The 110,384-nt window shown below is 36.3% G+C and overlaps 10 protein-coding genes across 14 annotated transcripts; 6 read left to right on the top strand and 4 right to left on the bottom strand.

Moving 5' to 3' along the window:
- The first annotated feature begins 18,368 nt into the window (after window positions 1-18,368).
- Window positions 18,369-19,994, top strand: LOC103967551 (scarecrow-like protein 18). Its single transcript, XM_009380802.2, has one exon. The coding sequence runs from the start codon at window positions 18,579-18,581 to the stop codon at window positions 19,950-19,952; it is 1,374 nt and encodes a 457-aa protein (XP_009379077.2). The 5' UTR covers window positions 18,369-18,578; the 3' UTR covers window positions 19,953-19,994.
- Window positions 19,995-28,944: 8,950 nt separating this feature from the next.
- Window positions 28,945-37,760, bottom strand: LOC103967553 (peroxisome biogenesis protein 5). Of its 2 annotated transcripts, none has more exons than XM_048569227.1 (16): window positions 37,627-37,760; window positions 37,380-37,536; window positions 37,130-37,261; window positions 36,872-37,028; window positions 35,979-36,172; window positions 35,469-35,720; window positions 34,753-34,875; window positions 33,994-34,155; window positions 33,001-33,194; window positions 31,589-31,835; window positions 31,244-31,328; window positions 30,842-30,951; window positions 30,440-30,664; window positions 29,826-29,891; window positions 29,444-29,538; window positions 28,945-29,351 (listed from the first exon to the last, which is right to left on the bottom strand). In XM_048569227.1, the coding sequence occupies exons 2-16, from the start codon at window positions 37,494-37,496 to the stop codon at window positions 29,273-29,275; spliced, it is 2,238 nt and encodes a 745-aa protein (XP_048425184.1). In that variant the 5' UTR covers window positions 37,497-37,536; window positions 37,627-37,760; the 3' UTR covers window positions 28,945-29,272. The 2 variants fall into 2 exon arrangements, with proteins under 2 accessions (XP_048425184.1, XP_009379079.2); XM_009380804.3 differs by having other exon boundaries at window positions 37,130-37,264.
- Window positions 37,761-38,537: 777 nt separating this feature from the next.
- LOC103967556 (COP9 signalosome complex subunit 6a-like) lies at window positions 38,538-42,290 on the top strand. Its single transcript, XM_048568878.1, has 9 exons — window positions 38,538-38,988; window positions 39,080-39,168; window positions 39,377-39,470; window positions 40,228-40,289; window positions 40,397-40,475; window positions 40,590-40,682; window positions 40,815-40,915; window positions 41,392-41,447; window positions 42,016-42,290. Exons 1-9 carry the CDS (start codon window positions 38,649-38,651, stop codon window positions 42,095-42,097), a joined length of 996 nt encoding a protein of 331 aa, XP_048424835.1. The 5' UTR covers window positions 38,538-38,648; the 3' UTR covers window positions 42,098-42,290.
- Window positions 42,291-43,450: 1,160 nt separating this feature from the next.
- Window positions 43,451-51,936, top strand: LOC103945034 (putative disease resistance protein RGA3). 4 transcript variants are annotated; one of them, XR_007252644.1, is made up of 4 exons: window positions 43,451-46,412; window positions 46,508-46,572; window positions 46,683-47,745; window positions 47,826-47,874. XR_007252644.1 is itself a non-coding variant. In XM_048569244.1 (3 exons), exons 1-2 carry the CDS (start codon window positions 43,579-43,581, stop codon window positions 46,524-46,526), a joined length of 2,853 nt encoding a protein of 950 aa, XP_048425201.1. In that variant the 5' UTR covers window positions 43,451-43,578; the 3' UTR covers window positions 46,527-46,572; window positions 50,855-51,936. The 4 variants fall into 4 exon arrangements, 3 of the variants coding, with proteins under 3 accessions (XP_048425201.1, XP_018502478.2, XP_018502475.2); XM_048569244.1 differs by lacking the exons at window positions 46,683-47,745; window positions 47,826-47,874 and adding an exon at window positions 50,855-51,936; XM_018646962.2 differs by having other exon boundaries at window positions 46,656-47,868.
- On the top strand, window positions 48,356-49,768 carry LOC103967554 (putative disease resistance protein RGA3). The gene has a single exon (XM_048569351.1). The coding sequence runs from the start codon at window positions 48,356-48,358 to the stop codon at window positions 49,766-49,768; it is 1,413 nt and encodes a 470-aa protein (XP_048425308.1).
- An 8,338-nt stretch (window positions 51,937-60,274) lies between the features above and the next one.
- Window positions 60,275-61,489, bottom strand: LOC103967558 (putative 4-hydroxy-4-methyl-2-oxoglutarate aldolase 3). The gene has a single exon (XM_009380811.2). It carries the CDS (start codon window positions 61,317-61,319, stop codon window positions 60,405-60,407), a length of 915 nt encoding a protein of 304 aa, XP_009379086.2. The 5' UTR covers window positions 61,320-61,489; the 3' UTR covers window positions 60,275-60,404.
- Window positions 61,490-66,022: 4,533 nt separating this feature from the next.
- On the bottom strand, window positions 66,023-67,271 carry LOC125470221 (putative 4-hydroxy-4-methyl-2-oxoglutarate aldolase 3). Its single transcript, XM_048568988.1, has one exon. It carries the CDS (start codon window positions 67,000-67,002, stop codon window positions 66,091-66,093), a length of 912 nt encoding a protein of 303 aa, XP_048424945.1. The 5' UTR covers window positions 67,003-67,271; the 3' UTR covers window positions 66,023-66,090.
- LOC103967593 (ABC transporter C family member 10-like) lies at window positions 66,756-77,678 on the top strand. The gene is made up of 2 exons (XM_048569352.1): window positions 66,756-66,894; window positions 76,972-77,678. The coding sequence occupies exon 2, from the start codon at window positions 76,995-76,997 to the stop codon at window positions 77,676-77,678; it is 684 nt and encodes a 227-aa protein (XP_048425309.1). The 5' UTR covers window positions 66,756-66,894; window positions 76,972-76,994.
- Window positions 77,679-77,789: 111 nt separating this feature from the next.
- On the bottom strand, window positions 77,790-80,590 carry LOC103967559 (putative 4-hydroxy-4-methyl-2-oxoglutarate aldolase 3). The gene is made up of 2 exons (XM_009380812.3): window positions 80,432-80,590; window positions 77,790-78,414 (listed from the first exon to the last, which is right to left on the bottom strand). The coding sequence occupies exon 2, from the start codon at window positions 78,404-78,406 to the stop codon at window positions 77,906-77,908; it is 501 nt and encodes a 166-aa protein (XP_009379087.2). The 5' UTR covers window positions 78,407-78,414; window positions 80,432-80,590; the 3' UTR covers window positions 77,790-77,905.
- A 15,269-nt stretch (window positions 80,591-95,859) lies between these two features.
- On the top strand, window positions 95,860-100,858 carry LOC103967560 (receptor-like protein kinase BRI1-like 3). Its single transcript, XM_009380814.3, is given in 3 exon segments — window positions 95,860-96,254; window positions 96,789-97,726; window positions 97,729-100,858. Coding segments are annotated over 2 exon segments (3,624 nt in total). The 5' UTR covers window positions 95,860-96,254; window positions 96,789-96,834; the 3' UTR covers window positions 100,461-100,858.
- Window positions 100,859-110,384: the final 9,526 nt, after the last annotated feature.

A 110,384-nucleotide genomic window follows, 5' to 3' on the forward strand; every position in this document is an offset into this window, starting at 1 on the left:
CTATTAATTATAGGGAAGTGTTACTGGTACTCCAAAAATCATTTTACACTTCTCACAAGCATATTTTTCTTTCTTAATATAGAAAGTTTGGAATGTATAATGAAAATTTTGAAGTGTTAATAACAATTTCTTTAATTGTATGTTTCTTTGGGTGAATTCATTAATGCACTTGGAGAGTATTTGATTCTATTGAAGCACCTCACCGTCCATATTTGCTGGGGGAATAGGTGCTATTTATTTGGCTGAAAGATTATTTGGTAGGGTAGGTCAAATGTTGATTTTTGTTGCCATAACTGTTACGGGTTGCATGTTGGATTGGACATTCCAATCCGTACCAAAAATTTCCATCCAGAGTCCGAACATTTCCGAAAAATTTGTATGGTGTATCTATCGATCTGAGAATTTCAAAATTCTGATCCAAAATTTCTCAAACTTAGTATTATAAAAAAATGATGCATATTCTTATTTTATCATGTTATGCTTTATTTAGTATTTTGTATATTTAATCATACTATCATATATTACAAATGAAGAGTATAATAAAATGTATTATTATTATTATCTTGTCTAATATGATTTTATATCATACATACATTTAACGGCTACAAATATAACAAAAATAAAAAAATAAAAAAATTGAATGGTGGATACATAAAAGTTTGAATTTTTTTCAAAGTCTTGAAAACTGTAGAATTTCCAAATTATGTTCGAAAATTCCAATATAAAACCGATTCCAAAATTTCTGATAACTTCTGATAATCTAAAATTCTGAAATGAAACTAATATTTGATTCTATATTTGAATTGGCACTGAAATGTTTGTTTCCGATCTGATCCGAACCAAATCACCCCTAGTCGAGACATCATTCCTCACCACCCCTTCTTGTAATGGGGTAGTAAAGGCCTCTCAAATGAAGCAAAGATGCTGATACCATAATGGATTTAGGCACAATTATGGGTTTTATTCCATGGTCCATCTCCTTTGTGCTGAAGAGAATAATTCACTCATTTGCAATTTTGATTCATACTCTGATGGAATTGGGTGGAGTCATTTAAACTTGAGTAAAACATACAAATACAACCGATTACAAACTTTCAATCGAGAATAGAACAAGATAAATATTAAACCGACAACGAATCCTATATAAATTAGGGTCAATTTAGTGTACTTTACATTCCCCTTTCTGTTAAAAGTTTGAAAACGGTCCATTTGTGTATATTTCATATAAACTTAGCCAAAATAACATATTTATGACAGCTTGGACAAAACCCTTTGTGATTTGAAAGGAACTAACAAGAGTAACAATAACTTTATATTTTTTAACATTCGGTACAAGTAATCTTTTACTTTAAACTAATCTAAATGGAAAAAATAATAATTCAAACTCATATATAAAGAAGAACACATTTGCTCTAACTAATGTGGCTATGTCCACGTATGCAAATAGGAAAATGCTAAGGTGACTATTTCAAAAGCGGAACTCTCCGTTACCTCATGTTTTTGGCACAATATTTTATAATGTTGGTATGGGAATTATGCCAAAAACATAAGGTGGTGGGTAGGGGTGGGCACTTGGAACCGAAAACCGAAACACGAACCAAATCAAACCGCACCGAACGGTTTGGTTTTGCGGTTTTGAAATGGTTTCGGTTTGAAACCAAACCGCAGTGTAAGAAAACAGTTTGGTTTCAGTTTTGACTTTTGAAAACCGCACTGAAACCGAACAACACCACAAATATTAAAAGACATTTTATTAAATATCCAGACGAGACGAATATTGTTTCTGGTTAAACCAAACATTAGCATTCGATCTGAGTAAAGCTACAAAACAGTCCAATGAAGTGATCAAGTCGAAGTTTAAAACTTACATTTCGGAAGTAACTGCACAATCCCTATCAACTTAATTTGCCACATAAGAATGGGGAGCAATGTAATTCTCATTGCCAAAGCTGAAGCAGCAATTACTATTCACCTTGTTAGCGTAGTACTTAACAACCTTATCTTAGGTTGTTACATATTTGATTTACTCACTTATGTTGTAATTATCAGATTATGATGGGTGTTTTATAATCCCGTTACGACTCTTTGTATAGTTGATAGACATGCATCTATATATACAACAAATGAAGGAATGAAAGATTGTCACTTCCACAAATATCTCTGCATTAGTTTTCTACGTTTCTTGCTGTAAACCTACAGCAGTGTTTCTACATTTGCTGCACTTGTACACACCTAGAAATAGCTTTGCTTGTTGAAATCGTGATTTTAAATTTCCTCTTCTACTTCTTCCTTTGATTCTTTGAAACTGCTCAATTGTGAATGTGAATATTTGATAGTTTACATCCAGGAAATGTTTAATTAACAATGTTTGAAATAAGGTTTTAAACTGTGTATTTACTAATAGTGTTGCATTTTGTATGTAAATGGTTTGAAACCAAACCATAACCATTTGAAACCCACCGAACTAAATCAAACGGTTTGGTTTCATTTCGGTTTTGGCTCCAAAACTGCACCGAACCGCAAAAATTTTCGGTTTCACTTAAAACCGCATCAAACCAAACCGTGCCCATCCCTAGTAACAGGAGAATCCATGAAAAGCTTTACCTTAAGATAATCTCTTTAGCATTTCTCATGGAAACAACAATGATTAGTCATCAAGAAAGAGAGAGACAAGGTCTCTGAATGTAGTTGATGATCCATATGTTGGTTTCTGTGACTTTTTCTTCTTTCTTCTTTGCATTTTTAAACCTTATGCTCTTTTGTTTTTTCACTGCTGCCACCTTCGTTTTATCCTTTGTTTATTACTGTTTGTAACTGTGCTCAACAGTGTTAAAGACGGAAGATTCCTCTGCAGGCAGGAGCATGATTGTATGCTATATACTCATTAATCAGGTAAAGGCATGCTCTTGTAACAAACGCACACCCAACACCCCACCCCGCCCTTCTCTGAAGCACAAAGTTGGAAGAAAAATTGTACTTGGTATTATAATGCATCATGCTCGTTCTTTTGGTCACTTGATAATTAAATATTTATGGTTAATCACCGTTTTATTTGGTAACAAGACTCAAGAATAAAAGAATAGGTGACCAATCGTTGATAATCAAAAGATACTTAGTATTATAATGGGTTGTTTAGATATAAGCCCATACAACTCATATATTTCGGATAAAAACCCACCTATGAATCAACATCTAGTAAAAACCCAAAATTTAAATAAATTGCCACATAAGAAAACAAGTAACCTATTAATATAAGTTATTTACAATTTATGCCACAACTTTCTATAACTGTTCTCATACAAACATTATTAGCCAACCATTATGGCTAACGTTTTTAACAATTTCTTTTACCAATCTAATAATGGATTAATATAATGCATTACAATATCTCTTAACTATATAACTTTAGATAAATTATTTTGCGAACACATAAACATACATATGATAGTAAAACATAAAATAGAAGATACATTTTTTGAAAAGTTAAATTGTAGGTAAATTATATTCATACGAAAACAAAATTGTAGATACACTAGTGTTGTTAAAAAAGGTAAATCTTTTATGTAGTATTGTAGATACATTATTGTCACAGTAGGTAAATTAGTTTCATATAAAATCAAAAAGTAGGTAAATTATATTCATACAAAAATAACATTGTGGATACATTATTGTTAAATAAGAACAGGTAAAATTTTATCCTAAAATATTTTAAAAGATAGACTATTTCACTAATGTATATATATTTAAATTGATAAATATTTTAAAAGATAGACTATTTCACTAATGTATATATATTTAAATTGAAAAATGTTGTTAAGATTAAGAAAACTTGCCAAATTAATTCCTATATCGAATTAGAAGCAAATTTTATGGAGTGAGAGAAACATGAATCAACCAAATTAATTACAAAGCGTGGAAATCTTGAATTCTCATATAACATGCAATGCATTTAGAATATTAGTACTTTTTTTGTTTTTTTTTTTAAATCATTAATCCTCCTTAAAATCTACATATGTTTAATTGTGCACATTAAACATGCAAAAAGGGGTATTTTAGGCATTCGAAAAATTTAAAATGTGTAAAGTCAAACATAATTAATGATTTTGCTTATGTAGAGTCTAGTTATTGGGTTTTATTTGAGTAAAAAATTTATGTCAGGTTTTATATGAAAGAAATTGAGTTTGAGGGGTTAAAGTCATATTTTCAGTATTATAATACATCAGTCTCGTTCTTTTGATCACTTGATGACTAAATATTTATGGTTACTCACCATTTTATCAATATCAGAACTCGAGGAGTTACCGATTGTTGTTGATCAAAAGAACATTATAACAAATGAAGGCAAGAGAAATTGTGGATAGAAAAGTTCTGTATGTGTGATTTCCGCAGATATCTGGGAATGAAATTTGGAGAGAAAAAAGCTGCAAATTGTGAAGTATTTTCTCGTCTTGTGCGAGCAGACAAAGGATCTTCAGGGCCTCTTCATTCATTTTTTTTTCACACTGATTTCCACATAGAGCTAAATAGTGCATACAGGGGCCGGGGGCTAGTGTTTCTATCTTTGGCCTGCATATTAAATACTATTGTTTTCTAGTGATTTGTTTCTAACCTAGATGCCTTTTCACCTCAGCTGGCATTTCATGCTGCAAAGCATGATGCAAAGTGAATAATAGTATACTGGTGAAGCCATGAACGAAATAGAATCTTTTTTCTTGCGAGGGATTGACTACTTGATATGATATTTCACTTGTGAGTGACTGATCAAAATATATTTTTATTTAATTTGTCGTTGTGATTCATAGTTTGACAACATACATAATATTTATATCACTAGTATATAGCCTTATCCATGCATAATATGTTTTGATGTGTCGTTATGATTTAAGGGCAGACCTAAAACCCTTCACCACCAAATCACAAATCATATTTAGGGTTTGAATTTTTAGTCGACCATGAATGAAAATCCCCAGTCCTAAAAATTTCACAACTTACGATAAGGGTTTCTTCATTTCAGATCTGATGACTACACTCTGCCGTCAGTTCTCCTTGCCCGCACCTGATTGCCGCAAGCCGAAGCGCTACTTGATTGTTGCAAACCCCACCGCAGTATACTGCTGCAAATCCGCTTCGCTCCTCTGCTGCCAGAATCCGCTTAAATCACCATCCCACCCAGATCAATACCCACACTATCTTCGCTTTAGCAACATGGCACGAATTCTTCTTTTGAGCTCCGTCCTTGTCACGCCATCACTTAGCCGTCAATTTAATAGATTAACTAACGGATGCATGACCTTGCAACTAAAACATAAATTTGTATATGACATTGCAATATTTTAAAAATAGGTAAGATGATGCAATTAAACCAAACTTGATGGTGCAAAATGTAGTTTACCCTTATTACTTTTGCATCGTTTTGTATTTGATCAACTTGTAAGTTAACGTAAAGACAACATGAATATAAATGTGTAAACTACTGAAACGCGCCGATTACCAGGATATTGTTTCTTTACCAGCGATAATGGGAGAGAAAATCACACTTATATGAGAAATCACACTTATATCCTCGGGTATAAAAATAAATATTTTTAACCAAGTAGGTTATAAATCTGTTGATACAATTAGATATGTTCTTGTTTGATGTGTAGTTGGGACAATACGCAAGTACGTAAGACAATACGCAAACGTACTGTGATCATTCTTTCTAATTTTCTTTTTATTTAATTTGTAAACATGATTGAGCACTACTGTTATTGCATGCGCAGATTCTGATGATCCATCTAATCTAATGACGACTTAAGTTAGCAGAGCTGCTTAATCTAAATGAATAAAAGAAGAAAACAGCCATATCTATACCCACACACGTGCTAGGGTTTGTAGTAGGACCACACAAGGTACATTAGGACAGAAGAGTTGAAAGGATTGCTTGTGTAAATCATCGATCATTTCTGATTCTGTGCCTCCCTGTACATGTTGATACTGCTGACAGAAAATATATATATATATATAGGTGCATATATGGGCTTCCAAGCTCCAGCAAGTAATTTGAGCATTGATTGCATCACCTGTAGGGATGGACTCGACAGAACTTTTTTGCTATGTGGGGGTTTTCTCCTTTTGGCTTGTAGAAACTTTGCGTTTTCCTTTTATCTGATGTGAGATATTCTCTTCAATTATTTTGGATGGTAAATTTTGGATGTTCTCTTCAAATATCTCACTGTTTCCCATTATACTGTTGATTCTTGCATAAATTCACAATCTGTGTATATGTGGTGTTTTCTCCTTCTGGCTTCTACATTATTTGTGTTTTCCTTTTATCTTAAGGAAAACTAATAAAAAAGGTTTGAAAATTTTGAGTTTTAACAATAAGGAAAAAATAAAGGGTAAAGTGAATAGTACCAAGATTGACTTTTTAGTGTAAAAATATGGTTTTTCGTTAAAGTGAACTGTACCAGGAGCTTTTCGTTAAAATTCCTTTTATCTTAAGCATGTACATAAAATAATTAATAGCAGACATCCCTACACCAAAGAGTAGTTGAGTGGGTGAGACTTTTAAATGTCTCTCTCAATACCTGGTTAAATTTCATATAGTCACTCGTTGCGGAGAAAGAGATATGGAACAAGATCAGTTCGTGGTGTTTGGGGCTGGAAAGTCCAGTGATGGTGACCTCGTTTAGTGGAAGTCTCTCTCGTTAAGGCTAAAGAATTCCTAGGGGCAATACTCACATGTTGGCTACGTATATTAGCATATCTGCATCTCCATTAATTTCTTCTATCTAAAAAGATACAACTTACTAGTGCGGTTTAGTAAAGATGTTAAATTTTGAGAATGTTATCTATAGGTGTTCAGTAACGTAAGATGCTTATATGTTAGCAAGGCTTTGATTACGACACATTGGTCATTCCGATTCTCACCTAAACATTCCTGTACATAAATCTAAAGGAAACCTGCCAAGTGCCAACTATACTTTGAGCCTCAAAATTCTTTAACCCTAACATTAAAAAGAGGATGCCATTTCATTCTGTTGACCTGTCTATCAAAATCTTTTTATCCACATGTGTGTGTTTAATAGTATATATATTTACTATTTACAAAGTGAATAATATTGAAAAGTGAAAAGGCAGCCACAACCACATCTATCCACATGGGGCATGCATGATGATGCCGAAGACCCAGCGAATCCAACAAAGAGAGACAAACAAGGAAAACACAGATGTCAGCGATGAGCGAAGATCAGGGTTTAGCCAACGCTGGTGACATGTGCAGCAAGGGCAAAGCATGTAAAAGCAATAATATTATTCCACATTTAAGGCTTTGCGTGTAATCTTTGTTGTTGTTCGTTGTTGAAATTACAGAAAGGAGATCGATGCAGAAGAAATAAAAAAGTAACAAATATACATAGAAGGATTTTCTCTTCTTTTTTATTTTTATTTTTATTTTTTATTGAAAGAAAGAGGTGAAAGGGGATAGAAATAGGAAAGGAGATAATTATAGTCCCAAATGTACGGCTATCCATCCATTTATTTTGCCCTAAAATTCCATTTCCCACCTCTCTGCAAATTCCTACCTCTCATTTTTAAGTACTTACATGACATAAATATTATAATTGTGACGTTTTATACTAATTATATAATATTATGTGTAAATTTCTCTTCATTAATTGACACGAAATATCTCGATAATTGCATAATCCTTGTGCCATGCAAGGTTCTCTCCTCCTTCCTCCGACTTTCTACTTCATTCATTACTGATGGCTGATGATTTTTTCTTTTGTTTCCTCTGCTGAATTAAATTTCTAGCTCTTTCATATCGCAATTGGCCTGCAGAACCGGTACACATTATTATGCATTAGCACTATTGATTTCACATACAACTGCAGTATTTACTTGCAGCAACAGGATCAACAGTCTTTCTCTTGTACTTGTGTAATTAATTTTCTTTTTATTCTGATTCAATTATAAGTCGCATGTAATAACTTTGAAACAAATATGTCCAGAAAACACCTTGTTCTTGAATCTCCTGCATCTCCATTTCGGTTTGTTTATTATAAGTTATTAGTAGTACCACCAGAGATGAATTATTCTTATGGCTCGTTTTAGAATAATGATAGGATGTATATAAGCGACTTGCTAGTTGAACACCAACCTTCGTTTAATTTTCACAACAGTCGTCAAATATAGAATTTATTGTGTACACCCAGATGGCCTAGCTAATTATTAGGTCAATCCCGGCATACAGGGCATAGAGATTATATTGATATTAGCGTATCTCCAGAAGAGTGTTAGAATTTTTTTTATTTAAAGGTGTCATTTACTAATCCATTTGGCATTTTTATGCTAATTTTTAAATTTGTCACTCCAATCGATCCTTTGTTCATAAAAAAAATTTGTCACTCCAATCCACTCTTCAACCAATTCTTCAAATTTTGTCTCACTTTCAAATATTAACATCTTAACTTCATCTTGGAGCTCAAATTTTATTTCCAAACTCTTTACTAAACAAATACTTTTGAATATAATATATTACGGGACTCAATTCGCTAACTTGAAGAAGTAACAACTAACCTTGTATTGCTAGTTGCTAGCTCGGTTAGTGATACGGTTTTCCTACGTGGAATAATGTAACTTTGTTAAGCAATGGCTACCCCTTATATATGCTCTTTAGCATGTCACATCACACAATTACGTGATACTATTAAACTTCATACTATTAAAACAGGTACATATCTATAAATAACAATAACATGAAAATATATATGTGGTGTGATAGACAAACTCTAAAGTTTACCCTAATGTTCCAGTCCTTTTAGCCACAGCATTTATAGAGTTGATTTTTGAGTAAACGGAGGAGGGTAAAAAATAAGAAGTAAAGATATTTTGCAAGTCTTTCGTACAAACACACTGACATTTCTTGTGGTGGTGCGTGGGGCTGAACTAGCTACGTCAAAGAAAAAAGTATATATGAGATAGTATTTTCTGTTTTGACAAGCCTTCAAGTGTTTCTCCATCCAAGAAATTAATGCTTTGGGAAATATGCATAGATCTAATGTGGAAACACACTTGATTGAAACCACTAAAAGTAAGAGGAATATAAGGAGATCGAGAGAAGAGGCTTTTTGTTTTGTGTCTCCCCTTGAATCCTGGTGAAGCCATCTCCCTGTTTATGCTGCTATTGAAATTTTAATTATTTTTTTTTTTCAAGATGCCAATCGTGCAATTGATCACGCTACATGCATATATATTTCCAGGGGTCCACCGAGTATTACCAGGTGAAAATGCACAAACTGGAATCAATTAAAAACACTTTTCTTTTCCTTTTCTTGCAAGAGTTATGTAAGTTTGGAAAGCCAAGGGAACATTTCCAAGATGCTGGCAAGGTTTCATCAACTTGTGGAAATTATATATAACAAATTAATCTCTAGCTAGCTATCTTGCCAAGGACTCTTGTTGGCGATCTATTCCCTATATGAAAAATGAAGTATTAGGATATGTCCTATATCAATGGGTAAGTCTATAGTAACAATAAGAATATCATTCTGTATTTTAATAGTAAGCTTATCATTATGATTATAATTTTGACAATTATATATAACTTTACTATTGACAGTTGAAGATAAAGCTTGAGAGCGAAGAAAAGAGAAAAGAAGAGAGAGCAACTGATTCTTTTGATTGAATGTATTACAACCTTGTTTTACAGTAAAGGCTACCAATTCCTTAAATAGCCAAACCATTACATGTCACAATTACTACAATACCCTTCTAACAACCACAATTATATTAACAAACTATTTCACTAAAACAATGCCAAGTGTCATTACAATTGTATCAGTTATTACTACCCCCTCAAACTGAGCTTGGAGCAACCAAGTGAAGTTTGAATTAACCATGTTCCTGAAGCTGTTTTGAAATGCCAAGGCCAAGATTTTTTCAATGCCTCAAGAATATTGGACTATGGAGCCCTTTTGTAAACACATCCGCAACTTGATCCTCGGTAGGTATATATTGAATAACAAGATCTCCTTTTTGCACTTTCTCTCGAACAAAATAATAATCAGTATCAAGGTGTTTGATATTAGAGTGAAAAACGAGATTGGAGCTTAAAGCTAAGGCACTCAAATTGTCACAGTGTAACACTGAAGGAACTGAAAGTGCCTAATTCATGTCTTTAAACAAAGATCGAATCCATAACAGATCAGCAGCAGAGTGTGCTAAGGCTTTATACTCAGCCTCTGTGGAACTGCGTGAAACTGTAGACTGTTTTTTAGATTGCCATGAGATAGGATTACATCCCAAGTAAATCACAAAACCGGTAATCAACCTTCGAGTATTAATATCCGCATCCCAATCCGAGTCAGAATAAGTTGTAAGATTGAACTCTGAACTCTTTTTATAATGTAAGCCACAGTTAAGTGTGCCTTTCCAGTATTGTAAGATGCGTTTGACAAAATGCATATGAAGATCAGTTGGAAATATCATGAATTGGCACACCATGTCGACAACATGTGCAATATCAGGCCTAGTAAAGGTCAAATATTAAAGAGTCCTCTTTCTCAAATAGTTGTGTATGAGGCTTGGATGGTGTGGATGTGGGCTTACAAGTCTCCATTCATGCTTTCTTCAATAAATCTTTTACATATTTAAACTGACTGATAACCAGTGAACCATCTTCTTTGTATTGAATATGTAGACCAAGGAAGAAAGTTAATCTTCCCATGTCTTTGAGATCAAAAATTGTTGCAAGACCTTGTATAACTGCTTGAATTTTTGCAGGACTAGACCCTGTGAGTATTATATCATCAACATACAATAAGAGGAGAATAATATCACATTCATCAACTATCACAAACAGGCTAGTATCATACAATGAGGTTTTGAATCCCAGAGATGGAAGATAGCTAGTGAACTTCGAATTCCATGCTCCCGGGGCTTGTTTTAGCCCATAGAGAGACTTGACAAGCTTACACACATAATCTGGATAAGAGGAATCCACAAATCCTTGAGGCTGCATCATATATATTTCTTCCTCAAGTTACCATGTAAAAAGGTGTTTTTAACATCCAACAGTCTCATGTTCCATCCATATTGAACAATAGAGTTAGAATAATCCTCACTGAAGTGTGTCTTATAACTAGACTGAATGTTTCAGAATAGTCCAATCATTGTTCTTGTGTGTAGCCTTGTGCAACTAACCTCGCTTTGTATCTTGAAATTGAGCCACAAGGGTTCTTCTTTACTTTGTACACCTATTTGCTTCCCATTATAGTTCTGTGAGATGGAGGTGGAACCAAAACCCATGTCCCCTGAGTTTTTAAAGCATTATATTATTCTTGCATGGCTAATTGCCACTTAGATTTGGTTGATGCAGCTCGAAACGTTTTTGGTTCCTCAACTTCTTGTATATCAGCTATAAATGAGAATCCACCAGAAAATGTATCACACTAAGTTTCTCTAGAACAATAGTTCATAAGTTGTAATGAACTCAACTCAGGCAATGTAGTAAGATAAGCTGCATAATTTTTTTCTAGAAATTGCTCCTGTTTGTAATCGAGTTTGGATACCATGTTGCCTATTATGATGCACTGGAATAGTAGAAGAATGAGTTCCAAAAGATGATTTAGAGAATGGTAGTATTACCTGGAGTTGTGCTAGATTGAGGACATGAAGCAAATGAGGTGTATCATTGGAAGGGGAAAGAGCAAGACTACTTGCTAATGTTGATGAAGAATTAGAGCTTTGAGATTGTGGTGTATGATGAGTTGCAGAATTACTAGATGATGTATCATTCAGTGATGTTCCAAAAATAGTAGTATGAATTGCATTTGGATGTGAGGCTGCACTATTCCTATTCCCAGATTGATGACTTGAATTTTGCAATGGTATTGGAACTGGCACAATGACATGTGAAGGTTGAGAACCATCGTTCACAGACTAATCATTTCTATGAGATAAACCTAATTTTGCAAGAAACTATGACTCTTCAAATATAACATGCCTTGATATAATGCATTTCTTAATCTGCATATCATAACATATGACCCCCTTGTATCCCATTGCATAGCCTAAGACAGTACACATTTTCGATTTGAATTGTACCTTATTGACATTATAAGGTCTTATCCAAGGAAAAACTGTTGTCCCAAAAATCTTCAAAGATTGCAACTCAGGAACCTTGTTATATAACATCATATATGGTGACTTAAATGACAAAGTTTTACATGACATTTTATTGATTAGAAAAACTGCATAAGAACATGCAAAATACCAAAACTTTGTGGATAGACTAACAACATTGAGAAGAGTTAATGCAGTCTCTACTATGTGTATGTGTTTCCTCTCATATACTCCATTATGTTAAGGAGTGTAGGGACAAGAAATAAACTGAATAATACCTTTATCAGCCAAAAAGGATGTAAAACACTTGCTGGTGTATTCACATCCACCATCTGTTTCAAGTCCTTTGATTGACATCCTAAATTGAGTATGAACAAAATTGTAGAATTTAACAAAGATTGCATACACATCTGACTTATTGCACATGGGAAATATATAAACAAATCTTGTATATTCATCCACAAAAAGTACATAGTATTGATATCCTTTTAAGAGATGGACCTCAAATATCAGTGTGTACCTTCTCAAAAGGAACTAAGCATCTGTCATTTCTAATAAGGAATGGAATTCTTGACATTTTCCCTTGAATACAAGAAGTACAAGTAGTGTGTTTATCATCTAAACTATGTATTACCTTAGATTATTTCAACATTACAGACATAGTATCATAAGTAGAATGCCCTAACCTTTGATGCCAAACACTTGATTTCACCAATTTTCCCAAGCAAGCAACATGTTCCTTTGTAACAGATTGTACACCTCTTGACTTGTAATCACAGGTATATGAAACAACTTTTCTGGCTTACTCTTTACATGATACACTACATCCCTTGTCTTCTTGTCCTACGCATAAAAATTAGATTCATCACATATAAACCAAATTTTATTATCTGCAAACAATTGTTTAATTGAAAGAAGACTCCTTGCAATGTGTGGAACGTGAAGAACTTTGCTAAGATTAATGGAATAATTATCAGTTTGAATTATAGTTGAACCAGTATGTTGAATTGGTAAACTGGAACCATTACCAATGGTTATTTTCTCAGATCCTTGGAAATGAGCAACTTAAGTCAAAGAAGATATATCAGCAGTCATATGATGGGAGGCACCTAAATCTACAATCCATGAATCCTGAGGAACAAATTGAGTTACTTGTTGTGCATTTATAGCTGATAAGGATGGTGGAGATGTCTATCCTTGAAAAGAGTAATTCTCTCTATGAAAACAATCAAGTGCAGAATGTCCCATCTTGCCACAAATTTGGCATTCAACCACAAAACCAGTAGTGTGAGTGTTTGTATTTCTGTGAAAACAATTGGCAGCTATATGACCTTTCTTATTACAGATTTGGCATTCAATTACAATATTTACTCTTGTTTCAGTGTTGCCTGTCCAAGAACCATTTCCATTATGAGCTTGTCTCGATCCACCTGAGTAGTAAGAATTACCATTTTTGTATCCCCTTTCTCTAAAGCCATTGCTGTTTCTATAGGTGCTTCCATTACCTTTGTATTGACCCCCATTATAAGATCTATATCCATTATTAGAAGATCGAGGTCTGAAACCTTGTTGATTTCCAGAATTTGAATGACTCACAAGACCATAACGAAAAGATTGAGCATTTTGACCTGGGACATGAGATAATGATGTATCCAGATAGAATGTTTGAGAATCATAAGAGCCAATAGATGGATGAGTAGATGAACCATATGGTTGTTGTACAATAATTCCCCATGTGGTAGCAGGAATGTGATTATGTCTCTAAGGATTAGAAGAAGATGCACCAGATGATACCCTTGACTGTCCATGTTAGAACCATAACCCATACCAGTAGTAGTACTAGAACTAGCACCTTGAACATAGAGAGTAAACATACTTTGAGACAACAAATTCATTTCTCTTTCAATTTCCTTTTCAGCACCAAGTAGTTGAGCATGAAATTCCCTCAAGGTAATAGATGATTCCCTTGCCAATATAACAGTTCTAATAACATCATACTCATTTGGTAAACTAGCCAAACCAGCAGTCATGATATCATTCTTAGAAATTACTTCCCCTGCATCAATTAATTGATCCTTAATGTTTTTCAATCGCAACAAGTACTTATCAATACTATATGTACCCTTCTGAATCATATGCAATTCAGTCTTCAAGTAAGTCACTCGAGATTTAGAAAATGAGGCATATTTTTCAATAAGATTGGATTAGGCCTTGAAAGTTGTTCTACATCCTATAACATACTATATTACTTCATCTGTTAGTGTAGCTAACAGCAAACTAATGAGAGCCATATCAGTAGATTCACATTCAAGAAACTCATATGTAATTTCCTTTGTAATACCAGCTTCCATAGTAACAACAAATTTAGGTGGACACACAGTGGTACCATCAAAATGACCAAACAGTTTGTATCCCTTAAGGACAAATTGAAACTAAAACGCCCACTTAACAAAATTATCATCTCTGAGTTTTATAGTAAGCATACCCAACAAGTTCTCTACTTTGAATGATGAAGATGCCATCGAAAACAATTAAACAAACCAAAGCTTGAGTTCACATAGACAATCTTGAGAGAATAATACTCCAAGATATAAAACCAAAAATACTACTACTCCAAGAAAACACTATTTCTCCCAGAAAGAATGACACTTTATTTATCAATCAAACAAACTTCAATCTTCAACAAAATCACTAGAAAGAATAACACTTTCTCTACCAATCAACAATCTTTAATCTTCAACAAAATCCCCATAAAGAATAACCCTTTCTCTACGAATTAACAGAATGTAACCTTCAACAAATTCACAAATCCTAGAGAATGATACTCCAAGACAAAAACCCAGAAAGAACAACACTTTCTTGAATTCAATTTCTAATAAAAAATTCTCAAATCTTCAACTCATACGAACTGTTTTTAGCATACCGAATCAATACCAATGATCACAACTTCAAGATTGCAGAAAACATATAGAAACACAAATTCACAGAGACGAAATCACTTGATTCTCCATACGCATCAATCGCAGTTCAAGATTCTCAGACCTTTCAACTCTCGCGAGCGTTAATCGAAGAAAACTCTATCGGAATTAGAGACAGAACACTAGAGAAAGCCCATTCAGGATTGAAGTTGGCGACAAGCCAACACCGGCGATGATACATATTGACAGTTGAAGATAAAGCTTGAGAGCGAAGAAAAGAGAGAAGAAGAGAAAACAACTGATTCTTTTGATTGAATGTATTACAACCTTGTTTTACAGTTAAGGCTACCAATTCCTTATATAGCCAAATCATTACATATCACAATTACTACAATACCCTTCTAACAACCACCACTATATTAAAAAACTATTTCACTAAAACAATGCCAAGTGTCATTACAATTATTTCAGTTATTACTTACATTGCTCGTCAGTCAGCTGTCGAATGTTAATGTCATATGTAACATAATTAAAAATGAAGATAAGGACATCTTTTTTTTTTCTTTTTTTTTTTTTTTTGAGAAATGAAGATAGGGACTTTGAAAATGAATAACGTGATGACATCCGCTAATAATTTTATAAAAACAAATGTTACCATTAACTTAATTTAAAGGGACTTCAAATCACGTATCTAAATTTTTAAATAAAAAGAATTCTTTAAATATGATTTTCTTGTTGCATATGTATAATTCACAAATGGACAACCTAGTAGAAGAAGAATTCGTCAAGATTCAAAACCTGAATGAAAGCCATGCTCCTACTGACAGTCCAACTACTCCTACCATGAATGAAAGACATTATCTTCCAAAACCTAGACTGATTCTTCTCCGCGCGCAAATTGATGAAAAACTAATGAAAATGATCTGAAAATTTTGAGCTTTAATAATAAAGATAAAATAAAAGGTAAAGTGAATAGTATCAGGATTGACTTTTGAATGTAAAAATGTATTTTTTCGTTAAAGTGAACAGTACCGCAGATTTTTCGTTAAAACTCTTTTAATTTATATATTTGATCATGAGCAGTGAATACGGTTAATTTCCGAAATTTATATAACGAGGGTTTAATTTCCATTTTTGCAATCCAATTACTATTCAGGGAGGAAGCAACTTGTATTTCAGGCTCCCCAAATCCCAAGGTGTGTATTTCCCAAACAAATCAAAAGGTATGTGACAAATGACAACACAAAGGTTTCAGTTAATTTAATGGCCGATTTTAACAAGGATATCCGCAAACCCACGAGAGGAAATTCAATGACTTTGCTCTGTAGATTTTTTTTTGTTCATTTTAGAAAAGAAAATCACAATTAATTTTCAGCTTTCATGAATGCAAGCTTAAGTTGAAATCTCATGTGCGAATTTGACAGATTCAATGAAATTAGAAACTCCATGTTGATCAATGTGTGTGCATATTTTTTAGGAAACTATTGCCAAGGATTCTATCTTATTCGGTGTATTAACTTTGAATTCAATTTAATTTAGATGCAAGAAACCTCGTTAAATAAACTGATTTTCGAGAAACGAATTAGCGGCTCACTACTAATCACTCAAACATTGTTACTAATTTTCGTTTTTTACCACATACGTACTATTTGTCAATGCAGGATTAGTTTTGAGGGTTTACATTGAGACATCAGTACAAGATTTTTTAACACAAAAAGTCTCACTTTTACAAAGAGCGAATTATCCATTGTTATTAAAAAACATTTATTCACGTATTTTGTATTCCCAATTTCATACATGGATTTTTTTTTTCTTTTCATTCACCATAACACAACAGTGAGCTAGCTAGCAACTACTGTGGAGCATGAGTGTTTATTTAATAATCCAAGTGAATAAACTGACTTCCCAAGTCAACGATTGATTCCTTGACCCAGAATCAATTTGGACAATGTACGTTTGAGAAAAGAGTATTTTTCTCCATTTCACATGTCCTTTATTTATGAATATTGTACACATGTTTAAACATCTGAATCGTTGATTAATTATAGATAAACATAGTATTACATTATAATTAGATTATTAACCTATTGATCAGTTTAATCAAATGAAGTTTATTTAAATATGAATGTTCATTAGATAACATTTACATAATGCCAAATATCTAATCAAAAGAACATCATGTGCATGCATCCTCTAATAATATTTTAACTTTCTAAGTATATTGTGGATGTCCCACCATTGTTGGATGGAGTACTCAATGTGATCAACAATGCTAAGTCATATAGATAAAAATTGAGAGAGACATCTTGTACATTGTTGTTGCTCAGAGAGAAACAGATTACATATATATACACACACATAGGATAGTGTTATTCACACACTTATTTTTACTTCTCATATACTTTTTTATTTTTTATCATTAATCTTCTTCAATTCATTTGATCTGCAGCTAGAAATTGAGATGAGTGTGTGTAAAGTAAAAAATAAATGTGTAGATAGCACTACGTGTTTATATATATTGTTGCACGTATTGTTACTCTAAGTAGGCTGCAATATGGGATTATATGGAGGTGTACAATTAAGGTATCATAATGTAAGTACTCTGCAGTCATCGGATTTATCAGGAACTAGAACAATATTGGGCTTGTTAGTAATATGCAAGTACAATATATATCGTAAAATCATTATAAAAAGTATCAAGAACAGAAATAAGTTTATGCAATAATTGTAAGAGAGAGGGTAATGCAGTGTACAATGACACTGTTACTGTATACTGCAAGCATTTCAGCTTCTGGTAGATAATCCTCCTCATAGAAAGCTGCTCCCAGCAGCATAACATATAATGAGATCACATCTTATTAAAATCCCTTTGATAGGAACACGTGGTGTATCATCTCATGTGACGGTCACATTGAAAAATATCTCCTAGAGTAGATTTGATCGTATGATATATATTTTTCATATATTTTGTGAAGCGAGTTCAAATGAATGATTAGCGCATGAGTAATGTTAGAGAGACTCAATTTGTAGACTAAATTTTGTAAACTAAATGACATGGGAGTTGATGATTGAATTATTACTTAATCGTTAATAAATGTGCTCATTTTATTGGTGACTTCTTATTTAGTTTGCTAATTTAGTCTACCAATTTAGATTATTACTTAATCTCGTTGTAAACTGAGCATGATAACTCTCTCCAAACCATAATCACAAATGATATCTCTCTTCAAACCCTTGTGAGCAGGCTCCAGGTTTCCAGAGTGCAATTAATTTCTTACGTAACTATTTAACTAGTATTATATATATATATTAATTTGTGTAGGCAAGGAGAGGGAGAGGAGGGAAGAGAGACCAGTTTCCCCAAATATACCTGGTATCACAGTTTGCTGCTGCTACTTATTGCCACAGCTATATATGATTGCGCCTGCAGATCACAAGTTATTAAAGAAAGCAGCAGCTAGCTACCTAAGCTCAAAGCTCATCTGATCAATCAGAATATATATAATTAGTGATCATTCGCGTGAAGATCTCATCACCGACAACTGATTGCTCATGGGCTCATTCAATTCTTCCCATATCCAACAAGAAGAAAAAGAAGATCATCAAAACCACCCAAACAACAACAATATCTCAGATCTACAACTATACCACCACCACCACGTTTCTGATCAGCCTCCATTGATTATGTCAACATCTCCAGACATTTCACAAACCCACCTCCGCCACTTACTCATTACCTGCGCCGAGCTCATTTCCCACCTTGACTTCCCTTCCGCCAACCGCGTCATTTCTCTCTTATCCTCAAACTCCTCTCCCTTCGGAGACTCCACCGAAAGATTAACCCACTATTTTGTCAAAGCCCTCTCTTTCCGCCTCAATACAAACCCTAATTACTCTCCCACTACTATCGGCCCAATGACAGCGCTCACAACTGCCGCCAGTGCGTCCGCGTCCTCCTCCTCCAACTACTTGTTTCCGCCGATGTTACTCGAGGAGGAGGACGACAACGAGGAGACACTCCACTCGTGTTACCTAACCCTAAACCAGATAACCCCATTCATCCGGTTTAGCCACTTGACGGCCAATCAAGCCATCCTCGAATCCATAGACTCATCTCATCTCTCAATCCACATCCTTGACTTCGACATCATGCACGGCGTCCAGTGGCCCCCACTTATGCAGGCCCTCGTCGAGCGTTCCTACAACTCACCACTCCACCCACCTCCCACGCTTCGAATCACAGCCACCGGCCGCGACCTCACCCTCCTCCTCCGAACCGGTGAGCGTCTCTTTAGATTCGCTCAGTCACTTGGCCTGGCCTTCCAATTCCACCCCCTTGTCCTAAACAATGCAGCCCGGCCGTCGGATTTAATCTCCCCCTCAACCCTCGGCCTCCACCAAAACGAAGCCCTAGCCGTCAACTGCGTCCTCTACCTCCACACCCTAGTCACGGACGACTCACGTGACCTCCTCCTCTTCCTCCAGAAGATCAAGTCATTGAACCCAAAAGTCTTCACCGTCGCCAACAAAGAAGCCAACCACAACAACCCCCTCTTTTTTAACCGCTTCGTGGAGGCTCTCGACCACTACGGCGCCGTCTTTGAGTCCCTCGAGGCTACGCTGCCGCCCAACAGCCGGGAGAGGCTGGCGGTGGAGGAGTGGTTCGGGAGGGAGGTTAAGGACGTGGTGGGAGTCGAAGGAGAGAAGAGGAAGCAGCGGCACGAGAGGTACGAGACGTTTTGGGAGGTGGTGCTGCGGAGGGCGGGGTTTCAGAATGTGGCTTTGAGTCCGTTTGCGCTTTCGCAGGCGAAGCTTCTGCTGCGGCTTCATTATCCTTCTGAGGGTTACCAGCTGAGGATTCTCAATGACTCTTTTTTCTTAGGTTGGCAGAATCGTCCCCTTTTCTCTGTTTCTTCTTGGCACTAAAAATATATATACACATAATGTATGTGTCTGATTGATTTTTCAGCTATATTGCCAGCTAGGTTTGAGCTTTTCCCTCTTGTTTCATCTCTATATTACTACTCTTATTAGCCAGATTAAGGAGAGGGAGGGTTTGAATCGGGCTGGAAAGTAAGTTAAAGAGAAAAACCGTTTCTACCAGGGCAATCCACCGCTGTCTTTTTATCATATTTTTATATCTATATATACATATATAGAGAGGATTTTATATGTACAAAAAGCTGCATTTATGAAGCAAGAGCTGCCATTAAAGTATTTTCAATAACTCACTGAATTGTTCTACTCAAAGAGAAGAGTAGTACTCTTTCTTTTTCCCTTATTCTTCTGCCTATCTCTAAACATTCCTAAAATTCCTAACTAGTTACTCAGCTGATCAGCCTAAGCATACATGCAAAGAGTAGGGTGAATCTTTGTGGACGTTGCATGTGAACTGAAGACACACAGCTAGAGGGAGCTCCTGATCAGTTTTTCCAATATCACAGTTTGTTCTTTCTTTAGAGACTGAAATTGATCATGAATTATTGTTTGATATGAATCTCATAAATATTGGGGTTTTATTTAATTTATTATATTTTTTGGGATTTATCCCCTTAATTAAGATCCTCTTTTTCCTTGTGCGTAATTATGTAATCAATTGTGTAACCAATTCCTCTCTGGCCATTTATTTGGAAGCAAACAAATTAAAGGGTTAATGCGTAATTATGTAATCAATTGTGTAACCAATTCCTCTCTGGCCATTAATTTGGAAGCAAACAAATTAAAGGGTTAACGGGAGCACATCTAATTCCCTCTTTTTATTGAGTATTGACTTTTATGACATATCAGCTAGTTTCAATATCTGAACTCCTTTAAGCATCATTTTCTTCTAGGGGGTTGTTTGTCTCCGTGTATATATAACCCTATATAGCTAGTTTATATGCTACTTTTCTCCGAAGTTTGAGTCTCGAAGGATAGGACTAATTTTTAGCTAAATGCATTTTCACTCCTGGCTACAATTAAATGATGCACGTCCTTCTAAAACTTCAAATCAAAGAATCACTCATATTTAGCCATTTAGTACTATAGTCTAGTGATATTCATCTTCACTTATAAGTGAGAGATCTTAAGTTTGATTATTGTCAAAGATAATATCATTTATTCAAAAAAAAAAAAATCACTCAGTATTTTGGCCTCTAATTATACATATGCTACTTCGTTAGATGCCTTCTTTTTAATGCTAATTAATTAATAATTATGTACTTCACTTTTGGATGAAATGCCAAAGACTTTGATTTGATCAGCTATCTATCATGCACTCCCACCTTGGACACCTAAAGATCATCTCTCTCTTTTGTTAACAAAAATTATAAAAAAAGAGGGGCATTGTTTAATTAAAGTAGTAAAAATATTGCAAATAACCACTCCTTGTTCCCCAAAATTCCTTTGTCTCCCTTCCTCCAATGAATGTTGTTGTCCTTTCACGAGATTGATTAAAGAGGCGTGGAAGTGCATGAGAGCATATACATAGCACTAAGTAGCCGTATATGCCTGTCGATGTCTTTTGATTTTGCACTATTTTTTGCCCTAATTTATGCCGTCTGTCCCCTCAACAACACCATCAAATTTCTCAAAACAGACCATATCATGCTCTCCTTTGCCTCCTCTATCACCATACGTCCCAAAACCTGCCTAGCTAGGGATCTCTCCTGTCCTCTCCTTGTTATTAAGGACCACTTAATTAATCTCTTTATAAATTATTGGGTAATGCTAAGGAGATTAAATTTTTAAATTAAATTTTGTAAACTAAATAATGTTGTTAATGATCAGATTATTACTTTAAGTTTGATTGATGTATTTATTGGTGACACATCATTTAGTTTGTAAATTTAGTCTCTTTAGCATTACCCTAAATTATTTACACAAAAATATATGATCTCCTCTACCTAGCCTGCCCTTGTTATTATTATTCTTTTTTGTCAAACTTGCCCATTTTATTAATATATATATACACACACACACACACACACAAACACACACTTCAATTAACCTAACCCTGAAATTAATTCTCACTATCTCCTTGCACACACGCGCGCCTGTATATCTTTCCAAAAGGGAAATTAGATTTAATGAACCTTCCACTTAAAGTAAATTTAGGGATATATATTAATCTTTTAGCTACTTACAATGATACCTTCGAGCTATCTAGCCTTCTATATCAACCTTTCCCTAATATATGGCTTTCTTTAGTCGTCAATCTTGCCCTAATGTTGCTTAGTAAGAAAGACGTTGCCCTAACGTTGCTTGTCGTCAACCTTGCCCTAATGTTGCTTACATACATGTCTGTAGGTAATATTGGTTCAGAAAGAATGTGCACACACGCACACAAACACACACACACACACACACACACACACACACACATAATTTAAGAATTTATGTAAATAATGGAAATGTAATAGACCATCCATTTAACTAAAAAAATTAAATTAGATACGAAAACTATGGTTTGCTGATATAGAAGCTCTAGCTAGGTATGTTAATTATACGGAAAAGTTCCATGTCTAGTTTGGTTGGTTGCGTACTGACATGAGTGATACGATGGTTACAAGGCATGGCAATAACGCAAAGAGCTTCTTCCCTTAAGGTTGGGCTTGCGTGTTGGGGCATATATGCATGACTGAGTGATGAGGAATCAGGTTCAGGTTCAGGTTCAGGGCTATAGCTAGGGTTGGTGGCAACATGGCATTGACATCCATCCATCCATCTTTAATTTCCATCTGATTCAGACTAACCTTTTGGCCAATGTGTTCAGTTTGTTTGGACAAAACAAAACTCAACCTTTTTTTTAGCCATTGCTAGCTCTTGACATGTTTGGGAGTTGATGCCCGGCCCTATCACACGTCTCTCAATTATTCTCTCCACTAAAAAAAAAAAAATAGTATCGGATATATATTTTGGATTGCTTTGCTATTAGATTTTTGGTTAGAAATACAAAAATTCAACAGTTAAATAGTATTCTATATTTCGGAGCATTATAAATTTTTTACATAGATATTATTAATTATTTTAAAAAAAATCTATGTATTCCTTTTTTATATTGGGTTTTGCTATAAAAGCCAGTGTTTTTGTTTTCTTGCTTGTAAAGAAATGATTGATGTTTATGTATTCTAGTGCGGGTTCGATCCTTATCGATTTTCTTTTTCCTTAACAACTAATAATTTAACTCACTAACAATATTGTTGTCATAAAAAAAAAAACACAAACATCCTTTTTAGGTTTCATACAAACTCATGTTTATTTTCGTTCTTCTATTCTCTTTTGATTTATTCAACACAAAAATTATAAATACATTAGAAGTGTACATGCATAAAAACGAGTGTGAAAGGCACGACGTCCTTAACTTGTTTCCATAAGAATGATATTGATTTCCTAATAACTAACCAAAAATAATTTATTTTTGTTGTGGCCTAAATGTAACTAAAGGTAGGGAGAGAAGGGCAGCGACATAAGAGAGAGTTTGGGTAATTTATGTGATGTTGATTTTCATCATTTTTGTATTTATTTATAGTAAACATAGTAAGCTTGCTTGCCTCACAAGTAATACAAATCTATGGGAATAAGATCTTCTAGATCACATAAGAATTCTAAATACAATCTACTGGAGTTACATAATCATATGCTTAGTTAATTAATAACTGTAACCATTTTTATATTTTTAGTGAACAATTAGAAGATATAACTTTTATAACTAAAACATTTAAGAGTATTGTTTTAAAACGAAAAAGCTAAACATTTAGTATTGTTTTAAAACAAAAACGCTAGAAAATGTTTTTTTTTTCCCGTGTGTTGCAAGGAAATGCAAATTTTGGTGCTACAGTAGCATTACTATAACATACAAAAATGCTACTTTTACTATCTAGTTGTACCATTTCTCTAGCTAATAAAGATGGAATCCACATGCTTTGGCGGGCCCTCTCTATTTGAGATGATATAAATGATGGTATAATTAAGTGATAAGTGTAGCATTACGCATGAACATACTGATTAGTGAGAGGAATTCAAATATAACACATGTAACCAATTCAAAGGCTTTTAATATACAAAATAGACAAAAATAATTCCTCATTTTTTACATATATACATATAAGCACATGCAAGATCCATTTTCTTATCAATGTGAGATTCATTCTTAACACATTCTGGAAGTGTGTGCAGTGCAGCAATGGAGATTTAGAGAGAGAGAGAGAGAGAGAGAGAGAGAGAGAGAGAGAGAGAGAGAGAGAGAGAGAATCAGCTTTCTGTTATATCCCCTTCATTAACTCACAGTTCATTACAAGGATCCTATTTATACAAGCTACATTGCTTACAGACTAAGCAACCAAGTATAACAGACTTAACAACTGTTTGCTTAATCTGTTGACAAGTGGCAATATTTGAGACATCTTCACGTGTAACGAATTTTCAACATTTTCACGTGTAACGAATATTTGAGCTTTTATATACCTTTACAACATTTTCACGTGTAACGAATTTTCAAGCCTAGTATACGCACAAATTTGGTGACGTGGAGCTGTCACGTGTTGCCGTTGGCTCACACATAAGACAACCTGCTCTGATATCATGAAAGAAGTTGAAGTTCCACTATAAATCATTTAATATATGATGAATGGTCCAATTACTTATAGTTACGTACAAAATCCGTTCTCTTATCAAAATCGAATTTATTCTTAAAAAAAAAAAAGTCATTACACAATTCAAAATTTATAACCAATTTTGAAAATTCGTCAGAAGACAAAATGCCTCGTATTCGTGGAGCATTGCATATTCCCTATTTTTATATACAAGTCTCTGGTTAGTGGGCATCTTCTTTATGGAATAGCTACCTACAAAACACTTTGCACAAATCGAAATTAAGCGTCCAATTTGCCTTGAAATTGTATGCCACTTATCCTATGCACATATGTTTTATTAGCAATTCTATGCATGTGTCTGTTAAGTGATTCGGAGAGAGAAAGCTGAGAGCGGAAAGAAAGGATAACTTCAACTTATTCACAGCATTTACCGGCTAGCTGCTCTTTACCTTTCTTCTTCCATGCATCAATTTTTTTTTAAGAATCTGTTTTCAATTTTCGAGGCATATTGACCTACTTCTTACACTAATTAACTTGAGGAAAATAGTCAAATCGTCCCCAACCTCACCGTCCACTGAATACATACCTGATTCTTCCACAGCATGCACACGCTATTTTTTCCCACTATTCCCAGTGATTTAGGGTTTTTTTTTAGATAAATGATAAATACACGTTATTCCAACCTTCTACACATCTCTATTTAGTCTTGATCATTATTTTTACTTATTTTATTCAATTTAATGGTTAAAAATAAAATTAGTTTGTGAAAGACCTGTGCAAATCATCTCCCTTAATTTAATTCTTCTTTTGTGTTGGGTAGGGAAGTCGTAATATGATGTGCATTGAAGAGACACACCATGCATTGTAGAAATTTATTTTGTTTTATTTTCTCCAAGGACATATGGTACAATAATTCAAGTTGTCGATCAGATATATATATATATATATATGTGTGTGTGTGTGTGTGTGTGTGTGTGTGTGTGTGTGTGTGTTATACGCACACACAGAAGATTGGGGACCGTCAGGGTGTGCATCAGTTGTGAGTATATGGATGTTGATGTATAAGTAGCTGGCTAATCTACAAGAACAACACACTATTGTCAGGCCTTCTTTATCACTATTAGTAATATTAACCCTAGCGAATACTTGTCCATGGAGATCACACACAATAACATAAAGTAGAGTAGTAATATTAGGGAGATAAAAATTTTCAAACCAAATAATATGTCATCAATAAGAAACAAATACTTTAATTGACATTTAATTAATAATCCAATCATCTACAATCACATTATTTAGTCTGTAAAATTAGTTTAAAAAATTTAGTCTCCCTAGAATAACTCTATATAGTAACTGTTGAAGCTCAGGAAATCAATGGTTATCTGATCATATCTTCTCTCACATCAAACTTCCTACAACGAGAGAGAGAGAGAGAGAGAGAGAGAGAGAGAGAGAGAGAGTTTGGATGGTAATGAATCAATGAAGCGTGGGGGGAATGATGCTAGTGAAAGTATATACAAGGTATGACCACTGAAAGAGACGAGGATCAGCTAGAGGAGAGGGACAGACAAGATTCTCCCTAATCGTGTTTTATATATATATATATATATATGTGCGCGCGCGTGTGTGTAATTAATTTGCTTTAGGGTCTGTAGTACGTATGTATAGAAATCGATTAATATTACCACAACCAGAGCTATCAGTATATATATAGGGTTTGTAGTACGTATGTATATAAATGGATTAATATTACTACAACCAGAGCTATCAGTGTGTATATATATATATATATATATATATATATATATATATATATATAGGGTTTGTAGTACGTATGTATATAAATGGATTAATATTACTACAACCAGAGCTATCAGTTTACACACACACACATACATTCATATATATAAAAACTACATTCATATTATATGTGGATGGAGTGCAGAAAATAATGAATGGTGGGATGGGGATGGACGTAGGTGGGGTTAATTCTATATATGCCAAAGGGGGGTAGGGATGGATATTGTGGCGGGCCGTGCACTGCAAGTTAAAGCAAGAGCAGAGACCAGACACTCTCTGCGTTGAGTTTTCAGTGCATGTGTGTGTGGTTGGTTTCTACTTTTTTCTTTATTAAATCAACCGGTTAACTGTACTTTTATACTGATACATGATTTACAAGTTGTCCATAGTTTGACTTTATAATTTACGATATGTTGTAGGTAATCTTGACTTTAGTGCATCTAACCACATTGGAGAAAGACGAGAGTTTGTTTGGTTTTGTTTTTAGAATAACTGAATGTATTATTATATGACAAATAAAAATACTTTTTGAATACGTTTGATAGAAAAATTTCAACTACAATTTTTATCATATAAGCATTTTTCGGTGAAAACCTGTTAGGTGCTTTTGCAGAAAGAACTCAATTTTTTTTTTATAAAAATTTCAACATGCTTATATTAATAATGTTTTAAGCATTTTAAACAAAAGCAGTCTCAAAAGAATTTGTGGATGTTCGTATGCTACCATGGACTCCTCTCTTCCCTTATTGATGTTCAGAACCTCTTGCATTATTCAACACAAATGATTGATTTAGAGTGAGAGAGACCACTCTGGCATTGGGTTGGCATTGGGTTCAGCACACACGCAAGGGGAACAATGGATCATTAGACCATGGCAGTTAATTTTTGTCTATAGGCTGTGGAACTCATGAAACAGTGAATTATGTGTTATCTTATGATTACAAGATTCAAAAGAAAAAAATGACATTTTTTTTTGGGATTTTACAAATGAAAAATGCTAAGAAGAATCTTTTAAATGTGCAACTTTCAATGCATTTTTTGTCGCATTATGCTTTTGTCGTAATATTTTATGAAAAATGCTAAAGGGACTTTTCAAAAGTGGAGTTCTCCATGGATTGTATATCATCTCACAGTTTAAAGTTCATTTTCGTGCCAACATTATAAAATATTATGTAAAAAATATAAGATGTCAAAGAGTCTAACTTTTGAAAGTCTCCTTAGTATTTTTCACGTTTTATAATATTAACATGAAAATTCATGTTAAAATGTGAATAATTTATGAACAATCCCGCCCTTGAGATTCTTTACAAATTTACTACAATCATGAGTTCCCCAACATTATTTTGTTGCAGCTGCAGGAATAATTGGGAATTTGTGGACAAAATGGCCCCTTGAGTATCTGATGGTTCTATCACTTTATTAAGATACAAAGATCCGTGCATGGAGACCTTCTCAGAATTCACATGGTCAATTTTGACAAGCATTAATGGTTGACTTTAACCACTGGATGTGCCGTGAATAATTCCAGACTCTAGTTTTGGAATAGGATCTTCCTCGGGTCTTCTTGTGAAGATCCGGATGATCAATCAATCGTACTCGTTCATCATAAATCGTAAGATTAGAAATTATTTTAAATTGAATATAAATAGTATTTAACGAAAACTGGCTGTGGTTAAAAATTATTTAAAATTTAAAATTGAATATAAATAGTATTTAACGAAAACTGGCCGTATATGTACGATGAACGGACACGATAGATTAATCCCCGGATCCCCACAAAGAGGATCCGGAGAGGATCCTTGTCCTCCACTTTTAACTTTTAGGGTATAAAAAAAATTAAACTTTACATATTAAAACATTCTAAATAACTACCTAACGTTTTGAAAATTAGACATCTGGTAGGTCACCGGGAATTTTATCAAAATTAAGTGATGACGTTATTAGCATTAAATGATGAGATGGCAAAATCTAAAGTTGGTTTTCACTAATTGACGTTTTTGGAGTCCTACTCTCCCAAATTGACCAATTTTAGCCAAGTTAAACCATAAATTTGCTTAGCCAAATGGCGTCAATTTGAAGATTCAAGTCTCCATTGATGACTTGAGAGTTGAGAATTAAAGCACACTTAATATTTGTCCATGTTATCATTGAACGCTACTGAACCTAATAGATGTCCACTTTACAAAACTTTAGATTAGTCATTTGGAATGTGTTAAAGAGGTTACAACGAATTTGAAATTACTCCAAGAAGTTAGGTACCCATTTTTTAAAATCAGCAAAGAGAATGTTGGGCATATCAATGGCTTGCCATATCAAACTCTTTCTGTTTACTTATATGAGTAATCTCAATTTTTATTTATTTATTTTTACATACAAGAAAACCTAGACGAAAGGAGATTCGAGCATGGGACCTTCGCAATCAAAGACAAAATCTCTTAAACCGGCGAAATTAGCGTACTTCCAACTTCATACTTTGAAAATTCTTAAAAATTTGACAAAAAATCATGAGCATCAACAGTATGACCAAAACAACTATAGCAGATATGAACAAACCCGAACTCCATTACAATTTACATCCTTTTTCAATGTAAGCTATGATTCTGATTTCTGTTATACATAAGAAGCGTTACACATCGACGATTTATTTTTGAAGTGCCAAGACTTATTTCATTTCGATGAATTTTTAATGGCCCGCTCGTTCTTTCGAGTTACGCCTCCGTCGGATAATGTTTACCAAAACCGGCAGACTTTGCTAAGAAGCACCGGAGGATGAACCGTAAAGGTGAATGTTCTCTAAAATCAGAGTTCCGACGGGAGCACCAGAGGATGCATATTTCGGTTTTTCATTCCAGCAACCCGAAATAGATATATGTTCTATAACGGAAACTCTTTCTGGAGAACATCTAGATTCCGAGAATCGCAAGCTTCCAACATGTCGTTCCTAGAAGCACAGCTGCAACAAAGACGAGAATAGTAACGTATTTAATAGGTATCTTGCAAAGAGAGGCTTAAAAGATTTTTTCCTACCTTTGATACTTAACATACCTCAACGAAATTCTCAAATATTGCCAACCGTTGTCTGCCTTTGGATTCATGGTCAGTGCTCGGACATAGTAACGTATGGAATCCTCATACATACCCTAGATGCAAAACCAGAAGGGAAGAAAGAAAATAACCGGTCAGACAATGTTGCGGATCCCAAATTTAAGACACTGGGAGACACTATCCTAACAGTTTGATTACTTATAACAAAGTCAAATAACAAGTAATAACTAGTCAAAATTCATGGACTGAGCGCTCTCTCTCAGCATCGAAGTTTGAAACCAAAACATTGTTCAAACTCGAAACAAGGTAGGAAATAATAAAATTCATTACCCGACTAAATTTTCAAATTGATAGTGAGCATGAATTAAGCGTAGGAATAAACCTGGTTGGCATAACTGATACCCATATTTGCCCATGCACGAACATAATTTGGCTTCAAATCTAGTGCCTGTATACCCAGAGAAAGAACCAAAAACAAAAGTTAGTCCAAAGTAGATAGTATAAAATATTCACGAAAGTCAATTAAACACAGAAATACAAACATGCACTCTGTATTAAATAAAACTGTACATCTATCACATAATGTACTGAAAGGCACCGAAGCCCATTGAAAGGAACAAAACAAAAGTAGCAACTATAAACAAAAATTATGGAATTGTTTATTTTGTTAATAAGGAAAGATAAAGATAAAACTATTGTTGACGGAGAATCCCCAACCGATGACAATAAGGGTTGCAGGAAAATTGTAAACTCGTCTTTGAACAATTTTGGAAAGCCGCTAGTTCAAGAAGCATCCGAGTAACAATTTTCCTTACACTCACTAACAAAAGTTTATCTTAGGATTATAAATTGCAGTCAATTTCTTATACGCTACAGTGGCTAAGGTGACTATTTCATCCTACATTTAGTCTTTCAGAATGAAAGGATTCATATGCATTTTACATATAAGGTAAGTTAGAAAGAAGAAACCCTACAAGGGTTGATTACCCAAATTACCTGTTGATAAGCGAATATCGCATCAGCACTCTGAACACTGTTTGCTTGTGTTGCTCCAAGCTTGTTCCACAACGAGTAATCTTGTGGTTTTAGTTTCAAAGCTGTCCGGAAGGAATCGATAGCTTTGTCATATTCTCTTGACAAATTGTAAAGGACACCAAGTACTATGTGCACATCAGCATCATCAGGTGACATCTGAGCAGCTTCATTGAATAATCTAGCAACCTGTGCATTAGAAATAAGGTTTATTCATACATTATAGGTTTAGGGGTAACACTAAGCAATTCAAACCTGAAACTAATATGCGCTAAAAACAATTTTGGGGAAAAAAAATCCTCTGCTGAATATATTTGGAATATTAAGACCCACAAAACCATAAAGGTTCTAAAGGTGAACACTTACATCAACATAGTACAAGGAATCAGACAGCTCTGGTTTGGTAAGTACCCCATACTTTTGGTGATGGCGTAACCATCCATATAAATATTTCAAAGCAGCCGCCTGCTCCAGTTCTGCAAATTTGAAGAGTCTTTTATCAGTTTTTAAGTACTTTCGAGAAGTATCTGCTTCCTAGAGTTTGTTTCTGAAAAAATAAAAAATCACTTTTTTTTTTTTTTTTTTTTACAAACTGAAAAAGGCCAGATTTTTTTTGGCCAACAGAAAAAGACCATAAATATTCACACAACTAGTGTGCTTCAGGGGTGTCATTGGATACTATGATGTATGATCAGTTGCTTGGAACTTTAATGATTACTCAAATGAGGTTCAACTGTTTTACTTATAAATGGAGAAAGAACGACTGACCATTTGTATGACTCACTCCAAGAGCAAGAAGCACTTCGAGGTTTGTTGGATCAGCCTCCTGTGCACGCATCATACCTGCTATAGCCTGCAAAGATTACATTTCAGGACATTAATTGTCATTCTATGGAGTTAAAACACACTGAAACACATGTATAAGTTAGACATAGGGTAGAAATAAGGTCATTCTTTGACTTAAAGCATGTTGTACGGCTATATGAAATTTTCAGGAGTTCATATAGTACAACTATATGGAGACCACCTACACTAAGGGTTAAAAACAAGGAATATGCCAAAAGTATACAATTTGTAAATGCTAGATGGTAAATATTAACATAGTAGGATTACCTGTTGATCATCATCATTTTCTGCATGCGCTATTCCAAGTAGCCGCCAACCTTCAGCATTGTCAGGGTTTTTGAGAACTTCGGCTTCTAATGCCAGCACTGCTTCACTCAAAAGACCCTTGTGGAACATTTCCTGGCCTACTTTTAGTGGGTTTGGGTGACCAACGTAAGGATTCATATCGGAAAATACATAAACTCCCCTTGCAGCATCATTACGCTGTTTCGTAGCTGCTTGCTCATTCATGTACCTGCTTGTTGAATAAGGAAGATAAGTTTTCTTTAAGGATGAAATAATGAATACCATAGAAGGTGAGTAATAACACAACGTCCTCCAAGCCCGTTTAACGAACGAGGAATGGAATCAACATTTATTACTCGAAATATCTTAAACAGACAGACATATAAGTTAACAAACCCATTAAGTATCTTTTTTTTCTTTTTTTTTTTTTGAAACTATTGTATCTGAGTCTTTGACCTGACTAATCACTAGGTCCCCCCACCTGACCCCACAACATTTGGGGAGTGAGAAACTCTAGCATTTTGCTAGGTGGGTACCGTGGGAGAGAGTCAAACCCTAGACCACTTGGGAGCAAACCAAGGACCTGACAGCCAGACCAACTCTTGTCATTAAGTATCTTATAATTTTTTTTTTTTTTTTTGGTCTGAAAGATAGGATACAAAGTTGATAACTATACAAGTAGAAACAAGAGAGGGAGGAATCTCACAAAGCCCATGCTCGTGAACTGCAAAATCCACTCTTCATTACTCAAGTTCCCTCTTTTGAAATAAAGAAAGTTGAGTGATGCTTAAAGGGGACCAATATTTGAACATTAAATCACTTGAATTTCCAGTACTATAGCGGTTTAGCCATGAGATGCATTCATTTCAGCACTAGGTGTCAATGTACAGACCAAAACCACCAACAGAAATGCATGATTCACTTGATTGAAATCACTGCAAACTTAAGGCACACGTTTAGTGCCTAGGATTGGATTGAATAACTCATTGGATTCAAGGTATGGAAGGAAGAAATGGAGGCCAACTTCCAACTTTTGTCCAAGTTGAAGGTCAAGGGAATAGTCATTAAAGGAAACTTATCCCTTCCAATACCCCACAAAATGGTAGGATATTAACACCATGTAACTAATTCATCTATTTTTTTTCACCTTGGAAAAAATTTAGAAGTTTGCCTTCATTTCTTACTTCAATGTACCTTAAATCTAGTAAGTTATCTGATTTAGTCCAATCCTAGGCAACGAACATGGCCAAGACGTTACTGTTGCTGTAACTTTGCAAATATATGACACATTCATTAGCTATTGGATTATACATCAGACCAACTTCCACAAAGTAGAATATAAAGCTGATAAAGTAGAAAAACATTTTTTTTCAAAAAAGAACGATTTGACTTACTCATTGTATGCATTAGCCCAGCTATCAGCAGAACTGTCCCCCAAGAGTCCTTCACCAACCTGATTTCCAAAATCCTCTGCCCAGTCATCCACATGCAACTTGGTAAACTGATTGACCCACTGATCATCAACTGACCCATGCTGCTCTTGTTCAGATTTAAACTCATTTGCCCATTGATTGGGTCCATGAGATAGCTGGAAAACCATCAGAATCAGACAGCAGAAATTGGAACTGGAGTGAACTCTTTGCATAACAAATCAAGGAACTAAAAATAAAACCTTATGTATGAGTTTGCCACCTTATAGAAGGATCATGTAAATGACTATCATTCTCCATTTGTGACAACAACTTACCCACAAAAAAGTTTATAAATGGGTTTCATTTTCCTTAAGTATGAACTTCAAGCCTTGTCGCAACACAAATTTACAATAGGATATTTTCTTTTATAATTTTGTTAAGCATCTTTGGTTTCTTTTGCTTCAAAACAAGCTCGATTGCTCCAACATATAGAAGCATATTCTTAATTTAGTAGTATTATGTATGTTAAACTTTGTTGAAGTATACGTACAAAAAGTTAGATGCATTATAATTACCAATTCAATTACATTAGTTTTTGTATGTATAAGGTTTTTCTTGTGAAATGATTCTCGGACACCACTGTTTATTTTCGTCCCTTGATTCTCCTACGAACTAAAAAGGGTTGTGCATGGGAGAAAAAGGGTGTGAGGAAATCACTTCCCCTTTTCTTTTATGTGTCATCCCGCACCACAAGTCATCCCAGAAACTAACTCATCCCACCCTTTCTTCATACCATTCATAAACCAGAACATGAACACCTCACCTCAACACCCCAAAATAAGTAATTAGGCAGAATCGCTTGTACAAATAGGAAAAGTATCGCAAAATGGGTTCAAAATTGGTTGGTATATTTCAGATGCTGAAAGTAAATATAAAACTAGGGAACAAATATTCATATTCAGACCAGATTCCTACCTCGCCACGTGCATATTCGTCAGCCCAACTAGGACCCGCATTATACTGCTGTTGATATTCCGATGCCCAGTCCCCAGATGATGTTGCTGGCTTGACTTGATTATCATCGATAATGAGTTCACCACGATTCATTTTTGACACAAACTGGAGAAACCTTGACTTCTACATACCCCGAAAAGTAAAATATATGAATGACGATAGTAATAATTCCAAAAAACAAGAATGCAATTACATTGCATCGTTAATACCCATCATAACAAATCACATGCAACTGGGGCCATCATTTGTTTAAGAACAATGTTCTGACTACATGTCATGATAATTAACAGCCCCCGAGCTATTTAATGCCAAAACATCCAGAGATTAATTCATGTAAGCGTCTGCTTACAAAATCAAAAAGTTGACACAAGCTAACAAGGACACCTAAAAGTGAATACAGCTAACAGCAATTGGAGCATTTCATGAGAATTTTTACAGGAATTCAGCTTTAGTAATTCCATGTTTGTTATACTTGGAAGCACTAATGTAAAAAATGGTGTAAAAATGACATGTTACAAACATTAGCATCATTTATAATAGATTCTGTGACTAGTGACTATTGCAGTCCAAAAGGTTCAGCCAAAAACGATAAGTCAATTACAAGGCGTGCAAAAGCTCGGAAAGAGTGCTTGATTCCAAAAGTCATTTGCTGATGTGATATTCAAAAAAAAAATGTTCCAAAATTCAGTCTTGGAAACAGTGTGAAGAACGTGTATAAACCTGAAACTTTGGTTCTTCATTCTGAGCTAGCGTATTTGCAAGCATACGAGTTTGCTCCATTGCAGCTAAGCTTGCCATATTTACACCTCTCATATGATCTGCAGACATCAACTGGGACTGTTCCTGTAACCACGGGAAACGGAAAATTATGCATCAATATTGCTCTCATATAAAATTTGTATTGATTATAGTTTTAAAATCCAAATCCTATTACAACGGGGTATCAAGCAGCATATACACAGTCTTACACTTTCAGTTCAAGGTCAACTCACATACAATAGTGTGATGTACCCAAACTAAGGTGGTAAGCCTAGTTTTTAATTAAGGGGCCAGAACTTATATATTCTTCTTCTTTTCTTTTCTATTTTCCTTAGGTTAAAAAACTTTTCGGTGCTTCTATATTACAAGCATACTCCACCATGTACTACGTGCTTCATCTTGAAGAAGCCCCTGGTTCTAGGCCAATACACTGCACAGGAATAATCCCCAAACCCCAGAATCTTGTAACTTACCCTAAAAAAACCTAATATATTGCCACCACCAAATTTTAACTCAAGCACACATTTTCCAACCTCCTTGGTTGGTAAATCGATGATAACAATAAATAATTGCTAGCGTCATTCTCCATCACATTATGAAGGTCAATGATTGATCAATAGCAAGTGAGTATAGAATCAGTGAATGCAATTGACATACAAGCTACAATACTCCTTTACCTGCTCAAATTCAGAAGCCCAACCATTGGCACCATGTTGTCGCTCAAATGAGTGAGCCCACGCATTGGGATCACCATGATCTAACCTATGTTGGCTAAATTCAGTGACCCATCCTTGCACAGCGTGAGCACCAGGTTTTGTTATAGCTTGGGATTCATTCCAATAATCGTCCAGTTCCCGAAACCTTGCAGGCAGAGGTCCTTTACTGTTGACATCACTGTCAATATCTAAAGAAGATAAAAGTGCATTTACCTGGAAAAATAGAAAATAGAAAATTAACCTAAACTCTTGAGACTATGATTCTCGTTGGAAAGAAAAGGAACAACTCAAGATACAAACTTCTGAAACAAACCCCAAAGACAAGCAAAAACATGACAATGAGGAAATAGAAAATATGCTATCGAATGCTCATAAAAAAAAACCAAGCTGACAGCTACTACTAGAAAAGAAGATACATTTTGATTTATGACAGACAAATTCCAATATACATAGGTAAGAGAAATTTCAAACCTGCCCATTAATAAAATCTTCACTTTTATCAGCAAAGAAGTGCCGGGCCATGATGCTGGTGCGATCACGTATACATTGTTTGTCACCAGCAGACAATCCTAACACTGGAAGTGGAGTGGGACGAAAAGGCATTCCACCACGACTACTTTCAACAAATGAGTGCAAAAAGCTTGACAACACCCTTTGTGGTGGCCCTGCAAAACATATTTAGAAGGGAAAAATATAGATAAATCTCAAAATAAATTAATAATCCTTTATGCTGAGGATAGACACTACTCCTGGTTATTTGATCAGAAGCAACGACCAGACGTTTAGGCTAAGCATAAAGTAGTACACAAAGCGGGAAGATAACAACCTACAACTCATCCAAAAAGAGAAATAACACAAAAGAACTTTTCCTTTTTTCTGGTTGAACTATAAAATCTCAATATAAATTTAAAAAATGCATATTGATCACTTCGAGGGTTCACTTGAGCCAATAAACTATTTAGTACATTAACTGGAAATTGAAAAGAAAAAAAATTAACTAAAACTTCAAGCTTCTACCTCACTTCAAAGTTAAACGTTTCAAGATATAAAATAATTAAAAGTAGCAGCACCGAAATCCAAAACTCCAAAGTATCGCCTATTATGCGTTTTTTTCTTATTCAAATGCCAGTTTTGGGCATAAAAGCCTCTGACAAACACTCATTCACAAGCAACTGTACCATTCTCCAATGTTGATAAACATAGAAACCAATATCCATTCTTGATCAAGTAATCTTGCCATTTATGTCGTTCACTCGTTACTTACTTATGAAGGCGAAATAACATGGACGAAACGGAAAGCCTAGCAGGTTGTGAATGAAGTGCAACAATCAAGAGGTAAATAACAAGCACTTTGAGAAATTTACCATCCAAAGTCGTTTGAAGCTCAGGTCTCATATCATAAATGCGGTCGTGTTGAGGCATATGCATAGGCTCGGGCTGAGAACTCTGTACCTCGTCCCATGCATTGTCAAGCAGTCTGTTGCCATCAACCGAGTTGAAGTTTCGAAGAAACTCCGAGCTCTGACACAAAACGAATGCTAATTAAGCAAAATTAAAGGTAAGTAAATTCTAATACTAGAAGTAAAATCAGTGGGGAAAGATTGGAGCTTTGGAAGTCGAACCTGAGTGCGGGGCTGCATAAACGGCCGGTCGAGCTCGGAGCCGGGGAGCTGTTGCAGGTGTCCATGGCCGTCGGGATAAAACTGCGGCTCGGAAGCAGTGGGCGTCGACGAAGGTACCTCCTTCAACCTCTCCTGCTGACAAATTAAACCGAATTTCAACAAAACGACGCCGTCGCCGCCGTTTCCGACTAAATTGCTGATCGAAACGAATGAAATACAGAGAGATTGAAAGGAGGAAGAGAAGACGAACCTGCTCGGAGGAGGAGCCGATGAGGGCGTTGGCGAGGGCGCCGAAAGGATTGGAGGAAGAAGATTGGCCCGGAACCGCACAAGCTGCTCCGCCGGTCACGAGCTCGCGCATCGCCATGGCGGCCGATGTTCTTCCTCCTCTTCAATCCACACCAGAACTACAAAACAACCGCCACCCACTGTGTAAATATCTGTGCGTATTTTTCTTCTCTGTGAATTATTTAAATAATAATTTTAGAAAGACCAACCGGAAAATATGAAGAAATGACGAGTGTGTTTGTTGGGATTTGGATTGAGGGGATTACAGCAGAGACAGAGCCTTGATGCCCGTTTCAGTTCCTCTTCTTGGTCTGTGACGTCTGTCAAAGTTATCAGATTAATTAATTTTATTTATTTTTATGGCTTTTTAGCTTAAAATGCAATGTGATATTAGCATAAATCTTTACTTTCGTGTCGATAAAATTGGCCTATGAGATTGTGGTACACTAATCATTTTGGTTATTTTGTAAAAGTTTCTGTTAAATAAAAATAAAACGATAAAAACATTATCAATTTTTGTCAAATCATTTTGACTTTATTAATTTAAAAGTATTTTTATCATTTTTATTCTTATTAAAAGAAAATTTTCACAAAAATGATTCATAACGAACAAACTCAGAAACTAATTATGTTAATTTCAAATCTCAGATATCAAAGTAAAAAGTTATGTCAATCTCATATATCATTTTAACTAAAACGTTTTATTTTATTTGTTTGGTTCGTCTTCCTCATGGGTCGTGTGACGTTGGAAAAGCGTTTCAAGCGATGGGCTTTATTCAAATCGACATGTCTTCTTCTATTTAGTAGTATTCATCTTCATTGATAAGTGAAATATTCACGAATTTGAATCGCATTATAAAAATGAACAGAACCTAAGATCTTTAACTTACAAGAAAAAGGAATACCATTGGACTATAATACTAAATGGTGATAATATTGTTTGTTAAAAAAAAAAAAAAAATCAGCACGTCCTCTACTAAACGGGCCCAAGGTCTGAAGTTTGTAAAATATGGGCTGGGCCAGATGCCATTTCATGGTTCCAAAACCCACCAGACTCAGGCCCAAATACTGAACGAACGGAGTTAAGTCACCAACTCGGAAATTAAACTGCAATGAAATCACAAATAAAATAAAAAGAAAAGAGAAGGCAGAGAAGAGCAAAAGCAAAAACCGAAACCGGAGCTCCGAAGAGCCAAAAAGCCAAAACCACCAAATCTCGAAATCGGAAAAAATGGCGGAATCCTCCAGCAGCGGGCTGACGTTCAAGCTCCACCCACTGGTGATCGTCAACATCTCCGACCACTACTCTAGGGTTAAGTCCCAGATGCACCCGCCCGTCACCAACACTTCGACACCACCACCGCCCAACAACGGCGCCGACGGAGCAGTAGAAGCAGCATCCTCTTCTTCCTTCTCCGACCCCGCCTCCGCCTCGTGTCCGCGGGTCTTCGGCTGCGTTATCGGGGTTCAGAGGGGCCGCACGGTCGAGATCTTCAACAGCTTCGAGCTCCTCTACGATCCTGCAACTCACTCCCTCGACCGCGCCTTCCTCGAGAAGAAGCAAGAGCTCTGTTGCGTTCTCGTTTCTCATAGCTTTTATTTTTTGTTATTTTATTTTTCATTTTTGTGGTTTTAATCAGTGGCAGTATTTTGCTTTTGCAGATAAGAAGGTGTTCCCGCACTTTTACATACTGGGGTGGTACTCTACTGGAACAGATGCTCAGGAATCTGACATGAACATCCACAAAGCTGTAATTTTTCTGCTCTTTTCTTATTATTCGAACCCGTAGATACTTGCATTACGTGATACTGTACTGTTAGCGACCGAATCATGTCGTCTACGAATTATGAATGATTCTTGAATTCGAGAGTCTAGTTTTTCGGCATGATGTTTATACTGCATTTGGTTTTCGGTATTCCCATGATAAGAATGTGTGTTTCTACTTTCTAATGTCGCAGCTGATGGATATCAATGAAAGCCCTGTTTATGTTATTCTCAACCCTATGATCAATGCTGCTCAAAAGGATCTCCCAATCACTATTTACGAAAGTGGTACGTTAGCTGCATTGTTATCTTGTTGTGTACGTGAGCTTTTGTGGGCATTTCCAGTTAAATGTGAACCTATGCATTTCTAATTTTGTGAATTTGTATGCTATGTGGTATCATATCTACGGCTGAAGCATGAATTTGTATTTTTATCATGGCAGCATGTGCATGTAGTGCTTTCTCGTTCTTGTATATACCATGTTGCTTATTTTAGCTTGTGCTGGTTGGTGGTTGTTTGCTTGAGATATTGTATTGGAATTCGGGCACGTTTGGTGTTTCTTAGGAAGCCATCCTTGAGAACTGTGGCAAACAAACTAAAAGTGCCCCAGTGCCGGTTCCAGTTCTTTCAATACTCTGTCGAACATAAAGCTGTCTAAAATTTAGTAGGTGGTTGTTTAAGCTTCTTAACAACCCCACATTGATGGTGTTGTACCACAGCGTTATCTGTTGTTTGCTGCCATTTTCTTAGTTTTAGTTAAGATTGTAGTGTTTCTTTTTTCTTTGTCTTCTACTGTACAATTAATAGTTCCTGCAACTCTTATTTGTCTGATGAAATCATGGTCCCTAGTGAAATCTATTGTGCAATGACTTTTAGGGTCGCAATATTTGTAACTGGACTGGCTTGCAAATTATTTCTATTGGCCAGAGTCTTATGGAAAACTTGTGGGATTTGGACAGTTTTCTTGGTTCCTATTTGAATTGCCGTTTATCGTTTATCTTTTTAAACTTTGTCGTCTTATGAGTGTTAACTTTACAACCGTAGAGATGCATGTCATTGATGGGATTCCACAGCTAATCTTTGTCAGCTCAAGCTATACCATTGAGGTTAGGCTTATTCATTATTTTCTACTTTAAAGTTATTTATTATTATCAACCAGGGTTTACGGAGACGTTTTTGTTCTTATTTTGTGTGTGTGTGTGTGTGTTCAAAGACGGTGGAAGCTGAGCGCATTTCAGTTGATCATGTTGCCCATCTTAAACCATCTGATGGAGGTTCAGCAGCAACTCAATGTGGGTCCTCAGTTGATCATGTTGCTTATCTCACACCAGTTCTTCCCCACAAAAGATAACTGGACGTACTCATCTATTTCTGATACAAACTAATACAACCTCGGTTGTGTGCAGTGGCTGCTCATCTTACAGGTATCCACAGTGCTATCAAGATGCTAAATAGCAGAATTAGAGTGCTTCATCACTATCTTCTTGCTATGCAGAAAGGTACGCACGTACTTTTAGTTTAAGTACAAGTACTTGCTTTTGTGTTGGCACTTTGTGTATACATACTGCTGGGAGCCATGTTTTAGAAAGGTCCAGAACTGATAATAATTGCTCTTGTTTTTCTACTTGCAGGTGATATACCTTGTGAAAATTCACTGTTAAGACAAGTATCAAGTCTTTTGAGAAGGTTGCCTGCCATAGAATCAGGGAAATTTCAAGATGATTTCTTGATGGTGAGTGTTCCTCGTTTCAATTCCGAATTCACTAGTAGAGGCATTTGTTATGCACTTGATTGTATTATTAGAGAAATAAACATTAATTAAAAATGGGAAGATGGCATAATAATTTTGGATAGTGCTGGGAAAATCGTAGAAGATTTGGTCCTTCCCTTCCCGGTTATATATGTTTCATCAGAATAAACTTGTTATATTATTGGTAAGAGCTGTATTCGGTAGAGCTCATTACTTATGCTTCATGGTTCAGAAAAGCTCTTAATTTAAGCTTCATAGTTCCAATTATCAATTTTATCTTGTCGTTTATTTGGATTGGAAGATTTTGTGATCCATAACTGGAAGCAAGGCCTCTTTGCTGAGATTTTTTCCTCTCTTTTCACATAATGTATGATTGTGGATAGTGGCTGCTGATTAAGCTGACATCTATATCCTGTGAATCACTATTGTTGCTGACCTCTTTTTTTTATTTTTGGTAGGAATACAATGACACTTTGTTGATTACATATTTGGCTGTGCTGACCAACTGCTCAAGGTATGAGATGTGGCATATCTTGCACTAATATGTTTTTCCTTGCATGTGATTCTTATGAACTGAATGTAAACATAAACTTTTCCACGTCAATGACTTTGATGTGAAGATCAAATGGGGGCTCAGTGAGAGCAGCTTAGGCACATGGGTTTGATACCCATGTATTCTCCTGTTTGAAACCCGAGGCTACCTATCTAGAAATTGGTCTTTCCTGCCCTGAACGATTGTAGGGTTCGGGGTGGGGGTGATTTTACTATCTTTTTCAGTTGATGTGTGGTAACGAATTTTGTTCCTACGCCTAGAATAAAGTTGTTTATAATACTGGTGTTGTCGTAAGTTGAATTTACGAATTACATTCACAGTTAGGATCGTAATCCAAACCTCTGTGTGATACTAATGCAGTTACCAAGTTTGCGTAGCTCTGTACTCTGCAGCGTGCGTATATTTTTGTTGGGGTAAAACAGTAGAGTAGTTGAATGTGGCATTGTATCAAAATTTCAATGATACTAAAGCAGTACATAGCTGAATATGACAATTGTATTCTCACTTCCTTTATTTCTTTTTTGCTCAGTACAACGAATGAGCTAGTGGACAAGTTCAACACCGCATATGATAGGCACAGTCGAAGAGGTGGACGGACTGCTTATTTCTGAAAGTTTCTTTGACAACTTTTTGGGTGCTGCTGTTTCGTTTGACAGCATAGAGGCGTAGAAATTGAAATCTTAACGAGACCTAGACCATACGGAATGAAATATGAATTTCAGTTTCCCCAACTGTCAATGCCCATGATTGTTTCGTTTTAGGTTGTAGTTTTTAAAAGGTAATATATGAGTCGTTTGATAATCATTTTGTTTTTGTTATTTATTATTATTTTCTGCTACAGATTGACGGAAGTGTAGAAAGATTGAGGGAAGTGAAGGAGAATGTACTAAATAAAAACTCGAAAGTAAAAGCCACTCTAATTAAATTAGGGTTACGATCGGAGAGCCTATTTTTTTGACATACATTTTAACCCACTTTCTAAGAGCCTATTTTATAATATTTTTCTGTGATCCAAATAATTTATATTTTCATTCATTGTTTATTGAAATACAAAAATAATTTTCCGCTCAGTTTAACGGCCATTTTGATTGGCTGAAAAATTGTTAAAAACGGCCCTTGTTTTTTCTCAAAGTTCAAATATGATATCGAAGGAAAAAAAAAACAAAAAAAAAAAATTATATCGAAGTAGACCAGTTCCGCAGAAGTGAAAACCGCAAGCAACAAATAAAAAAAACTAATCACCATACAAATTCTCCACCCGAGAAGGACTAATGAACAAAGGCCCAAGAGCCACACTAAACGAAGAGGCACAAACGAATGTCAATCGAACAAACAGCCACCCAAACGGAAGGCGTAATCCCATGTAGGAATTAGGAGCTCGATCTTCACTCAAGAAAAGACATTCAGATGCTGCGACAAGGTTACTTGGCTCTAAGGAGATGAACTTGCTTGCTGACAAAGTCACGAACGCCATTCGAACAAACAGCCACCCAAACGGAAGGCGTAATTCCATGTAGGAAGTCGATCTTCACTCAAGAAAGACATTCAGATTCTGTAACATGGTTAATTAGGCTCTAAGGAAATGAGCTTGCTTGCTAACAAAGGCACGAATGCCAATCGAACAAACAGCCACCCAAACGAAAGGCATAATTCCATGTAGGAAGTCGATCTTTGCACAAGAAATACATTCAGATTCTGTAACATGGTTAATTATGCTCTAAGGAAATGAGCTTGCTTGCTGACAGTAGCAATAATAAATTCACTCATAAAAGTTGCTGTTATTCCTTTCTCTCCACGGAGAGTAAACCGCAGAAGAGGGAGACGTGTACAGAGAGAAAAGAGAGGTGCTTAGGCCTCCATCTTCGTTTTGGTAATTAATGCAAAGAATCTTGCTTTACAGAATGCAAACGGGAAAAAGACCTACGCGGTTTATATATATATATATATATCCGTTGTCTATATAAACTAGGTAGAAGAAAAGCAATAGCACGCAACCACATCCTGCATTTCTCTAATTCCTATACACTTTCCTTTTTCCAACTATTCTCTTTTTATCCTCTGTCAACCAATTTCTAAGTTCCTTACCCTAAAAATGGCTGATGCCCTTATCTCCACACTACTAGAAAAGTTAGCTTCAATGACTTATGAATACGTAGCCGAAGAGGTGACACTTGTTTTGAACGTTGAGAAAGAAGTTAAAGAATTTGCTCGCAATCTAAAAGCAATTCGGGCTGTGCTTGAGGATGCAGAGCAAAAGCAAGTGAAAGAGGCCAGCGTGAGAGACTGGTTGGATAATCTCAAGGAAATATCCTCCGACATGGTAGATGTGCTGGATGACTGGAACGGTGAGATTTTGAGACAACAAGTTGAGAAGCAAGAAAGGGAAGGCACAAGTGCTGTTGTTGCTAAGAAAAAGGTACGTTTCCCTATTGTCCCCCGCTGCTTTTGTTGTGGCCATGTTGGGCGGGTAATTCCTCGTCATAAAATTGCTCAGGAGATTAAGGATCTGAATGAGAGGTTAACTGTGATCTATAAGCAAAGAGAAATGTATAATTTTCAACTTATAGAAATAGCCATTCAAAAACCTCAAACCCCTCAAACCTCGTCTTTTGTCGATCAATCTAAGATATTTGGCCGAGAAGAAGAAAAGGGTAGTTTGGTAAGTAAGTTGGTGAGTGACGAAGAAGGGAGGGGGCTCCTCATCATTCCTATTCTAGGGATGGGGGGAATGGGAAAGACAACTTTAGCCCAACAAGCCTATAATGATGCCGCTGTCAAAGCCTATTTTCACAAAAGAATATGGGTTTGTGTGTCAGACCCTTTTGATGTGATCAAAATTGCAAAAGCCATTACTAGTGATGAGTCCATAAGTTCAAATGACTTGGATCACGCCTTACAACGTATGTCTAGATCTATTGAGGAAGAAAAGTTTCTCTTGGTATTGGATGATGTGTGGACTGAAGACACTACACAGTGGGACCAGTTAAAGGTACCACTGATGCAAAATAGTGCTGAAGGCAGTAGAATATTGGTCACCACAAGAAAAGAAAGGGTTGCTAGTATGGTGAGATCAACCAATTTCATGATAAATCTTCGAGTGTTGAGTGAACCACATTGTTTGTCAATCTTCAAACACATGGCATTTCGTAATAGGGAAGCAGATGAGTATGAAGTGTTTGGAGATATTAGTAGGGAAATTGTAAAGAAGTGCAAGGGTTTGCCTCTTGTTGCAAAGACTTTGGGTAGTCTCATGCGCGATAAGAGAACAATGAAGGAATGGAAAGATGTTTTGGATAGTAAGATATGGGATTGGAAAGAAGTGGAGGAAGAAGTTTTCCGACCATTGCTTCTAAGTTATTATGATTTGACCCCTGTAGATAAATGTTGCCTGTTATATTGTGGAATTTTTCCCAAAGATTATGAGTTAGAGAGGGATATATTGATAAATCTTTGGATGGCACAAGATTATCTTGATTCGGAACGGAATAAAGATAAGGGCATAATTGGCAATATTGTTTTTGATAACTTAGTTGCACGGTCGTTTTTTCAAGATTTTGAGAAAGATGATGATAGTGGTAAGATTCTAGGTTGCAAAATGCATGATATTGTACATGACTTTGTGCACTTTCTCACCAAGAAGGAATGTTTGATTACGAATGCTAATCAAGGTGCTAACAGTGAGATAGAGGCATTGGGCGGCAAGCTTCGCCATTTAACCTTAACATATGTTCCCGACAGTTCATATTCACTTCCTACCTCATGTTACAATTTCAAAAAACTACGTACCCTCGCAGTTTTTGCATCACGGGCATGCATAGACGCACGTTTTGTTTTGCAATTGAAATGTCTTAGGACATTAAATTTGATCGGTAGTTCCGTTAAAGAACTCCCGGAGGAGATTGGTCAATTGGTACATTTGAAGCATCTTGATTTGTCTATGAATCCTTATTTGATGAAATTACCGGACCCTATTTGTAATTTATACAATTTGTATACCTTGGTCATTCGGTATTGCGGTTCACTTTCAAATTTGCCTCGTAACATGAGCAAGTTGATTAATTTAAGGCATCTTTATGTGATGGAATCTGATCTGGAGTACTTGCCAAAAGGGATAGGGAGATTAACAAGTTTGCAAACACTAGATGAGTGTTGTGTTTTTTTTGGTCGCAATGACGAAGCATTCAAATTTGGGGATCTGAGAAGCTTGAACAACCTTCGGGGCAGTCTCAGAATATTACTTATGGGGGATATGATTGATGTAAGCGAGGTTGTGGAACTACAATTGGTTGACAAAAAACAAATTTTTAATCTCCAAATTCAATTTGATCGGTGGCCTCCGCTCGCTACGACTCCAGAGGGTAGTCTTCAAATATTGAATGCCTTACAACCGCAAGAAGATCTGGAATCTTTAGACATCAATGGGGTTGTGGCTCCCACCTGGCCGAGATGGTTGACGGATTTGAACATGTTGAGATTCCTTACTCTTGGTCATTGTGTAAATTGGAAAACTGTGCCTCCTCTTGGTAAATTGCCCTTCCTTGAAAGACTGAAGCTATCGGAGATGAGGCTCATAGAAAAGGTTGGTGGCGAATTTTTGGGACTAGAAGACGACCAAGCAGCATTCAAGTCATCCTCCTCGATATTCCCAAAACTGAAAGACCTCTGCTTTGCGTGGATGTCGGATTGGAAAGAGTGGGAAGGCGTGAGAGGGTGGAAGAAAGAGGATTCTAAATTTCCTACAATCATGCCTTGTCTTTTTTCCTTGACTATTGAGTGGTGCGAAGAGCTAGAAACACTGCCAGATTTCCTCTGCAAAATACCAATTCAGAATCTTACCATCAGGAGATGTCCGAAACTTATCTGTCGTTGTACAGAAGCCAGTGAAGAGGAGTGGCCTAAAATTTCTCACATCCCAAACATCATCCGGTAATTGAGATCGTCAATTTTATTTTATTTGATTTTTAGATATACATTTATGCATTGACCGTGGCTTAACATCATCATTTTTATGGTTTATTTAGCTCCGAATCTTATTACTAGTGGTGGCTCGCAAAGGCATCTTCTGTGGGTAATCCTATTTGAAAAGGTATTCTTCTGTGCATGTTTGTTTCCTACAACTAAATTCATATAATCTCTTGTGTGTTGCCATATTAGACTAACATATTTTAGTAAAAATATTTGTTCATATCGTTTCAGGGAGTCCAGTGATGAAGCTAAAGGGGTGATCATGTAGAGACCACCCAAGTATGCCTCCCGAGGTCTCGGGCTGTTGCATTGTATAAATTTTATTATTTGGATTCCGTCGATTTCAGGGTTTCAATGTGATTTCACAATAATATCTTTTTTTATGATAGTTATGCTAGAGTAGAAGTGACATTGTTGTTTTAATTTAAAAAAAGAGTTTCAGTGTGGATTTGATACATCTTGTATTGGTTGTTTGAGATTTGTTTGTTATGATTGTTGTCATGATCAATGTCGGGCTGTATGTCTCGTTTGACAGATTATTCCTTTTTTTTTTTTTTTTTTTTAATAAATCTACTATTTGAGAATTTTAATGTGAATCTGATATTGTGGATGTTTAATGAGTTTTTCTTCATTATTGTTTAATTTTGTAATCGATAAATGTTGTTTTCTATTCGTAGATTTAATCAAGTTTTTCCTTATAGTTTGGTTTCAGTATTTAATACAAGTCTCATGTGAAACATGCCACAACTTCTCAAAGGGTAAGCAAATGACACTTTTTGAGAGATAAAAATTGCTAACCCTCTTTGAGATGCTCTTGTAAAACGGAAATCCGACAATATTTAAGTTTTTTTAATAACATTATTAATAATATTTAAGTTCTTTTATTAATCCTGTGACCAAACATATCCCTTCGTCTTTTCTCCAACAAATCCGCGCATCTACCAACCATGGCAGTCATGGCTTGTCTTCTCCGGCGACACCAATGGCACAATTCCTTCCCTTCTCCGGCGTCCCAAACCTATATTCCATCTCTTCTACAACAACTGCGACTCGTCCTCGGTGGTGGAGGACGGTGATTAATGAGGCCGAGTAAAGCATTGCTGACGAAGAAGCCTATGATGCGGCTGAATCGAATCAGAATTCGAGATCGTCGCGTCCTGGTGGTTGATGGTGGACCGAGGTCACAGTTGAGGCATCGAGACATAATCCTTTCCGCCAACATCCGAGCTTTTCATGCACGAATCCGTTTCGGATTGGATGAAAATTTAAAACCCAGAAAAAGTTGGGTTTCCGGGTGAGTTCTCCGGCCGATTGCAGGTGTGATGACATTGTGGTGATTTATTCTATTAAATTGACGCTCAATTTCCTCCGAAGCCGGAGATGCAACGTCGATATCCATGGGAAACACCGAAACAGAGTGCATATAAATTGCAGAAGAGGGACATTCGTCCTTTTCTCTTCTTCTTTTCTTTGGTACCATATTCCCATCTTCGTTTTGGTAATTAACGCAAAGAATCTTGCTTTACAGAAAGCAAACGGGAAGACCTACGCGGTATATATGTCCATTGTCTATATGAACTAGCTAGAAGAAAAGCAATAGCACACAACCACATCCTGCATTTCTCTTCATATACAGCTTCCCTTTTCCAACTCTTCTCTTTTTATCCTCTGTCAACCAATTTCTAAGTTCCTTACCCTAAAAATGACCGATGCGCTTATCTCCACACTACTAGAAAAGTTAGCTTCAATGGCTTATGAATACGTAGCCGAAGAGGTGAAACTTGTTTTGAACGTTGAGAAAGAAGTTAAAGAATTTGATGACAATCTAAAAGCAATTCGGGCTGTGCTTGAGGATGCAGAGCAACGGCAAGTGGAAGGGCCTCCTCATCATTCCTATTGTAGGGATGGGAGGAATGGGAAAGACAACTTTAGCCCAACTAGCCTATAATGATGCCAATGTCAACGCCCATTTTAAAAAGAAAATATGGATTTGTGTGTCAGAGCCTTTTGATGTCATGAAGATTGCAAAAAAGATTATTGGTGATGAGTCCATAGGTTCAAATGAGTTGGATTATGTCTTACAACGTATGTCTAGATCTATTGAGGAAGAAAAGTTTCTCCTAGTATTGGATGATGTGTGGAATGAAGACAGTACACACTGGGACCAGTTAAAGGTACCATTGATGCGAAATAGTGCTGAAGGCAGTAGAATATTGGTCACCACAAGAAAAGAAAGGGTTGCTAGTATGGTGAGATCAACCACTTTCACGATATATCTTGGAGAGTTGAGTGAACAACATTGTTTGTCAATCTTCAATCACATGGCATTTCCTAATAGTGAAGCAGATGAGTATGAAGTGTTTGGAGATATTAGTAGGGAAATGGTAAAGAAGTGCAAGGGTTTGCCTCTTGCTGCAAAGACTTTGGGTAGTCTCATGCGTGATAAGAGAACAATGAAGGAATGGAAAGATGTTTTGAATAGTAAGTTATGGGATTGGAAAGAAGTGGAGGAAGAAGTTTTCCTACCACTGCTTCTAAGTTATTATGATTTGATCCCTATAGATAGATGTTGCCTTTTATATTGTGGAATTTTCCCCAAAGATTATGAGTTAAAGAGGGATGAATTGATAAATCTTTGGATGGCACAAGATTATCTTGATTCGGAACGGAATAAAGATAAGGGCGTAGTTGGCAACATTGTTTTTGATAACTTAGTTGCACGATCGTTTTTCCAAGATTTTGAGGAAGATGACGATAGTGGTAAGATTATATGTTGTAAAATGCATGATATTGTACATGACTTTGTGCACTTTCTCACCAAGAAGGAATGTTCAATTACGGAGGCTAATCAAGGTGCTAACAATGAGATAGAGGGATTGGGCGGCAAGGTTCGCCATTTAACCTTAACATTTGTTCCCGACAGTTCAGATTCACTTCCTACCTCATGTTACAATTGCAAAAAACTACGTACCCTCGCAGTTTTTAGCTCAAGACCATCACTGCTATGCATAGACGCAAGTTTTGTTTTGCAATTGAAATGTCTTAGGACATTAAATTTGATCGGTAGTTCCATTAAAGAACCCCCAGAGGAGATTGGTCAATTGGTACATTTGAGGCATCTTGATTTGTCTAAGAATTCTTATTTGAAGAAATTACCGGACTCTATTTGTAATTTATACAATTTGTATACCTTGGTCATTCGGGATTGCGTTTCACTTTCAAATTTTCCTCGTAACATGAGCAAGTTGATTAATTTAAGGCATCTTTATGTGATGGGATCTGGTCTGAAGTACTTGGCAAAAGGGATAGGGAATTAACAGGTTTGCAAACACTAGATGAGTGTCGTGTTTTTTTTTGTCGCAATGACGAAGCATTCAAATTGGGGGATCTGAGAAGCTTGAAAAACCTTCGGGGCAGTCTCACAATATTACTTACCGGGGATATGGTTGATGTAAGCGAGGTTGTGGAATTTCCATTGGTTGATAAAAAACAAATTTTTAATCTCCAAATTGATTGGTGGACTCTGTTGAGTCTGTCCCCTACGACTCCAGAGAGTAGTCTTCAAATATTGAATGCCTTGCAACCGCAAGAAGATCTGGAATCTTTAGGCATCAATGGGGTTGTGGCTCCCACCTGGCCGAGATGGTTGACGGATTTAAACATGTTGAGATTCCTTACTCTTGGTCATTGTGTAAATTGGAAAATTGTGCCTCCTCTTGGTAAATTGCCCTTCCTTGAAAGACTGAAGCTATCGGAGATAAGGCTCATAGAAAAGGTTGGTGGTGAATTTTTGGGACTAGAAGACGACCAAGCAGCATTCAAATCATCCTCCTCGATATTCCCAAAACTGAAAGACCTCTCCTTTGGGGAGATGTGGGCTTGGAAAGAGTGGGAAGGCGTGAGAGGGTGGAAGAAAGAGGATTCTAAATTTCCTACAATCATGCCTTGTCTTTTTTCCTTGACTATTGAGTGGTGCGAAGAGCTAGAAACACTGCCAGACTTCCTCTGCAAAATACCAATTCAGAATCTTACCATTAGGAGATGTCCGAAACTTATCCGTCGCTGTACAGAAGCCAGTGGAGAGGAGTGGCCTAAAATTTCTCACATCCCAAACATCATCCGGTAATTTGGATAGTCTATTTTATTTTATTTGATTTTTAGATATACATTTATGTATCGACTGTGGCTTAACATCATCAATTTTTTTGGTTTATTTGGCCGCTGAATCTTTAGTTATTGATTACTAGTGGGGGCTCGCAAAGGCATCTTCTGTGGGTAATCCTATTTGAAAAGGTATTGTTATGTGCATGTTTGTTTCCTGCAACTAAATTCATGTAATCTGTTGTGTGTTGCTATATTAGACAAACATATTTTAGTAAAAATATTTGTTCATATCGTTTCAGGTATTCTAGTGATGAAGCTAAAAGGGTGATCATGTAGAGACCACCGAAGTATGCCTCCCGAGTTCTCGGGCTGTTGCACTGTGTGAATTTTATTATTTGGATTCCGTCGATTTCAGGGTTTCAATGTGAATTCACAATAATGTATTTTTTTATGATAACTATACTAGAATGGAAGTAACATTGTTGTTTTAATTTAAAAAAGAGTTTCAGTGTGAATTTGTTACATCTTGTATTGGTTATTTGAGACTTTTTTGTTATGATTGTTGTCATAGTCAATGTCGGACTTTATGTCATCTTTGACGGATTTTATTTTTTGTTTTTTAATAAATCTGAGAATTTTAATGTGAATATGACATTGTGGATGTTTAATGAGTTTTTCTTCATTATTGTTTAATCCTGTGACCAAACATATCCCTTCGTCTTCTCTCCAACAAATCTGCGCATCTTCCAACCATGGCAGCCATGGCTTGTCTTCTCCGGCGACACCAATGGCACAATTCCTTCCCTTGTCCGGCGTCCCAAACCTCTATTCCCTCTCTTCTACAACAACTGCGACTCGTCCTTGGTGGTGGAGTACGGTGATTAATGAGGCCGACTAAACCATTGCTGACAAAGAATCCTATGATGGCTGAATCGAATCGGAATTCGAGATCGTCGCGTCCTGGTGGTTGATGGTGGACCGAGGCCACAGTTGAGGCACCGAGCCATAATCCTTTCAGCCAACTTCCGAGCTTTTCATGCACGAATCCGTTTCGGATTGGAAGAAAATTTAAAACCCAGAAAAAGTTGGGTTTCCGGGTGGGTTCTCCGGCCGATTTCAGGTGGCTAATTTAGCGATTTACAATTAATTATGTGTGATGACATTGTATACGATGCTCACTATCTTTTTGATATGTTTCGTCTAATAAATTACTAGTTCCTGCAACTCTTATTTGCCTCATGAAATCATGGCCCCTAGTGAAATCTTTGTGCAATGAGTTTTAGGGTCTCAATATTTGTAGGTCAAGGGGCTTTCTAATTCTTTTTCTGTTGGCCAGATATTCTACGTTCATATCTTATGGAAAACTTGTGGGATTTGTACAGTTTTCTTGGTTCCTACTAGAAGCATTTATTGTGGTTTATCATTTGTCTGTTTAAATTATTTGTTGTCTTCTGAGTGTTAACGTTTCAAAGACGGTGGAAGCTGAGCGCATTTCAGTTGATCATGTTGCCCATCTTAAACCATCTGATGGAGGTTCAGCAGCAACTCAGTTCCATTGCACCGCATCTTGTTTCCTACAGCGACTCAGTTCAGCAGCAACTCAGTTCATTTCAGTTGATCATGCTTCCTACAACTCCATCTTGTTCAGTTGCACTGCATTATCTTTTTGGTTAAATAAAATCGAACCACCAGGACGCCGATTCCTGAAATTTAGAACTAAATTCATATCGTTTCAAGGAGTCTAGTGATGAAGCTAAAAGGGTGATCGTGTAGAGACCATCAAAGTATGCCTTCCGAGGTTTGTGGGTCTCTGCATTGCCTTGAACGCTTTGCTGTTGCACATGGAGAACTAATCTCCCCAGGACGAATACCTATGCGTATATATATGTGTATATTATAACTCTGAATTTTACTATTTGGATTCCATCGATTTTAGAATTGAATTCACTATAATGTCTCTTTTCATAGTAGCAATATTGCATTGGAACTGATATTGTTGTTTTAATTAAAAAACAAAGTTTCAGTGTGAATTTATTATATCTTGTATTGGTTGTTCGAGATTTGTTCGTTATGGAACTGATATTGTCATGGTCAATGTTAGGTTTTATGTCCTCCTTGACAGATTGTACTTTTCTTCTATTTTAATAAATCTACCTATTTAGAGTTTTATTGTAAATTTGACATTGTGGATGTATAATGAAATTTTTTTCATTATTATTTAATTTCGTGATTGATAAATGTTAGTTTCTATTCATAGATTTAATCACGTTTTTTATAGTTTGGTTTCAATATACAATAAAAGTCTCGTGTGAACCATGCCACAATTTAATCTTTCATCATTGTATCTTCTCTCCGTGTGAGAGTTCCTTCTCTCTTCTTGAGAGTCTTTTCCACCATCTGTGTGAGTGATTTCCCCACCGTATAAAATCGTTGCTGACGTCCCTCGTTGTAGCGGGGGTTGGAGGAAAGCTTTTCATTTCGTCATCTGTTTCTTAGTTTTTGGGTTAACTTTCCCCCTAGTTATTCCTGATTCAACCAAAATGTCTCTACACAAAGCCTGTCTTCCCCAAATACTTTCAATTCGATCTGCATTCAGAATTCAACGCAAATTATTGCGATCATTTGAGAGAGTGCGTAGAGCTTCGGTGGACTCATCAGCTCGAGTGTTTAAAACACCACCTCCTTATCTCTATCTACCTTCGATTGCAGTGTTGTTTGGGGTGTTCCCACGGATTTCTTCCACTTTCTGACTGAGGTCGGGGGCGATCGGGACGGCTTTCGTGGCTGGGTTCTGCTGAGATGCTTGTTTGGATTTGGTGTTGGCTGGAGGATTGGTTCTGGGTTGATCGGGAAAACTTTGAAGGCGATGGTCGCTAGGGTCAAGAAACTTCTTTTGTTTTGTCTACAGTGCTGGGCTCTTTTTGTTGAGCTTTGTTGGGTTTGTTGGGAGGTCCATTTGTGTGTTTGGTACTTTTTTGTAGGTGGGCCTCTTTTTGTAATCTAGTGTTTGAAATAAAATTGTCTCATTTCTTCATAAAGGTTTTACCAAAAAAAAAAAAAAAAAACATGCCACAACTTTTCAATGGGTTAGCAAATGACATTTTTAAGGTGTGTTTGTTGCACCGAACTATCTCGGATTAGACTAGCTTTAAGGACTAAGCTGGACTACTTTAGACTAAACTAAGTTGGACTGACTTAGTAAAGTGTTTGATGTAGTATTAGACTAAGAACTAAAATGCCTACCGAGGCCTGGGATCTTTATGTTGCCTTGAAGCTTTGCTGTTGCACATGGAGAACTATTCTCCCTAGGAGGAAAACCTACATGTGTATATGTATATTATGGCTCAGTGAATTTTATTATTTGGATTCCATCAATTTTAGGGTTTCAACGTGAGTTCATAATAATGTCTTTTTTCATGATAGTAATGTTGAGCTTCAATGTGAATTTTTTATGTCTTGTATTGGTTGTTGAAGTTTTGTTTGTTATGGATGTTGTTATGGTCAATGTTAGTTTTTTATGGTACCCTTGACAAATTATACTTTTCTTCTTTTTTAATAAATCTACCTATTGAGAATGAAAATTATATTGGTTTTATGGTAGGACTTCAACTTTCTTTACGGTATTAAAGCAGGTTGTTCCATGTGTGAAACTCAACGGCCACACATGTTTCATGTCACTCAATTTGTGTTATCACACGTGCTAAGCTTGAAAATTCACCACACGTGAAGAGGTGTATTGAAAATGAATTTCACATTGATAAGAGGAAAAACCTTGCATTAGCTTATAAGTAAGTTGTGATACTCGCTATATAATTACTAATTGATTTTATGGGGAACCTCAACTTTCTTCACTTCCCATAATAGCAATGTTAGAGTGGAATTGACTTTGTGGTTTTACAGCAAAAAAAAATGTGAATTTTATCTATATGTATCATAACTGTGTGAATTTTATTATTTGGATTCCAATTTCAGAGTTTAAGCATGAATTTTACATTGTGGATGTTTAATAATTTTTCATTATTATTTAATTTCGTGATTGATGAATGTTAGTTTCTATTAATAGATATAATCTAATTTTTACATGGTTTGGTTTGGATGTTCAATACAAGTCTCGTGTGACACATGCCACAATTTCCTCTTCTTCCTCCTCAGCCTCGTGCACGTGGGTCTTCGGCTGCGTTATCAGGGTTCAGAGGGGCCGCACTATCGAGATCTTCAACAGCTTCGAGCTCCTATGATCCTGCAACATAAAATGAGATTCTCTCCGGATCTCCTATTCTCCTTAGTCCAAAACTGTGGATCTCATCTGGATCTATTTTGTAGGAATCTTAAAGATTTTCACATTTTAATTATTCATCGTGTATTATGTGATCAGAAATAATTTAATTTTTTTATTTAAAATTAAACCCAAATAATATCTAACGAAAACTGACCACACGATATATAATGAACGAATAGAATATGAGGATTTCTATAATCCCCACAAAGTCAATCTGGAGAGTATCCCTTTCCTCGGTCTCTTACGCGATCCCAGACCTCTGTTTCGATAATTTCATGAAGTTAAGCTACCGGTGATGAGAGATGATATCCAATCGATCATATGATGAAATCTCTTATCGAAAGAAGACAAAACTCATTGATGTCATATTAATAAGTAACATATGCTACATATGCCACGCTAGATTTTGAAATTAAAAATATTTAAACCGCTCACATAAACCCTAGATGAGTGTATTGTTTTTTCGGTCGCAATCAAGAAGCAATAAAAATTGGGGATCTGAGAATCTTGAAGAATCTTCGGGGAAGTCTCACATGTAAGGAATTTGGGGGATGTGAATGAATATATTGTGTGGGGGATGTGAATGAATGTATTGTGAGGGGGTGTGCTACAAGAAATTTTTTAATGTACTAGAAATACAGTTGGGTACACCAACTGTCATAATGCAATTGGTTAAAATTTATTTATTTTTTAAATTTCTAACCAATTGTATATTCTACTTGATGTAACGAGTTGTGTTCTTGACGCACCAAAAAATCTCTCATGCGCTACATGGCTCGAGAAATAAAAAACATGACATAACAAATTGAACCCCTTTAAAAACCGTTCCAATCATTTCTCTCCTTCCGTGAGAGAGCTTCTCTCCCAGCGTGAGAGTTCTCCTCCCTTTTGGTTTAATGTTGTTTCATTAGATCTTTAGCACCGACTCTAGCTCCGGCTGGGGTCGGTTGCCACTTTTCCCTTTCTTTTGTTCTCTCCTCTTTTCCCCTTCTCTGCTGCTTTTCCCCCCTCCTCCTCCTCTTGATTTGCTCTCCTATTCTTACCTTGCTAACATCCCTTTTCTTCCATCATTTAAGTTTCGATCTTTGGCCATACTTTCCGAGATGGTGCTTCGAGTTTCGATGTTTTGACCGACTCTGGTGTTCCCAACACCACCACCTTCTTTCTGTTGTCTACCATGTGTGGCAGTGTTGCTCATGGTGTTCCATGGGCTTCTGTCCTTTGATAGCCAACTGATCTTTTTTAGTTTGTGGTTATCTTTACTTAATGGCTATGCTCGGGGAGCATATCGGTGTTGGATGATGGGATCGGCAAGGCGATGTTTAGTGGTCAGCATGGATTTGTAGGTCGAGATGCACTGTTCTGGCGGAGATGGTAGCAGCAGATTTCTCGATTTTTTTGTATTTTTCTATTTTTTGGCCTCAACTGTTTGGTTGGGCTCTTGCTCGTTTGGTGTTTGGTCCCTTTTTTGCATGTTTATGTTTTTTTGTTTCTGGGCCTTTCGTTTGTAAATATGTTTCTTTGTGGTTTATAAAGTTTCCTTGTTCAAAAAAAAAAAAAAAAAAAAAAAAAAACCGTTCCAATCGAGTTGAAAAATAAAACTAGTCCTACCTGAATTGAGTCAAGTTTTTATCCCAAAATTACAATCATCAACCGAATATGACAATTACATCCGCAACAAAAGTTGCTTTCCAATATTATGTTTTCGAGTAATGGTGCAAAAATCACCTTCCTATCTACACCATCTAGTTTTTTTTTTCTTTCTTTTCTTTCTTTCTTTGGCAAAACATTATTATTCCCATTTCCTTTTTTATAAGAGCATCTCCACCAATTTTAGGAGGACATGGGTAACGTAAGAGTAAGGGCAATGAAGTTGGCCTTATTAGAGCTCGTTTGGAGATGCTTTTAAAATGACTGAAAACGTTTTTGATGCAAATATTTTTGGAAACAATCCTTAATAAAAATACTAATAAATTCTGGAAAATCACTTAAAGTGCTTCTTGAAAGAAACACATAACTGGTGCTTCTTGTAGAAAGCACTTAAAGTGTTTTTAGAACCTAAAAACATTTTCTCTAAAAGCGTTTTCAATTATTTTAAAAACATATCTAAATGAACCCTTATTAATTTTAAATAGTAATTGTTTTTGTACAAATCTACCCGTTTGGAAAGAGGGAGGGCAAGGAAAATGACAATTACTATTTACAAATATATATTTTTATTTTGTATGCCTTGTAAGTGTGTACTTAGTAGGTTTGTTCTTTGAAAATAAAATTCTTTGTTTATCTCTATAATTTAATTTTAAATACAAAGCAAATATAGCATTATAAACAAACATAATTAATTAAAAAATGTGTTTATTTATTTAAGTGTGTTTAATTTAATTTAATTTAATTAATATGTCGGTGGTTCTACTTCTATGTATGTGTGTTAATTTAAGGGTAATTCTTAAGTGTTGATAAATATACTCATTCCTATAGTTTGTAAATTTAACATAATTTGCTATCAAATTCGCCATCAACGAGATTCAAACCTAAAACCTCTCATTTTTAAGTGAAGAGGAAAATCACCAGACCATAATACTGAGTTATAAAATTAGCCTTAATTTAATTTAATTAATTTGTTTAAATGCACGCACGTGGGTGGACCACAAGAAGAAAGGGGTGTCCCTGTCTTATGAATGAGGATCCTATTGGCTGTCTAATGGGTGGGAGGCAGATTCTCTGCCCTTCCATTTTTAGTGTCTTTCTGTTTGTGTGATCACGGTTAAGTTATGTCAATATTTTATATTACTATTCATTTTTGTCTTATTATCTCTATATATAAAAAATAAAAATAATAATAAATAATATAAAATATTAACGTGATTTAACCGTAACCACACAAAATAAGAAAGCACGGAAAAACAAGAAAAATGAAAAGGCAGAGAATCTACCACCTAATGGGTGTGGTAGGATAAAAGCAATAATACCACAGCCATCCTGCATTTATTTCATACATACTTTCCTATTTATTTTCCTTATTGGCTGTCGGCCAAATCTCTAACACTAGCTGAAAATGGCTGATCCACTCATTTCCCTACTCGTGGAAAATGTCGGAGTGAGATTGATTTTATAGTTTTATCAGGAAAAAAAGTGAATTTTACCTATATAAAGTGTGACTGTGAATTTTATTATTTGGTTTCTAATTCTAGAGTTTTGATGTGAATTTTACGTTGTGGATGTTTAATGAAACTTTATTCATTATTATCTAATTTCGTGAATCGTGATTGATGAATGTTAGTTTCTATTCATAGATTTAATGAAGTTTTTCTATAGTTTGGTTAGTTTCTTTTCATAGATTTAATCAAGTTTTTCTATAGTTTGGTTTCAATGTTCCTGCTTTTCAATAAATTGGATAAATTAGTAGATTGATATGAATTTCAAGAAGTAGTTTTTGTTGTGTTGTGGCCACAGGTACAAATTATGATTGAAATTATTCTTAAAGGAAATTGAAATGGCTTTTACGTTCAAATATCAACAATGGAAATTAATTTTCAAATGCTTTTATGTTGAGGAAATTTAGTTGTCGTATTCCGATTGTAACATCCCAAATCGTCTAGGGGAGTGGATCATGTAAGTCTTATATGTATATTCCTATCTCTACCTAGCACGAGGCTTTTTGGGAGCTCACTGGCTTCGGGTTCCATTGGAACTCCGAAATTAAGCGAGTTCGCGCGAGAGCAATCCCAAGATGGGTGACCCACTGGGAAGTTCTCGTGTGAGTTCCCAGAAACAAAACCGTAAGAGCATGGTCGGGGCCTAAAGCGGACAATATCGTGCTACAGTGGAGTCGAGCCTAGAATGTGGTAGGACCCTGGGCCGGGATGTGACAATTTGGTATCAGAGCAATCTCTGGCCTGATGTGTGTCGACGAGGACGTCGGGCCCATAAGAGCAACTCCAGCGTGGGAGCCCTCCCCCCAGGCTATTCACTATTTAATCCACCTAATGAACAGTAACTGCCCTTAATGAACAGTAACTGCCTTTTGCATCTCTACCGTTGCACTTGAATAGCCCTGGCACTAGGTAATAAAATAATAGTATTTTTTTATTTAAAAAATAATAGTATTTTTTTTTTCACAAAACTTGTCTTAACAGTTGCATCTCCACCGTTGATTTCATTTGCTGCTGCTGCCTTTGTCTCTGCCGAAGTGGGTCGACGGAACCCTTTTGTCCTCCCCCACTGGCTTCCTCTGCCAAGCATGCATCCAATCTCACCCCAATTCCTCCCACCCTCTGCAGTGCCGAGCTATGGAGCTCTGCTTCAGTGTGGCTCTGAAGCGGTTGCTCACTGCCCAAAACATGAGTCCCGGCATGGAGCCCCCCCATCTCTAATGCTCTCATGGCCGCCTTGAAGCGAGCTCAGGCTCACCAGTGCCATGGCTGCCCCGAACAGCAGCAGCAACCTCCGTGGCCTTCAAAAAGCGTGGAGACGTCGTCCTGACATCAGATTGCCTTCGGGCGCTCGGGCTGGCACGAATCGACGGGCCTGGCACTCGAGCCTGGTAGGGCTCCCTCGCCAGCCAACGCTGGACTTCCTCCCTCGGGCAATCCAGCCCTGTTCCGGAGCCCGTCCCTCGAGCAGGAGCTCCCGCTGGAGCTGCTCTAAGGGGGGTGGATTGTAACATCCCACATCACCCAGGGGAGTGGATCCTGTAAGCCTTATATGTATATTCCCATCTTTACCTAGCACGAGGCCTTTTGGGAGCTCACTGACTTCGGGTTCCATTGGAACTCCGAAGTGAAGCGAGTTCGTGCGAGAGCAATCCCAGAATGGGTGACTCACTGGGAAGTTCTCCTGTGAGTTTCCAGAAACAAAACCGTGAGGGCATGATCAGGGCCCAAAACGAACAATATTGTACTACGGTGAAGTCAAGCCTAGAATGTGGTAGGAACCCGGGTCGAGATGTGACACCGATTGAGTGCACTCTATGTTTGAGTTATAAAAAGAAATCGAAATAATAAAATTGTATAGTTGTATGTAGGCGAACTGATGTTGAAAAAAAAAATATGATCAGAGAACTTATGTTGTGGCCACTTAAGAGATTGAGGCTGTTAGAGCTAAGGCCTGATATAGTAGATACGTGAGTTTTGTTTTGTTTTTGGGTTTTTTTTTTTTTGTTGAGGATACGTGAGTTTAATTCATATAAATATAATTATAAGTACTTTTTACGATTATGTGATTAATTAAAATGATTTTTTTTTCTTCGGAAAGATATTAATTAATATGATTATAAAAGATGAAAACTTGCCTTCATTCCCTTCAAATTAAATAAATAGTACATTGAAAAATGAAGCTTAGACCACACAAGTAGCAGAATACAGAAAATACAACGAATCCAAATGCATTTGAGGTTTTTATTAGGGAAGTGATTTATGATTTTGCACTCCCTTTTTATTTATTGGGATGTTTAGATCTATAAATAAATATGAGCCATGTAAGAGAGAAAAGAAGTGCATTTTCCCTTTGATTAGTCTTATTGGCCGGGCTTAAAAATTTCAGATACGAAGCAAACAAACATCTATGGGGATTCAAATAGACAATTGGGATGTGGAGATGAGGATGCCATCACCATCTGCATACAACCATTCTCCTTCATGAATCCAGACTCCTCCTCCAATGTTGATAGGAACATGCTTTTGGCCACCATCACTTTTGACTGGTCTCACAGGACAAGTTGCCAAAGCTCTCACACCAATCTCACATCCATTTACCTCATCAACATCTCTGATGCACCCATTTATCACAATCCCAGACCATCCCATAATTTCGGCACACTTTGCCAACATTCCTCCGGTAACGGCACGCCTCAAGCTTCCTTCACCATCAACAACCAAAACCCTTCCCTCGCCTTTCGTTGCGAGAAGCTCCACTATCAGAGTATTGTCTTCAAACACCTTGACCGTCACAATGGGGCCTGAAAATGCTTCACGTTTTCCATATTTCTGGAATATCGGCGGCACAAGGCGCAACTCTCCACTCTCCAAAAGAACAGCATTTGCATCACAAACATCAGTAGTGGCCAAAGAAGCAGCAGCCAGTTTTCTCCGGTACTCTGAAGACACACCTGCAACTCCAAATCTTTTCTCCAAGTTCAGCCAAAGATCGCGTGAAGAAGTTAATCCAACTGTCAGTGGTAGAACATCTTCAGAGATGGTTGCTTTCATCAAGGCTATGATGCTCTGATCCTTCTCGTGCCAAATGTCGAAGGCCGGATTCGCACGATCATTTCCTTTCTCGTCGGCCAAGAAAGTTGAGGGACAAGGTTCACTTCCATCAACAATGCCGGTGAGCATGTAGCGCTTAAAGATAGCCTCAAACAGCAACTTCCAGAAGAGGTAATTCTCACGCTGCAGCTTTATTGGTACTATACTGTCTATTTTCTGTATGGCGATAGAACTGTTAGACTCTTGGATTGCGGGAGTACTAGGGTGTGGTACGGTCATTGTAATTTGAATTTGTTTAAGTTGGGACTAGCTACAAAACTGTGGTTTGTTTGGCTAGAAAATGGGTAAGAAAAACTCAAGTTATATAAACTGATGGCTATAACATCATGGGGTTTTAATCAAGAGCTGTGATCACGTGTTTTGTATTATTAATTAATTAACAAAAGTGAACTTAAAATCTTTTAGTGTGATACTCGTGATAATGAGATTTAATAAATATGGACCGTTGGATAACCAACAGTTCATTTAAATGTGAGCCGTTGATCAACCAAAAGAGTCGTTGGGCTCAATTTTATTGGCAGACAAGTGGGAGACATACCCATGTGGGTGGGGGTCGCAAGGGCTGCACTTTGCAGCTTTGAAGTTGGCTGAAGAGCGTGCCTTGAGTGGTGCACGTGAATTTGGGCGCTTGTCGTCCAATTTCATATATTCCCCTCTCACATGTGGGCTTCACCATTAATCTTGGTTGGAATCTGGTTTTTTTTTTTTTTTTTTAGTTTTAAGACTTAACCCCATTTTAGAATAAGGGTTGGAATGAAATGGGGGAATAGAAGGGAAAATTTAGAACTTACTTCAAGGGTTGGAGTTGGTTTAATGAGACGAATTTGGGACAAAATTTGAGTTTTTATTTAATAATATTATAATTTGGAACGATACAACATTACAACCAGCCACGTTTCTCATTATTTTTTTGTTGGAAACGTGTTTCGTGTATTGACAACGATGACAAAATTAATGAAATACAATACAAGATTCGCGTGATGCATGCCACAGCTTTCTCTTGGGAAGGTAATTGCCATGGTTTTTATATGTATCACATGCTATCCGATCAACTTCCGGAGAGAAGGGTGTTTTCATATTTTAAGATACATGCCAACTGTAAGAATTATGACATCAAAGGATGACAGATTCCCACTTGTCAGAAGATCAATGGAGTTATTAGACAAGTTGGTTATGAGCTGTTATGAGTTAGTTCAGATGAGAATCTTACATAGGATCTTTACCCTATAAGATTAACTTACTGAGTTCGGGTAGTCCCCGCAGCGTTATATCTACCAATATAAGTAGTACATTTCTTGCGATTCTATAAACTCTTCTCTCTGTGCTTTCACTCTCTTTCTGTAGTTTTTGAATTCTCACACCAACATCTTCTCTTCTTTCACACAATTATGCACTGCAATTTACTAATCAAAAACGTCTATTCTTTAGGTCGTTCTTGAGGTTGAGGGTGAGGTTCATTCTTGTGAAAATTAATGGAGCCCTAGTGAATTGATGAGATCATCTACATTGTGCTAACGACAAATGTAGCCCGCCAAACAAAAATAAATCATGTCAATCTCAAGTAATATTTTGGTTAAAATGCATATTATTAATAATTTTAGAGATTTTTTTTTATAATCTTAGTGAGTTGGGAGTTATTTGTTGACCGAACAATTGTTTTTGTATTGCTATAAATAGATCTTTATGTTTCTGGTTATGATTTTAATTTTTTTTTTTTCGTTTGTATAAAAAACATTATTATTCCAAAATTACAAATCATCAATCGAATATGACAATTACAAATCATCAACCGAATATGACAATTACATCCGCAACAAAAGTTGCTTTCCGATATTATGTTTTCGAGTAATGGTGCAAAAATCACCTTCCTATCTACACCATCTAGTTTTTTTTTTCTTTTCTTTCTTTCTTTGGCAAAACATTATTATTCCCATTTCCTTTTTGATAAGAGCATCTCCACCAATTTTAGGAGGACATGGGTAAGGTAAGAGTAAGGGCAATGAAGTTGGCCTTATTAGAGCTCGTTTGGAGATGCTTTTAAAATGACTGAAAACGCTTTTTATGCAAATGTTTTTGGAAACAATCCTTAATAAAAATACTAATAAATCCTGGAAAATCACTTAAAGTGCTTCTTGAAAGAAACACATAACTGGTGCTTCTTGAAATAAACACATAACTGGTGCTTCTTGTAGAAAGCACTTAAAGTGTTTTTAGAACCTAAAAACATTTTCTCTAAAAGTGTTTTCAATTATTTTAAAAACATATCTAAATGAACCCTTATTAATTTTAAATAGTAATTGTTTTTGTACAAATCTACCCGTTTGGAAAGAGGGAGGGCAAGGAAAATGACAATTACTATTTACAAATATATATTTTTATTTTGTATGCCTTGTAAGTGTGTACTTAGTAGGTTTGTTCTTTGAAAATAAAATTCTTTGTTTATCTCTATAATTTAATTTTAAATACAAAGCAAATATAGCATTATAAACAAACATAATTAATTAAAAAATGTGTTTATTTATTTAAGTGTGTTTAATTTAATTTAATTTAATTTAATTAATATGTCGGTGGTTCTATGTATGTGTGTTAATTTAAGGGTAATTCTTAAGTGTTGATAAATATATTCATTCCTATAGTTTGTAAATTTAACATAATTTGCTATCAAATTCGCCATCAACGAGATTTAAACCTAAAACCTCTCACTTTTAAGTGCACCAGACCATAATACTGAGTTATAAAATTAGCCTTAATTTAATTTAATTAATTTGTTTAAATGCACGCACGTGGGTGGACCACAAGAAGAAAGGGGTGTCCCTGTCTTATGAATGAGGATCCTATTGGCTGTCTAATGGGTGGGAGGCAGATTCTCTGCCCTTCCATTTCTAGTGTCTTCTTGTTTGTATGATCACGATTAAGTTATATTAATATTTTATATTACTATTCATTTTTATCTTATTATCTTTATAAAATATATATATATATATATATAATATTAACTTGGCTTAACCGTAACTACATAAAATAGAAGAGCACGAAAAAACAGGAAAAATGGAAGGGCAGAGAATCTGCCTCCTAATGGGTGTGGTAGGATAAAAGCAATAATACCACAACCATCATGCATTTATTTCATACATACTTTCCTATTTATTTTCCTTATTGGCTGTCGGCCAAATCTCTAACACTAGCTGAAAATGGCTGATCCACTCATTTCCCTACTCGTGGAAAATGTCGGAGTGAGATTGATTTTGTAGTTTTATCAGGAAAAAAAGTGAATTTTACCTATATAAAGTGTAACTGTGAATTTTTTTATTTGGTTTCTAATTCTAGAGTTTTGATGTGAATTTTACGTTGTGGATGTTTAATGAAACTTTATTCATTATTATCTAATTTCGCGAATCGTGATTGATGAATGTTAGTTTCTATTCATAGATTTAATGAAGTTTTTCTATAGTTTGGTTAGTTTCTTTTCATAGATTTAATCAAGTTTTTCTATAGTTTGGTTTCAATGTTCCTGCTTTTCAATAAATTGGATAAATTAGTAGATTGATATGAATTTCAAGAAGTAGTTTTTGTTGTGTTGTGGCCACAGGTACAAATTATGATTGAAATTATTCTTAAAGGAAATTGAAATGGCTTTTACGTTCAAATATCAACAATGGAAATTAATTTTCAAATGCTTTTATGTTGAGGAAATTTAGTTGTCATATTCCGATTGTAACATCTCAAATCGCCTAGGGGAGTGGATCCTGTAAGCCTTATATGTATATTCTCATTTCTACCTAGCATGAGGCTTTTTGGGAGCTCACTGGCTTCGGGTTCCATTGGAACTCCGAAGTTAAGCTAGTTCGCGCGAGAGCAATCCCAAGATGGGTGACCCACTGGGAAGTTCTCGTGTGAGTCCCCAGAAACAAAACCGTAAGAGCGTGGTCGGGGCCTAAAAAGGACAATATCGTGCTACGGTGGAGTCAAATCCGGGATGTGGTAGGACCCTGGGACAGGATGTGACAATTTGGTATCAGAGCAATCTCTGGCCTGATGTGTGCCGACGAGGACGTCGGGCCCCTAAGGGGGGTGGATTGTAACATCCCACATCACCCAGGGGAGTGGATCTTGTAAGCCTTATATGTATATTCTCATCTTTACCTAGCACGAGGCCTTTTGGGAGCTCACTGACTTCGGGTTCCATTGGAACTCCAAAGTTAAGCGAGTTCGTGCGAGAGCAATCACAGGATGGGTGACTCACTGGGAAGTTCTCCTGTGAGTTTCCAGAAACAAAACCGTGAGGGCGTGGTCAGGGCCTAAAGCGGATAATATTGTACTACGGTTAAGTCAAGCCTAGAATGTGGTAAGAACCCGGGTCGGGATGTGACACCGATTGAGTGCACTCTATGTTTGAGTTATAAAAAGAAATCGAAATAATAAAATTGTATAGTTGTATGTAGGCGAACTGATGTTGTAAAAAAAAATATGATCAGAGAACTTATGTTCTGGCCACTTAAGAGATTGAGGCTGTTAGAGCTAAGGCCTGATATAGTAGATACGTGAGTTTTGTTTTGTTTTTTTTTTTTTTTTGTTTTTTTGTTGAGGATACGTGAGTTTAATTCATATAAATATAATTATAAGTACTTTTTACGATTATGTGATTAATTAAAATGATTTTTTTTCTTCGGAAAGATATTAATTAATATGATTATAAAAGATGAAACCTTGCTCTCATTCCCTTCAAATTAAATAAATAGTACATTGAAAAATGAAGCTTAGACCACACAAGTAGCAGAATACATAAAATACAACGAATCCAAATGCATTTGAGGTTTTTATTAGGGAAGTGATTTATGATTTTGCACTCCCTTTTTATTTATTGGGATGTTTAGATCTATAAATAAATATGAGCCATGTAAGAGAGAAAAGAAGTCATTTTCCCTTTGATTAGTCTTATTGGCCGGGCTTAAAAATTTCAGATACGAAGCAAACAAACATCTATGGGGATTCAAATAGACAATTGGGATGTGGAGATGAGGATGCCATCACCATCTGCATACAACCATTCTCCTTCATGAATCCAGACTCCTCCAATTTTGATAGGAACATGCTTTTGGCCACCATCACTTTTGACTGGTCTCACAGGACAAGTGGCCAAAGCTCTCACACCAATCTCACATCCATTTACCTCATCAACATCTCTGATGCACCCATTTATCACAATCCCAGACCATCCCATAATTTCGGCACACTTTGCCAACATTCCTCCGGTAACGGCACGCCTCAAGCTTCCTTCACCATCAACAACCAAAACCCTTCCCTCGCCTTTCGTTGCGAGAAGCTCCACTATCAGAGTATTGTCTTCAAACACCTTGACCGTCACAATGGGGCCTGAAAATGCTTCACGTTTTCCATATTTCTGGAATATCGGCGGCACAAGGCGCAACTCTCCACTCTCCAAAAGAACAGCATTTGCATCACAAACATCAGTAGTGGCCAAAGAAGCAGCAGCCAGTTTTCTCCGGTACTCTGAAGACACACCTGCAACTCCAAATCTTTTCTCCAAGTTCAGCCAAAGATCGCGTGAAGAAGTTAATCCAACTGTCAGTGGTAGAACATCTTCAGAGATGGTTGCTTTCATCAAGGCTATGATGCTCTGATCCTTCTCGTGCCAAATGTCGAAGGCCGGATTCGCACGATCATTTCCTTTCTCGTCGGCCAAGAAAGTTGAGGGACAAGGTTCACTTCCATCAACAATGCCGGTGAGCATGTAGCGCTTAAAGATAGCCTCAAACAGCAACTTCCAGAAGAGGTAATTCTCACGCTGCAGCTTTATTGGTACTATACTGTCTATTTTCTGTATTGCGATAGAACTGTTAGACCCTTGGATTGCGGGAGTACTAGGGTGTGGTACGGTCATTGTAATTTGAATTTGTTTAAGTTGGGACTAGCCACAAAACTGTGGTTTGTTTGGCTAGAAAATGGGTAAGAAAAACTCAAGTTATATAAACTGATGGCTATAACATCATGGGGTTTTAATCAAGAGCTGTGATCACGTGTTTTGTATTATTAATTAATTAACAAAAGTGAACTTAAAATCTTTTAGCGTGATACTCGTGATAATGAGATTTAATAAATATGGACCGTTGGATAACCAACAATCCATTTAAATGTGAGCCGTTGATCAACCAAAAGCGTCGTTGGGCTCAATTTTATTGGCAGACAAGTGGGAGATATACCATGTGGGTGGGGGCCGCAAGGGCTGCACTTTGCAGCTTTGAAGTTGGCTGAAGAGCGTGCCTTGAGTGGCGCACGTGAATTTGGGCGCTTGTCGTCCAATTTCATCTGTTTCACTCTCACATATGGGCTTAATCACTAATCTTGGTTGGAATCTGACTTTTTTTAAGTTTTATGACTTAACCCCATTTTAGAATAAGGGTTGGAATGAAATGGGGGAATAGAAGAGAAAATTTAGAACTTACTCCAAGGGTTGGAGTTGATTTAATGAGGCAAATCTGAGACAAAATTTGAGTTTTTATTTAATAATATTATAATTTGGAGCGATACAACATTACAACCAGTCACGTTTCTCATTATTTTTTATTGGAAACGTGTTTCGTGTATTGACAACGATGACAAAATTAATGAAATACAATACAAGATTGGCGTGATGCATGCCACAGCTTTCTCTTGAGAAGGTAATTGCCATGGTTTTTATATCTGAAAATATAACTTTAGCCCTTAAAACTTAATTTTCTCTACCTAAAACCCGACATAAGTTTTTTTCTTGAATAAAACCCATTAACTAGATTCCACATCAGCAAATTCATTAATTATGTTTGACTTCACCCATTAAAAAAGTTCAGATGCCTAAAATACCCTTATTTGAATTTTTTTTTTCTTTTTCTAAACCCTATTTGAACGTTTGATGTACATAATTAATGTCATGCGGATAGATGGTAAGAGATAATTAATGATTTTACAAAAAAAAAAAAATGTTACAAATTCATTGCGTAATATATAATAACATAAAACATGTCTAATATATGTTATTATACAAGCTTTATTGCTTAATTAATTCAATAAAATTATATTTTACAGATTAATGTAGGTAAATTATATTTTAAAATATAAGATTGCTTAAAAAAAGAAAAATAATATACCCAGTATATGTAAAATACATGAAAAATAATTTACCTACATAATAACAAACCCATACATGCAAAATACATAAAAACTAATTTACCTTATAAATTCATTGTTTAATTTTTAAAAGAAACAATGTTTCTACTAGTTTTTTCTTTTTTTTTTGTCCAAAAATAAAGTACCTATTATTTAATTTTTACGAAAATTGTGTACCTATTGTGTAATTTTAAAAAAAAAAATTACACATTGTTTTTTTTTTTTATGAAAATAATGTAACTATTGTTTAGTTTTTACAAGAAACAATGCATCTACAAGTTTATTTTTACCTTTTTTTTTAATTTTTTTATTTTCGCAAGTTAATGTATCTACTTTTTCAATAGAATGTATATTGAACTAATTAGATTTGGATTAGGCGATTTCACATAAAAGAAGAAAAGAACTTCTTCTTTTTTTTGTTTTTTTAAATTAAAAGCAAAAAAAACTTGAATTAATTGAATGTTGTTGACAAACAAAAGACAACAAATTAAAAGTCTACAAAAAAACCGTAATAGCCATATTAATGTTGGTGGCATGGTGTTGTAAATAAATTTAAATGTATGGACATCTTTTATCTTACATGACATCAAATTCAAAATTTGGGTTTTATTTAGATGTTTTAATATAGGTGGGTTTATGTGTAGAGTTCAACAGTTGTAAGGGGCTAAATCTAAAGCACCCTTATATCAATATATAGAGTTATATCAATCCCTATTCAGATAGAAGTCATATACTAATTAGAAATTACATTTCTATACTACAAGGAATAATTCCGAAAAAGGTTCCAGATTAATTAACTTTGATTTAACACATCCCAGCCTACCTACATATCAGTGGGTATGTATATGAATTCTGCTCACGGATTGATGTCCAGTTTAAAGGAAAATTCTCACTCGACGACGCCATGCATTGTATACAGTATATACTCTGCATTTATAAAATGGAAATGGGAAAGATTGTGGACCATGCTTGATGAAGACTCCCAAAATTGACTCAGGTCTTTTTCCATTGCTATGGCCGTATGAATTTATGATTTTTAAGCCTACAACCCACTCAATGAACCATATTACCTGCGTTTGCGGTTGCAAAGCTGGCACCATTAAATGTGTACGAAAGAAAACAATTTCTGATCACTGTTGTAGAGAATTCTAGTGGTGCCCACAACGTTTAAAAAGAAGGTGGGACATGGCTGCTATCAGTGTTGTGCAGAATTCTACTGGTGCCTATAACGTTTAATAAGAAAGTGGGACATGACAGTTAAGTTGAACATCATCAGTGGGCACGTCATCACATCTTCCAATAATTTCGTCAAAATTTTTTTGGATGTGACTAGAATGACAGCAACTAAATGATACAAACATACCGCTGCGTAAAATTTGGTGACAATGAAACAAAGATATAAAAATAAAACTTTAGGATAAATTGCGGTTTGATTATTTAAAATTAGGCAATTAACCAATTGATGTTAGATTGCAGAATCAATTATATCAAATTTAAGGATAAATTAGTCATTTCATCCTCAATTGTCACTTGTTACTATTAAAAAATAAGCGAGTTAATCAATACATAAATTATCAACAACCACATTTTGACAAAAAAAAATATTAACAGCCACATCATTTAGTTTACAAAATTTAGTCTCCTTAACAATACCATAAAAGAAAAGCATTTAATTAAATATCCATATTAGATGTTATGTTCTAATTGGTTGTTTGTTAAGAATCCATACATTTAGTGTGGACTCAATTATAGATAATTTCATCACTTTCCTGCTTGGACCATCTCCAATCTTTGGCTTAAAATCTAAAATTTTTAGTTCAGAAAATTTAGGTTTTAACCCAAAAACAGTTTTTTTTCTTCAACCCTTATGGATTAAATTTTTTAGCCCGAGAATATTAGAGAATGAATTTAGGATAATTATTTTTTCTTAAAGTAAATTTTTTTTAAACAAAATTATGTACACAATCCTAATTTAATTTTATGAACATTTTAATAAAAAAAATATTCAGATTCCGATAAATATTGAAAAATCTCTAAACTGATACCATGAAACTCGTGGAACACCATGAAGAATATGAAACACATAAAATAATTTTTTATGTTTACTTTAACCGTTAAATTTAAATTTAGACCCTTAGATCCTTTTTTTTTACTGTTGGATTTGATCATATTAAATCTTAGTTGTTGGATTCAATGAATTTATAAATATAAAACTGAAAAAAAGTATATATATATATGATGAACTAGCTCCACTAACCCAAGAGGAATCTTGGGCTAAATTTACTCCAGAAATGAGTTTTGAGTTGAAACTCATATTTACCTCAAATGTTGGAATAAGTTTAGAATCTAAAATTTGAGTTTTACTCCAGAGTTAGAGTAGGCCTTAGTGATGCTCTCGGTCTCAAATCAGTCTCACTCTCAAAAGTTCAAAATCATCTCATCAACCCACAGACGCAAAATGGTAGGATTATATCAAACCCATAGATGCGAGGTCATGCAATTGATACAAGGCATTTGCTGAAGCATTGGATGTGTTGTAGGTTTTGCTGCAAGTATTTACTGCCCTAGAGTGATATTATCAGAATGAGAACGCATTTGTTGCCTTGCTGGAGGTGCAGAGTCCCTTGGAGGCTTGAATATGCAACTTGACCTTGCATCCACGAAATGTTTGAAAATGGTTTGAAGTAACGTTTTCGAACTGTACGTTTTTCTTAAAAATATTATGTGTTTGAAAATGGTTTGAAATAAGGTTTTCGAACTGTATGTGACACACCCCGACCGAGATCAGGGCGTGCTGGCCGCCATGCGGAGGTGACGTAACCATGTGCACGTGCGGAAGCTAATAAAACAGTAATATAAAAAGTACGAATAATTAAAAACTAGCATACAAGGTACTAAAAACAAGTGCTAGCGTAGGTGAGACACTAAGTTCAGAGCAATAAGTCTACAGCAGTCCAAAAGAAAATGATACGACAACAGTACACCCGAAGGTGACCCTACGCTGGTGAATGTCTGTCAGAAATGCCGAGAAGCTCTCTGGGAAACCACTGAACCTGCTAAGCAACTAGAACCTGGATGGGCGCAAAACAAAAGCGTGAGTGGGCAAAAACAAATCTTTTTGAAAACCATTTAGTAAAATACATTCTAACCCCTCGCCGTAAAACCTGTATACTTCCCAGAAAATATCATATATACGTATGTATAGATATGCCAATAATGCTCAAGGATATGCCATGTCAAACCTCATAATGAAATGCAAGTGCTCAGGTATAAATCGTATCAATAGCATATAGTCTGGCAGCCGGAGTCACCTAACGTGACCTGTACGGCTGCATATAGAGCTCAAATCTCAATATCAATAACTAAACCTGCCCACGAGTCGGAACCACCTAAAGTGGTCTGTACGACAGGCCTGGGTGTAACATATATATATGCTCTAGTGCTACGATCACGTGAAGGCTGTGCGAATAATTGCGGGTCACCTACGAGTCGGAACCACCTAATGTGGTCTGTACGACAGGACTGTGCACCTAACTTGGATCCAAGCTGAGCGTGTGGTGCGGGAGGTGAACATCACGTGAAGGACTGTGCCCTACTCTGGGCGGGAGCACTAACACCGGGGATGCAGGTTATGAGCTCTCTAAGCATCTCAAACCACTACTGAAAATAAATGTAAATAACACTTACCTGGCACTTACCTGTGCATCCACAGCACCAAATATGCATATGTATATGTATGCCACTACTAAAGCATGTGATGATGCATAAACAATGATAATATGGTGCATGGCATAAAACAAATAACCCTTTTCAAATAATTTCTGGGAAAATAAATGTATATAGGTATATACGGAAAACCAAAAGCCCACTCACTGGTAAGTGGAAGGGTCGTAGCCCCCCTGCCTCGAGTGACCACGCTCGTCCTCGGGATACGTATCACCTATATGTGAAACAACTACAAAAACGTTAATTTTAAAGCACATAACCAACTTCTCGTAATAACTTCTCATACATTGCTCAAATTGGACAAATGAATATACCAACGTGCTCTACACAACCTCAGGATCACACCCATATTTTTAGAAAAAATTTTCACCGCCGCACGCGCCGACCACGCGCAGGCACGTGCCTGGCACGCTGACGGCACCAACTGACGCCGTAGGGAATATTCCGTTAGTTCTAACGGATTCCGTCAACGGCGTCAGGAATATTCCGTCAGATTTGACGGAATATTCCGTCTCCTTCCCCGGCGAACCTCCGGTGCCGTCACCGGCGCCGGAAAATCGCGAAACCTGTAAACCTTGATTTCTCTCTCGTTTTTCAACCAATTTTCGTGATTTTTGCACCAAAACGAAGCTTAAGACTAGGAGAACATGACCATACAACTTTTAAGGGCTAAAAACTACGAAATCTTACCTGTCACCAAAATCCAAATCCGGCCAACTTCGAACAGGGCGATTCCGACATCCACTCTCTTCAAACGAACTACTCCGAGACTCCTTGGGACCTCACCAAGCTACCTACGAGCTTCATTTTCCTTAAAACGTGAGATATTACGTTTGCATGAATAGTACCCCAAAACTGACTTCGTGAAATCGACGTGAAAACGGTGATAACCTTACCTGAAAATGGTACGACTGGACTCCTCTCAGCCTCACGAGCTCGACTGTGACCTTGGTTACCTCGATCTGTAAAGGTTTGGTGTAGTTGTGTGTGTGTCCGTACGTTTCCAAAGAGAAAGAGAAGGAATGGAGCTCGGGAGAGAGACAGGGAAAAAGACAGAGGGTGAGGGAGAGTGACAGTGTGAGTGTGTGGCCCAGCACATGCCAACACCACACAAAACGACCAATAAACGTAAAAGAACTAACTAGGGGCAAAGTAGTCATTTCACACGTGAGTTTTCGATAATTTCGGGACGGGATGTCACAATATGTTTTTCTTAAAAATATTAATGGTGTTTGTATAAATAAAACCAATGCCTACCATAGAGGAACCTATTTAAGTAGGATTATATCAACTGAAAATATAACTTTAGCCCCTAAAACTTTATTTTCTCTACCTAAAACCCGACATAAGTTTTTTTCTTGAATAAAACCCATTAACTAGATTCCACATCAGCAAATTCATTAATTATGTTTGACTTCACACATTAAAAAATTTCAGATGCCTAAAATACCCATATTTGAATTTTTTTTTTATTTTTCTAAACCCTATTTGAATGTTTGATGTACATAATTAATGTCATGTGGATAGATGGTAAGAGAGAATTAATGATTTTACAAAAAAAAAAAATGTTACAAATTCATTGCCTAATATATAATAACATAAAACATGTCTAATATATGTTATTATACAAGCTTTATTGCTTAATTAATTCAATAAAATTATATTTTACAGATTAATGTAGGTAAATTATTTCACACACACACACAGATATATATATATATATATATATATATATATATATATATATATATATAAATGCTTGATATACGCAAAATTCATGCAAAATAATTTACCTGCAAAAAAAAAAAAACATTTGATTCAAATAGTGCACCTACTATTAAAATTTTAAAATATTAGATTGCTTAAAAAAGAAAAATAATATACCCAGTATATGTAAAATACATGAAAAATAATTTACCTACATAATAACAAACCCATACATGCAAAATACATAAAAACTAATTTACCTTATAAATTCATTGTTTAATTTTTAAAAGAAACAATGTTTCTACTAGTTTTTTCTTCTTCTTTTTTGTCCAAAAATAAAGTACCTATTATTTAATTTTTACGAAAATTGTGTACCTATTGTGTAATTTTTTTAAAAAAAATTACACATTGTTTATTTTTTTTTATCAAAATAATGTAACTATTGTTTAGTTTTTACAAGAAACAATGTATCTACAAGTTTATTTTTACCTTTATTTTTATTTTTTTATTTTCACAAGTTAATGTATCTACTTTTTCAATAGAATGTATATTGAACTAATTAGATATGGATTAGGCGATTTCACATAAAAGAAGAAAAGAACTTCTTCTTTTTTTTTGTTTTTTAAATTAAAAGCAAAAAAAACTTGAATTAATTGAATGTTGTTGACAAACAAAAGACAATAAATTAAAAGTCTACAAAAAAACCGTAATAGCCATATTAATGTTCGTGACATGGTGTTGTAAATAAATTTAAATGTATGGACATCTTTTATCTTACATGACATCAAATTCAAAATTTGGGTTTTATTTAGATGTTTTAATATATGTGGGTTTATGTGTAGAGTTCAACAGTTGTAAGGGGCTAAATCTAAAGCACCCGTTTTTATATGTATCACATGCTATCCGATCAACTTCCGGAGAGAAGGGTGTTTTCATATTTTAAGATACATGCCAACTGTAAGAATTATGAAATCAAAGGATGACAGAATGCCACTTGTCAGAAGATCAATGGAGTTATTAGACAAGATGGTTATGAGCTGTTCTGAGTTAGTTAAGATGAGAATCTTCCATAGGATCTTTACCCTTTAAGATTAACTTACTGAGTTCGGGTAGTCCCCGCAGCGTTATATCTACCAATATAAGTAGTACATTTCTTGCGATTCTATAAACTCTTCTCTCTGTGCTTTCACTCTCTTTCTGTAGTTTTTGAATTCTCACACCAACATCTTCTCTTCTTTCACACAATTATGCACAGCAATTTACTAATCAAAAACATCTATTCTTTAGGTCATTCTTAAGGTTGAGGGTGAGGTTCATTCTTGTGAAAATTAATGGAACCCTAGTGAATTGATGAGATCATCTACATTGTGCTAACGACAAATGTAGCCCGCCAAACAAAAATAAATCATGTCAATCTCAAGTATCATTTTGGTTAAAATGCATATTATTAATAATTTTAGAGATTTTTTTTATAATCTTAGTGAGTTGGGAGTTATTTGTTGACCGAACAATTGTTTTTGTATTGCTATAAATAGATCTTTGTGTTTCTGGTTATGATTTTAATTTTTTTTTTTTCCGTTTGTATAAAAAATTGTGAGGTGCCCTCTTTAATTTTCCACGACAACATTGCGGTCTACATTACTAGAAATTTTAGCAATGGCCATGGATTTTGCCGTGGCTATTGATGCCAGTTGTCACGGACGGCCATTGAGGGTAGGCCACGGATTGGCCATATGCTTGCTGAAGCAGAATAGAACATGAGATCCTGAACATAGTACTTTGGCAGGTTTTGGACATTTTTCTTTTCTTCAAATGCTGGCATATGCTTATAATTAACCAGGTGGTGTGCTCATATGTATTTTAACATTTTATTTTATAATCCGATGCTAGAATTGATGGTTAATTACACATTATATCATAGGTTATTAAGAATAATGCTGGAAGAGATCGTAAGTTCCAATTTTATAAACAACAGTTGATGAATACATAATACAACTACATTGTAAATACTTGCATAGTTGTCAAACGAAACCTTTAAAATTGGTCTAGGCCATGTGTGAAAGGAGATCCTTAGTTCAAATCTCATGAGCGATAATTGTTGTATAAAATAAAAGGTCTCCTGCGTACAAGAAAAAAAAACTGCTTAAAAGAAGTAAAAAAGAACTAAATAGGAGGAGGACAAGCTCTAAAAAAGAACTAAATAGGAGGAGGACAAGCTCTCATCGTGTTTCACATTAATGATTAAGAATTATATACATACACACAAGTTGCAGCTGGTAGTTTAAGAATAAGAAAATGACTAACGAATCAAGAGATCCGTAAATTAAGGAGAATTAGTGTGCTGATCTTAGTTAGTGAGATTATGCAAGCATATGAGGATCTGTTTTTTCCCTCAAGAGCAAGTTACACCAGGAGGGATGATATGCTAGTGAGTTAAATACTGAGATTTTCTGCCTTCTGGGTTTGTTCCGAAGGCCAAGTGCATTTACGTCCATGATATAGAACGGTATTGCAATCTTTCATTTTCGAGTACTTTTCATGCTGTTGATTCACCATACATATGTTTGGTTTTTGAATAGTATAATTTACTTTCCAACTTGATGATAGCTTCATCGACAGCCAATTCCTATGCTGCTCTGTTTAAATTGGTGAAGAGGAAGGCTCTTAGCCATGTAATCACGTTTTGAAGTTCAAATGTCAATCAGTTCATTTTTGTATCTATGTATTTTGTTTGGACTACAACTTACACTTGCTGAGTGATGCTGTGCTAGACCGTGACATGTCTTGGGTTGTCTAGGCCACGGCTTGCCTTGGCTTTTCTGTGTCTTGTTAAGTCATGCCATGACATGCCTTGCTAAGCCGTGTCAGTGGCATGTTTATTCCTTACGTTTGGTTGATGATTGATCTCTCTCGAGCTCTTTGATTGAATGGAGAGATTTGTCGGTGGTCAGTTTCTTTTTACTTGTTGATTCTAGTGGAAGTAAAGGTACAAGTAAACTCATGAGAAGCGCTATACCTTTGAAGTTCTAGCTGCATTTGAGTAGAAACAGAACTTGGCTGACTACATTAAAACATGCTACCACAATTTTTGAACAACACGGAGAATTGCAATTGCATGTTTTTGCTTCGCCTTATTTATTTCATGCACTGCAGATTTGTCCCCTTAATTAATTCAGTGCCATTCTATACTACGTACCATATTTCTGCGTGAAACAATTAAGTTAAGATAGAGCTCCTTTTCTGCTTTAAAACCTTTGCCACTGTGATTCTGCAGATTTTCTCTACCAACGAGAAAACATGGGGGAGGGTTTCTGGACCTTATTCTGCACTAGTTCAGACTGTTCAACCGAATCTGGAAATGAATGCAGTTCTGGAATTTTATCAATTATCAATCCAGATTCATGTATCAACAATATTTTGATCATTTCGGTTGATATCTTGCTCCTACTCATCTTGTTATGCTTCTTCGTGTATAGAATATCATCAAAGAAGATTATAGCACCACCAGAGTCTCAGTACACCTTCTCTGCAGTGTCAATTGCATCAGTGAGCTTAAATGCTGGTTTGGCTTTGGCCTACTTGGGGTTTGGAATTTGGATAATCATCGACAAAGTAATTGCAGAGCAGACTGTCTTACCTCTCCATAGATGGCTTGTCTTGATTTTCCAAGGGTTCACGTGGTTGGTTCTCGGTTTAACCATAAGCCTAAAGAAGCTGCACCCCCCATATATTGCAATAACAGTTTCAGTTCTTGCCTTCTTGCTTGCAGTTTTCCTTTGCAGTTCATCAATTTGGGAAGCTGTTACTGATGAGGCAGTATCGGTTAAGGTTGTTTTAAACATTTTATATTTCCCTGGATCAATCCTTTTGATATTTAGTTCCTTTCAGGGAAGCAATTTCTTTGCAAAAGGTGATCCAGAAATGCATGATGGTGCTTTCTACACACCTTTGCAAGGGGGCGGAATCTGGTATCAAGGGTGATGGTAACTTGAAATTTGGTGCAAGGTAGCAAGCACACAACCTTGGCTAACTGACCACACACATCTACAAACCCATCACCAATGTCAAGCAATGCAACAAAAACAAGGTTACTTGATATGCTAACAAAACTACTTAAACAAGAAATTCCAAGTACAACTGAATTTAAGAACTCAATCCCTCTTATTGGTAGGACAAGAATAAAATGGGAATCAATCAACAATGCTTATTCAAACAGACAATTCATATGCTGAAATAAGGATGCCATCATTATCTGCATACAACCATTCCCCTTCACGGATCAAGGTTCCCGCAATGTTGATCAGAACATGCTTTTCTCCGACGCCTTTTTTGTTCGATTTCACTGGATGAGATGCCAAAGCCCTCACCCCAATGTCACACTCATTGATCTCGTCTACATCTCTAATGCAGCCATTCACCACAATACCTGTCCATCCCATGTTTTGAGCCAACTGTCCCAAGTTCCCTCCAACCAAAGAACATCTCATGCTTCCTCCGCCGTCAATAACCAGAACTCTTCCCTCGCCTTTGGTCTCGAGAAGCTGTCTGACCAAGACACTGTCCTCAAACACCTTAAGTGTGGTAATGGGGCCTGAGAATGCTCGAGATTGTCCGTATGTCTGGAAAATTGGTGGCAGCACACGCAAACATCCACTTTCCAAAAGAGTGGTATTCGAATCACAAATTTCAGCAGTTGCCAAGGTAGCCATATTTTTGCCTGCAGATACATACAATCGGCATATCGTTATTAAAATGTGGTAATGCAAATAAAAACTGCCTAAGAATAAGCTCAAGCAAAACAAACAATAATTTCTCGTCGCACTTAGAGATTCCTAGAATTCTAGTATACTCGAGAAAATAGAGGGATCAAAAGAATCTTAGGCCTTGTTTAGCAGGTTGGACTGTACTGACTATTTAAGTCGGATAAGATAATAATCATCAGATAATACTGACTAAATTAGTCGGACGTTTGGTGTAACATCGGACTAATAGTCGTATTATTTATACTCTGTTTGTTATTATCTAGAAACCGAAAGACTTTCAAATCCTATCTTCAAAACAAGAAGCAAATAAAAAAATCCCCCATAATTGAGCAAAACCTAATTTCAACTATGTTTGATTGTGTGTTGGATTAACAGAACTTTAGATTATAATTATTATTTTTTAATAAATTTTAAATAATGATTAATGGTAAAATGAAGAAAAAAGGTAACTACACATAAGAAAAATTAAAAATAAAAAAACAGCATGGCGTAGCATCGCCACCATTGTGCTTCTCACCACCAACTACAACCCATGATCTCCATGGCTTCTAATCCCTTGAAACCGAAAAATAAGATGAAATATCTCCTAATTTATTGAAATTTCCAGATGGGGGGAGAGAGATTATGGTTCGAGAGGATTTCCTAGGAGTTAGACAACTTTGAGAATTTCTAAATTTGCTGAAATTTCCAGATCGAGAGGAGAGAGACAGAGAGATTATGGTTTGAAGCTTTGAGAACCTAGAAAGAGGTTGTTGGGTTGGAGAAGAAGATGAGGAACCAGACGGCAGTGTGTTTCTGATCGAAAGAGGGAAGAGAGAATGCACAGCGTGTTTTTGATTCAGTGTCCGGACTAATTATCCTTCGCCTTTCGAGATTATTAGTAAGGTGCTGACCGTATAAAAGAGGCCAACTATTTTATACTGAAGTGCACCAAACACTCGAATCCGTATAATTAATCATATCCGATTCATTATACAAGCTGCCAAATGAGGCCTTAGTGTTTAGACGAGTACGGCGCCAGCATTGTGTATACTGCAGAGTACTGATTTATATAAAAGCAAGCTCGGTAAATTCATCGACCATATTTGCATTCGATATAACCAATTAAGTGAAAAAGTATACTAGGACACAGTTTGCTAGGATCCAATTTGTCGCACAATCTGAAAAATAGTGTATCTTGGAGCAGTTTAAGAGCTCTTGAGCACGCTTCCTTGGTTCCTACAAGCCGGATTTTTGAGGCAAGTTCCAGTCAACAACACCGAGATTCAAGAGAGACAGAGTGACAATCACAAACACCCCCCCTCCTTCAAAAAATTTACTTTCCAAAGTATGTATCAAGGTTAGCAGCACGAACTAAACTAATGGAAAACGAAATCCCACATCTTCAGATGGAAATCTAGAGAAACCTAATGAGGACAAGCTTAAATCTTCCTAAATGCCCCAAAAGTTGAATGAGCAGCAGGAGATTAAACAGTCCTTTAGTTAGCAAAAGGAAAGAGGAGCGGACAGAGGGATGAATAATTTGATTAAGTGAATTACTAGAGGCATAAACTCACAAAGTTTTACTTACGGACAAAAAAACCAATAAAACATGAGGAATTCAAATAAAATAGAACAAAAAAGCCATGCATCTAACATCTTTGATCCATTAGCACTCATCTAATTGTATAATGGATTGATCAGTGACATCTGACAAGATGCTAAAGGGTAGTTTCCCCCAGTACCAAGTTTCCCGTCTGCACTCCTCTCCTCGTTTTGGTCCATTGATTCTAGGGAGGATAGCAGATGAGAAAATGAGAATGCAAAAATCATTTTTTAAAATACCAAATTCCGACGTAAACTTATTTATACCTGGAATGCCACGCAAACTTATCGAGAACAGTGACAGTATTTCAAGCCAATAACATGCCGTAGCATCTAACGCAGACAAATTTACATAAGGAAAGCTGAAAACAGGGAATTGAAGCTTACCCAGAAGAGAACGAGATGACAGTGTTTACTCTTCTTCTTGTTCTTCTTCTATGTTTGCTCAGTCGGTCAAGTCTTTCATTCTTTTTACATAAAATAGTTAAAAGATGGTCAAAAGCAGCCGATATCAGCCTTGAAGAGTCTCAGTTGTAGTTACCAATTTGGCAACAGATTATCCTGTAGGGTTCTGTGCCCCCTGAAATTTCCTTGAAGTTGCAGTACCCGCCAATGTTAGTTTAATAGCCTTTCCCTCCCTCTATGAATATCCTTGGGCTAGTCCAAGTTAAGGAAGGGTTGGGCTACTAATTTCCTGAGGTTTCATGGGTCATGTTGTGGACTAGTCACTAACCCTACGCTGAACCGGAAAATGTGGCTCAAATGCTACACATAAACTAGGTACATAGGCCGACCCAGCCCTGTAAATGCATCGAGCCAAGTCGACCCGCAACTATAGAGCCGGTTTAAGTCAGTTTATCTATTTTAGAAGGCAACCGGTTAGTTTTGTCACAATAATTTGGGGTCGGTCCGGCCCAATATAGGAGTGACTCAAAAAAAAGTACTCAGTTCGAACGAGACTCGAATTTAAGTAGGGCCGAAAGCAATCGGCTTATGGGACAGACAAAATTGGATTTGAATCTAAATTACTATGAGTTCTCCAAATTATTATATACTAAAGCCCTGAATTTAGACTTCTGGGGCTGTTATGGATTATGTTCGAGTTGAATTTAGTATTCTGGGTTATTGAATTTGAATAACTGTTGGGGGTCATTGAAATTGGTATTCTGTAATATTTTGAAGTTATAATGGGTTTGATTTCAGGAACTTTGGGCTTATTGAATTTTGTATGCTTTGGTATTGTGGCTATTGGAGGGGGAAGAGTCAGTTTAGTATTCTGGTTATTTTGTCATTTGAGTTTGGATTAGAATTCGATTTTGATTCAATCGAATAGTCTACCTTTTTTTTTTCTTTTCTGGTTCTAAAGTTTCCTTCATGCAAGGCAATCCATCAAAAGTCTTCTTGAGCAGCAGTTAAAAATTTGAATGTGGATTGATTGCTCGAGCAGCGGTTAAAAAAAAAAAAAAAAAAAAAAAAACTAACGAAAAGTCTTCAAAAACTTTAGTTTTAATCAAAATAACAAAATAAAAGTGTAAGTGAATAGTATCATGAGTGACTTTTTAGGCTAAAAATGTTTTTAACGTTAAAAGTGAACAGTACCATGAGTGTCTCACTACGACTCCCTTAAAAAAATTGAAGGTAGAATCGAATAACAAATAGGAAACTTTAGAATGGTGGATGACGAAGTTGGAATAGCATCGAATTGATGTTTTTGGTTTTTAAAGAGTGGTGGGCGAAGTAGCGGGAGTGAAGTGCTAATCCTGCTTCAAACATGATTGCAATATAATTAGACCATTTTCAATTAATTGCAGATAGATTTGTGCCTTGACTTATGTATTGTAGGATGATATTTTGTTTTTTTTTTAACCTTTTGAGCATATTCTTAGATCAGTGGCGATGACAATGTAGAATCCTAAGCTCTTTGTGATGGGAATCAACGGTTCCAATGCAACATTCAGGCTATTTAATAAATCAGCGGTTCAAATGCAGCATTCAAGCCAATGGTGGTGACATGTGCTTTAGACAATTCTCTAAATCAGGTTCAACTTTATCTCAAATATGCATAAAGTTATTGTTGATACTTAAAGAAAATTTTGAGTTTAGCTTTGATAAAAGTAACTTTACACTGACATATTGTGTTGCGCCACCTCCTTTTCTACTTATGCTACAAGGAATCGTACTCAATTTTGAGTCTCTCATTTTAGCCACATCACCACCAACTACTATTGCACCTTAGATACTTAGCCACATCACCACCAACTACTATTGCACCTTAGATACCAATTAAACAACCATCACTCACAAATTTGCATGAAAAACTCATCATGTAAACTGTATATAGCTAAATATGTAGAAATCCACATTTTTGTTGTACATAGGCTCTTAATGTAAATTCAATAGAATATAGATGCAAATTTAAAGACTTATTCTACCATGTGGATTCATCTACTTTGGTTGTTTTTTGAATTATTTAGAAATTGATGTGTTAAATTGTGGTTAAGGTTTCAAAACCCACAGCGGAGCACGGACATTTTTGCTAGTAAGGGCTAAAATATCACTCACATTTAACTAAAATAGTTTAGTCCACACCCAACCACCAATTAAGCCTTGATTCACACTCTTTTTTTTTTTTTTTTTTTTTTTTTGAACAGACAATATTATCCATACTAATGCGGTGGGAGAGTAGGCTAGCCTCACAATGGGCTAACAATAATGTGGTTCAAATTCGTTTTTGACGAGAATTGAACCTCAGACCTCTCACTTACAAATGAAAAGGATTATCATTAGACTGTAGTACTAAGTGGCAATTTTGACACTCAAAATTATGATACCCTGAAAGACAAATGCAAAAGAGTGGAAGTTGAAAAAACAAACGATAACTTCCCTTTCCTGATTTTGTGAAGCATTTACATGTAGGCGACTAAATGTAGCACAACTCTTTATTGTACCATTTAAACATCAGTTCCAGCCGCGTTTGCTTCTCACGGGCAGGGAGCAGCTGCAAAGTTTATATCTGCAGCAGCTTTTGTTGCTAAGAAATAGTAGCAGCTGACCCTTTCTGGTTAATACATTTTGTTCCATTTTTTTTTCCCCTTCTTATTACAAGTAAGAAAGCAAGGTATTAGCGATCAGGTTTTGTCTGAGGTTGTGTTCGGATTTTTCCTTACTCAATATTGTTAGTTTTTAAGAAAAATACTAACAAGTAAGAACTTGTACAAGATTGTTTTTGTAAAAAACATTTCTACTCATAAGCATTTCTGCTAAAATACACTTCTACTTAGAAGTACTTTTTAAAGAAGTACATAGCAAACGCTTATTAAGAAAGAATTTCTATGACACAATCACAAACAACTCCTAATTGACCTTACCAAAAACAAAGTAATAGAAATTTTAAGACACATGCATGTTTCTCTTTCTCGAATATTCAACCGTTCATGAAGAAAAGAGAACAGTTGTGTATATCAATATCATGAACTGATATGGCATATGACTATGTCGTCACACGAGCTTGGTTCTTACCTATTGCTTTCACTTATTAATTTGGTCGGCCCAAAATGTCAAAGCAAATAGGTTATTAGGGGAAGAAAAGAAAATTTGAAGACAACTAATGGTATGGTAGGTCTGAAGAAAAATATTTAAGAAATAAACGTGGTACCCACGATTTATAACTTTTGAAGAAAATTAACCTTCCCAACCCATGATTATATTTCATGATTTACAGGTAAGAAATATGGATCCCTTTAATCTTCCATAATCCATATCACGTAAAAGTCTTTAGCTAGATATACTCTATTTGATTTGATCTAGTCGAGGCCAAAATGGCGACATGAGTTACTCAATGCCCTCACATAGCTCGAAAGTTACAATTTTATCCATTGATATTTTAGTTGGTTAGAAACATGTAACATGTTAATTCATAAGGAAAACGAATTGGGTGGTGCTACATACATCAAATTCATGCATTAAATAATATGACACATTCTATACCATATAAATTTTTGGAATTAGTTACAATACATACATGTATTTAATACAATCATCATCTGATGATTAGATATAATTCATGTGAATATATGTATTTAGTACTATCACCATATGATTGTTGAGATGGTGATTGTATTAACTGCATGTAAGTATTATAGCCAAATCTTAACCTTTTTATTATAATTTATTAATAAAATTTCAACTTGAGTTAAAGCACAAATTTGATTGGTGCCATATAATTTAATGTACAAATTTGGTGACATTATTCTAACAATTTTTAAAGATTTTAATAGAGCCAAGCATGTTCACGCAAGGATGAAGGATGAGTAAAAACTATTAAAGGGAGATGTTAGTAGTCTTTCACTCGTGCATATTTATTTTATTTTCTCTAACTCTCTGTTTTACGCAAGTGACCCTCTATTATAGCGGTGAAGAAGAGTATTACCCTTGCATTACGGTATATGTATAAGCATTTTTATATTTAGTTATTTTTCTTGAAATGATCTTTAAAGGCTAAGTAAACAATTCACTATTCAGGTATCAATATCATTGTGCAACACTCGCATGATGAAAAGCTAATAAAATTAAATATATAAAAAAATCTAAATGAGTGAGTTGCTGACGTACATTGCCATTAACATAAACCTTGCAAGGATTGCATTCATCCATTAACGACTATAAACGTAACCCTACCAAAGATAGTATCCATCAATTAACGAATATTAACGCACGTAAGCCCTACAAAGTTAACATCCATCAATGACTATTAACATAGACCATTAGAGTGTGTCAGGAATATGATTTGGTATACAAAGTGTTATTATAAAAGTGGTTGAAATTTCTTTTTCAAGTATCAACCGCTTGTATAATGACATTTGATGTATCAAACCGTATTTCTGGCATACTAAAAAAATCTCACGATCAGTAAAGCTCTAGTTTCATTTACTTTTTAGAGAAATCAAAGTCATGGTTTTGATTATTTATATTTAATTCTTACTATTGTTCTTATTTGCTCACTTGACTCACATCCACAAAGCTAAAATCGCTTGATCTCCTCATCATCAAAGTGATCGACGTTGGTCCAACATTAGAAAAAGTACGAGCAGACAAAGCTTTTTTTTCTTAGTATTAGAGACAAAAATCTCATAATTAATATCAACATCTTTCATAATCTTTTGAAAAGAAAAGCGAAAATACTATTCGTGTCAATCAAACTTTTTTCCATCTCTTGTAAACAGTATCACCCAAGTAATGATTATATAGCTAAGGACGGGTGTATTTCACGAGCTAAAGCGCTTTTGTTAATATTTCATATTTGCTTCAGGTTCTCATCAATTTGTCACATGCAGTTAAAGAGCATTAATTTATCGTATTCAAATACGTTCATTATATTTTGTGAGTAAAACAATAAGTTTGTAACTTGAGTGATATATATGACGTCTTATGTTAGTTTTATGGGCTTTAATATCACTTGTATAGAAAAAGAAAAATCCGAAACAACAAAATAGGATAACGTCAATAGAACTTTCGTGCTGGTGTGGAAAAAGCAATTGAGACATCTATTTACATGCTAACCAATATTTCAACTAACCCTAGCTAGGGTCTCAATGACACGTTTTAATTTTTAGAATCTCCCATGGAAAACGCAATGTACCAACTCACAAATAAAGTCAAATATTTCGGAGGGTTCCACCAGCAATCGACCTGGCTCCACTTTTTCGGTTCTTCCTTAGACGTCCCTACTTTGGGCAGACCAAAGTTCCTGGCCACCGGAAGAGTCATGGCACGTTTTGTTGCTTCTCCCTTTTGGAACACTCCAAGCTTTCTATTCGTTTGATTAATCAAACTTAATCACATGTATATCTAATCAGATTGTTTATAACATCCTTTTGCACAGGTGAGACTCAGTCACGTTATTGGCTACATAATCTCTTGTATACGGGAAAAATGAAAAGAGAAAAATGTTTTTTTCCTTATGCTAAAAAATGGTTTTGATTTTTGTAGTTTGAGCGCAGTTTCATTAACTATTTTGTGATTTGAAGTATACATATTAATTGTGGCAATTCAAGGACAATATCTTAATTTCGTAAGAAAAAATCGACAAAATTACTATGAGTGAAAAATGTGAGATTAAATTGGACGAAGGGCCTTTATGCTCACTAAATTATATTTCTGTATCGAACTTGTTTTAGTAATGACTTTCCCTTTGACTTCAAATGTACCCCCTAATGTGGTAATTCTATTAAAAGAATTGACAGATTTAATTATCGTCCTTGTTTTCAATCTCTAACAAACTATAGGACTCATGTCAATTTTGAAACTATTGAAACCAAAGTGAAACTTCGGTCTCATTACAGGTAATCAACAATACAAGAACTTATGTAAGAATTTTTTATTTTACTTGTTCCCTTAAACGGGTGGTCTAGGGTTTAGAGCAACGAGAAAAAACAAAAATTCTTGCATAATCGTCGTCAAACAAATATGTGTAGATCACACGACACAAAACAAATAGAAACTATGAGAATACGACAGCAGATGAATTCACTCAATTTGAAAAACGAGCAGAAACAAACAAAGACACTAACAAAAACCGTCTTCAGACAAATTGGAGCAAATTACGTCCCAATTATTAGGGAGCCAATATTATACGATTACAATAGACTAATAACTAAGAAAAATAGTGAATACAAAATTGCTAGCAAACGAGCAAAACATGTAGCAATGCCACCTACTAATTGAGTATTGTTATACGTACGTAGCTTATTTGCTAACTACATCTTAACGGAAATCAAACCTACTTGAATAATTAAGTTCTACATAAGTCTTGCCTTGTATTATATGTAATCAACAATGTAATTGATAAATATGAATAAAATGATTTTGTTATTATATACTAATCACATTGTTAATCATCGTGAATGTGAAATTCACTTATATAATTAGATCAACTTATACGAGATATATAAGGATCAACAACGAATAGTGCAAAGAGTTTTATCATTTCCATACCAAGAGGGGAAGGGAAAAAACGACCTTTGCGTGAACAATATTTACGTTGGCATTTATGCACCAATGAATACCTACCTAACAAATAATAAATGGTATCCATAAATGGACAGAAATAGTATAGAGGAGGAGTAAGGTTGAAGAACCCGTGAAAAGGGAAGGAGGTATGGCTAATAGCTTTAGCTCTTGAGTCAAAAAGCAGTTGAGTTTGGTCCCAAGGGAGGGGAGAGGAACTCGGAAGTCGAGTTGAGATCATCTCCAAATTTTGTTCGGATTCACCAAGAAATCTGAACCACATAAATTAAATTTTGCACATCTTATTAACTCATTACACTAATTCACCTCATATAAAACAAGAGCCCGAATCTTTCTTTCTCTTGAACTATCTGGATTTTTTTATCATTAGTTTCCGGATAGCGAAAACCCGAAAGGATCTTAACTCTAGGAAGTCTTATGTGGTAAAATTCTCTCACTGAAATTTTATATAGCTTTTGGCATGGAGGGAAACCATGGAGTAGGGTGGATTTTGGCACTTTATTCATTACCAACTTTATATAAATAAATAAAAGGGACGGTCCATAAATCAATCTGCTTAATAAAAGGGACGGTCCATAAATCAGTCTGCTTTCTTTGCGAGGATTCCGCTGTTTTTAGCTAAAGCAACAACATTTTCGTTTTGGTTTATTTGTTATATTTCTCAATCATACGTGTTATGACATTGACAATGTTGCCAATGATTTATAAAGGTTAATTTCATATTTGCTTCCTAAACTATTGGAATTTTCCACTTTAATCCACCAACTTTATTGATTCTTAAACATTTGAAAGTATGTGTAATAAAGACGGAAAGTGATTTTTGTTACAGAAGTTCACTAAATAGCACATGAACTCAATTTGGACATTTTAACTTACCTACTTGCTCAAAATGTCTTCTATAGATTAGCACTTGACCACTTTTGTATCGAAGGAAGCTTCTAAGCTAAGAAATGGTCAAAACCAATGCGATTAGTTTTGTTTGGAGATGTTTAAACGCCACAAAAACTAACGATAAAAAAAAAATAGTTTTCACCTCAAGAAAAATGATTATGAGGAAATTGAACTGCGTGGTATGTTCGAACCAAAAACTAACCAAATTGAATTGTGCCTACTACTAATTTTATCAACTTTTGTAATTGACGTCACTATTGTCCTCACTTAATAGGTTTTTAAAAGTTTAAAGGCCAACTTCAAACAAAAACAAACATAAGGACCAAAGCATAACGACGACTAAAATTTAAGGAGCAAATTTGTAACTTAACTCATATGATAAATAACAAATAAATTAAGATGACTAAAGATTTTATTCATGACAGTCTTAGTTACTTTATTATATGAGAAATGCTAAGAAGATTCTCATAGTGGGATTTTCTATAGATTCTCCGTCATCTCAACTTTTTGACACAATTCTTATCACAACATTATTAAATATTATGCTAAAAAAATAAAAGGGAGAGAGTTTCATTTTTTTAAAAGTCTCATTAATATTTTCCTTATTATATTATTTAATAATTGTATTTATTTTGTTGGTTTAGGTGCAAAGTGCGAATCTAGCGGAGCTGCTGATGGGGTTTGGGACCTATTTTCTTTGCCTTATTCTTTGTTAAGAAATCGATGCACTCGTGTGTAAAGCATACTGACAAAATGCACCCCCACTCAGCTACAACCTCTCAACAACTACAAATATTTTGGCAGACTTGGAGTTTTAGGTTTTTGGAGTTTTGAGCGAGAGACCCCAGACCGAGAGAGATCCGCCAAACCCTATGTCCCGCGCCCCGCGCCTTCTCTCAGCTTTTCGAAATTTTCTATTTTTATACCATCAAACAACACGACCACCACATTATTTTAGTGACTCGAAGTCGCCCGTATACGCACGAGAGACGCGTAAATAAAAAATAGTAGCCCTATTCGCTTTTAATCAAGTGATATTTTTCATCTTGTTTTCGTTATCATTGAATTTTTTTGTTCTATTTGCGGGTCTTAGTTTCTTTCCCGTTTGCATCTCTTTGTTTTTTTATTTAAATAAAATTTTTGAGATGAGGGACATAAGGGTTGTTTTATCGAGAAGTTAGCATTTTCTAATTGCTATGAACGGGATAGAAGTAGCTTATTTTTGTAGCTGATAGCTAAATTTCGGATCTTGATTATTTCTAATCGCTTTGTGTATATTAAAGAGTAAGGCAAATCCTTCATCATCAACATTTATAAAATTAACTAATAATTTTCTCTTTTTAATGTGAAAAGACGTTTAAACAGTAAAAGAGTTGAGTTAGTATCACGTTGCGCAGATTTTGTCCGTGGAGTAGAAGTTTGATGTTTTTTGTTTATAGTTTTACCCAAAATCATCCATATTTATCAATATATTTCCTTTTTCAAAAATTTGAATGATATTTTAGTTTTGTATTTATTAGTTTTTTTTTAAATTTTATTACTATTAAAAAGATAAAAGAGTTCAAAATTATTATAATAATTTATAAAGGGGCTTTTTGTCACATCCCGACCCGGGGTGGATCACTTCCCGGGCCCGCTCCATCACCGTAGCACGATATTGTCCGCTTTGAGCTTACCATTCTCTCACGGTTTTGTTTTTGGGAACTCACGAGCAACTTCCCAGTGGGTCACCCATCATGGGATTGCTCTAGCCCCCTTCTCGCTTAACTTCGGAGTTCCTACGAAACCCGAAGCCAGTGAGCTCCCAAAAGGCCTCGTGCTAGGTAGGGATGGGAATATACATATAAGGATCACTCCCCTGGGCGATGTGGGATGTCACAATCCACCCCCCCTTAGGGGCCCGACGTCCTCGTCGGCACATTTCCGGCCAGGGATTGGCTCTGATACCAATTTGTCACATCCCCGCCGGGGGCGGATCACTTCCTGGGCCCGCTCCATCACCGTAGCACGATATTGTCCGCTTTGGGCTTACCATTCCCTCACGGTTTTGTTTTTGGGAACTCACGAGCAACTTCCCAGTGGGTCACCCATCATGGGATTGCTCTAGCCCCCTTCTCGCTTAACTCCCACATCGTCCAGGGGAGTGATCCTTATATGTATATTCTCATCCCTACCTAGCACGAGGTTTTTTGGGAGCTCACTGGTTTCGGGTTCCATGGGAACTCCGAAGTTAAGCGAGTAAAGCGCGAGAGCACTCCCAGGATGGGTGACCCATTGGGAAGTTCTCGTGTGAGTTCCCAAAATCAAAACCGTGAGGGCGTGGTCGGGGCCCAAAGCGAACAATATCGTGCTACGGTGGTGGAGCGGGTTGGGGAAGTGGTCCCTTTCGGGCGGGGATGTGACAATTTTAGATCCAGATCCAAAAACGTAGAGTGTTTTTAGGAGTGAGTCAAGTTATCTAATTATATGTTTTTATTTCTTTTATACTCATTTTATATTTTCTAAAAATATTAAAAATCAATTAAAATCTTCTAATATTATGCATTTTCCAACTCCAAAAAAATATATTTAATATCTTATAACAAAAAAACTAATATACTAACATAAATTTATCTACAAAACATTTTATCCTAACTCAAGTAACAAATATATGAATGTATATAATACCTATACGTGAGATATGAAACCTAATTAAAAGGTAGAAAAAACATAACATACCTACAAGCAAGACACATTAATTTGTGACAGGTTGATTATAAAAAAAGAATATGTCATATAGGTAGATAAATATAATTAACCTATGATATAGGTTGATTATAAAAATTAAAAATAAAATCTATAAATAGGGTTTAAAGCACGAGGAAGAATAAGAAATAACAAAAAGATAAATAAAAAGAAATAAGCAAAGAGATAATTGTGAAGAAATTTAATTTTTATAATAAATCTTATTATTGAAGAGATAACTATTGATAATTAAATAATTAAATATAACAAATTGGACTTATTTAAAAAAACCGGACTATTCCTATTATTGGCTCAAAAAATTGGACTTATATCAAGTTCCCCCATTTATAAAAGAGAAGTAGCGCAGGGTGGAAATCTTACACCCTATTCATTAGGGGCAAGGATCCTTTTCCTAGAGGTCTTGGAGATCCCGTGATCTTGACTGTTATATCGTACGGTCATAAATCATTTTAAATTTTAAATTAAATATAAATAGTACTAAAGAAAACTGACCGCATAATATAAGATAAACGGTCACGATCACGGAATCCCAAGAAAAATATCCTCCTTCATTAGGATATTTGACTATATGGCACCCTCATATTTGAATGACAGTTCCACTTAATAATATTAAAATATTGACACCTAGCAAGAAAATCTTAACTGGCTGGCACCTTGTTAAGCAATAATTTAGTTTTTAGTCATAAATAGTGGATTTGGAGAGCAGTTTATCGGTGACCAATTCACTTACTCAATCACGAAATTATTTTAACGATATATTAGTTCCCTCCTTTCACTCATGCAATGAACGTCCACAACTTTAAACCTAAAGTCCTTGCTTGGTATTTTATTAACTTTTTGAGTCTTAAAAATAGTTTTTTTAAGACCATTTTATTCAATGTTATTACGTATGAAACACTTGCTTGATTTCATGCTTATTTTCTTGCTCCTCTTTTTCTACGCAAATAGTAGAGTATTATTCAACATAACTTAGATTTATGTGACAGTCTGTAGCATTCCACATCGTCCAAGGAAGTGATCCTTATATGTATATTCACATCTCTACCTAGCACGAGACCTTTTGGGAGCTCACTGGCTTCGGGCTCTGTCGGAACTCGGAAGTTAAACGAGAAGGGGGCTAGAGCAATCCCATGATGGGTGACCCACTGGGAAGTTGCTCGTGAGTTCCCAAAAACAAAACCGTGAGAGAATGGTAAGCCCAAAGCGGACAATATCGTGCTACGGTGGTGGAGCCGGCCCGGAATGTGGTCCGCCCTGGGCCGAGATGTGACAATTTGGTATCAGAGCCTAACCCTGGTAACATGTGTGCCGATGAGGATGTTGGGTCCCTAAGGAGGGTGGATTGTAGCATCCCACATCGCCTAGGGGAGTGATCCTTATGTGTATATTCACATCTCTACCTAGCACGGGACCTTTTGGGAGCTCACTGGCTTCGGGTTCTGTCGAAACTCCGAAGTTAAGCGAGAAGGGGATTAGAGCAATCCCATGATGGGTGACCCACTGGGAAGTTGCTCGTGAGTTCCCAAAAACAAAACCGTGAAGGAATGGTAAGCCCAAAGCAGACAATATCGTGCTACGATGGTGGAGCGGGTTCGGGATGTGGTCCCCCCCGGGTCGGGATGTGACACAGTCAATGTATGAAGAGGCCTTAGTAATCACGCAGGTCGAGTAAATCATGAACTAGCATTTTTAGAATGACTAAAAACGTTTTTGAAAATAAAATATTTTTGAGTTTCATAATAAGCACTTGAGGTGTTTCCTAACGATTGGTTCCAAAAATATTTTCACAAAAAACGGTTTCAGCTATTTAAACTCCAATCGAACTCGAAATGTTTCATATATATTTTGTTTCCATGTGAAAGCTAAAGGTTTCTATATTGATAAAGATTTAAATACACTAGATTCGCATACATGTTCGAGACAAGAAAAAAACTTGTAAGAAGCTATAACAATATAAAGAGAGGTACAACAGACAAATCCTCTTTATTCAACATTGATTAATACAACTCAATTGTCTTTTGATTTGGTAAATGTATAACCTTGTTGATATATTTTGGGTCGATCTAGATTTTATTTTTAATCTATTTGCGTTGGGATTTGAAGATTGTGTTTCCAAAACTACCAAGGAATGTATCCCACTTTGTATTTGGTATCTAATATGCTTACAATAGCACATACAAAAATGACAGTGACGAATGCTAGCTCCTTTTTTTACTCATGCCATCTTCATTCTTTCTTCTTCTTTTTTGACAAGCAACTACAAAAAGATTTCACGCAAACTAAATTTACAAGAGGTCGCAAATATATACCTATTTTGCAGTGATCAATTTCTTGATATGGAGAAAAATTCGCACAATCAACAAATGAAATAAAACCTCTACATGCTACCACACACAAAAACTAGATGCAAAAAGTATAATTTGTTGAAAAAGACGATAAACGTGATAAATCAAGCACCATATGCACACATAAGCCACTGCTAAAATAGCCATAGCTGAAACAACAAGGCCACAACACTCGCCGAAGCCACGCAACACAAAACATTAAACAAAACTAACTAATCCGAAAAGGGAACCACCAATCTTCATCCTTATCTTTTTCATTTAGCAATGTAATTTGATCAACAAAATTGTCTATTCTACAAGTCACTTTCTAAAATTCATCTAAAAACAAAACCCAATAAAAAATTATTTAGTCATCTGACTGTTATAAATTTAATAAGTAAATTCAGTGTTTCAACTTTATTTTTAATCTATTTGTGTTGGCATTTAAAGATTCTGTTCCCAAAACTACCAAGGAATGTAACCTACTTTGTACTTGGTGCTTAATATGCTTACATTAGTACATAGTACATACAAAGGTGATAGTGATGAAACAAAACTAATTACACTACATTACGTCTCTTGTAAATACATGGTAGACTCATTTATGTATAGATTGAGTTCTACATATATATAAAGGGTGGTGCTATCCACATACCCATTTTTACTTCTTACATGTTCCTCTTAATTTTTTATCGTCAAATCGAATAAATTAAAGAATATCAATAGACAAAAAGTAAAAAGAGTATAAAAAACATGGTCATATTTAATAAATGTGGTAGATGTGATATTACATCAGATGAACGCTAGGTCCATTTTTCTTTGTCCTCCGATATTTTTTTTTCCCTCCTAATCTGATCATGAAAACATTGTAAAGTGCCCATTTTATAGGCCCCTTTAAATGTTCATCTAAGAAAACAAATTAAACAAACTCAAAAATCATCTAGTTATCTAACTGTTACTAAATAAATAGATAAAGTGAATGTTTCAATTAATCATTAAAAAAAAAATCGACAAACTAAAAAAATTATATACCCATATAATTGTTATCAAGTAAATATATCAATCCAACAAATCAACCAACTGAAAAACGGTTAACTTATGTAACTGTTATGAAATAAAAAGTCTGTTCGCTATTTTGACTATTGCTGTTATCACAACGTTAAACAAATGGTTAAACACTTTCCAACTTTGTTGTATTTCATATTTTGTAGTGATAATCTTGAATAATGTGGCGCAACACGAGTGAAGAATGCATATCAACATAAGCCCTTGAAGAACAATGTTTTGGAATCCATCAGATTTTGGGAGAAAACCGAACGGTTTATTTGAATAATTCTTGAATGGTGATTATAATAGTAGCCTTAAAGTTTAAATAGACTTTAGTCGAATCTTGGAAGTCCAGGGAAGTCATACATAATGTAAAAGAAGTAAATTGGACGTAAAACGAAAAGTTTGACTTTTATTACAAACTTTAAAATGCAGTATTACAAGTCCAAACGATCTCAGATGATTTTAATCTATCATACATAACGGCAAAGCAGTGAGTTTTCTGTCATATCCCGGTCCGGGCGAGACCACTTTCCTGGGCCCGACTCCACTGTAGCATGATATTGTCCGCTTTGGGCCCCAACCACGCCCTCACGATTTTGTTTTTAGGAACTCACACAAGAACTTTCCGATGAATCACCCATCCTGGGAATGCTCTCGCGCGCTACTCACTTAACTTCGGAGTTCTGATGGAACCCGAAGCCAGTGAGCTCCCAAAAGGTCTCGTGCTAGGTAAAGATGAGAATATACATATAAGGATCACTCCCCTGGGTGATGTGGGATGTCACAATCCACCCCCTTAGGGGTCCGACGTCCTCGTCGGCACACCATGGCCAGGGTTAGGCTCTGATACCAAATTGTCACATCCCGGCCCGGCGGGACCACTTCCCGGGCCTGACTCCACCGTAGCATGATATTGTCCGCTTTGGGCCCCAACCAAGCCCTCACGGTTTTGTTTTTAGGAACTCACACGAGAACTTCCGATGGGTCACCCATCCTGGGAATGCTCTCGCGCGCTACTCGCTTAACTTCGGAGTTCCAATGGAACCCGAAGCCAGTGAGCTCCCAAAAGGCCTCGTGCTAGGTAGAGATGAGAATATACATATAAGGATCACTCCCCTGTGCGATGTGGGATGTCACAGTTTCAACCAGGATGTCGTGCTTTTTTTGGGAAGGTATTATGCACCCAACATGGAGCTCAAACGTCAAATCTATGAATCCCCATAGCGTCATTTTTGTCTTTGTTAGCCCATATCGACTTCAATCTACTCGGTCGTCTGTACAAAAATAAATATTTTTAATCAACCTACTCCATTACAATATAAGAATAAGAACAAAACATAAAATAAATAATTAAAAAAAAAGTAAAACAAAGAGAAAGCTAGCTAGCATTACTCTAATACTCTTTATCCTAAAGCTTTACATATGCAAACATTTCCTTTTGGGCAAGTAACATAATTGTAAACATTAGTAAATTTATTCAGATATTTGCACATACAAATTTAATTCTACATTAAAAAAGGAAAAAAAATCACGATCACATTTTAGAGACGTACGTGCGGGGGAATCCGTCCAATTTTCCAACTCTCCAAGAGCCCGAAATTGTCAGAAAATTGACACCAGAGAGAGAGAGAGAGAGGAGGAGGAACCGTATCCAAAGTTTGACTGGACCCAGAACTAGAGAAAAATGCTGGGGTGGCATCACTGCCACAATTTACTCTCTCTCTCTATCTAGACTTTCTCTCTCCTCTGCCCCCTTAAGCCCACCAACTTGTCTTGTATTCTATTCTTGTTTTCTGTCTCACTTTACTTCCTCCAAAGCATCAAAAACTCCTCCCCTCCCCCTTTCCTCCCTCCCTCCCCTTTCCAAAACCAATTTATCTTTCTTTTTCTTTTTCTTTTTCTCGCCTTCGAAACAGAACCATTCATCCTTTGTTCATCGTATGACACTTCTGAGTGTCACATTCACAGAAAACATTTTTGGGGTGTTTCTGCTTCTTCTTCTGGGTTCTAAAAATCATCAGTCAAACACCAAAGAAAAAGAAAACAGAAGAAATTATTATTAAGGTTTATCGTTTGAAATGCTGTAGGATGTACCACTACTGTACTTTGGTTTGATGTTTATCAGAGACCCGACATATCTGAACCTCGTACCCAGAGACTCTGTCTGCTCCAAGGTATCTCTCTCTCTCTCTCTCTCTCTCCTTTCTTTTCTTCACAATCTTTGACTGACCATTATAGCTGAGCAATTGCCCTTTAAGTTGAAGCCCTACTTTTCTTTTTTCCATTAATATCATCATCTTTCTCTATCATTATTCATTCATGTTATTTTTTCATGGTATTTTCGAGCTCTTAAGTCTTAATTGTTGTGTTTTCTGATGGGTTTTTTTTCAAAGTTTGATGCTTTCATATATTTTTTATGCTTGACGGTGATTTCCACCACCAATCCCACCAACCCTTTTGTTTATTTTAATTTTTTTTTCTTCTGAGTTTTATTTTATTTTTCCAATTTTAAAATTTTTCATTAAGCAGCTTCCAAGCAAGCCCCACTAGAGAAAATGTGTGGAAAAAAAATGGAGGGTTCAGATTTTCAGCTCAGATCTGTAACGAAGAAACTGGTTGAGTTTTAGGTGTTTAAAATTTGAAATTGTATAGGTTTTTTTTTTCTCCATATGCTAAACCGATTATTTTTTTTCATGAAATTCTGAAAGGTTGATGATGTTGGAGAGAGATTAGAAGTTCAGATCACGACAAAGGATGATGGGATTCTTTTGCTTTCTGTTGATGTTTGTTTTTCACTTCCACCTGCACCTAAGTTTGACCTCAGGCGCCAGAACTTTGTCTTCAAGCGGCGGCGGCGGTGGCGGCGGCGGTGGTGATGTGGTGGAGCTGTTGTATGCATTCAAAGAATCCTCTGTTGTATCTGATCCCCAGGGCTTCTTATCTGATTGGAAACCTGATTCCTCCACTCCTCTCTGCTCATGGAAAGGCATCACCTGCTCCTCTGACGGCGCAGTCACCTCCCTCAACCTCTCCAACGCCGGTCTCATTGGCGGCCTCCACCTTCCGCATCTCGCCGCCCTGCCGAACCTCCAGCAACTCCACCTGCAGGGCAATTCATTCTCTGGTGCTGATCTCTCTGTGTCCAATTTAACATCATGCAGGCTTGAAACTGTTGACTTGTCCTCCAACAACATCTCCCAACCGCTTCCAGTCCGATCGTTTCTTCAGGGCTGCGGCCGCCTTGTTTTCGCTAACTTGTCGCGAAATTCAATCCCCGGAGGCGGTCTAGGGTTTGGTGCTTCTCTGCTTCAGCTTGACATCTCTCACAATCTGATTTCGAATGCGGATTGGTTGACTTGCAACAATCTGAACCTGCTCAATGTTTCACACAACAAGCTCACAGGAAAGCTGAGCGATTCTTTCTTGTCTTGCAAGAATGTATCAACCATTGACCTTTCGTACAACAATTTTTCCGGGGAATTGCCAAACAGCTTCATTGCAAAGGCTTCAGCTTCTCTCAAGTATTTGGATCTCTCACGCAACAATTTTTCGGGGAATTTCTCCGCCCTTGATTTCGGGCAGTGCAGCAGCCTCACTTTGCTTAGGCTGTCACATAATGCACTCTCTGGGGATCAGTTTCCTCCGAGTTCGAAAGCTGTCAGGCTCTAGAGACGCTAGACCTGTCGAATAATAAGCTCGAGAATGAAATTCCGGGTGGTTTGTTGGGTAATCTGAAGAAATTGAGACAACTATTGCTTGGTCATAATCATTTTTCTGGTACAATTCCTGCCGAACTAGGAAAAGCTTGTGGGACTCTTGAGGAACTCGATATCTCTGATAACATTCTCTCTGGAGAGTTGCCCTCGAGTTTTTTGTCCTGCACTTCACTGGTTAGCCTCAATCTCAGTCACAATCAGCTCTCGGGGAATTTCCTCAATACCGTTGTAAGTCGTCTTCCTAGCTTGAGATATCTCTATGTGCCATTCAACAACATAACTGGTCCTGTGCCGCTGTCTCTTACAAATGGCACGCGACTTCAAGTGCTAGATCTCAGTTCGAATGCCTTCACTGGGAACATTCCTTCAGGGTTTTGCTCCTCCAATGCTGCTTCAGTTTTAGAAAAGGTGCTTCTAGCTAACAATGTTCTGTCCGGGAATGTGCCCTCGGAGCTTGGAAACTGCAAGAACCTGAAGGCTATTGATCTGAGTTTCAACCACTTGAGTGGTCCAATTCCTTTAGAAATTTGGAGCTTGCCGAAGCTCTCTGACTTGGTTATGTGGGCAAACAACCTCACCGGCGAAATCCCAGAAGGCATTTGCATCAACGGAGGAAACCTGGAAACTCTGATTCTCAACAACAATCTCATCTCTGGAACCATTCCGCAGTCGATTGTCAACTGCACCAATATGATTTGGGTGTCACTATCTAGCAACCGCCTCAGTGGAGATATCCCGTCTGGAATTGGGAACCTCCATAAGCTTGCTATACTCCAGTTGGGCAACAATTCACTCTCGGGACAGATTCCAGCTGAGCTTGGCAAGTGTGAGAGCCTTATTTGGCTTGATTTAAACAGCAATGGATTAAGCGGTTCTATCCCTCCGGAACTTTCCAACCAAGCCGGCCTAGTCCGTCCCGGGATTGTTTCCGGGAAGCATTTTGCATTCGTAAGAAATGAGGGTGGGACATCTTGCAGAGGTGCAGGAGGACTAGTTGAGTTTGAGGGGATCCAGGCAGAGACACTAGAAAAGTTTCCTATGGTTCACTCCTGCTCGTCGACTAGAATTTACTCTGGATTGACAGTTTACACATTCACCGGCAATGGAAGCATGATCTTCCTTGATCTGTCTTATAATTCCTTGTCCGGAACCATTCCTGAAAACTTAGGTACGCTGTCCTACTTGCAGGTCCTGAACATAGGACACAACATGCTAGGCGGAAACATTCCTGATAGCTTTGGAGGATTGAAAGCTGTTGGAGTCCTTGATCTCTCTCACAACAATCTTCAGGGTTATGTCCCGGGATCGTTGGGGACTCTCTCTTTTCTGAATGACCTTGATGTGTCCAACAACAACCTCACTGGTAACATCCCTTCCGGAGGTCAGCTGACCACTTTCCCAGCATCCAGATATGAGAACAACTCCGGCCTTTGTGGGGTACCCTTGGCGGCATGTAGCTCTCAAAGGCACTCATCAGATTCCAAAGATGGAGGGAAAAAGAATTCTTTGACTTCAGGAATGGTAATTGGCATCACGGTCTTTTTCTTCTGTATCTTTATACTAGCGCTAGTGCTGTATCGGGTGAAGAAGTGCCAGCAGAAGGAGGAAAAGAGAGATAAATATATTGAAAGCCTTCCAACTTCCGGCAGCAGCAGCTGGAAACTTTGCAGTGTTCCCGAGCCTCTGAGCATCAACGTAGCCACATTCGAGAAACCTTTGAGGAAACTGACATTCGCCCATCTGCTCGAAGCCACCAATGGTTTCAGTGCAGACAGCTTGATTGGCACCGGAGGGTTCGGCGAGGTCTACAAGGCAAAACTGGGAGATGGCTGTGTTGTTGCAATTAAGAAGCTTATTCAAGTCACAGGGCAAGGCGACAGGGAGTTTATGGCGGAAATGGAAACCATTGGGAAAATCAAGCACCGGAACCTGGTTCCTTTGTTGGGGTACTGCAAGATCGGCGAGGAGAGACTTCTTGTGTATGAGTACATGAAATGGGGAAGTCTGGAGGCTGTTCTTCATGACAAGTCTAAGGCAGGGGTTTTGAGGCTTGATTGGGCAGCAAGAAAGAAGATTGCCATAGGGTCCGCGAGAGGTCTAGCATTCCTTCACCATAGTTGCTCACCTCATATTATCCACCGTGACATGAAGTCTAGCAATGTTCTTCTGGATGAAAATTTTGAGGCCAGAGTATCTGATTTTGGCATGGCAAGATTGGTCAACGCCCTCGACACTCATCTCAGTGTGAGCACCCTTGCAGGCACTCCAGGTTATGTTCCCCCTGAGTACTACCAGAGTTTTCGATGCACAACAAAAGGGGATGTCTACAGCTATGGCGTTATTCTGCTAGAGCTTCTCTCTGGGAAAAGGCCTGTAGACCCATCAGCGTTTGGTGATGACAACAATCTGGTTGGATGGGCAAAGCTGCTTCAGAGAGAGAAGAGATGGAGTGAGATACTGGACAGCAAGTTGTTGACACAAATATCCGGTGAGGCTGAACTATACCAGTATCTGCGGATTGCCTTTGAGTGTCTTGATGACAGGCCATTCCGTAGGCCAACCATGATTCAGGTTATGGCTATGTTTAAAGAGCTTCAGGTTGATTCACAGAATGACGTCCTTGATGACTTTTCGCTGAAAGAGACTGTTGTCGAAGAACCATGAAAGAAATACTTTTTTCATAGCATATGGCATCCGGATGTGGTTCCAAGGATCAAATTTTCCCAAATCGAAGACCGGGGTTCTATCCTTCTCAATGCGCGCTGTATATAATAGAACTGTGAATCAGAGAGAGATGTAGAAGAAACGCATAGGGAGAACAAAGTAAATGATGAAGTCTTTTGTTAGCTCAAAGTTGGGGTAAAAGTGTATATTCGTTCATTCGAAAAATGGTGTGTATAACCAAGGCTTCGAAAAGGACTTTGTTTCTTTCTATTTGGCTTGTGTTCCTTCCTCTCTCACAGTTTTGCTAACTAATGTTTTACCATTGTCCATCACAATTGGTTTCTGTGATTTTGTAAAGTTGTAGTAGCAGTCTTTGAGTAATTCAAAATTTCAAACCATTTGCAGTTTTCTAAATAGGTTTCTGTATTTGTTTCAAGAGTTTTGAGGCAAAAATTCATACATTGTTCATCATTTAATCGTCTTGCTTCGGCCCTCGAAACCGCGAGTTAAACTACCATTCTTTGAGCTCTCTACAGCAGACTACAAAATGTTGATATTGTACTAGTGAAGACTCTCGTCCTCTCATCCTCTCATCCTTTGCCTCTGCGGTATTATAACTAGAGAAAAAATAAGAAACCCGAAGGCTTACGCCTCACCTTCTGAGACTCTAAACGCTTTGCTCGACACCTTCGCCTCAGAAAACACTGTTATTGTTCAACTCCTGAAGAAATATGTACTTTCAAATCCTCCTGATGGATTGGTTTAACATGTTTTTGGATAAAATTTACTTTGAAGGCAAGCAATTCGTGCTTCAATTTTACCTTGAATTCGAAAGACATGCATGGTTTCGTATGCACCAACTATCAAGATAAAGCATCAAATTACTGCATTACTACTGGTAAAAAGCAGTCTGTTGTGCCCAAAACATTTCCCATGTTGAGGTTACAAAACCTACAGCAGCATGAACTTTGGAGTGCGACTGCGGCAGCACATTCACGTTGATTCCACCATTTGTGAGAGTGTTGCCGCATATGGTAGCCGCACGCTAGAATTTCTCCTGCTGCCGAATGGTCTCGGCTCTCAACAGAAATGTTAGCTGAGCAAGTGGGCTGACTAAATTTAACCGGTAGAAGAAATTAAAAAAGGCTTTTGCCGCATTGTTTCTAGTTTTATTGGTGATTAATCCTGAAAAGCAGATCACGATGATGAGATATTGAGGCCTACCATGGACTTCATTTGGATGAAATGATTTCAAATTCAGGAAATAGATGACTTGATATGAAAAGATTTTGATTATTTGAAATACATTTTAATATAATGTTTCTTAATTTTTGTTGCAATTTTAGTGTTATCAAGTTCAAATTCTTTTCATTTAAATTTGGTGAACAACCGTCAAATCACGTGTTCATACTGTCACACACATAAATTGGAACTACAATATATTTTCTCGACACCCCGAGCGACATATGGTCCCACCCACCCCATAGAAAAAATGCCGTATACGGCCGTTCGCACACAAGACCCATCTTCTGAAGAGAGATTATCAATTGGGGTTTGGACTAATTTAAGTTTAGCTCACCATTATTGGTGTAGGTCAAATTTAGTCAGCAAGTAAACTTAAGTGTGAACCTATTAAAGGCACTTCCAACAGCCTAACTAAATGAGATTTTTTTGCTACTTTAATAAATAAATAAAAGGGGAAAAACCAAATTTCAACAGACTACTTAAATTATTAGCTATCTTAACTAGCTAAATTTAGCTCAGAGGAGAGAAAAAGTTCTCTCTTTCTAAACATTACAAACTATGAATTGCATTGTTTGTGGGCTTCAAGAGCATAAAAAGAGCTTGAGTTGTTTACTTAAAATATCTAGTATTGTTGGAAATGTTAGTCAGCCAAATTAACATTTAGGTTATCTGATTAGTTACAATAACAAAAAATTAGCTAGTAACGTTGGAGATGCTCTGCTCGTGATTTTAAAGTTTTTAGTAGTAATTTGTCTTATATGATGATGACAAAGCATGTGGACTCGTTTTCTTCAGTTGAAATTATGAACACGAGTCATTAATTAGGCTAATAATCGTAGGGCTGAATTTGGATTGCTTTATGAAGCTTTTTGCATTACCTCCATAATATCAGCATTTTCTTTCGGAAATGTTGGATTTTCTTGAGGATTATGTGCAGATTTTCTTGTCGGCCTGCACATTTGAAAATGACCAAGTTGGAACTTCTTTTGGTTTTTTATTACACGTCTTCAAAAACAGTGATCTCAAACAGGGTTTTCTGCTTTGTGATGGTAAGTTATTGCCTGATGTTTTAAATTTACTCTGTCTTATCAAACCTTATTCCCATTGTGATTTCTATATGTGAGGAAGTGGAAAGCTGTATCATATCAGAAAGTTAGAAAATCTTGCATAAACTTATAAGAAGTTGTAAAGTTAGTCTACTATGACAATTAATTTTGAGGTGGAATCCAAACTTTTCGCATGTCACTAGATATGAGAGTCGCCCCACATCTGAAAGTGAAGGGCACTTGGAAGTTTTTCCTACTGGCCCACTGGGGATGTTTTGAATTTTTTTCTGCAGATGAATGGTTATCGTTCCATGAATTGGTTCTTTACCGATTAGTCCAAAGAGAGCTTCTCACAATTAGTCCATAAGTGACGTTGATATAACATATAAGTAGTGTTATAAACATTAGCCTTGTGGCACGTGCTCACGTGATGTTAAGTGACTTTGTCTATCTTTGATGTATTTATTTTCTTTTTATTTTTCAAGAGTAGCAATTGCTTAAGAGTAAGAGAAATGTGGACTTACAAACACGGATTTTGATCATCAAACTACGTAATTTTCTTTAATAGTATGGGATTACTGAGTAGTTCCGGAAATCAAACGGAGAAGATTGACTCTAATAATTGAATGATGAAAATTATTTAAAAAGTCAGACTACTTAGTAAACTGGACCACCGAAAAACAACCTCAAGGTTATGATTCTCTTCCATTGAGTCTTGCTTGTTTTTCTTGCAGGATAAGTTGAAAGGGGAATTCTCTAGTCTTAACAACTAGTCCTCTTGTATTATATATGATTCCATCCTTTATCTTCAAGTGCTTTAAGCCTTTAATTTTTAAGATTTTTCTTCTAGTGGGGTAAGAGCTTTATAGTGTTTTTAAGTCCACAAAACAAGCTTCAAATATCCTGAACACCAAGAGAAAATCGTGTACACTTGGAGTTAGATATTTAATTTGGCCGTAATATTATGAGTTAAAAGTATTTGACGAAATATCTCATACAACTTTTTGTATAAAAATCCCTTTCCGCTTCGTCAATCACCACAAATTCACGAATCCACCACTTCTAACAATATGCATGTCTCTTTGTTCACATTACTCACGCGACAAGAAATAGACACATAAGATTTTCTCAATAACTATAGTTTGAACCTTCGCCCTTTTGGAAAAAATTGGGGTCTAGCATCCGGACCACCCACCTAACCATCCCCGGGGCACCCCACACACACACATGACACACCCTTCTCTTCATCCCACCCGTTATGTTTTGGCCGGACAGCCCGCAACCACGCAGCAACGGCAGAGTGGTTTCTCTCCCACTTTCATAGAGTGGAAGTTTCTCTCCCCCTCTCATCCCATTTCAGAAGGTCTAGCAGTGGCAAAGCCAAACCGAAGAAGCTGTGCCAACAAGCCGCAGTGAGGCCCATCTCATGATAGTCTGAGTTAGAAAGCTAGACATTGCAACTTGCAAGCAGCCCAGTGCTAGGTAGGAGGTACTGAATTACAAAGTGGATTGATATCCTCTCCGGATCTCATGCTTCGGAACCCGCAGATCGAGCAATTTGAATTGTTCAGTTTTAATCATGCAGTTCCCATTAGCCCATCACATTGGTCCACCTCACACATAATCTTTCTCTCCAACGTTCAAATATCTCTATCTTAAACGATCCAAATTACTCGATTTATAGATTTCAAAAGTGTGAGGTCCGAAGACGATCTCAATCCTTACAAAATAAAGGTCCCCCCACTCCTCCCAACTGTCCACTGGACTACCGAGCGAGTGAGTACAGAAAAAAGACTGGCATTGTGACAGGTTTTCCTCCAATAATAAATACTGACTTTCTGAATTTCTGACTCAAGTTTGTTACCTAAGATTTCACTCAATTTGTTTATCAAAATGCAACTCTTTATGTACGACTCTTGTCTTTTTTATTTGCATGTCCTTCCACTCCAATGCAAGCCAAGCCACCCGCCCACCGCATTTTAGAGAACTTTTAAGTTCTTAATATGGTTAATTAATTAAGATTTAAGTACACTTCACAGTCGGTCAATTTGGATTTGTAGGTTATGTTTGAAGAATTTTCAAGTCATAAGTGATTGAGGTAAAATTACCAAGAGATTGGTCGCACAATGTAGAATAACAAATTAGAAAAACTCTTCATGTGTATTACAAAGACATGAGAGATATTTTTAAATGATCCATCCTAAGTAGGAATTTGCTCTCTTTTTTCAAGAATGAAAAAAAAATCTTGTTTTTTGAGAAGCAACTGCATTCTTATCTTCCAAACATTCATGTTTAGAGGTTCTATTTTGAGATATTTGACAATCGTATGCGTTAGTAGAGTAATGATATTAGCGACCACAGATCTAAAATATTGTATCGTTACTATATCCCCACAAGCTAAGCTTTCATACCAAATGATAACAATATTTAGCTGAAAAAAAAAAACAAAAATCAAAATTTCTAAGAATGTGCAAATCCGTCTCGCTTGCCCTTGCAATGTTGATGAACAACAATTCAAATGTTTCGTATCTAACTTTTTGTGATCAGTTTTCAAATACTTGACCTCAATTTTTGAGACTCCAAAATTCCTCACCAAAAAGAGTCGTATTTTTCATGATTGGTTGATGTGAATCCCCTTATGGGTCCACCTCTCTTATTCAGTCAAAGACTATTAACTGTAGCGTACAACGACTGAATAATCTAAATTGTGCAATCACCATTACAAACCTAACTTCATAGTTAATGATTCCGAAACTTACGATTATGTACCGCAAAGAAAGTTGAGAGTACAAATTGGCAAGATAAGAAGTAGCTCAACACATTTGTGGTGACGTATGGTTGTTGGGTTTCATACGTGAGACAACCTGCTCTGATATCATAAAAGGTTGAGGTTTCATCATAAAACCAACTAGCAATAGGAAGTAACTTTACTTATAAGCTCATGCAAGATCTCTCATTTTTTCAATGTATGATTTATTCTCGACAAATATTAAACTCAATCGATCAGGTATGTGTATGTATGCAATTTTAATTCGATGGAAAAATAACTCAAATGTGACCGACATCACATACTTGTATAGTACCTCAATAAAAAGAAACCTTAAGATATCCATATGTGATCTTTATCACTTCTACTTTACACACGATGATTAAGATATCTCATCTCACTACTTACATAAAAAAAATCTCTTAAACCGTTGATGCATTACGATACCTAACATAATTCAGAATTTAGTTGAGTATCTGCAAACAGTTGAAATGTGAAAAAAGACCGAGTCAAAGTATGACGAGAGAGAAAGGGAGTTGCCATGAGAAGCCACATGGGAGGACTAAAGAGAGTTTGATGTCGGAAAGGATAAAAAAAATTGGTAACTGCAGTGTGACGAGAGAGAGAGAGAGAGAGAGAGAGAGAGAGAGAGAGAGAGAGAGAGAGAGTTTGATGAGAAAAGGACTCAGTCAAAGTATCTTTTTGACTCAGTAGAAATGGGAAAATAGGGACACGTCCTTAAAGTTTTATGTAACATATTTAATTTTTGTTTTTAAATAAATAAATATACTGTATGTTGTCACATGAGGGGGGAGGAAGATTGACGGAGGATGAGGATCGACAAGGTGCTGTTCGTTTGCTATTTAAAATTGATGTATTGTTTTTTATAAGACTCAATTTTCTAAATTTTCTTTACGTGTTGTGTTGGCAATTTTGTGTTGCATGTCTTGTTGGAGGTTTGTCGTCAATTCTCATCCTTCCAATTGGCATATGCTTACCACATCCCAACAAAATATATCCAAATCTCCTCTTAAGACCCATTGGTGCCAATTTTTGGCTCAATCCTATTTTCTCATATCTACTTATCACTAATTGTGAGGATCGGATAACACATCCACGAAAGAAAAACCTTGCAAGGATTTATAAAAGATTGTATTATTACTCATATTGTCAATTGATCTTATAGTAAAACCTCAATTTTCTTTATAGTATCAAAGCAAGTTGGGTCACGTAGTGATGTAAATCACCTTATTGAGTTGTTAACGGGTACCCATTAAGACCCATTTAGTTTGATTTCACCTTATACCATTATCACTACTACCAATCTCACATTTATATAATGATGATATCAAATTAAACAGGTCTTAACGGGTACCCATTAACAACCCAATTGATTGATTTGCCACCTCTAGGCCCATGTATGAAGCTCAACGGCCACATGTGCTTCACGTCACTCAATTTGTGTTGTCTACGTGTTTGGCTTAAAAATTCGTCATACGTGAGGGGACGTTTGAGAAAGTGAAGGTGAAAGAGTTTCACATCATATGAGCTCAACACTCACATGTGCTCTATGTCACTCAATTTGTGTTGTCAACGTATTTGGCTTGAAAATTCTTTACACGTGAGTGAGTGTGTGAGGACGTAAAGTAAAAAAGTCTCACATCGGTGAAATGAGAAACCTTGCAAAGACTTAGAAGATATTAAACTGCTCTTCATATTGCTAATCGATTTTATAATAAAACTTCAACTTTCTTCCCATATTACTTTTGATTTTAATCTTGCATTAGTTCACGTGGTTCAAATTCTCTCTCGTTTGATTTTGTATCATAGGCAAAAGAGTATGAAATAAACAATCAGCGCTAAATTGTAAAAGACTGACAATTGTTAATTTGATGTAATATTTTATAACTGAACTGAACCAAATCAAACCTCATATTAGTTGTCACATCTTGGTCAGGGCCCCCACCACATCCCGGGCTCAACTTCATCGTAGCATGATATTATCCGATTTGGGTCTCGACCACGCCCTCACGGTTTTGTTTCTGAAAACTCAAGCGAGCAGAACTTCCCAGTGGGTCACCCATTCTAGGAATGCTCCGGCAACGTACTCGCTTAACTTTGGAGTTCCTACGGAACCCTAAGCCAATGAGCTTTCAAAAAGCCTCATGCTAGGTAGAGATGAGAATAAACATATAAGGCTTATAGGATCCACACTTCCGGCCAGGGATTGACTCTGATACCAAATTGTCACATCCTGGGCTCGACTCTACCGTAGCACAATATTGTCTGCTTTGGGTCCCGACCACGTCCTCACAGTTTTGTTTTTAGGAATTCACATGAGCATAACTTCCCAATGGATCACCCATCTTGGGAATGCTTTGGCCCCGTACTCGCTTAACTTTAGAGTTTCTACGGAACCCAAAGCCAATGAGTTTCCAAAAGGCCTCGTGCTAGGTAGAGATGAAAGTATACATATAAAGTTTACAAAATTCACTTCCCTGAACGATGTGGAATCTTACAATATTTCATTACTTGAGAAAAGGAAAACGCGTAAGATTTTATTCATGATTTTGGTGAGATAATCAGGCAAAGTATGATCCACTATTGATATTTCATTGGAGATGTGTGGATTTAGAGAATTTTTGATGGATTTGACGGTGTGGCCTTGCTACTTTTGTTGTTTATTAAGCTTTTGGTATTTTCTTTTGTAATTCCCCATAGTCTTTTGAACAATCATGAGTCATGAGTATTAGTGAAATGATTAAACTATAGTGATTGGAATAACTTTGTGCAAAGTGGACAACTCAAAAACCATACCTTAAATATTGATCACATAACAAATTGCATGGTCAGATTAGATTTAGAATTAGATTCTTCATAATAATATAAGCACGACAAAAATTGGAATCAAATTAGCAACAATACTTAGTTATAAACCAATCATTATTTTTGCGCTAATCCTCTAGATAGAATCAAACCCTAAATATTGGTCCCAACCTTTTCACCTCTATTTTAGTGTGCTTAGACAGTTCCACTCCTCCTGTCAAGAGATTTTTCAATATGCCGAAAACACGATCTAGTATACTAAATATCATAATACAATTGGTTGAAAACTTAAACAAAAAAATCAATCAATTGTATTACGATACTTGATATACTAGACTGTGTCTCTCCTCCCCCTCCCCTCCCACTTAAGTAATCAATTAATTAAAATTTTATTGCCAAATATTCTTAACAATATCACTTAAAAGCTAAAGTTCTTATGATTCGTCGAGTGGCGAGGGATGATAAAGTCATGAGTGAATATTATAATTAAAATAGATTGGCTTAATTATAACAATAATTTATGAACTTTACCCATAGTTTAACTTAACCTTAGCAATGTGTTGCACTATTTCTCATTTTCACTAACGTCTTTTTTTCCATTAAATTTTAGAGTATAATAGCAACTTTAACTTAAAAATTAAAAAAAAAAAAAACCGATACCCGAATAGACTTAATATTCCATTCCCTCCTTTGTTAACCAAAAGATAATATGTCATTGATAATTCCAACTGTTTATTATTTCATTGTTTTGCCTTGGTTCACAACCAAATTACTGTTGGGATTATTAAAGTATTGAGAATGAAAATCTGGTTTTTGTTTTAAGTTTCTACTTATTTTATAATGGATATGTATTGCCTAAGCATGTGGGGAGTAAATTGTATATTTAAAAATCTCTATTAATTAATGAAATCATCTTTATCAACCAAAATGAGATGAAAAGACAACTGAGTCTTCTATCACACAAAAAAAATGATGGGCAATAATGTAATTTTACAGGTCACCCAAAGTCAATGAGCTCCCAAAAGGCCTCGTGCTATATGGAGGTGGACATGTACATATAAGGCTTAAAAGGATCCACTCCTCTGTGCGATGTAGGATGTTACATCAACTACATGTAATGTTAAAATATGTCTAATATTTAAAATTATAAAATAAATAAATAAATAACCAAAAACAAAAACCTCCCACTTCCCCCACATTCTCTCTCTCTCTTCCTCTCTCCTTCTCATTTTCTAAACAAATGTGTTCATACACACAAAGTGTGTAGGCAAATGCTAGTTGTTATTTAAAAAAACTCTAAACTTGTCCTTTTTTCGCTTGAAAATACTATAAGTTAGCTTAAAGGTCTTATATTTCATTTCAATAAAAAAAAAAATTTGCACGACCTATTAACTCTACATAAAACGACACAAAAATAACAGGTTTTAGGTCATCTGTTAACTAGTTGGGTCGTCATCAGGTTAGTTAAAAATCCGTTGACGAGTCAGATCGTTATTGGGTCATCTGTTAACGAGTCAAGTCATTATTGGATCACCAATTAAAAACCCGATACTAATGTATACATTAGACACGGTAATTTTTTACACAACCCGGTTAACCCGATAAAAAACGCCACGACTTGTTAAGAATCGGGTTGTTATCCGGTAACTTATTAAGAACCCGTTAAGATAGCGGGTTTAACATGACACGACTCGTTAGGATAACACGTTGAACACGACACGACTCGTTAAGATAACTGATTTGATACGATACGACTGTTAAGACAACAAATATGACATGAACACGATAAACAAGACCCATTTACCAGTTTTACTTATATTGCGTAAGTTGTTGAATCGTTCTCAAAAAGTTAGATAGGGTTGGGGGTCAAATGTTATTTACCATTCTTCATCCTTGAGAGCTCCGACCATCCCTATGCAATTGTCTTTTAACCGCTTGTCTCTTTCTAAGAAGTTCACAACTACATTTCTATCTTGTTTAATAAACATCAAACCTTGTCTTGTGGTCTCGTGGTCCAATAAACACAAGTTTTGTGCTCAT

This window comes from the organism of the source record quoted next, unplaced genomic scaffold (assembly GCF_019419815.1).
Source record: "Pyrus x bretschneideri cultivar Hongxiangsu unplaced genomic scaffold, Pyrus_bretschneideri_v1 Contig5, whole genome shotgun sequence".
Lineage (NCBI taxonomy): Eukaryota > Viridiplantae > Streptophyta > Magnoliopsida > Rosales > Rosaceae > Pyrus > Pyrus x bretschneideri.

What these genes read in the sequence shown, in the direction of transcription:
- LOC103967554 (XM_048569351.1), top strand. Translation starts at nt 48,356, where the DNA reads ATGGGAGGAATGGGAAAGACAACTTTAGCCCAACTAGCCTATAATGAT.
- LOC103967559 (XM_009380812.3), bottom strand. Translation starts at nt 78,406, where the DNA reads ATGGCTACCTTGGCAACTGCTGAAATTTGTGATTCGAATACCACTCTT.
- LOC103945034 (XM_048569244.1), top strand. Translation starts at nt 43,579, where the DNA reads ATGGCTGATGCCCTTATCTCCACACTACTAGAAAAGTTAGCTTCAATG.
- LOC103967556 (XM_048568878.1), top strand. Translation starts at nt 38,649, where the DNA reads ATGGCGGAATCCTCCAGCAGCGGGCTGACGTTCAAGCTCCACCCACTG. An exon ending in CGAGAAGAAGCAAGAGCTCT is followed by an intron (nt 38,989 to 39,079) that starts GTTGCGTTCTCG and finishes TTGCTTTTGCAG; the next exon opens with ATAAGAAGGTGTTCCCGCAC. An exon ending in TTCAAGATGATTTCTTGATG is followed by an intron (nt 40,916 to 41,391) that starts GTGAGTGTTCCT and finishes TATTTTTGGTAG; the next exon opens with GAATACAATGACACTTTGTT.
- LOC103967551 (XM_009380802.2), top strand. Translation starts at nt 18,579, where the DNA reads ATGGGCTCATTCAATTCTTCCCATATCCAACAAGAAGAAAAAGAAGAT.
- LOC103967558 (XM_009380811.2), bottom strand. Translation starts at nt 61,319, where the DNA reads ATGACCGTACCACACCCTAGTACTCCCGCAATCCAAGAGTCTAACAGT.
- LOC103967553 (XM_009380804.3), bottom strand. Translation starts at nt 37,496, where the DNA reads ATGGCGATGCGCGAGCTCGTGACCGGCGGAGCAGCTTGTGCGGTTCCG. An exon ending in GGGCTTCTGAATTTGAGCAG is followed by an intron (nt 34,876 to 35,468) that starts GTAAAGGAGTAT and finishes CCGTGGTTACAG; the next exon opens with GAACAGTCCCAGTTGATGTC. An exon ending in TGGAGTGAGTCATACAAATG is followed by an intron (nt 30,952 to 31,243) that starts GTCAGTCGTTCT and finishes TCAAATTTGCAG; the next exon opens with AACTGGAGCAGGCGGCTGCT.
- LOC103967593 (XM_048569352.1), top strand. Translation starts at nt 76,995, where the DNA reads ATGGGGGAGGGTTTCTGGACCTTATTCTGCACTAGTTCAGACTGTTCA.
- LOC125470221 (XM_048568988.1), bottom strand. Translation starts at nt 67,002, where the DNA reads ATGACCGTACCACACCCTAGTACTCCCGCAATCCAAGGGTCTAACAGT.